The sequence below is a fragment of the Parasteatoda tepidariorum genome, chromosome 6, assembly GCF_982258835.1.
Source record: "Parasteatoda tepidariorum strain Cologne lab strain chromosome 6, Ptep-v5.0, whole genome shotgun sequence".
Lineage (NCBI taxonomy): Eukaryota > Metazoa > Arthropoda > Arachnida > Araneae > Theridiidae > Parasteatoda > Parasteatoda tepidariorum.
Genome location: NC_141760.1, coordinates 105,913,144 through 106,037,969, shown reverse-complemented (window position 1 = coordinate 106,037,969; position 124,826 = coordinate 105,913,144). Strand labels below are relative to the sequence as shown.

The 124,826-nt window shown below is 29.5% G+C and overlaps 2 protein-coding genes across 7 annotated transcripts; one reads left to right on the top strand and one right to left on the bottom strand.

The window, feature by feature from the left end:
* Window positions 1-5,615: 5,615 nt before the first annotated feature.
* LOC107449961 (apoptosis-stimulating of p53 protein 2) lies at window positions 5,616-35,698 on the bottom strand. Of its 5 annotated transcripts, none has more exons than XM_016065654.4 (12): window positions 35,465-35,679; window positions 32,235-32,520; window positions 29,908-30,089; window positions 26,567-27,184; window positions 25,069-25,367; window positions 23,164-23,205; window positions 19,518-20,074; window positions 15,734-15,930; window positions 11,824-11,957; window positions 10,670-10,836; window positions 8,826-9,025; window positions 5,616-6,073 (listed from the first exon to the last, which is right to left on the bottom strand). In XM_016065654.4, the coding sequence occupies exons 1-12, from the start codon at window positions 35,471-35,473 to the stop codon at window positions 6,017-6,019; spliced, it is 2,748 nt and encodes a 915-aa protein (XP_015921140.3). In that variant the 5' UTR covers window positions 35,474-35,679; the 3' UTR covers window positions 5,616-6,016. The 5 variants fall into 5 exon arrangements, with proteins under 5 accessions (XP_015921140.3, XP_042897910.2, XP_015921141.3 ...); XM_043041976.3 differs by having other exon boundaries at window positions 35,635-35,672; XM_016065655.4 differs by lacking the exon at window positions 23,164-23,205 and having other exon boundaries at window positions 35,465-35,698.
* Window positions 35,699-43,458: 7,760 nt separating this feature from the next.
* Window positions 43,459-100,209, top strand: LOC107449960 (neuroglian). 2 transcript variants are annotated; one of them, XM_016065653.4, is made up of 23 exons: window positions 43,459-43,618; window positions 49,335-49,528; window positions 51,843-52,030; window positions 53,597-53,750; window positions 57,102-57,259; window positions 59,928-60,027; window positions 61,333-61,520; window positions 62,139-62,270; window positions 64,441-64,590; window positions 65,540-65,691; window positions 66,636-66,756; window positions 67,721-68,002; window positions 68,476-68,663; window positions 69,092-69,271; window positions 76,500-76,737; window positions 78,827-78,945; window positions 81,670-81,856; window positions 83,318-83,440; window positions 85,092-85,280; window positions 86,124-86,255; window positions 86,346-86,504; window positions 94,437-94,656; window positions 98,248-100,209. In XM_016065653.4, the coding sequence occupies exons 2-23, from the start codon at window positions 49,344-49,346 to the stop codon at window positions 98,453-98,455; spliced, it is 3,753 nt and encodes a 1,250-aa protein (XP_015921139.1). In that variant the 5' UTR covers window positions 43,459-43,618; window positions 49,335-49,343; the 3' UTR covers window positions 98,456-100,209. The 2 variants fall into 2 exon arrangements, with proteins under 2 accessions (XP_015921139.1, XP_087022476.1); XM_087166350.1 differs by having other exon boundaries at window positions 43,482-43,521; window positions 98,248-99,474.
* The last annotated feature ends 24,617 nt before the right edge of the window (window positions 100,210-124,826 follow it).

The window sequence follows — 124,826 nt, the reverse complement described above, 5'->3', positions numbered from 1 at the left end:
CAAATCGCCGCTGGGTTTCGAGTCCAGGTTCTCCAGGGCTAACTTGTCCGCAGCACTCTACCAACCACGCCACGCTTCACACGAAGCTCTCGCGAATATTTAGCTTTAAGTACCCTTTTCCGGTAAGTACACAAAACGTACTTTGGTCCTTTGTTGGTCCCCTAATAAGCCTATAAAAAATTTCCTTTTTTACGATTCTTCGGAACAGATAACCTTAATTTATGTCGGAGTTTGAACATTATAGGTTAATATTAAAGGGAGTTAAGGGGGGTGATGTGTGCATGCCTCCAGAGACCATATTTGTCTGTTTTTCTGCCACTATTCGCGATTTAAGACAGAGATATACTTATTTTTATATTTTAAAAAAAATTTATTTTCGGTAAAATATAGAAAAGTGCTTATCATAACTCATTCAATATATTGCTATTGATAAAAAAACGAAATATTTTTCCAGAAACTTTACTTCTTTTTTAAGTGTCATTTTACATAAATAATTTCATATTAACTAACGTATTATAATTGAATATTAATATATTTATAAATGACACTAGGAACCCCTGCGATTCTTCCACGAACCCTAGTGTTCCGGGTATCACTTTTTGGGAACACTCTTGAGATTAGGAGCGTAGAAAACTCACGTTACACACATTGCAACATTAGCACTATTTTTTTTACGTTATTCAGTACATAAGGAACACTTTGTTTAGTGTAGGACTCAAATTAGCTCATTTACAAAACCTTTTTCAGCTTAATAACAAGCTTCTTTTTTTTAGCAATTAAACTTTTCTACTTTTTGGGGGAGGAATTTTGAATAAGCCCTTAATTTCCGAACTAATGAAGGTTCTATTATTCTTCATGATCTTTCTTTACTTTAAAAAAATAAAGTAACGCTAAAGGATAAGATGAAACTAGAATGAAATATTCCAAACAGCTGTGCATTATTATTATTATTATTTTTTATGTAACCAATCTTTCGCTTATGTTGATGTCACAGATTTATCGATCAAACATTTTTTTTTCTTATTTCTTCAGAACCAACAAAAAAAAATTTACCTATAAAAATGTTCTTAGAAATTAGTTATTTGATTAGATAGAATGTTTCCACAAAGCGTGGGAGCTAAGGCATTTGTTTGAGGGGAGAAATGAAAATTTTTGGCTGGGAGTAATTTGTTACGAAGTGGTGACCGGTGAATTGTATTATCATTAGGCGGGTGAAACAGGTAGAAGGGTCAAGTGGAACATGGGAGCAACCTTTAATCAGTAATTAGAATTGGGGTGAGGGGAGGGGGAGGGAGCACAGAAAATCTCATCATATAAAAAAGTGATCAATAAGGAAACCATGAGAACTCATTATTTGTCTGTAAAGTCTTGAATGTGCTAATTACTTTTGGCTAACACAGGGTTCTGTATTTGAAATATTTTCAAATCAAAATTTTGAAATATTAGTTTGATTATTTCACACCCATGTCTTCCGACTTGAAAGCATTTTGAGTACAATATTACTTAAACATTTACCGAGTGCGTAGCCAATTTTTTCAACAAAAAATAAACAGTTTTTAAGTACTTTTTAAGCACTAAAAAACATTTTCAAGCACTTTAAAAAAAATATCATAATTAGAATATGCGCACTAATTATTTTTCTCCCCTTCATATTGTTGAAATTTCTTCATAAACATGTCAACAAAATGCAAAATAATTTTCGAAGTTCATGGTAAAATAACTAGTTTCTGGCAAAGAATTCTTTTCTTGGTTATATTATCCGCCATAGAAACAATTTATGCCCAATTCTAAATATATTCAATATTGAGAAGAAAAAAGTTGGCAGTATTTAGTTGGTCCCCGTGATCAACAAAAGTTCGAGAGATGTTTAAGTTCAATTTCAGAGGGCGGAAAATGAAGTCTGAAATCTCCTGAAAATGCAGCAGGGTTTCTCATGAGAATGCAAGAATCCATCCCACCGAATTCAGCCAGTAGACGCACATGCCAATCCGTAAGTATAGTTTGTTCACCAGGAGTTGGCACTTGGCTCCGCTTGCAGCACGTGGTATTCGACGATATTATTTCACTATTTTTGAGAGAAGGATGTGACCAATCCTGATCAAGGTTGCTACTTTGCTATCGTATGACAAAAATATTTATTTCACAATCTTTATGTACATTTTTTAACATTAAATATTTCGTAAATTTGATATTTCACTCTTTTGAGTGAATAGTCTGTCTGTCCTTTTTGAGACATTTTGTTGGGAAAATAGCAGTTTTTAGGTTTAAGATATATTTAATTAGCCAGAGTAACGAAAAGTATAATAGCAGATGATAAAGTGCAATAAGTGACTGAAAAAGAAATCGCTGTTTGCGCTTGGCGTGCATTAAGGGTTGTCTCAATTTCAATCGCGGAGACGTTTTTCCTCTTACTCCCGCGCTGAAATGAACTCTTCGTCCGAGGAGGTGGAGCCACGTGCCAACTCCTGGTGAACGAACTATAATTTATCAAGCAAGTTAAATGATTGGCACTTTCATACACTACGGATTGATGGTACGCCGAAACAGATTGTGATTGAATACAGTGCGAAAAAGTTGAATAGAACAATGTGAAAACTACGCTTTTTGCATAATTCCTGGTGAAAATCGACATGGTAAAGAAAAAAACTCATTTTGAGAAAGGGATTATAAAGTACTTTTTAAAAACATCCAATGAAAAAAGCATCTTTAAGGCTTTTAAAAAATGAAAATAAGAAACTTTAAGCACTTTTTAAAAACGCTACGCAGTACGCATCCTGATTTAAATTAGTATTAAAATTTTTGCTCTCTCTCTTTTTTTTAACCTTAATTTAAAAGAATTTTAGCCACCACTACATATGAGAATGAATGCATAATTTTAGATAGGAGTGCATGATAATTATGCAATGTTATTTTTTAATAAAATAAAACAAATATTATATACTCTGTAATATACACTGAATATTATAAACTAATATATTGTATACTATGAATACTCTAGTTATTTTATTCTAGTTATAATTATATTTCAATAGTTATTTTACTACCCCTAAAATCTTTCTCAAAAATTTTAAAAGTTAGCATGCGACATTTCGGCCAGGCTTTTTCAACAGAAGGATGTTAGTGTGATTAAGTTCCGATAAAATATATTTGTTTATAAATAATTTTTCAATTCAAATATACTACGAATACAAAAAAATCCACTTTAAAAATTTCAGATGTTCTATAATGATCTCTATCTGATATGGAACTACCGAAGCCTCCTAGTATATATATAATATTGTGAAAAGTGATTGTTCAAATTCGAAATTCACGCATCGTAATATCGCATTAAAAATTGGGTTTTTTAAAATCATGCAGAATTTTGTAGCAATAACAGTTGAAAAGGCGATCGAGAAACAAAATAGACTTTCAATGGAATCTGCGCAAATTGAGCGCATTAAAAAAGTGACGACTCAAATTTAAATTTCAAAATTTTTTAAGAAAAAAAATTCATTGTGTTCAGAAGCTGCCGCGGGCCACAGGTTGTCAACCCAATTAATGCTAAAAAAAAAACATCGCTAAGAGTACAGAAGTCTCCCACTGGTTTCCCTTTCCTGAAAATATTTTCTGTTTTAGCCCTTTCAGACAAAAGAGTTGCCATAGTTGCCTCAGTAATATAACAGAAAATAGTTGCAAAAGTCGCCTGTGACAACCCTGTATCAATACAATTGTTTAGCAACAAGTTTTATTAGAATAGGTGAAATTTAAATACATTGAGTTCAAAACAGAAAGTAAAGTATTTTTTACATCGATTTAGAATGGAAAAAAAAAAATTTTTTTAGTTTCATGCACAAATTTTCTACTTTTTCCAATTTTCTTTAAACAGACATTATATAAGAGCCAGTTGGAGTATTCATACTTAAGTTTTTGATTATAAAAACTAATATGCTATTTGTAATCATGAATTCCATGTGTTTTTTATAGTATACATCTTTTATGTGATTTGTTAATTTAGTAGTATTGATAAAATTAAATTATATTTTAACAGCTCTTTATAAAATTATAAAATTTTGTTTTACTCAACTCATTTACATAAAACATAAATAAACTAGTTATTTAAATTAAGAAATTGATTAAATTTATTTTTTTCCAAGTGCTGTTTTGTAGTTTTCATTATTTTAATCAGGGTGTAAAAATCTTTAAACAAAAAATAAGCACCTTTTAAGCACTCTATACGTTAACAAAATGCAAAATAATTTTCAAAGACTTTACATGATCATGATAAAATAACTAGTTTCTGACAAGGAACTCTTTTCTTGATTATATTAGCCATTATAAAATGATCAAGAGATTTTTCAGTTCGATATCGGAAGGGGGAAAATGAAGTCTGAAACAGAGTATATTTTGCAAAATGGAGCAGAGTTACACATAGTATTTCATCAAACATGTAAAAAACGTTGAATAGAACAATGTGAAAAGCACGCTTTTGCATAATCAGGGTGCGTAGCCAGTTTTTCAATAAAAAAAAATAAGCACCTTTTAAGTACTTTTCAAGTACTCAAAAAATATTTTTAATCACCTTCCAAAAAAATCATAATTGGGATCTGTGCAGTAATAAAAAATAAAAAAATTTCTATCGTTTAAAGTTCTTAATTCATAAACATAAAATCAATAAAATTCAAAAACATTTTTAAAAACTTATCATGATCAAAAACGTAATTATGATGACATAATCACTCTCTGCGAAATATTGCAGAGAAAATTATGAAAATCATGCAGTTTTTGTAATTTTGAACGATAGTCGATAAGGCAAAGAAAAAATCTATGGTTGGTTGGTGTCGTATCCTCTATAGAATCATATTTCATGGTGTGCTTGAATAGTTTTTGTTATTTGTTTGAAAAAATCTATTTTTAAAGGATAGAAAATTAAGAACTTTTTACAAACACCGAATTAAAAAAAAGCACCTTTAAGGGCTTTTAAAAATTGTAAATCAAAAATAAGCACCTTTAAGCACTTTTTAAAAACGCTACGCACCCTGATAATGCAAAGCAAAAAATAGAAATAGTAAAGAGAAGAAAAAAAACGTTTTTGAAAAGGGAAAGTTAACACTTTTTAAAAACACCCAATAAAAAAAGCACCTTAATGGGCTTTTAAATTACAAAAATTGGAAATAAGGTCCTTTAAGCACACTTTAAAAATGCTACGCACCATGAAAACTTAAATAACTAAAACAGGTTAAAAATGCTCTGGAATATTATCTAAGACACACTAAATTAAAAAGAGAAGAAAACCCGAATTTCGAGCACTATGTTAACATATCAAACAGCTTAAAAATAATTTCATTATTTAAACTAGATTACAATTATAAATTGCTTAAAAAACTGAATTAATGCTTTTTTTTCGAAAAAGAGTTTTTTTTAAATTTCTTCCACTTGAGTTGGAAGAAAGCTATTTCTTTCAAAGCAGTTTTTCCACTCCGGAAGAAACTTGCCATTCCTGGTCATAGACAAAACATTATTTAAAACTAAAATAATTTTTCAAGATCAACAACACTTTTAGTAAAATAACTAGACTAAAAACTAAACTAGGAGCAAAGTGATTATTAAAATAAAAAATGATTCACATGAGTCAGAAAGACTTTTAATCTAAAATCTTTATTGACATTTCATGGCAAATAGGCACTTATAACAATGAAGGCAATTTATAAATTTCGATAAAAAATAATTTATTTTCATTCACAAATATAAATAGCCACTAGGTGAGAATATTTTAATATAAATATTGCAATTCTAAAAAAATCATGATTTATTATTCAATGAGTGCAAAAAGGGACGGAAGTAAAACAGCATCTCAAAAAATGGCGTGTAAAAAGCAGTTTTGGCACTTATGGCATGTAAACTTCCAATGACATAGAGGACAATGGGCATGGCACTTGAAAAAGGCACCACAATCTTGAGATTCATCAAAGTGTATCACATGTAGAAGATTCTGTGTATGAAATAAGGTCATCCTTCATAATTAGAAAAAAATATTTTGTTACTCAGCAGCCTTGGCAAGTTCTTGATCCTTCTTGCAAGTCACACGAGGATATAACTGCAAAATAATTTACAATAATTAACAACACAGGGTGTGTAGCCAAATCTTTGAACAAAAATAAATCCTTTTTAAGCACTCAAAAAATATTTCAAGAAATATATGCATTGACAAAATTCAAAATAATTTTCAAAGAATTTACATGATTATGACAAAATAATTAGTTCTTGACTAAGAGCTCTTTTATTGACTATATTAGCCATTATAAAATGATCAAGAGATTTTTCGATTCTATATCAGAGGGTGAAGAGAATAGTACATGAGAGTGCAAGAATCTCCTCAAACCCAGCTCAGTAGATGCACATGCGGCCTCGTAAGTACTACATCAAACATGTACAATTATTGGCACTTTCATATGCTATGGTATGCCGAAATAGATTGTCGAATGAATTGTGAAAACGCTCAATAGAATAATGTGAAAAGCACGTTTTTGCATAATAGGTGTCTAAAATTGGCATGGTAACGAAACAAATCTCATTTTCGAAAAGGGAAAATTAAGCACTTATTAAAAACATCCCATGAAAAAAACACTTTGAAAAGCTTTTAAAAAACGAAAATCGAAAATAAGCACCTTTAAGCACTTTTTAAAAACGCTATGCATCATGCAACATAATAATAAAAGGATTCATTTTTATTTTGTAAAAATAATCATAAGATTTAGTAATGAAATCATGGGATTTTACATTAAGCATTGCATTAGGCTACAATTATTAAGCATTATTACATACTTAAATTAAGATTTAAGCAACCAAATAAGTAAAAACTAATTTTTTTTCATTGACTTCCCGTAGTTAATTTAATTTTTCATAAAAAATTTGAGAATTTTTTAGTAAATTAGATGAAACATATAAGGAAACTAATTAGCAGTTAAGAACAAATAAATTGATTCACATGTGGAAACATTAAGGTAAGGTTTGTGCAGAAAGTGAAAAAAAATGCTCAATAGATAGATAATAAAAGGGCTGTTAAAAAAAATCTGATTTTATTAGCCATTTTAAAAAGATGTTTTCTAATTTTGAGACGAAAAAGGAAAAGTTACTAAGTTGGCACCCTTATTTTACAAAACCAAAACATATATTGCTTTATATATTTTTAGAGTAGAATTGCAAAAATATACTAACTCCAGCAGAGCTGCCACTAAAATTTGGAAGAAAAAAATTCCCTGTATATATTATACATAATATGTTAAAAGGAAACGCAACAATTACTGTGCTCTTGTGTGAGCTATATTGGGCTAACTAAATCTATTAGTTTTAATTCCTATAAAAACTTAAGAGAAAAAAAAGGAACATACTTAAATAATGCTATAGTAAATGAAATAGTTTAGTATAGCTGAAATATCATGCTTAAATATCCCAAAGATTACGCTTTCATTGATATTTTCAAAACATGAAATTCTAAATAAATTACATGCAGCATAATTTAAATAAATAATTATGCATAAGTTTACTTTTATCTCTAAACACATTTATTATTCTACTAGAAAAAATATTTACAAATGAAAGAGATGCCAAGCATAAATTTGAGTTCTAATATTTCTAAATAAAATATAAAAATCTTTTTATACAAGGATAAATGTAACCAATAATTTCTTGAAAATTTGGACACCTGATTTCTGGAAACTTTCAGATCGCGTTTACCGAAAACTCCGGAAGTCCGGATTTTTTTTCGGAGCACAATCATCTCTGTTCCCAGTTCGTATAGAAAAAATCAAATTTCCCTGCCTTTTCCATGTTATTTTAGGTGATTTTTAAATTCCCTGTATTTTTCAAGTTTTCCCTGTTCTCCCAAGGAAGTGACAACCCTGTCCAGTTATGTATCTATACATACCTGCCCACATTGGAGAAATAAAATAACGGAGATTTTACTACTGACATTTTTTAGGCCAACGCGTAAAGTTTTGATACATCATGCATAGTCATGCAAGCCAAAAAGAGAAATTCAAAATTGGAAATAATATAAGCACTTACATTTAGGGTAATTACATTTACAAGTAAAAAATATGAATATAAACCTTAAAAAAAAAATTATAACTATTATATATAATCACTTAAACAATTTTATTTTATAACCGCTGTTGAACAACCAACCAAATTTAAGGTTCACAACTACTTATGTTCAACTCTGTAGTCTTGTAATTTTGAACCCAATCCAGAAGACAAGGGAACTTCTGGATCAAGTATTGGGAAAAATTTGCCTTCGTGGAGGATTTTGATGGATTTACTCTGATTTGTGCTACATAGAGAGGAAATCTACTAAGACCTCCCACGGTTAGCCTGGTGGCAAGGGGACTCTAACCCATGATTCATCTACCACTGAGGATATTTTATGTCAGCACTATGGTCGGTGCATGCCCGGTGTAAAATTTGTATAGACTAGCCATTGCTGGGATTCGAACCCAGTTCACCACATTGGAAGACAAAATCTCTATCCTTTGAGCCACCACTCAACATACTGCAATACTGGCAATACCTGTTGAGGAATAAGATAAGTATTTTTGCCACTAGCGAATATTTTATCGCCAAATTTTATTTTTTTATAAATTCCAACAAATACGGAGAAATTCGAGAATGTACGGGTAATCAGGAGATAGTAGTAAATCATAGGAAACTTTGTTAAAAAACAGAAGGCTTTGCAGGTTATGTTAGGCTATACCTAATTATGTTAGGAGAATACAGATAATTTGGAAATATTTTTCTAAGATATATACTTAATTAAGATATGTAAATTATAAAGAATAGGGAATACTCACTCCTAAGAGATTACGAGGTACATAACCTTCTTCATCTAAGAAACGAGACCACCACCATTCACTCTCCTCGTCATCCCCCTTCCTCAAAACAGTAAGCATGTCTCCATCTCGAAAACTCAGTTCATCCGCATTTTGAACTTCATAATCATACACAGCGTACACAACACTGTTATTCATAACTCCAAGGTTTTCCTGTAAACCTAAAAGCAAAAAGGCAATATATTACAAACAGGAAAGTTTCTCTCCCAGTGGAAAAACAATCGCAGAATTGAAAATAATAATAATAATCTGCCCTGGTATAGTTGATATTAAAAATCTTCAAATATAATGGGAATATTTCAGTCTAACCTTTTAAAATACTGATTACAAACATATTTTATAACTAAAAATTTTTTTTCTGAATTCTTTGTCTGAAAACATCAGGAATCATATTCATTTTGAAATATTGACTATGCATAATTTATATATATCGCTTGTTGTATTTTAACAAAACCTGAAAGGTTTACAATCCAAATACATTCTACAATAAGTGTAATGTATATGTATATTACACGTAATTTGTTTTACAGATAATTTATTATAATTCAGCAATATATTTTTTAGGAATATTAACTTTATTGCTTGCTTTGTATTTAGTTCATGTATATTAAATTTTTGCTAGCAAAAATCAGATTACCGAAATATAAAATACTTCTTACAATTTTGTATAAAAAGTTACAAAGTTAAATTTATAAAATAATAAGGTGATGGTTTCAAAGAACAAAGAAAATTTAGTATGATTACTGATAAAAAGTAAAAAAAATCTTCTCAGATATAAAGATGGATTTTTTTTAAAGTGGTCGCATTCTGTAAGAAAACAATGCATTTTTCTGGACGGGGTCTACCTTGGCAAATTTTGAAACTTAAGGAAATTAAACTAATAAATAAACAAATTAACATATAGTTTGTGTTAAGTAAGAACTACCCTAGCCATTCATTTAGACTCTTCGTGGTGACTATGGAAATGAGGTATAACCATTTCAAGCAGAGGTGTGGGATTATTGTTTAGGACAGATTTCGACTCGGGTCAACGAAAGAAAGGCAATATTTTTCTTCTGTCTACTGTGTTAGCCCTAGAGTAAAGAGTGCTATTCTTGCTTCCATAGCAGCAGACGACCTCAGACTTTGTGGCGGGGGGAGTTCTTACTTTAGACAAACTATACAAAGTTACTTGTGTTAAATTTAAATAACAAGAAAATATTTTTTTATCAACATTAAGTTGATATGGCATAAGGAATTAACAATTATTTTAAAATAAACTGTATATTATAATTTTTTTAGCGATAAAATTTTTTGTATTAGAACAACAATTTTCCCAGGGCTGTCTGAACCTAGTTCACATCTTTTCTGGGAGAAAACAAGACACCAACCCAGTAACGGGTGCGCAGTCAGATTTTTCAACAAAAAATAAGCACCTTTTAAGTACGTTTTAAGCATTAAAAAAATATTTTTTATCACTTTCCAAAAGGAAATCAGATTAGGATGTGTGCAGGAATAAAAGTTATATTTTTCTATCGTTTAAAGTTCTTAATTTATAAATATAAAATCAGTAAAATTCAAAAACTTTACATAATCACAGTAAAGTAACTAGTTTCTGATAAATATTACAGAGAAAATTGTGAAAATCATGCATTTTGTGTAATTTAGAACGACAATCAACAAAGTAAAGAAAAAAAATCTCTTAAAAGATAGAAAATTAAGCACTTTTTACAAACCCTGAATAAAAAAGGCACCCTTAAGGGCCTTTAAAAACGTAGATCAAAAATAAGCACTTTTTAAAAATGCTATGATGCCGAAATACTTACTGTAGAGGTATTCAGAGCATCCATCGAACCCTTCCTCATCCTCTTCACATTTCTCAGCAGCTGTTTCATGATCACTCAAGGTAGTTGCAAAGATGCAAGCACCCCTTTCCACTAGAAATTTCACCATAGGTAAATTATTGCAAGAGGCGGCACAGTGAAGAGGAGTCCTGCAATATTACGTAACAATAAAGTAAAAGCACACTTCAGATGAAATTATCACCTTAATAAGTAAATATTCATTTTAAACGTTAGCAATATAAAGACTTAAAAAATGAAATAAACGTATTTACCTCTTATTCTTTTAGTTTGAACAACTATTTTGAATGAACATGCAAATCTAGGTTGCTTTGTTTACAGATTGGAGAGTGAATTAAGTTGCATTGCACTTTATGAAACGCAGATTGCGCATACGACAGAAATGATTGAACAAGTTTCTGAATCGTAACTTTACGCACACAAAAAAAATTTATGCAGTGAAATACCTTTTTAACACCATTGATAAGTCGAGAAGTTGCAAATAAAAGGGAGTATGATAAATAAATGGTAAACAAAAAGGACTTTTTTATTTATTCTTTTTTTCTTTAAAGAGCATAGCAAGATGTAAAAAAACAGCTAAAGAAATTCTCTTTTCTAGTGAAGAAAGACTGCGATTGCAACACATTGTTTTACAAAATAAAGAGGTTACAACAGTAAGAAGGGAAACAACATTCCTTTTCCATTTCCATATTACATCAGAAATAAATAAAAATGCCTTCAATTAAAACATTTATCATATCCATTACTCAATCAAAGAACAGAAAACATGTTTCTCTAAAATATATTTTCGAAAAGTGAAAGGACAAAATAACTCATTTTTTCATTAGCGATTTGATGGTTATTTGGAAATTAGTCATAAAATCAAAGTTCTTGAAATATGCAGTACATGTTATATTGAGCATTCACTGTATATTTAAATAAGTTTGGAAGTTACAAAGGAGCATTATCTTTTCAGTGTAAAATATGATTTCAAAGTTTCATCGTTATTTTAAATGCTTACAAAATTCAGGAAAACATTATTTATAGCAAAAATATTAAATAATGAAGATTCTTCAAAAGAAATTATTTTTAGTTCAACTCAGTACCTGCCTTAATGCGAAAAGTAAAGAATTGCTTACCATCCGTCACTATCTTGAGCATTTACATCGCATCCAAATTCGACAAGGAAAGTAACAACATCGATGTGACCAGCACAAATAGCATTATGAAGAGCTGTGATTCCTTCATCATTAGCAGCGCTTGGATTAGGGACCTGAAGGTCAACAAAACACCTCATTAATATTTACATAACATGAAAACATGTTTAACTTAAATACTGATATTATTCCTTATACAGTAAAACCTCACTACAACAATATTTTGGGGACCAAATAAATATACTGTTGCAGAGGGATATATTATTATATCAAGGGCCTACATACTTTGGGGACACAAAAAAAATTTTTAATTTTAATGTTTTATATGTATTAACTATATATCTTTTTATGTATTAACTATAAATATACTTATATATTATAAAAATTTAATTTGCAAAGTGGTAATTATGGTTAAATATGAAATCAGACAGGAATGTTACATCTGTGACTTCTTGAGAGATAAGGGAAGCAATTCTAAGAATAGAATGGAAGGTCTTGGGGTGGTCAATGTACATCAAGGATAGGATATTGAAATCTGAATACAAATCTTGAATCTTTCACTGCAGTGAAAAGAAATAAGATAAGTACATAATCAGCAGTGAGCTTACTCTTGTCAGAAAAGACAGAAAAAAAATGACTAAGTATGATAAAATAAGTTGCTTTTTTTACATTATTTAAAAACCAATAATAAATGGAGAAAATCAGGTTGAAATTTTTTTTAAAAAAATCGTTTTAGAGGGGTTTATTGCTTCAAAAAATATCACAATATTGAGAGGTAGATAACATTAATTCATATGCAAGTTTGTCTGAACCACGAAACATTATTGTAATAGAGGGAGTTGTTGTATCGAATATAGTTGTAGCAACAGTTCGCTGTATTTTAATTCATTTGTCTTTTGCATAAATGTTAATTCATAACTCCTAAAGTACTTACCTTATCTTTGGTAAATATTCTAAATATTATATATTAAGAGTTGTCACAACCACAACAGAGATTGATATTTCGCTCCCATTTTTTTCCCTTAACATTTTTCAACCATACCCATTTCAACCATTTATAATGCCTTTCTCTTCCCAAACATTCTCCCATGGGGACTAATAGTCATAACCCCCCACACAAAGTCATAAGGTTTGTTGAATCAAAAGTATGAAAGTAGAGATTTAGGTACTTCTACTATCTAAAAAACACCTGCTAAAAAATGTTATGTGATTGTGATACCCTTTAAGAATACGCCATACTGTGGAAGAGAATTTTCATCACAAACTATCTTTCTCCTTTATTACTAATTAAAAATTCAAAAGAAAGAAAAAGTGAGTTCAGGCAAGTCTAGAGTAAGTCACGAAGTTTCAATAGCTGGGGGAAAAATTCCTAACATCAAAATGCAAACAAATTATTCGAAGATAACTTAGAAATTCCAAAATTCTAAGTTATCTTCTAATAATTTATTCTTATTTTGATATTTTAAAATTTCTTCTCAGTATTTAAAACTTCATGGCTTTTTCTAAGTTTATCTGAGCTCACTTTTTCTGCACTTTAAGTTAGTTATGGAGGTGAAAAAAAATTAGAAACGAAAAGTTTCTCCCGTGGAATAGTATCCACTTAGGAGGGACATTTCCCAGAATCTTACAAACAAAAAATGAAAGGTGTCAGTCATGGCCATGTTAGTGTTACCCAAAACAAGGGACAAAAAAGCCATTCATACCTAAAAATTACCTATTTCAAGTGTTAAACTTTAATAATATATATTAATATTATTAATGTATCTCATTTATGATAGATAAAAGCTAATATGGTACTACAGAACAATCTGTATATGGTCTTAATGTATTTCACACTCAATCAACAAATTCTGAGATAAGTTCAAGAAATACTATCCAGAACAGGCTATCATTTTTTAAAGTAATAATAATAACTTTGTTTGCTAATTAAATTTATATACTTATAAGTTCAAGTATCGTATAGTGCTAAAAGATTTTTAAAAAAAATCAGATAAAAAAAGGGTTTAAACAGCAATTAATTAAAAATAAAACTAAAATAAAGCCAGAGTTTTAACTGTTAAAACACTATGTGAAATGAAGACAATATCAAATACAATAACTCTATATCAGCTTATATTACATTCATATAATAGAAGAACATTTAAAATTTTTAATAAAATTTGATAGAACAATATTAATGATGAAACTAACAACTTAAATATCTAAAAAAGGTTAAAAGTGTTCTAGAATATAACCTAAGACACACTAAATTAAAAAAGAAAAAAAGAAAAGCAGAATTTTTTGCAAATAAAAAGTTCTATATAATACTGAACAGAAAACAAAACCTTAATCTTTATTTATTATTAGTTTAACAGGCATCAAAAAGTTTTCATGATTGAAAATTAATACAACATTATTGTTCACATCTAGATTTTTTTTCCCACTCTAGATAAGTGGCTTTGAAGAGGCTTTTATTTTATTTATTTCAAATCCATATTAATAAATAAAATAAAAAATTCAGATAAATAGGTCACTAAACCAAAGAGAGCTAAAAAAAAATAAAGAGTTTCGTCTTTTCTCAAAATAATAATAGACTTCAATAAAGAAAGATTTGGAAGAGTTTAAAAAATAAATAAAAATTAAATTAAACTAAGAGGTTTCCAACAATCTTTAAATTTTTTTAGTAGTACTTGAATAATTTACATTGAACATTATTCATTTAATACATTAATTATTTATTCATTAAAATTTATATATTAATTTGTTTTGTGCTTAAAAAATTTAAATTTTAAATTTAAAGTTATCTTTAACACTTAAAAGGATTTTAAAAAATAGTAACGATACAAAATATTTCATCTAAAAAAGTGAGGTTTCAAGGAGAACTAAGTTCTTTTTGCTAGAACCATTTAATTCTCATTCATATAAAGAAACAATGCTCATGACAACAGGTCACTATATAAATCAAAAGAAACTAAAAAAGTTATACTCTTAAAGAAATTAAATATAAACTGAAATGAAAAAAAAATATTTCCTAGAGTAATACTGTTATTTATTTGGAAACGAGTCTAATGTGTAATTTTTTTAGAATAACGCAACAAGTATGAGCTATAAAATGACACAGATAAAATTTAACTGAAATAAACAAAACTGGTCCTTTTTGATACTGTAGGGAAAAAAAATACATTTTTCATAAATTGATAAAGAAATTAGGCTATTCAACATATGTATTTCGTTTAACCCTTTAACTGTCATGCCTGAAATAATCTATGTAGTTATCATTTATGCACAGAAATGGTGTTTTAAAATGTCACGCCCAAGTATTACTTGGGGTAATGTTTTTTGAGTTCATCGTTTCGTTACTTCCAAATATACATCGGGAGAAGTTTATTTCGGCTTCATCTCTTCGTCAAACCCGAATCTATCTTGGAAAAAGTTAATTTAGATGCAATTTCAAACAATAGATGGTAGCACTTTATTGAGGGTTTTAAGGGATAGAGGTTGATGTTCAACAAGCACAGCATTTTTTGATCAAAGTGGCATCCAGTTCTCTGAAACATTACATAGATGATTTATTTTTTTAGAAATATTTTTTTTTTAATTTTTAGAAAACAATGCTCCACTAGAAACAAACTTTACCACTACCACGCCGAGTGGCAACCACCTCAGCAAATATGCAGTGGCTACAAAGCCTTAAAATTTTATGCATGTAATTCAAAATATTAATTTTTAACCACTAAGCATATTTTATTTTGTAATTATTTTAATAATTTGATTTACAAATTTGTAAGTAAAAAAAAAAATTTAACACTTGATTTTTGAAAATAAAAAAAATTTACAATTTCTATACCCAAATCATCAAAATAACTTGAAAGTTGAAAGGTTAGAAAAATAATCAAAAATCAGTGATTATTACTTCAGCTGCAGTCTTCTTTACTAATTCTAATTCTCCTTCAAGAGCAGCATCTAGAAGCAATGCTAGTGGATCAAAGCTAACTCTTCGACAGTTGCGGACGGAATTTTCACCTTTTAGATTTCCTTTTCTTATTCTTCTCAATACTGCACTTTGATATACTTCTTCACCAACTTCAGAATCAGTCACCTCGGATAATTCTAAAGATAATAAAAAAAGGTAATTGATTAATAAAATAATGAAATGAATATGATATTAAAATAATTATATGCAAAAGAAACAATATATTTTCTTCCTAGCCTTAACTTGCTATGTTTTTATGGTGCCCAAGCCATTTTTTGTGACAAAAGAAATTTAGAGATAAAGATATTTAGAACTTGGATTTTCAAAGCATGTAATTAAAACATTTAAATATGAATATTTTGCCAAAGTAACAATTAAGTTTGTAACATTGAAACTAAATAGTACTCTGTTACATTTGATTAATGTTTTATGGACATTTTTTAACACATATTTTTTTTTTTTACTTACATGAGAAATAGTGGTTAGGTAAAAATTCCAACAAAGCATCTTTCCTTCCTCAAATTGGATTTAGTTTATTATGGTTGGCAAAACACAGAATACAAAACATCCAATCATAAGAAGAATTTACCTAATAACCATACAATTTAAAAAAGAGATATAATTGCATGGATCCTCACAGCGGTTTCAGGTTACAAAAAAAATTCACAAAAACAACTTTGTTTTTCAAAAAGTTAAAATGCAAGGAGAAAAATGCTCATCAGTTCCTAAAAATTAATTTATATCAAAATTAAAGCTTCCTGAATAATAACAACAAAAAAAAACAATGATTAATGCAAGGAGAAAAATGCTCATCAGTTCCCAAAAATTAATTTATATTAAAATTAAAGCTTCCTGAATAATAACAACAAAAAAAAAAACAATGATTAATGCAAGGAGAAAAATGCTCATCAGTTCCTAAAAATTAATTTATTTTAAAATTAAAGCTTCCTGAATAATAACAACAACAAAAAAAACAATGATTAATGCAAGGAGGAAAATGCTCATCAGTTCCTAAAAATTAATTTATATCAAAATTAAAGCTTCCTGAATAATAACAAAAAAAAAAAAACAATGATTAATGCAAGGAGAAAAATGCTCATCAGTTCCTAAAAATTAATTTATTTTAAAATTAAAGCTTCCTGAATAATAACAACAAAAAAAAAACAATGATTAATGCAAGGAGAAAAATGCTCATCAGTTCCTAAAAATTAATTTATTTTAAAATTAAAGCTTCCTGGATAATAACAACAACAAAAAAAACAATGATTAATGCAAGGAGAAAAATGCTCATCAGTTCCTAAAAATTAATTTATTTTAAAATTAAAGCTTCCTGGATAATAACAACAACAAAAAAAACAATGATTAATGCAAGGAGAAAAATGCTCATCAGTTCCTAAAAATTAATTTATATTAAAATTAAAGCTTCCTGAATAATAACAACAAAAAAAAAACAATGATTAATGCAAGGAGAAAAATGCTCATCAGTTCCTAAAAATTAATTTATTTTAAAATTAAAGCTTCCTGAATAATAACAACAAAAAAAAAACAATGATTAATGCAAGGAGAAAAATGCTCATCAGTTCCTAAAAATTAATTTATTTTAAAATTAAAGCTTCCTGAATAATAACAACAAAAAAAAACAATGATTAATGCAAGGAGAAAAATGCTCCTAAAAATTTATTTATTTCAAAATTAAAGCTTCCTGAATAATAACAAAAAAAAAAAAAAAAAAAAATGATTTTAAAAAAGTTAATGGCAAACCACGTAAAAATATTAATTAGCTCTACCTAAGTGTAACAAAAAACAAATTTAATAACAAGAGATTAATAAAATATACTATTTTTAATTTCAGAATTATTTTATTTAAAACAGAAATCTTTAACAGCTTCCAATATAATTTTATCAAAACTGAACAACTCATAATAGTTCCAAATCAAAAAAGTACTGCCTGCTGCATTAAAACAAAAACTATAACAATAGGGATGTAATGAATAGTGATTTGGCCAAGTCAAATACTGAATTTCTGGCCAAAAAAATTGGCTGAACACTGAATTTTTTGCGGCTGAATAGTAGTAACAAAATCAGCAATAGATATTTTTCTTCACATAAATAAGTTTAGACCTTATTAAAAAATAAAAATTTAGCTATATTATTGGTATAGAGAAATAAAACTATAATATTTATTCCTAATATTATAGAAATATTTAAGATTAATAAAAAACTGACTAACAGCCATATTACAAACAAGAAATAACTAAAGTTGTAAAGTTCAAAAAAAAAACTTCTGAAAAATTTTTGGAAAAATATTTTTTCTAGAAAAACATATAGTCTATCAAAAACGTTTATGAAAATGCTGCACTATCATAAAAATGCCCATAAAAACTAAATATTATATGCAAAATTATTCTTAAAATTATACAAAAATTAATCATAATTATTCAAAATTATACTTAATTCTCTAAAGAAAACTTTAAAGCTGAACGTCTCAGTTTACCAATGATTTCAAGAAAAAGTGAGGAAAAAGAATAAAGTCTAATAGAAATCCCCTTAATTGCCCATGTATTAGTAAAAACATTGATAAAAAGTGAAAGTTTTTTAAAAAAGAAGAAACTAGAAAGAAACCATAAAATATTATTCACAATACTTGAAAGTGAGTGAAGAAACTCATTTTTTAAGTTTCTTACTTTTTGTAGCTTAAAAAACTGTTAATAAATATTCATAAAATCTCTCATAATTTACTACATTTAAATGGCCTAAACTTAAAATTATGTTCCCATCTAAATGTTTAATCTTATTTTGAACTATAATGTGTTCGTTCTATTTTAAATCATTTTAGACAATCAAAGTTTTTTAATTAAAATATTTAATTTGCATTTACTGTGTAAAATATTTATTTTTTTATTTTACTTTTATTCCATGAAAATAACAGTTGATTTATTTTTATGTAAACCTTTGTATTATGTGATATAAAAAAAAATTTACCCTCATCTTTTTTTCAATAAATCTACTTTTTAATAAAGATTATTTTAATGCAAATATATAACTAAATTGACTGATAAAAAGAATTTTATACCTAAAACTACCCACTCAATTTCAGAAAAAAAAAGTTTCTGACTTTTCCAGTTATATTTCAAAGAAAATCCATACCATATTTACATTCATCAGAAAATTTTGCGAGCAAATACATAATAGAATGAAAACATGGAAAGTTTCACTAAAGAGTGAAATTTCATAAAATAATTGTAAAGGTGTTAGTATTATTTAACTCGAATATCAATAATTGATTACAGTTACTGGCATTTGACCGGTTATTTTCCAAGAATAATAAAGGAATTTTCCAAGTTTGTTGTAAAAAATTACAACTTTCCCTGACTATTCCCTGCTTTTTAGAATTAAAATAAAATTCCCTGACAATTAAAGGTTTTCCTTGACCCATGGGAGCTCTGTAAAACATTCGTCAACCTACTGTACAAGTAGCCCGTCACTCAAAAAAGCTGTGCACTCATAAAATAGAATAATAATGAATGTGAATATTAATAGATGAATAATGAAGTAAAGAATTCTTATTTTCAAATAGGGGGCAGCTTTTAGTAAAAAGGGACTTAGAAATATGGCTCCTAAGGATCTTAAGTAGTTTCTTAAGTCTAGTAGCATTGTTGAACTTCAAAATGGCAATACAATGATATAGAACAAAAAATACATTTAAAAATTAAGTGAAAATTACCGTCTTTTATAATAACAGTCTCTGGCTGAAGAAAATCAGTTTCATCTGTATCTGTTTTCTTAGATAAATCAGCAATACGGGATTCCTGCAGCAGCTTCACATCAGAGTTTTTATTAGATTCTTCAGATATTTTCTGCATAGGTGCAACTTCACCTATAGGAATGTTTTCCGCCGATGCTTTAGGCTCTGAACTAACGACTTCACTTTCGGATTTGGCTTCAGTAGAAGAGTGACTTGGGGGAATAGAACTTTGCAGCTGAGACACTAAGTGTTGAGAGTCTGTACCACTCTTGCGATAAGAGCTGGTACTAGTTACTGACTGAACTTTAAGTTTGGGAGGTTCCAGTCCAGGAGTTTTCCTGATTGTCAGCGGTTTCGGCTTAATCGGCAGCTGCCCGAAATTGGGTTTGCGTTTCGGAGGGTCATTTGAGTCTGCACTTTCGTTTCGATTTTCTGTTTGAGGACTTGCATCGGATTGTGCACTAGGTTTCGGAAAGTAAGTCGCTATTTTACTTTTAGGAGGAGGCTGTTCTAACTTATCTGTTGCACTAGAAAATCTGGAACAAGCAAAATATTATAGATTATGTACATTATAAATAACAGATAGGATAAATGCAAAACACTTGAATAATCAAAACATGCAAACAAACCATGCAAAAAGTATAAAAAATATTTAGTTTTAATAATGCAGATGTTTATTTAAAATCTAGAGTACAGGCAATGTTTTAACAAAGGAAATAATGTATGTAATCTTAAAAATGTAATGTAAAAATATTTTTTAATAAGTGTTCTTGTATTTTAAAGCAGAACTAAGTTACAGTTTTTAAGTAACATAATTCATGCAAATTGAATTCATTTTACAGCAAGACAGTAAATTACATCCAATTTTATAACATATTTTCTTAAACAAAAAAACTGTATTATATTTATAACTGTATATTTTTTTCCCTTTCCATCAATTTTTTATTTTTTTAAAATTTTTTTGTTTTAAAAAAAAAAGGCAGAAACTACGTTACATTAAGGCTTGAGTGAATGAATAACTTTTCTATACCTATGGCTTAAGGTAAAGAATGTATATACCTAAAGCTAAAGAACTATGTACCTGCAACTGTAGGCTACGGCTGTAGATAAAAAAATACAATATAAAATATCTATAGAATTATATACCTATAACTGTAACTAAAGTTGCAGAAAAAAAATTATTAAACATCATTAAAGAACTCAAAACTCTAAATAACATATTAATCTTCCACTAAGATCTTATTTTAAGTGTTCCTGAACAGGATTCCATCAAAAAGGAATTATCAAACAAAATTTTTAAAACGTTTAATAAACTAAAAATATAGTTAATATATCACAAAAGCAATAGTAAAACATATCCTTCAGAATTTTTAGATCTGATAAAATATTCTCAAAAGTTCTTCTAAATTTTTTTTTTAAACTGTATAATATTTGAACATGATCCATACTTTGAGAAATCTATAGCTAAAGTAGAAGTTTTGAATCTTCACAAATATATTAACAACGTTCAAAGCTGTATTGAATTATGGGAGAAGTTTATAAAAAAAAATTGATTCCATAGTTCGCCAACTCTGATTAGAACTGAACACAGTTCACAAGGTGCATTCAAAAAGTTCAATAAATTTTCTCATAAAATTAAGAATTGGCAATTCTATCGTTTACTAATGTTGTATTAGAAGAATTTAAAAAAATTATAACTCAGTTAAATAAAATTTGAGCAGTTCAAATAATTTTTGTGAAAATAAATCTTTGTGTCATTTACACTAACCTAAATTTTAGAAATTAAAATTTTTTTTTAAAAATTTAAAACTGTCTGTTATGGACCTAATGTTTGTAACACCCAGCTTTGAATTTTGAAATATTTTTTAAACATATAAAAGTAATTAAAAATTGGAGTAAGTGTACAAGATTCTTTTTATCAAAAACTATTATAACCACCTTAATTTTTTTTAACTGAGTTATAGGCCTTTAGAATCTTACTTTTTATAAAGGAATTAAAATCTTAAGAATAGTATAGAATCTTATTTTTTATAAATTGTATTAAAAAATTTATATATTTATTTTTTAAAATAAATATATTCTCATGTAAAAAGTGTGCATTTTTTTCCCTACAGATAGTAATTGATTATCATGCAAACACCAATGACTTGAATCAGGGCTCGAAAAAACTCAGAAATTTTACCCGTCCCCGAGGACGGCTCGCCCAACAATGTACCCGTCCTCCTTTGAAACTAACCCGTAGCTTCTAAATAAATAAATATATAATTTTCTTTTATTTATTACAAACATTTATTATAATTTTCTCTTATTTATTACAAACATTTATATAAATTGCACAATGAATTAGTAGTTACTTGGATTACATTATACAGTAATGAACGAAATACTAAGTTAATAATAATAACCTAGTATTTCTTTTATGAAATAATTTAAATGACAAAGGTCAAGTTATCTGGAATGTCAATTTATCCCAGGTAACTGCGTTTTTTAAATGAATCACATATGACGTTTGCCAGTTCTACAATCAAGCCAATGATTTACAGAGGTTTCAGCACAGAAATCTGAAAGGGGTTTTCCATTTAGGTAGATGTTCATAATCACGTTTAACGCTTCTTGTTTAAGACCAGTAAGTAATGTGTCTTTTTTTTTCTTTTTTGTAAGTTCATTGCTGAAAAGCCTCTTTCAACCACTGCAGTACTCCCAGACAGAGAAAACATCAATTCTAATAATAAGAATTGAAAATGTATCACGAAAATTAACGGGAAAATGGCCGTCCGAGTGGACGTCGGATTCGAGAAATTCGTTGTCCCCTGGGAATTTTTGACCGCCGAGGACGGGCGGTTTTTCGAGCCCTGACTTGAATAGTTTATCACCTGGAAAACTTAAAAAGTCAACCAAAATCTATTTTTCCACATTGAAATAAAGTTTTTAGGTACTCAACTCTCTAAGTCATAATGTCTCTAAACATGCTTGATCACCACCAACTCTGTTTAGTATTTGTAAATAGTTAAATTAAGTAATAACTGAAAGATTTTAGAATTACTCAGCAATATGGGACAGCAACTTCTAAACTGGTTATGTCTGATGTGCATTGAAATATGTTTTAATAACAGGCTTTTATAGTTTGAGGAAATAATTCATACCTTTTGAATTTTTTTGCTATATCCTTGTATTTTTTTATTTAATTATTTTAATTAGTTTCTTGGTTATGAAAATTATTTTATTATTTAGGATTGCAACTGGTTAGTATCTCAATTTTATTTTAATTTTATTAAAAATTATGCATTTTTTAAAAATGATCTATTTTATGTTCATTGAGTTTTGAGGGGGTAAAAAAAATGTGTTTATGTTACAGGGGCCCAAAACATTTCTGTGCCCAGGGACGCAGCTTGCTATTAAGATGACCCTGCTTACAATAGTTAGTCAAACTTCACACAAAATTCAAATCTAATCACTACTGCAGTTAAAGATTAAAACAATGGCATACACAATGAATAATGCATTAAACATTAAAGCTAAGGTAGTAAATGTTAATGTAAACACAGAATCGTTTATATTAAAAAGGACAATATAAAAGCTTCATGCTTCTCAAAGCCAATAATGGAAGTAAAATACAAGCTTTTACCTAGGGATGCACTGATAATACAGCAAACGTTCTCTGTAGTTGCTGAGAATGAAAAAGTTACATATGTAAACATTTTATCTTTCTAACAAAATCTAAACAGTATAATAACTGGATGAAACACAACGCCGTATTTTTTTCTCTCTTGTGATTAGATGACTCCATATTTTTAAATTCAAAATGGTGGTTATTCTGTGTAATCAGAGTATAAATTTGACTCTGAATTCGCACTTGTTAAAAACGAATTTTTATCCAAATATGAAATTCTTCTGTCCATAATATAAAATACAAAAAAAAAAATTTCATAAATGATTCAAAAAAAATTTTTTAGCTCAAACTTTTATCCCCAACCTTTTTCAGGGGCTAATTTCAGGCTCCCATTCAATTTTAGAAACATAATTTCCAACATTTTTTTTAATAGACAACAATAATTCATCAGAAATATATATATTTTTCTTTTATTTGATAAGCAATTAAATTTATTTTGTCAAATATTAAAATTTGTAAATAATAAAATTTCAATAGGTCATGTGGAATATAGAATACGCAAGTATATGATTTACTGATAAAATTGAAATTTTGCACAAACTTGATGTAACATAGTTTAATAGATTCACAAAGTAATCAGTCATCATAGATCTTACTTGCAGTTAAGAAATAATTTAAATAAAAAGATTAATTTTAACAAAAAATAATAAAAATAGTCAAATTTACATCTGTTATTTTATATAATAATATCAAAAATAATTTCATCTTAAAATAATGATATATTATTTACTTTGAACCTCACTGACTATTTGTTGCTATCGAGCATTTAAAAATTGGTTACTTTCAAGGTTTGTTTCAAGCTTTTCCCCTGCCAAAAAATTCCCTGACTATTTTCTCCCAAACAGTTCTAGGTCTTATAAAGAGTAAACTTACAGACCAAAAAATACAATATATCCCTAGTCCCAATTTTAAAATAGGTGAATGGTTGCTTAATAGCTCTAGACTTTAAATCTCAAAAATACATTAACAAAGAGGTATATATATCTCCTAATTTTGAAATAAAAATAATAAAAAAAATTATAAAATTTACTAGCACTAATGCACGTATAAAAGAATTGGCTTTCATTGTTATTAAACCTTAATGTGAGATTAATCACAATATACATCAGCAGAGTAATTTTATGACGTGTGATAAGATTGTTGACAATGTTCATAACTTCCTTGTAGCAGAGACAATTTCATGGCATTAATACATATCCAGATGTAGTAAAACAATTTAAGGGTTCAGGACAATGAGAATATAACAATATGTAAAAATATAGAAAACAAATACTATATCAGTGCCTTTTTTAAACAGAAGGGGGGCCAGAAAAACTCTTTAATTCTAGGTTCTGTGATAATGCATCATGACAAATTTGCTTCTGATATTAGATAATCACATGATGGTGGAAATAATTTATTTACTGTTTTTTTTACATTGTGAACCAATAATTAGGAGCCTAAAATAATTTTTGCATATAAATGAAAAATGAGACGAAATTGATTATAAAAATGAAAAGCGGAAATAATTCATTTTCAGACAAAACAAAAAACTGGGAAATCTTCCTGCAAATTAAGAAGAATGGGCAAGTATGTCTGCAATACTAATTTGTTATATATATATATATATATATATATATATATATATATATATATATATATATATATATATATATATATATATATATATATATATGTTTTAATTTAGTTATTTTATTACATAGCAAATTTCCTATTTAGTATTCTCTATGCTTTCTCTAGAGTTCTATATACAATGATAATCAATAATAATGTGAAACTAAAAAAAATAATCTGAAAGTAAACAATAAATTAGTTCAAATACAGAGAGCAAAAAAAATAAAATAATAATAAACAGATTACCTAATAGCAGTCTTGTCTTTGTCTGATGACTTATTTTGTAAAACAGATAAGGCTACATTTACATCTTTCTCACTAGAGCTTTTACTATTAAAGGCATTTATTTTTGGACGAATAGAGATCATTGGTTTCACAGGTAAAGCAGGCTTAGGGGGTACAACGGGTTTCACAGAACGGGAGTTAGTGGACTGGGATTTTTCTTTGATGGGTAGAGAAGACTGGCTACTGCACACATTATTATTTTTAGAGTCACTGTTTTCATTCAGCTCAGATTCTTTCACGGATTCAGTTTTCGGAATTTCCTAAAACATCAAAACGGAAAATTATTGAGCGCATATTCATATAAGGGGAAGAAAATATTTTTAATACTGTAACATAAAAACCAAAAGCATAGGAAGCAAAAATTTTTAATCTGCACTGCTTTTTTTTAAAAGAAAAAGAAAAACTGATTTTAATTAAACGTATAAATTTAATTAAACATATAAACATGTTTTAATTAAACATGATTTTAATTAAACATATAAACATGTAAATTTTTTCTATGAATTATTTTAAATTTCTTTTAAAAGATCCTGAAAAATTCTGGAAACTAAAAACATAAAAACCAAAAACATAAGAAGCAAAAATTTAAAAGGTAAATTTGTTAAATATTTAAAATAGGATCTCATTTTGGTAATGGAGAAAAATCAGACCTTTGTTCACTCTTTTAATCAACTCATGATTTTCAGAATGTTAAAACACCATAGAATCAAATTCTACATGCAAGGGTCACGTTTTGTATTTGTGGGAAAATAAGAGCCTGGTTTTGTGAAGAAAAAAACTTGTATTTAACACTTTCATTGCAGAAATGACGCGCCATTGTCCCACCCTCTTCGCTTAGAGTTCCCCAGCTGAACTAAAATTGTAATAAATGCAAATTCCTCTAAAAATGTGTTGATTTTACTCATTAAAATAATTACTTACTGAAATAATCAATTGTAATTAATAACCACATTCATTAATCCAACTATAGAGCACAGCAAGTATTCCTGAAAGATGAGTTATCTCATCTGTTGCGATGAAAGAGTAAAAGTATTGTTTTTTTTTAAATTCTGAATTTATATCATCAACTTTGTCATGTATGCAAAATATTATAAAGAGTTCCTTTTAACAAAAAAATATTTTTCGAAAAGTCATACGACGGGCAGACCTAAATTTCACCTAAAATGACCCTACACAGATATACATATCTAAAGACTAATGTTAAGTTTTGCTTCTTTTTAATATTATTCAAGAATTCTAAAGATTCTGAAACTGCGAATGAGGTAGAATTGATAAAATACTGCCATCACTTTGGTACAACGTGTCGATAGCCCCCCAATATTAGATATCAAATTTTTGCCACTATTAATTATGCCCTTTTATAAAAAACCGACCAAAACAGAAAAGGAATTTCACGAATTCGCTAAAGAGTGGCCCATCTGAAAACAAGTTAAATGCAACAAATAAAATATATACTTACCGACAAATTACTATTTTTGATGTTTCGATTGGAAACTTCATCAGAAGATGAGTAGGTATCAGGCGGCTTACAATTATTAATTTGGGGCATTGGATTGCATAAAGAGGATGGCTTTACCACAGACAGAGGTGGGGTCTTTTTAGAATTCGGGGAATAGTCCAAACTGTTAGGCGATGAGTCGTCTTCATTGGATGACTGAGATTCTTCACATTTGCCTTTTAGAGTAAACTTGGTATTGTAAGGAAGAGTCTGATATTTTGGGTCCTTTTTGGTCAAATAAAATCCTCCGAGGTCATTTTGATGTGTGCCACTCAATTTAGCAGACATGTCATCTCGAGTATGTTCTGGATCAGCGTCTCTGGGTATAGGTTCTACGGCTACAATGGTCGAGGCATGATAAAGGCCATTACTGACCGCAGATCCACTGAGGTTACGCGACAAGGAAGCACTGTGAATTTGGGAAGCAAGTTGCTCGTTTAGAAGGCGCTTTCGGTGTAAACGCTGGGTGAGTTCGTTGATTTTTTTATCGAGAAGAGAAATGTCTTGTTGGCGATTGGTGATGGTCTCCCGTTGTTGGCATATGTAGTTACTTTGCTGCTCAGATAATTTGGTCCGATACTGGAAAAATTAAATAACATATAATTAAAAAAATTCATGTAAATAACTTTTCAAATTTAATTAATAAAATTTTATCTTAAAACACACCCCAGCTATTCGATTTTCTATTCTGCTAATGGTCTCTATATTACCGGAATACCAGGTACCTATATAAGCAAAATATCATAACCAGAATATACCCAGCTATTCCGGTAACGGTCTCCCGTTGTTGGCATATGTAATTACTTTGTTGCTCAAATAATTTTGTACAATACTGTAAAAATTAAATTGCGCATTGAGAAAAAAAATTATGTTAATAATTTTTCAAATTTAATTTATAAAATTTAATCTTAAAAGACCTCAGCAGCTATCAGCTATCTGAAACTACAAATCCTTTTTACTACTATTGGCAAAGCTTTATGCACTGATATTGATGATTTTTTGTTTAAGATATAATAAATTTAAATTAAAAAATGTTGTAAAAACAATTCTTATGGTATTACCAAAGACTATGCAAAAACATTCTATTCAGTTATGCATCAACATTATATGCCGTTGTTGGCATATGTAATTACTTTGTTGCTCAGATAATTTGGTTCAATACTGTAAAAATTAAATTGCATATTATTGAGAAAAAAATTTATAAAAATAATTTTTCAAATTTAATTTATAAAATTTAATCTTAAAAAGCCTATCCTCCCCCAGCTATTCCATTTTCGTAAAATCTACTAATCATTCTTACTACTATTGACAAAGCTTTATACACTGATATTTTATTCATGTGTCAGTAAATTCTAATCAAAAGAATGTTGTACTAGCAATTTTACCACTGTTAACAAAGCTTTATGCATTAATACTTTATTTAGGGTTTAATACTCAGCCTTTCATTCCTTCAGTGGGTCGATAAATGAGTACCAAGCATGCTTGGGAACTAAACACTGGGGGTTCTGCGTTCGGCTGTCCACCTGACCGGAACATCTGCTTCTGCACCACAGAGCCCAAAGTCAAGAAAACTGAGATGGGCACAGTAGGCCTTGGCCCTCTAGGGCAGTTGCGCCGCTGAGTTTAGTTTTTAGGGTTTAATAAATTTGGTTTAAAAGAACGATGCAAAAAGATTTTTTAACGAAGTTAACAAATGAATATGCATTAATTCTTTGCTTAAGATATAATAAATTTAATTTAAGAGAATGTTGCGAAAACAATTTTTATGGTATTAACAAAGGTTATGCATTAACATTTTATTTCGAGTTAAATAAATTAGATTTAAAAGAATGCTGACCACTACTACAAGTGTAAAAGTATATAAAAACACACCAGATCAATTAAATGTAACATGACTTTTAGTTTCTGTTTTCTTTTAATATTTTCCTTTTTTCAATTTTAACATATATGTTGGAGAGGAAGCATTGACTTCTCTTTACGTGAAATACAGTAATAAACAATTAACACTTACGTAAAATTCACCTGAAATTCTGAAGAAAAAAAATTTCCTCATAACTATTATTACATAATAAGTAACTATTATAACATATAATGTTTATGCAATTAGTATATAACTATTAAAATATATAATGTTTTTAAAACCACATTAAGCAGACTCGAAAAGGTTAATTTTACTAAAAAAGATAACAGAGCAGCGATCGAAAAATAATCTAATCATTTTGATTGAAGTTTTTGCAATGTTAACAAAATTGGCTTACCTATGGCTTCTTAATTACTAAAAAAAAATAATAATAATATGTATTTAAAAGATTTACTCATTCTAAATACAAACATATGGTACTGTGATTTTAATAGATTTATTTCTGGAGGTACATTTTTCCTTCCTCTATTTAATTTCATGTTGATTTTTGATAACCAACAAATTCAAACTTTTTAAATGTTTATAGCATGAAAAGTTTTTCATAAGAAGCTTCACTAAAATGTTAGCTATTGCCGAAATACTTTATAAAATAAACAATCATCTGATAAATTCATTTATCTTAAAAAATTTTTTAGAAAAGTATTCTAATATCAACTCAGAAATGCATAAAATATATTTGATAGATAAAAACTAACATATGTAAAAATGACAAACAAATTAAAATGTCACAATGAAGATTATAAAATGCAAATAAACATATCTGCAAATCACATGTATCGTTTAATATCTAGTGTAAGAGTTATGCTGAAAATAAGTCTATTTGATCCTTACATAAAATAATTTTTGCTTTTTGAATAAGGCCCCAAAAAATATAGCTATCCCACAGAATGCATGAAAAATAATTTTGGAACAATGGTAGGGAAAGGTAAAATTTAAAAATAAACAATACCAACATGAGATAGCAAATACTAAAAAACATGAAGCCAAATTACAAACACAAAAAATCCAGGGCAGTTCTGCTAAAAATACATGTATTAAACCAGTTGGTTAAAAGTTTTTTTTGTAACAAATAAATAACTCAATGTGTTCAAAGAAACTGAATTTTATTTCACAAGAAACAATTCTATTTCATTATAATTGTGAATATTACATATTTTATGCATTAGGTATTTAAGTACAGTTTTTTTATAGAAAAAAAAAATCGAATATAGATATGCAAATAGATCATTGAATAAGCTTTCTATCCTTGATTAAAACAGATTACATTTTACAAATCAAACAATTTAAAGTTAAACTATTTAAATCACATTAGTAAATGAATTTATGCATTAGTAAATGAATTTATGCATCCAAAAACACTTCAAAAACTATTCACACTCACCATTAATTCTCTCCTTAAATTTTCTAATTCAGATACAGCAGAAGACATGACGCAATTTTTTCGATTATTGTTATTACGGATTTCATCCAACTGTCTCGAAAGTTCTTCTACTTTGTTGACAGCGAGATTTAATTCCTTCTCTTTTTCACTAAACAAAGCCCTGATAGAGTCAAGTTCAGCACCTACAAAATATTATTATGATGAACTCTTTTCATAAATTAATATCTAAAATAAAAGTAAGAAAAATTTATAATAAAATTATTATAAATAACTACATTCTAACAAAATTAACTTCTGGAGGTTAATGACAATTAAATTTCAAATAATGTTTGTTATTTTAAGTTTATCATACAACTATTGACTAAGTTATATAAGCAATGGTAAAATAAAGTAACAACGAAAATATTAAAATAGATTTTAAAATACTATATACTTCATTCACAATAACTCAACAGCTCAGGGGGGGGGGAGTTTGCCATCTTTAAAGTTTTTTCCAAGCTAATCTTCTACCAGTTAACATTCACCAGTTTTTGATCAAGAAGTCTCATTTTCGCAGTTGTTTTTAAAATATTATGTGAATTATAAGTTAAAAAGTTTTACTGAATCTCTATTCTCCATGGACTTTTTGCTACAGAACTTGACCAATTGTAAATGTTACTGAAAAATCAGGGCCAAACATTCTTTTAAATGAAAGGGAGTCTACTATAAGATACAGATCAAAAGGTCAGAAAAATTCAAGTTTATGATTCAAATACTTTAAATTATAAACATTTAAAAAAAATGTTAAAAAATATTTTTTATCTAGTGGTAAGCACTTTATTTACGTGGCACTAGAGCTGCAAAATGGACTATTGGCGACGGCCTAGGAAACATGCCCAAGGGTGATCCAGACATGCCATTGCAATTTTGATCCTGTGAGAAGAGGATATCTCCCCTGCCTTGGTACTCCGACGACATGCTCGAAGTCAAGCACTTTACGGTAGAACAGTTTAAGGAGAACTGATACCGTACACCCTCAGTCCTAAGCAGGCTGATCAAAGTGGTCACTCACTCGCTTACTGACCGCAGCCAATGATGCTTGACTTTAATGTTCTACTGGGTGTCTTTACGATCAGTCCACTGCAAGACTTAACATAATGGAGTACACTAGCACAAACAATTTTCTCCATTATTATGCTCCTTTTTTTTTTAAATATGCAGCAAAGGTAAGGCAAGATCAAATTAACAATACAGTGGTTAGCTTTGCTTGAACATCCTCTCATACTAAATGAGAGAGATAGGTTTAAGTTTCTTGTTCACAAGGGAAAGCAATTTTCTAATTAACTCTTTCATATCAGCTTATAACTTATGTTTTACAACACTTTGAACTAAATTCACAATCTTTAATTTTGACTTTGTACAGTTTCATATGAAATAAAAATCAGCATATAATTAGAAAATACAGTACATCAGCTTATAATTAGAAAATACTTCAAATCAGTCAGATAATAACAATAAGCAAATTAAAATTTCTAGACTTAATTCATTGATAAAATTTATTTTAACCGAAGTCAGCAAAACTTTCTGAGATTTATTAACTTCTGTTTAAAAATGGTTCCATGATTTTGTTTTCAGGTCAATAAAATTAAAAATATTTTTTTCTGTGAACAAATTATAGACCATTAACATTTTACATGTCAATGCTAGTTATTTATAAGTGTTTATTATGTATGTGTGTAGGAAAGGATTCCTTTTTTTTTTTTTTTTTTTTGCCTAAATTTGCTCCAACTCTGTGTGTAACTAAGAAATAACACCATCAGGACTCACAAAGAAAAAAATGAACAATATAGTTGCTTTTAGTAGCCTAAAGCATGAAAATAGTTGTCTAAATAAGAAAAAAATATGATTAAAATTTTATTAAATGATTTAATTACCATATATCACAATACATTTAGTCAAGTTCGTAGCAAATATGATAATTTTTATACAAACATTAGTGTTTCATATAAACATTAGCGTAGAAAAAAAACTCATTGTTTGATGTTCACTATATCAACCCAATTTATGCTAAAAAAAACATTGCTAGGAGCACAGAAAAGTCTCCCAATAGTCTCCTTTTCCTGAAAATAGTTGCTTTTTAACCTTTTCTGGCAAAAAAAATTGCCTTAGTCGCCTCAGGTCGTAAATAGTTTCAAATAGTCGCTTGTGGCAACCCTCCACCATATATATTTGCCATATGTTAATACATAACTTATGATTTATTAAGCAGTTAGAAATCAAATGGGAAATTAACTATAAAAAAAATATGAGTATTTTACAAAAATTTAAAAATTATGATTCTACCATACCTAAGTTACCATTATTAGTCTTTTGCTGCTCAACTTGACCACGCAATGCTCTCAGCTGCCTTAATTTCATTTCTTGAGATTCAACTTTATCACGTAAATTCTGCAAGCAAGAAGGATCGAGTTGATGCTGTTCAGCAAGATTGTGGTGCCGAGCTTCTTGTTGCTTAAGAAACTTAAGCCGTTGTTCCTTGGCAACTAAAAGCTGCTGCTGGGCTTCTATTTGATGCTGTTGCCTAGCGGCCATCTGCCTCAATTCGGCTAATGTCATAGCTGCTTCTTCAGGTAACTAAGGAAAACAAACATAAATGCAATTTTTATTTTTAGAAATGCAAACAAAATATACAGGAGAAACCAAGGTTCGCAATATTAGGTAAAGTACAAAAAATATCCTGCCGATTTTTTTAAATTGGGGCCACTTGAAAAAAGCCATTGACTGCATTTTTTCACATATTACCAGTTAATATTACATTTCCTAAAATTTACTTGGCAATTAACAAGCTAATTTGTTCTTAGAAATTATCAAATGATTATTTTAAAAATCTAATTTTGTAACTATAGATACAAGGTCAGAGGTAAAAGAAATTGCTATAGTTTGATTTTGCAGAAAAGAATGTTAAAATATCCTGCCCACAAATGAGCATTTCAAAGGATTCGACAAAAAAAGCCCATTTCATTTTAAAATTTCTATTATAGATAGGTATCTATTTTTTACAACTTTTACCTCTAATAAAATATATGTGTTTAAAGATAAGGTTAAGAATATTGAATCTATAATTTATGGCTATAGTATAGCAATATCAGATAAAAAACAAGGCATTCAATTATTCATTGCTTCTCTTATGTCAACTCTAATAGAAAGAATATTTTCTAGTTTTTGATACGTTCAAGTTGAATTATGTGATCGCTTAGAAACTTAGATGCAGTAAACCTTTGTTGTATTTAAATATTACAACAAAAAGAAATAAAGAAAAACCTTGATAATTTAGTTTTTCAGTTTAATAAATAACAGTAGAAAAATGACATATAAATTAATTTTCATTACCATTTGTTTTATAAACTCATAAGTAACTATCAAGCATTTTTCAATTAGGGTGACCCGGGGTAATTCACGATCACTCTGTTTCTGGGGTAAATAATGATCACCTAAGTTTTATTTTTTACAAAATTATTTTTTTTAAATTTGAGACATGGACAAGAAAGCTTGTACACTTTACTAAAGTACAACTACATTTACTTAATAATAGTGTTTTGTTTAATTTAACAAAATAAGTATCTTTTAAAATGCTTTCTGCATTTTCCATTTCAAAGATGGATTTCAAATTGTGCACATTTCTGCAAAGATCTTCTCTTAATAATAAATATTTTGAGTTACTTTCTTTTTCTTTGATATAAAAATAGTTTAAGCTTTTGTTTAAATTGTTTCCCATCTACTGTAAACATTATAATTGAATATAGGAAACTATATCAAATGTTGCCTCCTACAGATGGGGTAATTATTGATCACTAAGGTAATTCCTGATCATTTTCATTTCTTCTTATAGTATAAAAAATAGCCAATTGTCTTTTCTTATATAACAGTTCATATTTATTAAGTGGAACAACTATAAAATATATTTTAACTATAATCACAAAATTTGTTTTTAACTGTATACGAGACAAATGTGTTCTGATATGCACCATTTCTAGCCTGTCTTACCTTTCTTCTATCTCATTTTTATGTGTGTAGATTGTTAGAATAATTTTTAAGTTGATAAATTGACCTAATATAAATATGGTGAAAAATTATAAGCCTAAAAAGAATACTAAGCTTCTAGAAAGCAATAATAGCAAATTTTTTTTTAAAGATTGAAAATGAACATTTCAGTGTGAGAGCTGCTGCCAGAGCTGAAGTGTTAATCTTTATTCCGGCTTTTAAATAAAACGTTTTAATAGCTGCTTAAAAATATCTTTTTGGTTTATTTGTTTGATCTTAATGTCTTATTTGTTAATTACCATTGTATAATTATTTTTAAACAGCCCATTTACTATAAAAACTGGTGATCAGTAATTACCCCAGAAATGATCAGGAATTACCCCAGAAAAGATCAAGAGAAGGGGTAATTCCTGATCACTAAAAATTTAAAATCATTTAAATTCTAATTAGATTTTCAAACAAAAGAAGGTAGCATAGGACTCATCCTATATAGCCTCAAATTTCCAGTAAATATTAAAATTCTATCTTGAACAGTTTTTTCACAAAATAGATGTTTGCATTTTTCGATCAGGAACTACCCCAGGTCACCCTAGTTTATGTACAATCATATTCTACCAATTCCACATGCTATATGTTAAAAAAAATATATATATGTACTACATAATACATACTAATGCAACTTTAATGAAAGTTCTTTTAAGAAGTTAACATTTACATTTTTCAACTAAACTTTATACTGTCCAATTAAACATTTACATCCATTATAAAATCAATTAGATAACGAAAACACTAATTAGACTTAGATAATAAATACACAATGATATTTCAAATCTGAACTATTGCAATTTTAAATAACATTCTACAATTAAATATTGAAAACAAACTTTAACTAAAACTAAGATGATATTTCTTTTTCAGTTAATTTAAGATTCCCAATTTAAATTTAAGTAAATAAATCTAATTATTAATATGTTTACCGTTGCAACATATCAATAATAGCATCCTACATTAAGTTATTTATTAAATTTAATTTAAAAATACAGAAAATTATTTTACAACCATTAAATTTTGTAAAAATAGTAAACACATGCTAGCAAAAGTTCATAGAAATTTTCGTAAAACAGTTGAAGGTATTTGGAACACTGAAATACGCGATAAAATACCGTTATAATTTTTTAAATGCCGTTAACAATTATTTAAAATATATCAACTGTAACGCATAGAAAGTTACTTAAACTTTAGCTAAAAGGCCTTAGCAGTAATTTATAAGTAAATGAATTGTTCTCATGATATATTTGGAAAATAGTTGCGATAGGAAAAAGAGAACGGGAAAGATTTATTCCTTGAAAAATGACATATTAAAATTTAGCAACATTTTAAATTACATACATTTTTATCATAAAACTGTAAAAAGTATCATAAAAACAATTCATTCTTTCATTTATTTAAAACAATTAGGAATTATATAGAGTGACACGTAAAGGTCATGCATTCCTCAATTAATAACTGGAGACCTAGTATTTTTAGACATACTTACAAGGACCATTATTGTATTTGAATTTGTAAGCTAATTATACCATAAGAAACTATAGCGACTAAAGGGGAAGTTTACAGGGGATAAAGAATACATTAAAAGCAAAGATACACTACAAAAAAAATTAAAGGAGAAAAAAAATAATTCAAGTTTTTGCTCTCCCTCCAGTTTACATTTTTTGTTTTGTTTTTTCCAGCCGCTGCCACATTCTAATGCAGTGTTGCCAATCTTAGCTATTTAAAAAGTAGAATTCAAAACTACAAAGTAACATTCTGACTGCGGCAGTAATAAATTTGTGGTAGAGGAGCATTCACATTAGATGCAATATTTTCGCAAATTACAATCAAACGAGAACCTAATTGGTAGGACATATTTTTGCAAGCTTTATTTATGCTGTGGGACCGGAATAGCCAGCCTAGTAGGGAGCTTGTCAGACAGGTTGTTAGTTCGATATCCGCAGAAATGGTTGCTGGTGCATGCTAAATCTGTCTGGGTTACGAAGTCTTCCAAGTCCTCATAACAAATCATAGAGTTACTGGATCAAAGACTGATCGTGCTCTGGTTCAGGTCAAAAATTACGATCTTATGATGGATAAATGTTGTGTGAATGTGTCATCCTTGTAAAACGGATTGCGAAATTTGTATGTTGCCTCCGGATGATCGTCTGGGATGTTTCCCAGAGATTTGTAAAATATCAAAGATTTATAAAAAGTCTCTATAAATATTGTAAACAGATTTTGCTGAGTACACGTGCGCTAAAGGTCCAAGTTCTTGAAACCGAGTGCATGGAGGAATTTCTCTGTCCAAGAAATAGGAGGATTCGTTAACACTATCCAAGTTCTTAAATGCCACTGTTTGGTCGGATAAAAAAGCCTGCACATGCACTTTGCTCACGTTTCGTTTCTTTTTTTTTTTTTTTTTTTTTTTTTTTAAACAGATAATCACGAAAAGCTTTTGAAGCTATTGATATTATCTATCAAGGCTCAAAAAATCGACCGTCTGCCCGTCCTCGCCGATCAAAAATTCCCCGCGGACAATGAATTTCTTGAATCCGACGTCCGCGCGGACGACCATTTTCCCGTTAATGTTAGCGACATATTTTAAATTTTTGTTGGAATACATCTAAAATTTTAATGGGTGTCATTAAAATTTAGGATACATAACATCGTTAAACACCAGAAAACTTCAGCTCTCCGAGCCCAAGCTATTTATAAAGACCTCTAATGCAGCAAAATGACCCACAATACAGCAACATACTGCGCATGGTGGAATTGATGTTTTCTCTGTCTGGGAGTACTGCAGTGGTTGAAAGAGGCTTTTCAGCAATGAACTTACAAAAAAGCACATTACGTACGATCTTAAACAAGAAGCGTTAAAAGCAATTATGAACCTCCACCTAAATGTAAAACCCCTTTAAATTTCTGTGCAGAAACCTCTGTAAATCATTGTCTTGATTGTGGAACTGGCAGACGTCATATTTGATTCATTTAAGTAACGCAGTACCCTGGGATAAATTGACATTCCATATAACTTCACCTTTGTCACTTAAATTATTTCATTAAGAAAATAAATTATTTCATAAAAGAAATACTAGGTTACTATTAGTAACCTAATATTTCTTTTATTACTGCATAATGTAAACCTAGTAACTACTAATTCATTGTGCAATTTATATAAATGTTTGCAATAGATAAGAGAAAATTATATTTTTATTTATTTATTGTTGTTGTTGTTGTTAATTTACGTCGCACTAGAGCTGCACAATGGGCTATTGGCGACGGTCTGAGAAACATCCCGGAGGATGATCCGAAGACATGCCATCATAATTTTGATCCTCTGCGGAAGGGATGGCACCCCAGCTTCGGTAGCCCGACGACCTGCGCGCGAATTCGAGCACTTTACGGTAGCACAGTTTAACGAGGACCAATACCGCACACCCTCGGTCCCTACGCAGACTGATCCAAGTGGTCACCCACTCGCACACTGACCGCAGCCAGCGATGCTTGACTTCGGTGATCTGCTGGGAACCGTGTCTTAACGTTATTTATTTAGAAGCTACGGGTTGGTTTCAAAGGAGGACGGGTACATTGTTGGATAAGCCGTCCTAGGGGACGGGTAAAATTTTTAAGTTTTTTCGAGCCCTGTTATCTATATTGGTATTAATATTAACATATAGTGGTTATACAGTTCATTTATTGTCATTGGTTATACTGTTCATTAATATATATATTCTTGTAACTATCGATTAATTATAAAATAAGTGATGAAACAACAGCATTTGCCGTTACAATTCTGGCTGTTGTAACAGCTTCAGTTATGAAAAAAAGAAAGAAAAATATCAAATATGGATGTGGTTATGGACATGTCCATGACATCCAACTCGGATTTTCGGAAAAAATGTTTTCCACTCGATAACGGTTGAACATTTCAAAACTTTCAGATCACGTATATGCTGCGATTTGATAAAAATTAATAAACTTAATAGACAGTTCCAGCATGCGAATTATTGTGAAAGTGGCGCATAAAATTTTAAACTTTATCTACTCATTCGATATGGAAGAGTGGTTCTTCAAAAACACCAGTGTGTTGTCCCATTTTCTTTGTTCATTTGATATAGGAAATGTCTTTGAAAAAACTGTCAAAATATCTTTTACAAGAAATGAGATTCCCCCTTTTTTTTGGCCATTTTTTATTAACAAGCTGGACATCAACTTTGGAAAGTTAAATGCTTCGGACTCCTGATGTTAAGTTTTACTTCTTTTATGGAAACTAACGTGAAAAGTTGTTTAAATTGATAGATTTCACGGAGGTGGAATCCCTTAAGAAATTGCGCTTAATTTATCCTTAGGGATGTGAATTTTATGGCTTTTGTGACTTTTCATGACTTCATCAATTAAAGCGGTTTTTCATAATTTTTTTCGTATAAAGGAACGAAATCTACTGAATCTAATTAAATCTCAATAATCGACGAGGTAATCAAACATTCTCATTAAATAAAATATGATAATGCATTAAAAAAGCGATTTCCAAACGGATGCTTCTTCGAAGCGTGTCGAGGGAAAAAACATTTCCTCCAAGAAAAGTTTCATAAAAGAAAAGTTTTGAAAGTTTTCGAAAAGTAAAACTTTAAGTCAAGAATTAACACAGTTTAATATTTTAAAGTTGGTGTCCAACATGTCCCATCAAGGACCTGTCCCATTTTTTATTGCCATTTTGACAGTTTCGCCAAAGCCACTTTCGATATCAAATCAATAAGGCAAATGGCGAAAGACACGTGTTTTTTTTTTTTTAATAACTATTCCTATATATCAAGTGAGTAAATAAAAATTAAAATTTTATGTGTCACTTAAACGATCTGCCCTGAAGTTGCTTCGTACAGCAAATCCCAACATTAATAGACAATACCTTTCACCCATGATATCCTTAGCTCCTCCAGATTTTCTAGGTCCATGACTCGGGAATGTGCAGCAGAACTTTTTTTATTAAGTTTTTAATTTTATCGAATCGCAGCATGTAATGCACTTGCACGAGAGCGAGATCCGAAAATTTGCAGGATGCAGTACATGTCCACAACATACGGCTCGGTAAAGGAGTAGATTTCGGCTGGCAGTCGACGCCAGAACTCACTCAGGTTGATCACGGCAGTAATTTGGCAATTTAATTCGAAATGATTACGCTCTGTAACTTCTTTTTATACCCGTTGAGCAGGTCACAGTAGAGCTGCGAAACTATCGAGAAAACGAAAAATCATCAAACATAGCTTGCTGACTGGCTGTAGTCCTGAAATCTAAACTTGTGGCAATATGAGCTTAATTATTTTCTTGAGAAAGTTTTTTTCCTTTGACTGTCTGCTTTCCGACTAGCTAGGGTGCTTAAATCTGAACTAATGGATAATATGAGCTTTTATTCATCTTCCGATTACAGAGGTGCCATCTTTTCAAATTAGCTATAAGTAATCGCAGCTAGTCTAAAAAAAATTCAAATTGATCAATTTCAAAGTGTTGATACTTCTTTATTCTATAAACATATTGGGAGTACAAATTAGTTCGGTCCGTTTTCAAACGACGGCTCTGACTGTTATGAATGCTTCATAGTGACAGCTGGTTTCGGTGGTTTCAGAGAGGTTCGACATCTGTCAATAATATTCAGTTTATATCGCTTTGAGTTTCAGACAAGGACCCTGTTTTTTACTTTGTTGAATATGTCAAATTTTGTGGTAACTATGCAGCATTTGCGGGAAGTTTCATGTTTCTGCTTTAATTGGAAGAAAAGTGCAGCTGAAGAGCATCGAATGCTTGTAGAAGTTTATGGTGACAGTGCTCCAACTGATAAATCATGCAGGGAATGGTTTCGACGTTTCAAGGATAGTGAATGGTGAATGATGTTGTATACTATGAGCGGCTACAACCTGGCCATTCCATTACGGGAGATTAGTATAGGCTACTATTGATTCGTTTGAGCCGTGCATTGCGAGAAAAACGGCTGGAATAGGAGCAAAGACATGACAAAGTTATTCTTCTGCATGATAACGGTCGAACTCATGTCGCACAAGTCGTAAAAATTATTTGGAAACGCTCAAGTGGGATATTTTACCGCACCCGCCGTATTCGCAATATATTGCTCTTTCGGATTACTGGTTGTTCCGACAGATGCAGTACGATTTGGCAGGTCACCGGTTCACTTATTACGCAGAAATCGAAAATTGGCTCCTTACTTGGATCGCCTCAAAAGACGTGACATTTTCTCGAGATGGAATTCAAAAATTGCCTGAGAGGTGGGAAAAAGTAGTAGCCAGCGATGGACAATACTTTGATTAATCTGTTCATTAATTTTGTTCTGAAATAACTGCATTTTTGACCACAAGAGACTGGCCGAACTAATTTGTACTCCCAATATGTACATAATATTATTGATATTATGCATGGATTCATTATGATTTTTTTTTTTTAAAAGAAGTAACACTGATCGTTACATTTTTCTACGATATTGGTGGCAAACAACAAAATTTCATAACTATAGTTATGAAACTTTGTGTTCCTTAACAGTGACTACAGTCACAATTAAGGAAAATAAAAAACTTTTTTTAGCAGATTATTGCCAAAACTCTTAATAACCTAATTTTGACTTGGAAATCGTAATAATTATTGATAAATCAAAATAGTTTACCCTCTTCCGTCTTGCTAAGGTACTTAAATATTAACTAATAAGCTTTTAATTATTTCCTAACCATACAGAGCGATATAATTATAAACAAATTAGGAAGCTTACATACGAAATTGTACTTTTGTCTTATAAAATTTTGTAACTTACAGTTAATTCTATCGACTTCATTTTGGTTTCATTCAGTTAGTGCTGGAAAAAAAAACAAAGGAAGATACATCTCACTTGCGTAGACAACAATATCAGATTCATAAATAGGTATTAGAAAAAAAATTGAACTTTTTTTTAAAGGAAACAGTAATAAATTTTAAATTAGTAATTCTATCGCCGAGTTAGGAATGATTTTCATTTAATTCTGCATTTAAAAAGAAAAAAAACGTCATCGGAAATCATATCTAATTTGACTAGATAGTAATATTCAAGTCAATTCCTAATTTTACGACATACTTAGAAATGGAATATGAAATGCTTCATACGTAAAAAAAAATTTCATATCATGATGTTCTAAAGAAAAACTTATTGAACAGTATATTCGGTGCGAAAATATGTTGCATTTTATTTTGATAATTTTGTATAAATAAATAAATATTTAACCCTGCAAAATCAGTAATATGATTTTGATTAACATTTGTCACTTGTAATGAAATGTGCCGAAAATAATATTAAAATAAAATAAAAATCAAGGAAAATAATTATTAACAACTATAGCAACTCACGAAAGTTTAGCTGGATAAATTAATTACGATATTGATAAATTAACGTAACGACTGCTGTTGGATAAGCTTGGGCAGATATGAAAAGGTTTTGTTGTGAGAGAGCTAAGAATTTATGAAGATTCAAAAAGGTAGTGATCGTTTACTGATTTTCAAGTGAGAGAAAATATAAATACCTATCTCGAATCACTCAAATCACTCGTGGAAGGACAAGATAAAAATCATTAAAACCAGCTTGATTGCCTGACAGAGCTTAGATTTATTTCTAAATTCGTTTATCACCACTTGTCTACCACCTTATGCAATGAAACAGGTTTCAAAGTTTTTATTCAAGCCCTGGTCAGTAATATTTAGTTTAGAAATAACGGAAAACAATAAGCTGATAAGAATAAGCAATAAGCATACAAACAATGACAAAAAAATATATTCCTTAATAGATATGATTGAAATATTTCTAAAAATAAAGTATAAAACAAATATTTCAGTAAATTAAAATAAAAAACTGAGCAAAAGAACTATTGAAAATGCGAGAGTAAAAGCAACTAAACCTGTTTGATTACCTGTGGATATAGAAAAGAGAAGACGATTGTTAAATGCCAATTTTAACCAGGCAATTAAACTGATTTTTATGCTCTTCATTCCGTTTTCCTCACTAGTGATTTTGGGTTTGTAAAGATTTTGAAAATACTGGTATATTTCATTAGGTATATGAAACTAATCAGATCTGACAGTAACTATTAAGGCTATCCAGCCGACATTCTTTCGGTATCTCCTTTGCCTAGTATGCCAAGTAATCTATCAAGTCCTATCCTATCAAGTAATTTCCTATCAAGTCGAGTCAATTAGGTATATGGAAAAATATTTGCACACATACGTAAGTGGAATTAATAGGTAGCAATATTGTTTGATAAGTACATAACTATCAACATCCTTGGTTCTTTCCTCTAAACTCTTATAAATACATATAATGATTAAGAAGAAAAATATTGAAATAAAGCGAAATCAAAAAATTAAATTAACAATAGCAATGAATAGATTGGATTAATTTTTATAATAAATATATGAATAATATATAATAATAATAAAATAATTATAATAATAATATATAACAAATATAATAGTAAATAGATTAATTGTCAATAGCAGAATAAATTTTATTTTATAATTATTTCCTCCATAGGTGGTTATGCATTAAATATTATACATGCCGAATACACTTTCAGTATAAAACTCTCGCAGTAGCTTTGTTACTTAAAAAAAAAAAAAAGAAAAAAACTCTTGAATTCCAGTTAATTTTTAAAAATATGTGTTATATACTTTTGAATGAAGCTAATTATTGAATATATAGATAATATTTCAGTATATTATTGGAAAAGAAATGTAATTTATTGATTTCGTAGTATAATTAATAAAAGAAATATCTATTTCGTGTTCAGTGTTCTTATATGGTTATTTATACCATCCGAAATTGTGATGCCCACTTCCTGAATTTAGACATAGATCTGAAGGGGAAGGAAATTTTCCCCAGATCCCTGTACCCATAGTACTGCTCAGTGACCGACCACAAAATTTTTTATTCCGCAGATTTCACGAGCACGTAAATCGCTTGTACGCGGTGGGTCTCATCGGAGTTGAGGATCGAACCCCGGCTCTATCTCCATTTTGGTCCCGCAGTGGACTGATCGTTAATACACGGTTCCCAGCAGATCACCGAAGTCAAGCATCACTGGCTACGGTCAGTGTGCGGGTGGGTGACCACTTGGATCAGTCTGCGTAGGGACCGAGGGTGTGCGGTATTGGTCCTCGTTAAAATATTCTACCGTAAAATGCTCGAATTCACGTGCAGGTCGTATTGAGGAGCCATCCCCTCTGCAGAGGATCAAAATTGTGATGGCAATGTCTTCGGATCATCCTCAAGGTTGTTTCCCAGACCGTCGCCAATAGCCCATTGTGCAGCTCTAGTGCGACGTAAATTAACAACCAATCAACCAACCAACTATCTACATTTTGATTGCTTTGATCCAATCCAATTTGACTCTGGTAGCTAGATATGCGGGAATTAGAAAAAGCGGGAATAGTTACTTAAAATTCTTTGCGTAGGTTTTAAGATTCGTTAAAAATACTAGAATCAGTTATTAAATCGTTAGCGCTGTTGTGTGCGATCGCAAATGCTGCTTTGTTGTTTGGGTGTGTTTCTTTCATAAATGTGTAAACTTCACTTACAAAATTTCATATGTGTTAATTAGTAATTGTTTTTATTGTGTGTATCTGTGGGTGACATTTGGTATGTTTGTTTTTGTGATTTTTGATCACAGCTATTTTTTTTCCATTTTACTTTAGAATATTTAAAACATTTAGCGGCTTTTTCGATGTTTGAATTTTTAAATGGAATTTTGTCTGATTCTTAGAATTTTCTCTAGGTTAATTTTGATCATCTTTTACAATTATAAATAAATACGTTTTAATTTATATGAATAAAAATAGGATATATTAAAAGAAATTACACCTTAAATTTCTCCCGAAAGTTGTTGCTTGCGGTTTTAATTAACGTTACTATCAGTTTTTTAATGATTTGTTCTTTAGATATTTCTTGCGGAAGTCCGTAACTTCTACTAATTTTGTTAAGTAAAATTTTTGTTTATAAGGATCGTTTGAAGTTCCTATTTCTTTTAGTTGATGAGTCATTGAGATGTAGACAGTCTGTCTACTTATCGTCATCTAATTCACTCATCCTTTTATTAATTAAATTATTATCTATTAAACATCTATCTTCGTAAGTTATTATATTTTAAACCTTGATTAATTTATGTTTGGCTCTACTTTTCTAAATGCTTCTTTATTTATCGTATTTTTCAGTAGGTGTTCTTTTTTTGTTTTGTTTTTGCCTGAAGTGTTTCTTTATGAATCAGTTGCTTTCAAAACTTTATTGAAGGAAATTAAGTAAACTTTAATATCGGTTAAAGTATCGCTAATTATTGCAATTTATCCATTAATTTTTCGCTTATTTTATGTAGAATTTTGTAATTTTCGAAACACATTTTACTGTAAAAAATTTTAAGTTCACCATTGTGCCTTAGTTGATTTCTATAGTAAAAAATTAAATTATTTTATGTTATAAAAAGTTGGAAAATTTTTCGTAACTTCATAACCTGTCTGTCTTGTACATTGACAAAATTGTATCTAGGGCTTATAGACGAACTCAGTTATAGGGGCAAACTCAGTTTTTGCACCTCATCCAATTAAGGTGTGAGACTTATAGGAGCCTTTTCCGGACTACTTTGAAATGATTATGTAAAACCAGGGTTGGGTTTTTGACGTCAAAAAGTGGTTTTTGACATGACAAGGGTATAATACTGGTTTAAACCGTCAAAAACCCGTCAAAAATGTCAAAAACTGAAGTTTGCTAAGAAAATATATAAACTTCAAAACTACCAACAGTTGCCATGCATTATATTGAAATTTAATTTTTTCTTTTGGTAATCAGCAGGTTTTGAAATATTTTTTAATTAAAATTAAGGTAAAATAACAGGTTTAAAATCTCAGAAATTTATATTCAAGTGCATGTGCTGAAAAATTTTGCACAGAAATTGTTTAAATATTTATACTTAAAAAAATTTTTTTTTCTTTTTGATACTTAAGAAAATTAAAAGTTTATTACTATGCATTTTTGACATATAAGGAACATATAACTAATATTTATAAGGAACTTACATGTTATGTTGTATAAATACAAACTTGATACAAGTGTATAAAAAAAATTTTTTAATCTTATACCGAATATCTTTATTATCCAGTATGCTACTTTGAATTTAAAAGTAGTTATATTTATGAATAATGATAAATATAAATCATATTGTTTATTATATTTATTTATAATTATTACACTTATCATTTTAAAACAATTTTTATCTCAAAATTTTTTTTTCTCCACTTGTATTAAGAATACAAATAATGCATATCTTGAAAGCAAGAAGTAATTATTCAACAGTTGAATATTTAGATATTCAACAAAACTATATCGTATTCAGCAAAATGAAATTCACAAGTATTTGGATAAACTAAATTTTCAGCATAGTAAATGAATAGGCTGAATATACTGTAAATCGACACTAACTACTCTGTGTATTTAACAGAAAGCACTTAAATTTGTATTGTCTTATGTTAAAAAGATTATTAAGAAGATTTAAAAGAATATTAAAAAGATTTTTCTTTAAAAGAAGATGTCTAATGTACAAAACTGCTAATGTTTATCTTTAAAAATGTCTAATTTTTAGTATAATCTATACTATACACTAAATTTGGTTATAAATAAATTTCTTAATAATATCACTGCAGATTTTCAATAACACATGAAAATGAATACATAATATTACAAAAGATGTGAGTTTTCAAAAGTACAAGATTTTGGTTAATATTCAAATTTTAAATTTATTTTTTATAGAACATATTTAGAAACACTATCCTTTAAAAATATATAAATTTTATGTATTAATTAAATTTCACATATGAATATAGGTTTTTGACATTTTCGACATTTTTGACAGTGAGGTTTTTGACATGACGGTTTAAACCATGGTTTAAACTGTCAAAAACTGTCACATGTCAAAAACCTGCCAACCCTGTGTAAAACCCACCGCACTTAGCATTGGATTGTTTAATTTTACATAAATTAAGATAATTTAAGATCATTTCATTCATTTTAAAATTATGCAGTATATGTTACTAATGTAGTTAATTTCCTATTCCACTTGGATGTTCTTGTTTGTTATATTGAATAACAGGCATTTATTCTAAGGTTATTTTCATGCAATATATTCCAAATTTGTTATAAATGTTTTTTTTTTTTTTTTTAAATGGAATCAGATAAAGGAAACTAAATGAATTTAATACATCAATCCTGTTCAATTTATCGGTAAATCTGCTAAAATTTGAAAAAAATTATTTTGCCTTTAATTTACAAATGAAACTGTTAATATTTGAAGAAGAAAAGCAGTTTATTCACAATATTTAACAGTTTATTCAGAATACCCTCTGCTAACTACACAATTGTATGTTGACTGCAAAAATAATTCAAACTTGTCTAGGGATAATTATTAAATAGTATTCTATACCTTTTATAAGTTGACTGGTAAAAAGAATTTCCAGGAAAAATTCTTTACAATTACATTATTAAATTTAATTGAATTAGTCAAACACTGTATTATAAAGCTATCCTAAATCCAGGGTTGTTAAGGACCCTGGTTTTTTCAGAAAAAAACCCATTTCACTGTTTTTTTTCTTTTTTCAGGGTTTTATTGGGTTTTTTCATGATTTTATTGGGTTTTTTCAAACTTAATTGAATTTTTTTATCTTTTTTTTATACTTTACGGTCTTAGAGTAAATATTGCTGCATTAATAAATACCACTAATTATTAATGTATTTTATAGTTTAAGTCATTTACATTGATAAATTAGTAATAATATTTTGAATGATAGTAGGTGTGCAGTTACCTTTGTAGAATTTATCTAGTCTGTTTTAGAATAGATTTATAAAAAGAAAAAAAAAGGAATGTTTAAGTGAAGAAATTATTTATTTTAATTCAAGTAAAAGTCATGAATTTTCGAAGTAAATTTTTTACTTGAAAAATGTATTCATGCAATAGTGCATTGCATGACTTTTTCAACAGTGTTATTCAGGGTTGGCAAGATTTTGCCGCAGGTGGAAAAAACCATGGTAAATACCGGTAAAAACCGTCCTGGCAAAAACAGGTTTTTGCCAAGCAAATTGGCAAAAAGTGGCAAAAACCCTATATTCTCCAAGATGAGAGGACAAAAACACATTTTTTTTACAAAATTATTCCTAAAATTGAAATATATATTATGAATATAAATAATTACAGAAAAATTAACAAAATTATTATTAAATCATAATTAAATGATAATGTAATAATATATCATTTTAGTAGTTTAAAACATTATTGATTGGAAAATTTGTGATTATTCTCTTTTTTCCAGTGAAATGAACTTATTTTAAATTAATATAACTATAATTTAAAGCATAAAATATCTATCAACATGTGTAGTTAATTATTGTACAAATAATAATTTTTTATAATAAATAATAATATTATACAAATAATAATATTTATTTATTCGTAAAAAAACATTTATTTTAGGATTCTAAAATGAAAAGAGATCAAAAACTTTCAATCTTTTAAAAATTATTACCCTTATATTAATTATTAATATGTTAAAAATAATTTTTTCATTTAATGTATCAAAATTGTTATTCCTTATGATTGATTTAAATTTGTTTCAAGTATTTTGTAATAATATTTAATCAGAAATTTAGATAATTTGGTTTTTACCGGTTTTTACCAGTTTTTGCCGGTTTTTACCAGGTTTTTGCCACTGTCCTGGCAAAAACCCCTTTTTGCCCGCAAAAACTCCAACCCTGGTGTTATTGTGTCCTACTCTATGTATAATAAAAGAGAGCTTCTAGAACAGTGGTCCGCAATCTTTAGTGGTTCACCGACCCCCTTCTTGAAGTTGATCAACACCTAATGCCCCCTTTCTTTTTTTATTAAAAAAAAAACATACATTCTCTCTAATGAGTGTCAATAAAACTGAAAATAGACTAAATTATACCTGAATCAATTTAAAGTAAAATTTAAATAATGAAGCAATTTTGCCTAGTTAGTTTTAAAATTTAAAATAAAATAAAATGTACCTAAACTTTTTCAATTTTTTTTAAAATGGGTGATATTTGAAGCAAACTAATAAAAACAAGATAGATTTTTTTTAAATTTAATTTTTTAATATAGTTTGGAAGAATTGAAATTATTAACAACTAAAATGTTAAGAAAAAACTGAAAATTTGAACTCTCAGTTGTTCATTTTTACCTCTTCAACCTAACTTGAAGGATTTAGCACAGTCAGATTTAAGCATTTAGTTAGATTTAAGCACAGATCTCCTTTTAAACAAATGTCCAACCTATTTCTTTGTTTTGTGAGATGCTTGAGGACAGAACTAAATCTTCTTTCTACTAAATATATTGAAGGGAACAAGATGAGGAGCAATTCGCTGGATTCTATAATTATTATTTGCAATTTTCTTTTGTTTTGAAAACTCATCCTCCCACGGAAGAGCCATATTGTTCCTTTTGAGTGATCACCCCCAGGTTGAGAATCACTGTTCTAGAATAAGTTCTGGTATTTCAACAACAAGGAATGCATCAGAATAATGGATACAGAAACATTGATGTTAAAAATAATGTAAATAAGGGGCCTGAAAGATAAATTTGTAAGCCTTTACATTAAGTTTCTATATTCATTGCAGTCACCAAAAAAGTATATATTTTTTTAATGTGAACTATAGTTTTAGGAGTTTAAAGAGTGGATGATTGGAATAGAACCATTTCCTAAATGAATGTATGGCAATTCCATTGTAAAGTCATGCATGTAGCTTATCATAAAGTAATATTTAAGCAACAAAAAAAAAAAAAGAATAAATGATAACAAAATATTAAAGACGTATCTGTGTTTAAAATAAAATATCTCTTCTCAGGTCAAAAAGTAATTTTTTCAACAATTTTTGATTTTATTGCATAATTTATTAAACTGATAAATGTAAGTACAGTACAGAACCTCTTATCCGGAAATCAGAAAACCGGAGCGAAATTTGATAAATTTTCCCGCCATTTTTAAATTTTTTTTTTCTTCCCTCATTAGATTTTAGGATTTTTCTTTCTTTTTTAAAAGATGTTTACCTTACCTTCATTTTAGAAATAATCATTAGTGTATTACTTTATCGTTTTTTCTTCTTTTTAAGATTATTTCTAAATATTTATTTATTTTTTTTAGTTGGGTTTGATAATAAAAAAAACGTTTTTTTTTGTGACGATTCAGAAAACTTAGTTATCTGGAATAGCGATGGTCCCGATCGTTCGGGATAATCGGTTCCTTACTGTACTAAATTCCTTATTTGTAAGCTTATATCACAAGTCTCTCAAATTTTGTAGGTAATCGCCATGTATCGTGTGTTGTTCTCATTTGCTCTCATCTATTTGTGTTCGGCCATCACAACCATTCCTCATCCACCAACGATAACAAGACAACCCTCACATGAACAGTTATTTCAAGTATCTCTCACTCAGGATGAACAAGACAAGCCTTTCATATTAGAATGCGAAGCTGATGGGAACCCAGAAGTGGAGTAAGAATAATTTTATAAATTGAAGATTCTCTCCGTCCATCAATACTTCTTTATGATATTTTGTTACATAGTAGTATTGTGAACTCTAGCTACTACGATATCAGATACAGCAACAACTCCCTCTATTGCAATATTGTTTCGTGGTCCCGACGAACTAGCATATGAGTTAACGTTATCCACCTCGTAGATTGCGATATTCTCTGAAACAATAAACCCCTGTAAATGTGAACCACTAATTATTTCCTTCATCGCATTTTGCAAATCATCATCACATTAAAACAAAGAATTAACTATCATGAAATCTGTAGCAGTAATTACCGGAAACAGATCAACGACAAAATCATGCAAATCGGACTCTAATATTTATCCAGATCAGAGTTGTCAAGGGGTTTACGACAAAATGGATTAATCCACGGTTTAAACCGTCCTGTCCAAAACTGTCTTAAACTGCCCAAAACCTATTTACTCAAATTGTGTCACAATTTTAAAAAGAAAATATTGTGAAAAATAGAATGTAAATTTTTGAACAAGAAACAAAATAAAGACAAGTTTCAGTTTTTTATTAAAAAAGTTTATTATTCATTTTAATATTGCATTATTTATCCTTCTACAAAAGCATAATTTATCAGTATTAAAAGCATATTTATTCATATTTAAGGTTGTTCATTATTGTTGTTCAATGAATTGTGAGCTTCAAAAGTTATAAATCTTTTCTTACTACTTATTTATATTTTATATCTTTTCTACTTATATTATATTATTTTGCTTTAATAAGTTAAAGCAAATTGTATGAAAGGTATCAAATATTTATTAATATATGTAATTATTATGTGTACAATGGTTACACTAATAGAATTTTTATCTTTTACCAATGTTCAATGTTTTGGACACTTTAAAATAGTTTAGGACAGTTTTAGTCAGTTAAGAACAGTTTAAGACTGTAAAACCCAAGTGTCCTGTCCGAAACCAGTTTAAGACATCCAAAACCCCAACCTTGATCCAGATGTAACAAACCTTTTGAATAAAAAAATATTAAATTATTATTTTACTAGAACTGTGTCAATCTACATTTTCATCGATCCAAATTCTAAACAATTCGTAACTTTTTTTTGGATCTTTAGTTTTAAATAAATATTAAAAATTATTAAATTAAAAGCAACACAAATTTTATGAAATTTTTTTTTTTTTTTTAATCCCACCAATTTTTAAGAAACTATTTATAATTGATGTTATAATAAGCCTTGATATTAGTGTTTATTTGTTTTTTATTTAAAAATGATTTGTTAAATTGCATGAAATTTATGTTATTTAAACTAGATCACAGTTATAGATTTTTTTAATATTTAACTTTTTTTGAATATTTAAATCTTTTTTATCACTTTAGTTAACTAGAAACATGTATCTTTCAAAGCAGCTTTTTCCACTGTGAAAGAAACTTGTCATCTCTGTTTAACGGAGATAAATTACACAGCATAAAAATTATGTAATTTTTTACTGATTCAGAATTTACTTAAAATAAACATTGTGGGAATAAATAGTTAGTTAAGCAATAGCATAAAGCCATTTATGTATGAATAAGAAATATCCATACATAAATGGTTCCACATAAGAATGAACTCTCCAAAATTTTTCCAAGTTCAACAAATTAAATAATTTGAAGCATATGTTCCAAATAAAATAATTTGAAGTATATAAAAGCTTCACTTAAAATGTTTAATACAACATGTAACAATAAATTTTTTTTATGGCACAAAATTGCAATCTCACTGATAATTTAGATTTTTTTTTTTTTTTTTTTTTAAATTTCTGAATAAATTCAAAAACACATTGTCTTTTAGCAAAATAATTTTTCTTCTTCTTGCTATTAAGTTAATAAGAATGAGTAAGGGTGCACGATATTTTACTATTCTTTATTTACACTTAGTTTTTAAGAAAATTAAATAATGACAGATTTTTAGCATTATTATTTTTTAGAGAATAATTTATACTTGAATTTTTTAATCAAATTCTTAGACTACATATGTTTTGAGTGTAATTTATTATGTTTTTACAAAACAGAAATGTTGAAAAATTTTTAACTTTTGAGACTTTGATATGTGTCTTTAAATTTTGGAATTTTAGTGTTTTAATTTCAGTGTTTTTCAAAATTTATTGAAATTAATTTTCTTTTTTTAGTAACATAGTTTTTATAGTTAATTTTTGGTTAAGAGGCAAGGGGCCAGTCAAGTGCCACAAGTAGCTTCTAAATTGATGGTGGGAGGTGTTATTATTTGTTGTTGGTATTTTATTGTTATATCTATTTTATTTATTACAGATATTCTTGGACAAAAGATGGAAGAGAGTTTGATTGGACAGAAGAACCCAATAGAATCATTCAACAACATAAAAAGGGAACTCTAGAAGTCAATAAGCCTATTGATTCAGATGAAGGGATCTATCAGTGCTATGCTAAAAATGTACATGGCACTGCTGTTACTAATGCAGTTCATCTAAGGAAATCTGGTATATGTTTTACTTTTTAAAAAAAAATCTAGTTTTTTTGGTTTTCAGTAATATTTTTCTATTATTCTATCTTTTGTTTAAAAAATTTCGAAGTTAATTCATTAAACTATACTAAAATAAGTGTTTTCATGCAAAAATTGCTGCTTATACTTTCTGTAAGAAATGTGTTGAATGCTAAATGAGTTAATTGAATGTTATGATGTTAATTGAATGTTATATGAGTTGAATGTAAAAATTTGTAAAACTTTTTTTTAAATCTATTTTTAAATAAAATAAATGATTATTAAGAGTTATTTTTTTGCATAAAATTATCATTGGGTAAATTAATTTTATAATTTTGTCCAAAAATTTTTAAATTCACTTGAAAAGTGCTCAGGATAGCAGCAAAATATGCCAAAAATAAAATTAACATTAAGGGTCCAAACTTTGGACTGTTCTCCTAACCAAATCATTGGGGACCATATTTCCCAGATTGCAGTTACTCCTTACATTTTGAATGTAGGGAAACTAAATCCTTTGAAAAAAAGATATGTTTATTCAGAGAAAATATGTTTTTGTGTCTGATTTCATAACTGAAAATGATGTCTGCACAATCAATTTTATTTTATAATCGTCATTGAACAGACAACCCAATGTTCGGTTTATGACTAGTACTAATGTTCAACTCCATAGCCTTGTAATTTTGAACCAAATCCAGGAGATGAGTGAACTCCTGTATCAAGTATTGAGAGAAATTTGTCTCCATGAAGGACTTCTTGATAGAACTAAACCACATTTGGGTTATATGGAGAGGAAAACCATGAAAACCTCCGACGGTTAGTTTGGCGGCAAGGGAACTCTAACCCATGATCCCTCTACCACTGAGGATATTTTACATCAGCACTGTGGTTGGTGCGATCCGGGTGCAGGATTCGATTCGAATTGCTGGGATTCGAACCTGGTTCACCTCATTGGAAGACAAATGCTCTATCGCCTGAGCCACTGCGGTTAATGTATATATGTTTTATATTCGTTGTTGAACAGCCTACCCAATTTTGGGATTACCAATATTCAACTCCGTAGCCTTGTAATTTTGAACCCATTCTAGAAGACAAGAAAACTCCCGGATCAAGTATTCGGCGAAATTTTGCCTTCGTGGAGGACTTTTTGATGGAACTAACCCGCATTTGCTTTGTGTGGTGAGGAAAACCTCCCACGGTTAGCCTGATGACCAGGGGACTCTAACCCCTGATCCGTCTACCAGTGGTGAGGATATTTTGCATTAGCACTGTGGTTGAAGGGAGCCAGGTATCTACCAGCTATCGCTGGGATTCGAACACAGTTCATCTCATTGGAAGACGTACCCTCTATCCCCTGAGCGACCATATTTGAGGTCCCCAGTCAACCATTAAGTTTGAGTTCTAGTGCACAAAAATCCAATCATTAGATTTTTTTTTTTTTTTTTTTTTGCATACTGCACATCAAGAGAAATTTGAATATTTTTAAGTGTTGTGTCAAAAATTTATTATTTGTTTGTTTATGATATTTTGTTATTCGGCAAATATAATCTAAATCTATTTTTTATAGAACTAAATTCATTTGCTGATGAAGAAAGCAAAGAAGAATATGTTGTTGAAGGAGAACCTTTAACCATTAATTGTAAACCTCCACCCGGTTATCCTAAACCAACAATATTTTGGATCATCCAAGCTAATAGTGGTGCTTTGCACAGCATAAACGAGTAAGATGTTTGTTTTTATTACATAAATTTTTTTAGATAATTTTTCTTAGTGATGGATGCTAAAAGTTTTGTTTTTAATTTTGAAAGAAAGGAATTTTCATATTCTGTGTCTAACTGTGCCTTCTTAAGATTTATCGAAGAATTAATGCTCATGCATGTATTTTCAAAAATAAAGATACAAGTTTAGTTATTTTAGATAAATGAAATTAACTTGTAATTTATCATGCTTTAATTATGTTTCAAAATTTTTTATTACTTTTAAGAGCTGCATTAATAGTATGCTGCATTGAAACAAATTACTAATCTTGATGTATAAAATAGAGTTGAATTAATTATGGCAATCAAGGAGTTAATAGTGATAAAGTTTTAAAACGTAAGCTTTTGAAGTGAAATGGTTGATAGTATTACAGTCCTCCCCACTTAATTGCATATCATATAATGGTGTAACTTGCTTAAATTAATTCAATTTAATGTAATTTTGTTTGAAAACTGTGTCAAATTTCCTCATTTAAAGTCATCACTTATTGTATAAAAAAGATACTTAAAAAGAAAAAGAAATTTCGTTTTTCTGATAAAAACATGCAAATACAATACGTGGTCATTTCAATAGAAACTTCTTACGCATTTCCTGCTCCAAAAAGGTATCAAAGTATTATAAGAATTAATCAAACTTTGTTTGCTGTTATAAAATAAATTAGGGGGAGGTTTTACTTCTCCTAGTCATGCAAATTTTAGAATATAGGATGGTAAAAAGTGGAGAAATGTTTACTTAAATGTGTGTCAAAACAGATTTCAGCTAAATAGCACTCATATAAGCTCAATATTCCTTAATTGCACTCTTCGTTTTCCTTTTGAATTGTGATTTTAATGGTTTATAAAATTTAAGCTGCCAAATGTATTTTATGATACTAAAACTTACAATTCTAAATCTGATTGCTTATTCATCATTAAAATTAGTTTATTTATTCACAATCTTATATTAACTGTTACATTTCATTTCTAAGTAAATTTTATTGAAAACATACCCCATTTAAGATGGACTAATGCACTTCCCTTGTAATCAAATAATTTGCTTTTTTGAATACAAGTGATTGGAACCAATGGTATTCCTGTTTGCTGGGCTGTTATTATAGTACTTTATTGTATTGCAATGTATTTTTAATAAACAATGTTTTAAATGAACTTTGGATTATCTATATTTGCTATCTTATCCAATCAACAAAATTATGGGACATATTTTTAATTATTTAAATTTTGAGTCGAATTAAACTTTATTAATGACAGTAGCTAATAACCTTTTTTGCATTGTTGTTAAAAAATATGAAGTGCGTCTACTTTTTCAGCCTACCCTAATATACTCTAGGTTTTTTAGTCGATTATCAGAATTCTCTGATTTCTCTTGCTCTTAGTGTATTTCAAAAAGATTTCTTAAAATTGAGATAGTTCCTAAAAAAATCCATAATTATTATTTATTAATTTATGTTTAATTTGGAACTATCTAAAACAAATTATCCATTAATATTCATAATTATTAAATGAAATTTATAATAAACATAATGAAAGAAAATGACAAACAGAAAACATTGCAGTTAATTTAAATTTTTGGTTAATAGTTAAATTTAGTTTTTGTCTTTTATTTCTTTTTGCTGATCATAAAATCCGTAAAATTCTATTTATCGCAAATATTTTATCTATACGCTGTGCAATAGTTTTAAAGTTAATATTTTTTGAAATCTATTAGTGTGTCTACTTCTTTTGTACTGTATGCTATTTTTTTTTTTTTTTGTTTTTTTGTTATTGATGTCTGGACATTTCTTAACAATCAAAATATCTCTTTTCTATAAAAAAACAGATTTCATTTTTTAGGCCCTCATCTTTAGCAAAGTCTTTTGCACTAGAAAAAACTTTTTTTATTACTTTTATGTTTTTTAAAGATCACACTTAAAAGCAGGGTATCCACGTACCTGGTAAGTCATGAATTTTGGGATTGAACAAAATTTGTCATGAAATGTCATGATTTTAACTATTATTTTAAGAAAATCATGGAAAGTCATGGATTTAGGTTGCTGAAAAATTCAACTTTTAAAATGGAATTTAAAAACAACTGCCCCCCCCATTTCATGGTGTTCTGAATCTGTAATAAAATCCCCACTCACTGTCATATTTTATTAAAATATAAAATATTTTTATCATGCTCTTTGAAAGTTATGGTGTATGAAAGAAAAAACATTTTTAGAGCGAATTATCTTTTAAACTTCTGTAATTTCAGACTTTTTGTTAATATTTATTTTTTATTTTATCAATTTAAAATTCTATCTGAAGCAAGCCAGTCATTGGCGAAATTTTTATATTCCGAAATGAGAACAGAAAAATCAGGAGTATTTTTCTTTTCGTATGAACAAGAAAAGTATCTTTAGAATATAATTCTGCAGAAGAAAATTATTTGCTTTTGTATTTTTTCAGTTATTTTATTGCTTCAACTTTTTTTTTTTTACTCTGTTTTTTTTAACTTTAAAATCTTTAAATATGAAGATGCAGAGTATAACAGCTTTGGTTATACGTATCATTTCAATTTATGCTATTATAGTGCTTTTTTATATTTCTTGTTGTGTTTTTGACGGAGAAAATAGTAACTTCGCTAAGTCAGGAAAAATTCTAGGAATTAGTCATGGAAAGTCATGAATTTGAAAATCTAAAATGTAGCAGATACCCTGTAAAAGATAATTGAAAATATAAGATCTGTTAAGAAAACTTATTTTAACGAGCGGAATAAGTTGTGATTATTAATGAGACTAGATATTTGATAATGAGTGTTTAGTTTAAAATTAAAATGTTATTATTAAAAAATCTTTTTGATTCTGTTTCCTTTCAATTTTTTTTTAAGATTAGGATTTATTAATTTTTTAAATATGAAACTTGTTTTTTAATGTCAACAGTAAATTTGCAGTGCTGATGTTTCACATCAAGTAGAAAAAAAATGTATCTTAATTGATGAAAGGGAAAATAAAACTGATCTTCTTCTTATTTTCCTTTTTTGTTTTGTTTTAACTGTGACATTCTTTTTATGGTGATAAAATTTTTTTGATTAATTAAATGCTTTTCTAAAACCAATTAAAAAAACACATAAAAATTAATTTTAATAATTTTTTAGATCTTCATGTTTAGATCTTCATTTATCTTAAAGACCTCTTATCCCCCAAAAAATGTAATCTACTTTCTGGATTTTAGACAACTTTTGTTGATTTCAAATACTGGACTTTCCACTTTAGTCTATTATGTTTTTGTTCTACTTTAAAGGTTTAAATTACTTGCATATTGTTCTTTATTAATTTTATTTATTTTTTTGTTTAGTTCTCGAATTACTGTGGATCCAGATGGCAACCTGCACTTTTCTAATGTTACTTATGCAGATGCATTAGATGATGCTAGATACGCTTGCAGTGCTACATCACTCTTCCGTAATGAATATAAATTAGGGAATAAAATTCTGCTTCATGTAGAGCCAGCAGGTAACTAAGTTACTTCAAAATTTTCTGCATGAATTTATATTAAAAGGACGCCGTACTGCGGAAGAAAGTTTTTGTTGCAAAATTCTCTTTCTCCTTCATTACTAATTTAAAAGAAAGAAAAAGTAAGTTCAGGCAAATCTAGAGTAAGTCGTGAAGTTTCAATTGCTAAAAAAATGCATCAAAATATTAAAAAGCAAATAAAATATTAGAAGAGAAATTCCCTATTGTGTAATCGTAAGCTATCATCTCATAGTTTATTTTCATTTGTATATTTTAAAAATTTACATTAAAAGGACGCCATACTGCAGAAGAAAGTTTTTGTCGGAAAATTCTCTTTCTCCTTCATTACTAATTTAAAGGAAAGAAAAAGTAAGTTCAGGCAAATCTAGAGTAAGTCATGAAGTTTCAATTGCTTAAAAAATACATCAAAATATTAAAAAGCAAATAAATTATTAGAAGAGAAATTTCCTGTTGCGTAATCGTAAGCTATCATCTCATAGTTTATTTTCATTTGTATATTTTAAAAATTTACATTAAAAGGACGCCATACTGCAGAAGAAAGTTTTTGTCGGAAAATTCTCTTTCTCCTTCATTACTAATTTAAAGGAAAGAAAAAGTAAGTTCAGGCAAATCTAGAGTAAGTCATGAAGTTTCAATTGCTAAAAAAATTCATCAAAATATTAAAAAGCAAATAAATTATTAGAAGAGAAATTCCCTGTTGCGTAATCGTAAGCTATCATCTCATAGTTTATTTTCATTTGTATATTTTAAAAATTTACATTAAAAGGACGCCATACTGCAGAAGAAAGTTTTTGTCGGAAAATTCTCTTTCTCCTTCATTACTAATTTAAAGGAAAGAAAAAGTAAGTTCAGGCAAATCTAGAGTAAGTCATGAAGTTTCAATTGCTTAAAAAATACATCAAAATATTAAAAAGCAAATAAATTATTAGAAGAGAAATTCCCTGTTGCGTAATCGTAAGCTATCATCTCATAGTTTATTTTCATTTGTATATTTTAAAAATTTACATCAAAAGGACGCCATACTGCAGAAGAAAGTTTTTGTCGGAAAATTCTCTTTCTCCTTCATTACTAATTTAAAGGAAAGAAAAAGTAAGTTCAGGCAAATCTAGAGTAAGTCATGAAGTTTCAATTGCTTAAAAAATACATCAAAATATTAAAAAGCAAATAAATTATTAGAAGAGAAATTCCCTGTTGCGTAATCGTAAGCTATCATCTCATAGTTTATTTTCATTTGTATATTTTAAAAATTTACATTAAAAGGACGCCATACTGCAGAAGAAAGTTTTTGTTGGAAAATTCTCTTTCTCCTTCATTACTAATTTAAAGGAAAGAAAAAGTAAGTTCAGGCAAATCTAGAGTAAGTCATGAAGTTTCAATTGCTTAAAAAATACATCAAAATATTAAAAAGCAAATAAATTATTAGAAGAGAAATTCCCTGTTGCGTAATCGTAAGCTATCATCTCATAGTTTATTTTCATTTGTATATTTTAAAAATTTACATTAAAAGGACGCCATACTGCAGAAGAAAGTTTTTGTCGGAAAATTCTCTTTCTCCTTCATTACTAATTTAAAGGAAAGAAAAAGTAAGTTCAGGCAAATCTAGAGTAAGTCATGAAGTTTCAATTGCTTAAAAAATACATCAAAATATTAAAAAGCAAATAAATTATTAGAAGAGAAATTCCCTGTTGCGTAATCGTAAGCTATCATCTCATAGTTTATTTTCATTTGTATATTTTAAAAATTTACATTAAAAGGACGCCATACTGCAGAAGAAAGTTTTTGTCGGAAAATTCTCTTTCTCCTTCATTACTAATTTAAAGGAAAGAAAAAGTAAGTTCAGGCAAATCTAGAGTAAGTCATGAAGTTTCAATTGCTTAAAAAATACATCAAAATATTAAAAAGCAAATAAATTATTAGAAGAGAAATTCCCTGTTGCGTAATCGTAAGCTATCATCTCATAGTTTATTTTCATTTGTATATTTTAAAAATTTACATTAAAAGGACGCCATACTGCAGAAGAAAGTTTTTGTCGGAAAATTCTCTTTCTCCTTCATTACTAATTTAAAGGAAAGAAAAAGTAAGTTCAGGCAAATCTAGAGTAAGTCATGAAGTTTCAATTGCTTAAAAAATACATCAAAATATTAAAAAGCAAATAAATTATTAGAAGAGAAATTCCCTGTTGCGTAATCGTAAGCTATCATCTCATAGTTTATTTTCATTTGTATATTTTAAAAATTTACATTAAAAGGACGCCATACTGCAGAAGAAAGTTTTTGTCCGAAAATTCTCTTTCTCCTTCATTACTAATTTAAAGGAAAGAAAAAGTAAGTTCAGGCAAATCTAGAGTAAGTCATGAAGTTTCAATTGCTTAAAAAATACATCAAAATATTAAAAAGCAAATAAATTATTAGAAGAGAAATTCCCTGTTGCGTAATCGTAAGCTATCATCTCATAGTTTATTTTCATTTGTATATTTTAAAAATTTCTTTTCAGCATTTGAAACTTCATGGCTTACTCTAGGTTTGTCTGAACTCACTTTTTCTACACTTTAAATTTTAAATTATAAATGAAGGAAAAAGAGAATTTGCATCAAAAATTTTCTTCCGCTGTATGCTCTTAAGGATTGTTGCTGACTTTTTTCCTTCAGTTCCAGAAACCAGACCTCCCACTCAGATGTATGTTCCACCCCCAAATATCGTTGCATTGAGGGGCCAGACATTGGAACTTCGATGTATATTTGGAGGAACGTATGTATCTTTCGTTTACAACTTATTTGTGTAATAATTTTATTTATGCTAAAGAATTTTTTAAAATCTGTATCACTGTTTTCTTGTAATAAGTATAACAGTATTTTCCTATAAGTAGGTTGATTCGAAGTATAAATTGACTATTACTATTAAATTAAAGTTGGAGTTGAGAGGTTTTTAGATTTTTAAAATCAATAATACCAACTCTAAGCTTTTATGAGTTATTCTGAGAAGTTTTGTTTTTATTAAATAGAAGTTTTGATTGTGTAATAATTGCTATACTTTTCTTAATTTTTTTATCCATCTTACAAACTCAGTAATTTTTTTAAGCTATAAATCATTTAATATGCTCCAAGAAAAATTAAATATTTGAGTTCAAATATTTAACTGGTGAATATCATATAAAACCTTAAGAATGCAATTGTAACATATGGATTTGAAATCTGAGTTTTACCCAACAAAAATATGAAAAAATTTTAAACATAGAATAATTTATGGAGCCATTTAATGAAAATAACGGGTGTAAAAAAATTGACAAAATATAAGATTTATCAAAGCTAAAAGAATACAGTGGATGAAGAATGAACGGAAAAAAGGTAGGCCACAGCTAAGATGGCTAGATCAGGTTAAGGAAGAAAAAAAAAAAAAAAACACTGGAAATAGAATCTGGAGAGAGAGAGAGAGAGAGTGACATTTAAATTTATTGTAGAGAAATTCAAAGCCTACCAAGAGCAGTAAAGCTGGAAAAGAAAAGGAAGACAAGCTTACTTACATTTCAATTTGGATTTAAATTTGACTTATGCACCAAAAAATATATGTTTCGCTGGATTAATGTATTGAAAATTAAGAGTCTGGAGGCCTAATAATTGTTAAATTTCAAAATTAATTAGATATTTTAGTGACAAAGTTATTCTAAATAATTTTTAGATACTTACTAAGTAAGTTTTAAAAATTTCTGAATAACATTCTTTGTTAATTTGTTAAAGCATAAAAATTCCAAAAAAATTAAGGAAAATTTTGTCTTTATTTATTCTAATTTTTTATTTTTGAATTAGTTTGCTGAATATGCATTAAGTTTTATATGTTGAATTATTTTTTGCTATGAGGTATATCAATTCTTATTATTGAGTGAATATATCAAAACAAGTCACATTTTTAAATTTTTTTTTTGAGAGCCTTTATTATAAACAGTACATAATTGTAATTGCTTTTCTCACATTCAATCGATCATTTGAATATATAATATATTTGAATATTTTGGAATCGTATGCACATTGTGGTTTTAAATAAAATCTTCCTTTTTAGCCCTGTTCCAGAAATTGTTTGGACTAAAAAAGGACGTAGTCTTCCACGCGACCGTGTTGTTTATGATCACTTTGGGAAAACTCTAAAAATAAAAAAAACTGATTTTCAAGATGAAGGCACTTACGAGTGCACTGCAAGTAATGGAGTTGGCACTCCTCTTTCATCCTCAATGGCAGTTACTGTTCAATGTATGTTATAATGAGTATATTGTTATATGTTATTATGAGTATACACTATTTTTTATGTACAGTTTTAAATTTTCTAACACTAGTCATCATTTTCTTTGGCCTATTGGCAATTTTGTCAATTATCATTCTCTCCCATTTTTTTTCTATTTTATTTTTTGATTATTTTTTGATTTTCCAGCAATTAAAATCTGTATAGTTAGCCCAATATAGCTCGTACAAGAGCACTGTAATTATGTTTCCTTCTAATATCTTGTGTATTATATATACAGGGAACACACTGGGAATTTTTTTTCCAGATTCCAGTGGCAACCCTGTGTTTTTATCAATATCACTTTTATCACAACATATTGCTCTCATCATTTTATATATTTTCTAGTTTTAAATTTATTAAACATTTTCTGTGCCAAAGCAAAGAAAATTTGTTTTTTGATATTGTTGATGATACTTGTTCATAAGCATTTATTTGAATTATAGTGATAAGTTTAAAACATGAAGTTGTATTTTTGAATTGGTATAACATGATATGCATCTGTTACTACATAATTGCATTGGTCCATGCCCATTAAAACTAAAAAGTACTTTTCAACAGTATTAGTTGATATAATTTATTTATTTTAGCTGCCCCTTATTGGATTAATTCACCCAATAATACAAATGGTGCTGAAGGTGAAGATGTTACCTTTGAATGTGTGGCTGGTGGGGTACCAGCACCTGAGGTCAACTGGTTTATGAATGGCGTACCTCTAAAAGGTAATTTTTATAAACATTTTGCAATCAGGAAGATATTAGTCTACTATTTCTGATTAAAGACATGTGTATTGACCCTCTCTAAATACTTTTACCTGTAAAAAGTTTTATTTTTTGATTGTTGTTGTTTAAGAACTATTTTACTGACTTATTTCAAATTTTGTATTTTTGTTCTGTCAAAATACGTAGTTTTGATGTTTTCCAAAAATTTTTATGTTTATAATGACGGCCACTAAAAAATAAAAGAAAAAACACTGGATTAATTATAAAATCAGTCATTTTTTTTAAAATTAAATCTGTAAGAAGACTGGCAATTGTTACAATATTGAAAGAGGCTAAAAACCATCCTGTAATAAATCTTGACTGCTGTGTTGTAAAATCAAATGTTTGTAGATCATATATTTAAAAAATGAAACATTTTTTTCTCAATTTTCTTAGGAAATTGAAAGGTGAGAGATAATAAATATAAAACAGGGAAAGAAAACTGTTTATGAATTTTTTTTTAAAAAAAGTTATAGAATGCCTATCATCATTCAATGTCAAAGATCGTCACTCATTTGATAAAGTTAATCCATCTTCAACAGAAGTCAGAAAAGCACTTGATATTTTAAAATGTAATTTACTACAAAGAAAAGGAAATATTGGTAGTGTAAAAAACTTGGATAAACTTTTACAGCATGTTGAATCTTTAATTTTAAATTTTGCTAATGTAACAAATATGCTAATATTTTAAAACCGCTCTGTAAATTAAAAAAGCAATTCATGTTTAATTGAAATGTCAAATGTAAGATCCTTAAAGATTAAAAGAAAATCAATTTAACTTTTGGTGTATTTGTATAACTTGAAAGCATTTTTTCTAAAGACATTGAAATATTCCCCCCCCCCCCCCGCCCCTAAGTTTATATATTCCAGTTTGTAAAATCAGAATTTTTATAAAATTGAATGTTCTCAGAACTGGCATTAATAGGCATCAGCCACTTTATTCTTTACATGATTTACTAAAAAATAATAAATTATTATTCAAAATTATCTTTTCAATTGAGATTTTTACTTAAAAAAAAGCTTCTGCATTAAGACTGATAAGATATTACTTTTAAATTAGCACCTTGTTTTGTTATAAATTTTTACTAATAAAAATATAATGATTTGTTTTGTAAGCATATTAAGTATTTTCGATCATTCAATAATGTATGTATATTTTTTCTATTTTAACTTTTAAATTATTTCAGAGGTGATTGTATTCCGGGCGTATCCCTGAATTCTGGGTTTATTCATATTGTTCATCTGGCTTTAAAAACTAGAAGCCGGGCATGTGAGTTTTCTGCGAATATCAGACTTCCTCAAATCAAAACCTTATAATCCGTTGTAACGTTGAAACTTATATTAAATTCAGTTAACGTGACGTATAAACATGTGATTCTTCTTGCCAATTTGATTCTTTTGGTTTGTCGAATTTTTGCCATGATGAATGTTAGAAACTGCGCCTGTAACTGTTAATGTCGCGATTCTTATTCATGCAATTTGTATTTTCAAGATTGAAAATCGTGCATAGCCATTCCTTATTCACATGCTTTAAAAACCAAATGTTGTGATTTGTAATCATGAGTTTTTAAAATCCAATATCGCGATTTGTATTCATGCGTTTGTCCTCTCAATGATCGATTTTCGTATTTATAAGCGATTTAAAAACTACGCATGATGATTCGTATTAAAGCTATCTAAAAATTATGCATCTTGATTCATATTTACACATATTTAAAATTCAATATTGCAGTTTGTATTTATGCGTTTTTAAAATCCAATATCGTGATTCATATTCAGCTATTTTAAAATTCAATGACGCAATTCTTATTCACAAGATTTTTAAATGTCGCGACTCCTGTAAGAAGTAAGTTTTTTCTTGAACTAGTTACTATAGAGGTGAGATATTTTTCATTAGTATGTAATTTAATTATAAATGTTAGTTAAAAAAGATTATGTTAAATATGAAACATGAATAGTATATCAATTGATATCGATTTTTTGCGCGTAAAATTTTCAGGTTATTTCACGTTGTGTCACAATTGCCCCTGTAATTTTTTTCTTTAGTTCAATTCCAATAATTTTATCCTAATTCAGTCAGAGTTATTTGATGTTTGTCATTCAAAAAAAATTTTTTTTTTTTTTTCTGCAGAAGCCAAAAGCAATCCCAGGAGGCGACTAGATTCTAGTGCTAATGTTCTTACAATTGAAGGGCTTAGAAAAACTGACACAGCTGTATTTCAGTGCAATGCATCTAACAACCATGGCTATGCTTTTAGGGATTTTTACCTTAATGTTCTTGGTATGTTTTATATCTTACTCTACTTTTTAATTACATTAATTTGTATTTATATGCACCATAAAATACTGATTTTCTCTTTGTTGTAAAAGTTAATTCATAGCTGCTAACTTTTCTGGACTACTGGATTTTGCCAGTTTCTCCTGGTTTAATTAAGGTTCTCTTAGTTTTTGTACATTTTAGAAAATTCCCTAAAATTGAGTTAAGTTTCCTGAAAAAATTCCTATTGAAATAGAATTTTTGTACATATTATTACTTGCTTGAATATTTAAATAAGTATTACTAATGCATAATGAAGCGAATGTCATTTATAGAAATCAGTTGAAAACTTTTTTTGTTTTAAAATGTTCAGTTTGTTTTCATTCAGAACTCTCTTTTTTAAATTAATTTAAAAAATCTCTTAATTATCTTTGATGAATTAAGTGCTTATTAATATTTAAAATTATGAGTCAACAAGTATGTTTAATGTCAATCATATCTGCAAAACATTGCAGTTTTTCTATTTTGATGACTTTAAAAGTCCCTAAAATTCCCTATGTGTAAAATATCTAGTACATTATGCAACAATTATCATAAAATTTATGTTATTTCATAAAATCTACTGGAATTTTTCCTATCCATGTTGACAGCTATGTTAATTATATAAAATTATTTTAAAAAGGAAATGAATTTTAAAGCATTGAATATTCGTACATTATATTTTTAATTAAAAAAAATCAGTGTTGTTAAATTTTTATTTTAAAATTTATGATCCTGAGCTGAATATTTATGTTATAATATTTCAATTTTCGAAATAAATTTTAACAATTTTCATTATTTTTAAACCTACTTACTAAAACTAACTCGCTAGTATTATTTCTTATTTTACCTTTTATTTAATTTTTTTCAAAATGACTAAGTTTGAAAAATAAAGAAAATTTAGTGAAAACGATTAAAACCTTTATTTCCTTAGCTTTGCCTCCTACCATTACTGAGCGACCTGAACTCGTCACAAGTGCAGTTGTTTCCTCGATGGTGATTTTGCGATGCAGAGTTTTTGGCGCTCCAAATCCTGTGATTAAATGGCAGAAGGGCAAACAAGATTTAAAAGGAGATAGATTTCAAGTAAGCATTTTGTTATTTTTTATATAATTAGTGTATTAGGTTTAAAGATTTTTATAAGGTTAATCCTTGTTTAATCAGGCACGTGATTCTTCCTTTAATTCGCAGAATTCTGCGAATCTCAAGACCATTGATTTGCCGAAACCCGCGAATCAATAATTTATATTCCGATAAAATTTTCTCGGACTTCCGTTCATTTAAATTTCATTACTCAAGTGAAATTTTTTTACCAAAACATTTATACTGCCCTTATCAACCCCCTCTTTTCTTCTTCCTAAGCTCTTGTTCACATGCGATAACTATTTTTTTTAAACACAAATTTGTTAGTGAAAAATGCAACTTCAGATAGCCTTTGAGAAAACGAAAGAGAGAGGAAAAAAATTCCTTAATAACTTTGGCTAGAATTATTGAGCTACTGCAACACACAATTATTGAGCTACTGAGGCAATTAACAAGTTCTGAGATCAAACTTGTTAATTATTTCTAGTGTAAATAGGTAGAAATAGTGTCTAAAATAGTTTTACAATCATCCTAGATATTGGAAGTTCTAAAAAATTTTTTTTATGAACTTATGTATTTTTTTGATAATCTCTAATCATCCAGTTTCTTTTTGATAATTCGCTACAAGACTTTTTTTTCTCCCTTGTGGCATGTTTTGCTCTTTCAATAAAAAAATCTCAGATTAGCTCAGTAAACAGGAGTTGTTATGTTTTAGTATTAATAGTAGTTGTTAAGTTTGTTTATTTTGTTCAAATAAAATTTAAGAAAATATTAATATTTATCATCATTTTTGTAATGTTTTTTTAGACCTGAATTTTTTTTATTAAATGTGTATTTTAAATTTCTTTTCCTATATTCTTATTATTCAAGTATAACTTGAGTATTTAAATATTTTAGATTCCAAAAATAGATACCTTAATTTAACAGCTTTTTGTTTTGTTAAATAGGTTCAACAAAATGGGGATTTAGAAATAACTGATGTCCGACCTCAAGATGAAGGGGAATACAACTGTTTGGCTACCAATAAATTTGGTACCGATGCAGCTTCAGGACGTTTGGAAGTTAAAAGTAAATTTCTTATAACTCAAAACATAACTAATTGATCATTTGCAGCTCCTAGGGATGCAAACGGTATATTTATTTGCAGATCTGTGGAATTTAATATTTTAATGCCAGATTTCCATTTTAAGACTTAATTACAATTCTGAAGTTGGAAAAATTTTAGTATGTTAAAAACATGTTGGGGACCATCCACAAATTTTACAAAAGTCATTGAAGTATTTTATTATATATATTCTACCCAATTCAGAGTTTCAGTATTTTTTAATCTCTTAAATAAGGTTATGAGGAAGAAGAAACTAAATTTTTGTGTTAGGAAATTTATTAAGGGTGAATTGAGGGTCCTATACTTATTTACTAATTTTAGAAGAGGAAATCAAATCTAGTAAGTTGATGAAAGTAGTTTTTTCAAAAATTTTTAATTTATTTAGTTGTATATTCAATAATTACAGAATTTTCATACTAGTGAACTTAGGGTTCATCAACAAATTAGTTGTTTAGTTATAGTCAAACTTAATGAACATATAAATTAAAAATGTTATATTTTGGATAAAAAAAATATTAAAGTTTAAAATGAATATAAAGTTTAAAATGAATATAATGACGTTTTGAGGTAGCTAATAAAATGAGCTATGTGACTTAAAGTGAAATTTTAAGTTGGGAAATTTATTGTAAAAATATATCAGTATTAGCAACATATTAATAAAAACAGTTAGGGTCAATTATCAATCTCACTTTGTCATTTGTGTTTGAAAGAATGTTGATGTGTGAGACTTTATTATGCTCGGTTTTAAAGATTTTTATAAAGAGTTAATAAGTATTTATAGAAAAAGAATAATCAGTATTTATAGAAGAATAAAATCTTAAAGCAATCTCCCCTGAAAAACTGTTATTTCCATGCATATTTTGTATTATGGTAATGTTCAATATCTAATGCTAATATATTTTCTAAATATTATGAACTATTTTTTAGAAAAAACGAAAATAAACGTTCCACCAGAAAACTTTGAAGTTGCGGCAAGTAAATCTGCTACCTTCCGTTGCGATGCTGACGCAGATCCCAGCCTGCAGTTGAACATTGTGTGGCTTTTCAACGGACAGCCTATCAATTCTGATTTGGACACACGCATTGTTCAATCTGCTGACAATTCACTTACTATCACAAAAACTGTTGAGTCTGATTCTGGAGTTTATACTTGTGTTGCGAAATCAGAACTGGATCAAGATGAAGCTACAGCTACTTTGACTGTTCAAGGTATATTATTATCTTCTTTTGCCTTTGTTTTTTTGCGTTTTGAAAATCCAATATCGCAATTCATATTCATGTGATTTTAAAATCCAGTGTCGCAATTCTTGTAAGAACTAAGTTTTGTCTTAAATTAGTTTCTGCAATAGTGTTATTGGTAGGTTTATTAGTTCTACAATAGTTTTATTGGTAGGTAATTTAATTATAAATCTTCGAAAAATTATTTAAATATAAATAGTATATAAAATTGATGATAAAAAAACATGATATTAAATATGAATAGTATATAAATTTATATCTTGTTATCGAGTTTTTGCACATAGGGTTTTTCACTTTGTGTCCTATTTTCCCCTGATTGATAGATTTGTTCGTTCTGACATTTATCTCAATTTAGATTATTTTTTTCTAATTCATTCATAGTCTGATACTGCATTAATTTAGACGTACCTAATACAATGGGTTCTAATATTGCTTTATTTTAGACACACCTAATCCACCGAAGATAGTGCGTGTTCAATGTGAAGGTTTAACTGCCCTGGTGGAGTGGCAACCCAATGGTGATCGCAGAGCCCCCATCCAAAGTTACACTATCCAGTATAATACTAGCTTCACACCTGACACATGGGAAGATGCTTTTGTTAATATTCCTGCCCCAGATACTCGTTTTAAAGTAAGTATACTCACTAGATCTTTATGAATTATTTTTTTAGCAGGAGGAAAAAAAACTCTTGAAATGATTTTTCTCCTTTTTTTTTCTCCTTCTCAGCATTACAGCAAAACATTTTTAAGAGTGTGTGTGTTGTCTAATGTGTGTTTTTATGAGTGTGTGTGTTGTCTAATGTGTGTTTTTATGAGTGTGTGTGTTCTTATTACTAACTGTTAACAATTGGTGTTAACTTTTACCTTTTAAATCAAAGCAAGTAACAGTTATAATTGAAAATTCATTTTTCAATTGTTTATGCATCATTTATGTATTTAAAAATATTGATAAATCTCTTATTTCCCCCCAAAGAAACTATTTTTATATTGAAATGTCTTTATTTTTGTTCTAAAATATGGTAGTTGTGTATTTATATGAATATTATTTTGTTTCTTAAGGTTTCTATGACACCTTGGGCAAATTATACTTTTCGAGTCATTGCAAGAAACAAGATAGGGCCCAGTGAACCCAGTGGTCATTCCAGTGTTTGTGAAACACCAGAAGATGTTCCCTATAAGAATCCAGATAATGTTATTGGCAAAGGAACACAGAAAGATAATCTAGTCATCCAGTGGACAGTGAGTAAAAATCATTTTTTATCAAGCAATATGGCAATTAACAGCTTATTATTGGTACAATTCATATTCTGATATTGTCATATGACTTTATTAAACACTTAACTTAAGATCGCATTACGACGATCGTAAACTGGTACGAAATTGCTCGGTTAATTTTAAAGTTAGCGGCTTTTGTGTATTGTTACTCACAAAGGCTATAAGAAAGGAAATACAATAAAATTACTTTAAAATTTTTTTTAAGTTCTGTTATAAATAAAAAGTAAATATAAATTTATGATTTAACATGGAAATTTTAAGTTCAATCAACTTATTTTTTAAAGTGGTCTTTTTAAAGATTCAGGTAAAAAGCTGTGTTATTGCTGTCACATGAAACATTATATTGTTTCATTTTTTTTTAATATTATCATCTCTTTTTCTTCACATTGTATCTACTCAGATTTTATAAATATATTGTTTCTGAGTATGAATTTTTTAAAACTGCTTTTTCTTATTCTTCTATAGTTAATTTTCCCTTTTTTTTTAAAGGAAAAAATGTATTTTTTATTTTTTTTTATGCATGGACGATCTGGCAGTATTTCATTATTATTAGCCTTCCAAGCGGAAAGCTTTTGTGTAATGTTACTCACAAAGAATATAATAAGCGAAATACAATAAAATTATGTTAAAAATTATTTGTAGTTCGATTATGAATAAAAATAAATATAAATTTATGATAATAATATTGATATTTTAAGTTATCACTTAGTGCCTCATCATACATTCGTCTTATTTTTTAAAATGACCTTATTAAGCATTATGGTACAAGGCTGTGTTATTGCTGTCATATAAAACATTATATTATTATTATTATAATTTTTTTTGTACTACTATTGTCATTTCTTTTCTATCAGTATATCTATACAGATTTTTTAAATATGCTGTTTCTGGGTATGAATTTTTTCAAAATGATTTTTCTTATTCTTATAGTTAATTCTCCTCTTCTATTTTTTTTTTAAGAAAATGTTTTTTTTTTTTTTTTTTTTTTTTTTTTAAATGCTTGGACAATATGGCAGTATTTGAGTATTATTAATCCTCTAAGCGCTAAGTGAAAATAGCTAAAATTTCTTGCCATTTACTACTTTCCCATTAACCCTTTCCAGCGGACTGTCACATATATGTGCCAGCAAGAAACGCGCTCACTTCCCCGCCGACACACCCGCGTGTCAGAGAGTTTTCTCGTTCACCCCCGACCGTCACTTATTTGTGCCAGCGTTTCGGAACGTTTTAAAAAATGAAATTTCTTCCAAAAGATGGCATTGTAAGTCCATATGGTTTCAGATACATGTAGATTTGACCTTCTACTCAAGATGAAAGTACATTCACGTGGTTTTTAGGGGAAGGAGTGGGGGGGGAATGTTTTATGAGGGCTCTTTAAATTAGCACGTGGTATTTATTTACAGTAAGTAAGGGAGTTTTTTTTTTCTCTCGCTACTTTCGATTTTCGGATTAGTTTTTAGTGGATAATTAGATCTTGTAGGCTTGAATTTTTTTTCTTTTTACCGTTAGAATGTCGAAGCGTCGAAAATTTTTAACTGAGCTGGAAAAAAAGGAAATTATGCAAAATATTTAAACTTATTAATATTTATATTACATTTAAACAAGAAATAACTTAAGTAAATAAAGTATCCTTAGAAATATATATAAGGCATATGTCACTTAAATACTCTACAGAACAATATTAAGCAACGCGCTGATATTCCGGTAATTTCATGGAATTAGGCGTAACATCAAAAAACCCTCCAGCCCTGGGGAGACATACGCTAGAGAGACTGCTGGCCTCAGCGGTGTCAGACAATGAATTTCAATGAACAAGGTTCGAGTAAGAGTCAGAGATCACGAGTTCGAAAAACCTCTGAAGGAGGGAGTTCGAACATTTAAAAATAATTCGAAGACAGAATTTGCATAGTATTAATTTTGAATGTGTAAGTACCCTCATTATGCAAGTGTTATTTTGTATATATATAACAAATCAAGATTGGATTTGGAGTTTTTTGTTTCGTTTGATTTTCATGACTGTATGTTAATGAATTTGTTACCTCATGTTATGGAGAGGTTTGTTTTCCTTTATGATGTTTCAGTTAAGTTATGATTTTTCTTGCTTAATAAAATTTATGATTAGTTAAAAGATGACTTTTTCATTATGCTTGCTGGGCATTTTCCACAACGCACTAAACTCTGCCAGCAAGGTTATGGGCCATGCCTGCCCAGCTTAGTTAAGCTTTTGTCGTCTTTAGAAGCAAGTTTATTATAAAGCTACTGGGGCCGTGTAGACAGACTGAAGATGACCGAAAGTGACAGCAGTTCCATATTGGGATTTACAAAGCTAAACAGTTTCAATTACAGTAGTTGGAAAATAAATATGAAAGTATTACTCATCGATAAAGGCTCTTGGGAATTTGTTGGTGGTACAGAGAAGCCATTACCAACTGATGCAACAGACAGAGACTTACGCTCTTATGAAATGCGAAAAGCTAGAAGTTACTCTACTATATTCCAAGGAATTGATGAGCAGTTTCAACCGCTGATAGCAGACACAGAGGACGGAAAGACAGCGTGGACTATTTTGAAGGAAAACTTTGAACCTACCTCCCGAGCACGGTTAGCCGGACTTATTGATGAATTCTTTGAATTGAAGTTTGATCCAGAGAAGGAGACTAATGGCATTTTCTGCAAGTTAGTAAATGAAAAAAGGAAACAGATTCATGACGCAGGTTTTGAAATGCCAGAAAAGCTCACATGTTTCCAATTAATTAGAAGATTGCCAGCAGATTATGACAACTTAGTTCAAATGCTTTATCGACTAGAAGATAAAGATTTTTCGATTTCTAATGTTGAAAAGGAGCTCCTAATCGAATCTGGAAGGATACAACAAAAGCAGAAAGACAGAGGAGAGGACATAGTCGCCGATGCTTATACTACTTCATCTACTAGAAAGCAAGCCTATCGGAAGTTGAATGGAAATAAAAGCAGTGGTCGCGTCCTGGGCAATGATACAACAACAACAATTATGTGTTCCTACTGCAATAAGAAAGGACATAGTGCGGAAAGATGTTTCCTGAAGAAGAAAACCACGAAACGGAATTCTAAAACTCGAGATTCCAAGGAAACTTTTTACAGTGATTTGACTACGATAAGAGATGCTGAAATTCGCCAAAGGAAAGACAAGCAGTTTGTTGAATTCCTGATCGACACTGCCAGCACAGCTCACTTCTGTACACAAAGAGACTACTTTAGTAACTTCAAGACTTTGAATCCTAGTCAAGTACTTGTTGGAGATAAAAATAGTAAGTCTGACATTTTTGGTATTGGTGATATACATTTTAATGTTAAAGATAGAGATAAATTTGTTCCCATAAAATTAGAAAATGTATATTTTGCACCCAATATGCGTAGAAATTTAATAAGCGGTTCGAATATGGATTTAGCAGGGATTACTGTAAAATGGGGCAACAACAAAATGACTGTACTTGGTAAAAACCATAATTATTTATTTACTGTACCTAGAATTGATAAGTTGTATATACTTAAAGGCTATGTTGAAAAAGTGGTAGTAACTAAAGAATTAGCATTAAGTACAGGTCTAGGTAGGGAATTGGTTCATAGACGATTTTGCCACTTAAATATTGGAATGTTAAATCATATGAGTCAAAACAATTTTGTGAATGGTTTAGATAATTTGTGTGGTAAATTTGATTCTTGTAATACTTGTAAAATAACTAAATCAACTAGAACTAGTTTTAAAGTAAATCACGGTATAATGACTAAAAGTGTATTAGAGAAAGTACATATGGATGTTTGGGGTAAAAGTCCTGTAAATTCAGTTGGCGGAGCTGAATATTTCGTATCTGTAATAGATAATTTTTCTCGTTATGTTGAAATTTTTACTATAAAACATAAACATGAAGTTTTTAATTGCTTTAAACTGTATTTAGCAAAATATGAAAGGCAGTTAAATGTTAAACTTAAATCCGTAAGATGTGATAACGGCATGGAATTTTGTAATGTAAAATTTCAAGATTTTCTTAATGAATTAGGTATACGTATGGAGAGAACTTCAGTATACACTCCAGAACAAAATGGGGTAGCCGAATCTTATAACAGAGTAGCTGGAGAGGGAATACGCTAAATGTTAGCCGATATTGGTTTAAAAGGTAGATTTTGGGCAGAAGCACTGCATTGTTTTGTTCACGTAAAGAATCGTAGTGAACACAAACTACTGGAAGGTAAAACACCGTTTGAAATTTTCTATGGTTATAAACCGTCAGTTAAACATTTCAAAGTATTTGGATCTTTAGCGTATGCTCATATCCCTAAAGTTCAGAGAAACAAACTACAACCAAATGCAAAAGTAGGAATTGTAACTGGATATGCAGTCAATACTAAAGGTTATAGAATTTACTTGCCTAAAGAGAGGAAAACTATAGAAACTATACACGTAAAAATTGATGAAAGTAAAAACGGAGTTAAAACACTATTTGGTAAACCTAGTAATGAAAACTTTTTATTTATAAATCTGAATTCAGGCATAAATTTTGATGATAACAATGAAAATGAAATAGATAAGGTTCATGCTAAATCTCAAGATTTAAAATTAAAACCTTTAAAAATAACAGAATGGACTAGAGTTGAGAGACCGCGTAATAAAAGTAGCAGAATAGATGTTTACTATTACCCTCTAGGCGATAAAACTAGATTGAGATCAAACAACCAAGCTAAAGAATATTGCGATAAAAACCAAATTGAGTATGATCATTCTAAATTTAATTTTAAAGCTTTAAGTAAAACTCAAAATTTAACTTCTTCTCATAGTGACACTGATAGCGAAAGTGAATATTCGCCATCTAATTCTTTTGTAGATAATCAAATAAGTGATATATTTGAAGGTGAGGTATATAATGCAGAAATACCGAAAAACTTTTCTGATGCACAAAAACTACCAGAAAGAAATCAGTGGAATAAGGCAATGGAAAAAGAGTTAAATATTATGAACGAAAGAAAGGTATGGGAAATAGTTGATAAACCTCCCAATGCTAAAGTAATAGGAAATAGGTGGGTTTATGCAGTAAAAAGAGATGAAAACAATAATGTTAAACAATACAAAGCTAGACTTGTAGCACAAGGTTTTAGACAACAGTATGGTGTTGACTTTCTTGATGTATTTTCACCAGTTGTGAATTTTTCTGTTATTAGATTACTATTTATTATTCTTGTGTCTATGTTATGTTGGAAATATGCACAGCTAGATGTGAAAGCTGCATATTTGTATGGAAATCTTAGTGAGGTAATTTATATGAAGCAACCTCCAGGTTTTGAAATTGAAGGTGAAATGAATAAAGTATATTTACTTAAAAAGTCGATATATGGACTTAAACAATCAGGTAGAGAATGGAATGCTGAGTTAGATGCTATATTAAAATCGATTGGTTTCGAAAAATTCAAATGTTGTAATTGTGTATATAAAATGAATAATATTATTTTATTAGTATACGTTGATGACATGGTGTTATTTTGTAAGACTAAAACTATTTTAGATGAAACTATTGAATTGATTAAGAGTAAACTTGATATTCAAAATTTAGGAAAAGTCAAATATTTGTTAGGTGTTAACTTTGAGAACAAAAACGGTAATTTGTATTTACATAAAAAAACTTATATTGAAAAATTATGTAAACGATTTAATGAATTACCTAAAACTCATGTTACGTTACCAATTAAAGTAGGTTTTAAATTGCCAAATAAAGTAAATGAAATTGTTGAAAATAAAATAATGAAGAAATTTCCTTATCGTACATTGATAGGGTGCTTATCTTTTATAGCAAATCGTAGCAGACCAGATATTTCATATGCTGTGAATGTTATGTCACAATTCTCGAATTGCTATAATTACCAACATTGGACTGTAGTTGTAGATTTAATGAATTATGTAATAAATACTAAAGAACATAAACTTTGTTTATCAAATCTTAATAATTCTTCTTTGATAGCTTATTCAGATGCAAATTGGGGTTGTCATTTAACAAACAGATTTTCTACATCAGGTTATTTGATATGCTTAGCAGGTATTCCTTTTAGTTGGAAATGTAGCAAACAAAAATGTATTGCATTAAGTAGCATGGAATCAGAATTTATAGCATTAACCGACACGGTTAAAGAACTTTTATGGTTTACAAACATATGTAATGAGTTAAACATAATATCAAAAATTGAAAAACCTGTTTTGTATTGTGACAATCAATCTGCAATTTATTATTGTAAAAATAATGTTGAAAATTTAAAGGCGAAGCATATTGATATAAGATTTCATTTTGTGAGAAATTTGCTTAATGAGGGAAAATTCGAAATTAAGTATATTAAAAGTAAAAGTAATTTGGCTGATTTTTTGACTAAGGCTTTAACTAAGACTGAATTAAATAAAATTAAAGGAATTTATTTTGAAATGTTCGATGGGGCCGCATGTCAGACAATGAATTTCAATGAACAAGGTTCGAGTAAGAGTCAGAGATCACGAGTTCGAAAAACCTCTGAAGGAGGGAGTTCGAACATTTAAAAATAATTCGAAGACAGAATTTGCATAGTATTAATTTTGAATGTGTAAGTACCCTCATTATGCAAGTGTTATTTTGTATATATATAACAAATCAAGATTGGATTTGGAGTTTTTTGTTTCGTTTGATTTTCATGACTGTATGCTAATGAATTTGTTACCTCATGTTATGGAGAGGTTTGTTTTCCTTTATGATGTTTCAGTTAAGTTATGATTTTTCTTGCTTAATAAAATTTATGATTAGTTAAAAGATGACTTTTTCATTATGCTTGCTGGGCATTTTCCACAACGCACTAAACTCTGCCAGCAAGCGGTAAGCGCGCTTTGCGTCGCGAAAGGGTTAAACATAACAAAAACCAGATTTTTGATGCAGGAAAACTTGCAACTGAAAGTTTCGAAAAAGTCACAACTTGTGCTCCAAGGGTTAAAATGCCAGATTTAATTTCAAGTTTTAAAAAGGATAGATGTTAATTTATTGCATTTTTATATAATTTATTTAAGTACTATTTTTTTAAAAAAATATTTCATTTAAGGTTAGGGCTATTATCCCTGAAAATAGCAGGCATGACTTTTGTATGTTGATTGATTTACTATGCATTACATTATAATTAAACAAACTAATTCTGGTGTTTTTGCCCAATCTAGAAAATGCCAATGATTGAGCAGAATGCCCCAGGCTTCTTCTATAAAGTATTTTGGAAACGTGAAGACATACCCAACGCCCAGTGGCAATCTGTAGAGATCCCAGATTGGGAACAGAATAGCTACATCATCCCCACGCAGCCAACGTTCAAGCCCTATCGCATCAAAGTAGAAGCTCACAATAGCAAAGGGCAAGCGCACACGGCTGCAACGGAAGTTATTGGTTATTCTGGAGAAGATGGTAACTCCCTTTCATAGTACTAGTGAAAAGCTTGTTTTCAAAACAATAACAAGGTACGAGAAAAAGTCAAGCTACGTCAGAAATTCTGAAAAGCTGGAAAAACAGGACACAAATCAGGGGTGTAGTTTGAAAAAATTTGGGTCCATTGGCCGATACTTCGCAAATCATTTTAAAGTAAAAATGAACCTTCAAAAATTATTTTACTATAAAAACTTGTAAGCTTTTATCGTAAAATGTAACGTTCTCAATATTTTTCGAGTTCAAAATTGACCTTTCATAGAATTCTTCCTTTGAAAAGTGTAGTCTGAGACCTCTTTAATTCAAAATTTTAAAGATTATAACTCCATTAAAAATAGAGTTTTATGTTTTTTGCACTAAGATAAATCCTTATTTTACAAAAAATCTCTTAATTATGATTAAATTTTTCACAATTTCCCGAAATAGGTTCATTAACAGAAAGTCTACATTAACCACTGCATTCTTGTAGTGTTAAAATAGTTATATAATAATAGAAATTTATGCATAAAAAAAATTAAATTTATTGAGGATAAACAGCTTTTTCTCTTTTAAGTTACAAATGCTTATTTCATTATTGTCATTATATTTCATTATTGTTGTGCTATAGATTTACAAATTGAAAGACTAATTTCTGACCTCATGGTTTCAAAAATCTTCAAATCATATTTATGGAATGAAGTTTTTTTTTTTACTTCGAAAAATTTATTTAATGATCACAATGTACATTGTGCAAAAAAAGGGGGGACCACCCTGAGTAACTTTTGATTTAATGATCGGATCTTCTCTTTCTAGGACTCTTTTTTAATGGTTCAAGGGTGGTGACCTCAAATATGCTAAAAAATAAGTACAGACGATATTTAAAGTTATGAAATCAGACTTGAAAATATACTTCCTCTGAATAAACATGCCAATATTTCAACGGATTCAGATTTCTAACCCCCAAAATATAGGGGGTGGTTGCAATCTGGGTACTAATGTCCCAATAGTTTGGTCAGGAGAGCTGTCTAAAGTTTAAACCCCTTGATGTTAATTTTACTTTTTGTGTACATCTCGAGAACTTTTAACCTAACTGAAAAAGTTTTGCACCTAATTATAAAATTCAATTTTCCGAAGAAAATTCCATGCAAAAAAAAACTTTTAGTAAGTATTTTTAAGAATGGTCGGAAAAAAATTGAATTGTAAGGTATGCTATTTTTTTGCATCATTTTAAAGACTGTATTTTTATATAGCAAAATATAAAGTTAGAGCAAAATTGGTTGGAAAGTTCCGGAGAAATCAAATTTTAAGTATCTGACTTTTTTGAAATTCGATTTCTCATGAACTATTCAACGAATTTTGTATTTTGCTAAATAAAATTACATTCCTTAAAATGATGGAAAAATTATACACCTTACAATACAACATTTTTGCGATAATTCTTAAATGAAATAATAAATATTTACTTAAACTTATTTTTTTCAGAAACTATCTTTGGAAAAAATTTTTTTACACTTGTGTAGAAATTTTTTCGATTCGCTTATAAAGTTCTGGAGATATAGTGAAATACACAAAAAGCAAAATTAACATTCAAAGGTCAAAACTTTGGAGCGCTCTCCTGACCAAACTATTGGGACTATATTTTTCAGATTGCGGCTACCAAAAATCCAAATCAAGTCTTAAAAAAAGAGATATTTTTATTCAGAGAAAGTATGTCTTTGTGTCTGATTTCGTAACTTAAAATATCGTTTGCACTTATTAATTAGCATATTTGAGGCAACCCCCTCGAGCGATTAAGATTAAATCCTGAAACGCGAAAATCTGATCACCAGATAAAAAATTATTAAGGTGGTCCATATATGTATATATATATATATATATATATATATTTAGCGCATTGCACATAATGTTAGTAACAAATAATGAACCTAACAAATTCTTAAGTGAAGCCAGTTTGTAACCTTTACCCACTTCATACAGTTGAGACAAATTTGAATGGATTATCATATTTGTTTTAAATACCAATATAAAATTTTATAATTTTTTTTCAATGATAGATATATGTTGAATATTTAAGTAAAAACAATTCTTTCAGTTCCCCTGGAAGCACCGAAGAATTTCAATCGTATGTATGTAAAAGATGCCAGATCAGCCATGTTCTCCTGGGACCCTGTCTCACCAGAATCAGTCAGAGGACATTTCAGAGGCTACAAGGTAACTATTTCTATTTCCCCCCTAAAATTAAGTTAATTTTGAGTTAACCCCATTCTAAATCAGTTATAATGATTTCTTCTTCTAACCTACTCTACTTGCACCAACATAGGTACTCTTGTACCACTTGCAGCTTATTTCTGTTTATCTTAATTCTGGCCCCTGTGGCAGAATTTTTTCAGGCTTTCTGCGACAAGCTTCCCAAGCACTAATATTTTGCTTTAAGATACTTTCAATTATTATAATTACTAATTTAAATTAACAGAAACGTTGTGTTTACAGAAGAAAGTATAGAACAATAATATATCGAATTATAGTATCGAAAAATAATTAATTGTAAAAGTGTTATTTTTTTAATTCTGATATTATAGGCGTTATTCTCACATTTTGTAGGTGGGGTGGGAAAATGAACTACTTATTTCCTCTTCCGAATTTTGTAAATCATTGCAAATTAAAATTCTTAAATAAATTAAATGAAAATAATATCATATACATACATTAAAAATCGTAAACTCCGTGCAGTAACTCCCAAGTTATCGTCGACGACGAAATCACGCGTATAGGACTCTTTAAAAAGGAGATACACAAATAAGTGTTTGTAAAACATTGTGTTATTTAACGAAGACAAAAAAGAACATATCTGGAGCAAACTATTTTTTAAACTTCCACGATTTCTGTTTTTTTTAAAAATTTTATATTATTAATTTGGAATTCTAGCTGAAGCCAGTTATTACCGATTTTTTTTTATTTCAAATGATATTAGAAAAATCACAATTACTTCTTTCCTCTGTGATGTGCAAGAAAAACATCTTTGAAAAAAAAATTCTACAGATTTTTTTTTTTCGAAAACCAAAATTTTCCCCTTCCTAAATGAAAAATCTTTCTGCAAATAATCTGTAACATTCTGCGACAATGTCGCCGTGTCGCTGCAATTCTGCCACGGGGATTCTGGCTTTGCTTCAAGTTATACCAAAATAAAGAGTTCTAAAATTTTCCTAAATCTGTTTCATCTTGCTTCTGTTCTAAAATGAACATGTTTTATAAAATAGGCAACACTCAGATGACGATGTCTTCTTAAGAAGACGCCATACCATGAAGAAAATTTTAGTGACAAATTCTTTCTCCTTCATTGCTAATTTAAAGTGTTGAAAGAGTGAGTTCAGATAAACCTAGAGTAAGCCATAAAATTTCTAATATGAAAAGAAAATTTTTAAAATATACAAATGAAAATAAATGATGAGATGATAACTGAGAATTATGCAACGAAGAAGGTCTCTTCTAATAATTTGTTTGCATTTTGATCTTTTGAAGTATTTTTTTCAGCAGTTGAAACTTCATTTTCAACTCTAGGTTGCCTGAACTTACTTTTTCTTTCTTTTAAATTTTAAATGAGTAATAAAGATAATTTGCAACGAGAATTTTCTTCCAAGGTATGGCGTCCTCTTAACTGCGATGGAACATCTTTATTGCTTTTGAACTGATAATCAAATTTTTATGTACTAAGACATCATTTTAGATCATTTTTGCAAGAAATATCCAATCAAAATAAAATTTCTTCTTTAGAATATGGCTAGTTACAAAAGCATTTGAATAATGGCCCTAGTGATATCCTAGTACATAGGTGCTTACAAGTCTTTGTTAGCCACTCTGCATTGAACAAGATTGTTGGATGTGCACAGTCTTTATGTTACTCATTTTGTTGCTACAAAAGAAAGTATCTTTCAAGAAGTGGAAATAGAATGCCTTTTGTTTGTCCTCGTATGTTTTCCACAATTTATGACCACTTCTAAGGGCCAATGCTCTAGTGTGATTTTTTGTTTTTTTGTGCTAATCATTCATTGTGAACACCATGCTTCCAAGTCTACTGAAAGAATCCTGAATTTGGGAGGAATTGACTCCCAAAAAATATTCAAATCTTTAAAATTTTTAAAGTATAATAAAAAAAAACATTTCTTTTTTGCAATTTCAATTTTTTTATTAACATAACTACAAATACTATATTACATTTTCTTTCTGTTCAAACTTTGAAATATTTTCACTTTAGCATCAATTGTAATTATTTTTCATTCAGTTAAATATTTGCACATATTTTCAGGAAGTAAACTGAGCAGTAGTCTTAGTCTTTTGGGTACATTTCTGAAGTAATTGATTTAAAATGCTTTATTAGGACGAGTAAAATGTTGTTACTTCTGGCTTGAAAAACGAATTGCTTGTGTACATACAATAAAAACATATGTGTAAAATTTCAGTGCATTTTAGAATTTGATATTATCAGAATTTTAAATTCAGTGTGCTATAATTTGCTATTTTTCTAAGACTTTTCTATGTTGCATTATTTTGAGTCAACTTGTATTTTCTGCTGTTTTTAGACATGAGATTTTTTTTTTTGGCGAAATTTTCAATTTCATGAACTTGTAAACTTAATGAATTTCTAAACTTTATTACTATATTATTGATTTATGTGTTAAGTTGGACTGTCAATGTATGCGTATAGTAAAAAGGAGAAAAAAATATGTTTGCAAATAAGGTTTCCTTTTTTCGAAATAGTTTCACGCCCCTTTTATTTATTTATTTTTTTGATGATTTGAGTTGTTAGGTATTTCAAACTTTTTATTCTTTTCACACTGGATCAAATATAACGATGAAAATATTTTGAAATATTTTTTTCACCTGATAAATACAATAGATTACATTTATTTTAGATTTAAGTTGTTGTTGTTTTTGTAGATCCAAACATGGACTATTGATGAAGGAGAAGAACGACTTCGTGAACAGGTTGTTAAAGCTAATGTCACACAATCATTAGTGACCATATTTCGTCCCTTCTCACGTAATTTAGTGAGAGTGTTAGCATTCAATGACATGTATAATGGACCACCTTCTGATGTCATTGATTTTATAACTCCAGAAGGAAGTAAGTTTGTCTTCATTTTTACAATATCTACTTTATAGTCATTTTGGGTTTGATTTTCTAATTTGAAAATACATTTAGTGTAATAAATTTTTATGATATAAAGCTTACATAAGACTGTGTTTTGTATTTTTAACTTAGGCAGCTGTCATAAAGACTATTAATTTTCATTAAAAACTATAATTAAAAAATAAGCAGCAAAAATAAACAAATATTTTAAGCAGATAGTTAGGCTGAAATAAGGCAAACTCATTAAACATTTGACATTTATTGGCTTCTTAACATTACAGAGCCCAAAAACTTGGTGTAAAGCATAAACGAATGCTGGTATAGTCTTTTAAAATTATTTTTCAAAATTCTTGAAATGAAAAGCACAACATATGTACCTCCAAAAATGCTTAACCATTTCAGCAACCAGACCCTTTCCATTTCACAAGACCCAAGCTTAGTTTGGTTAAACCGGAATGCCAGTATTCTTGGTTGACGGCTACCATTCTTATGGCATTTAACCAGGCCTTCACCCTGGATGCCTAAAGGAAACCTTAAAAGAGAAAAAAAAGTACACTGCAGGACAGGAGGCTTGACTAAATAGTCAGCAAAACCTCCGAATGAGCATTAGAAACCTGACAGTCATAGATAGAAGATTGGTGAAAGCATTCAGTAAATGCATTCAAAAGTAGACTTCTCACAAACTAGTAATCTCTTTATTGGTACTTTAATATTACACACACAAAAACATTATGGTGTCATTATTTTTTTTAATGAATTTCTCTCCATTTTTTCTTGTCAGCTTTAATTTAACATGACGCCCGGTGGCTGAGCGGTAGCGCTTCGCGCTGTCGTGCCACGGGTCCTTGGTTCGATCCTTGGGCCTGGCAAGGCCGACTCAGCCTTTCATCCCTTCAGTGGGTCGATAAAATGAGTACCAAGCATGCTTGGGAACTAACACTGGGGGTTCCGCATTCGGCTGACCAGCCGGAACATATGCTCCTGCACCCCAGAGCCCAAGGTCAAGAAAACTGAGATGGGCACAGTCGGCCTTGGCCCTCTTAATGGGATGTCGCGCCACTGAGATAGTTTTAGTTTAATTTAACATAGTGCTTAGTAGTGCTCATTTATGCTTAATAAAAATAAGGATGCAAATGGCATATAATTTGCTGGAGTATTGTTCAATTAGTTTTTCTCGATAAATCAACTATTAAAAAATAATTTAATATCTTAATACTCCAATATTTAATCAACTTAAAATTGAAGAGTATTGAATATTATTTTTTTAACTTAATATTACATCTATCAAATACAATTACAGTCTAAAACAAAATAATTTTATTAATACTAAACTAAAATTTCTTGTACATGTATTTTTAAAAATTATATCTTATCTGGTGTATTGTATTGAGCTTGAAAACAATTCAGATTTAGCATAAGCTTTGTTATTAATATCCTGCATTAATTCTTTCACAGCACCTGGACCTGTTGCTTATTTTGATGCATTTCCTTTGGGAGCCAATGCATTATATCTGATCTGGAAGAGGCCTGCAGAACCAAACGGCATTCTCACTGGTTACAATATATATTATCGTGAAGGTTTGTTTCTATATATTGAAGGTTTTATTTCCGTTACTTTTATTGAAATAAATTTATTTAAAATTTTCAAGATTTTTTATGCACATGCACTTAACTGTTTATAGTTTATCAGAATTTAAAAATGTCGGAGTGTTAGAAAAAATATAAATTACCTTTGAATTTTCTGTTAAAATTGATTGTTAATTCAAATATTTTGAATTTACAATATTTTTAACATAGCTGCTAACTTTACTGGATTTTCCAGTAGACTACTAGATTTTGCCAGTTTCTCCTAGTCTACTGTTAAAAATTCTGGTTTTTGTGCATTTTAGGAATTACCCTAAAAATGAGTAAGTTTCCTAAAAAAATTCCCTGTTAAAATTGAAATTTTTATATAAATATTATTAATGTATAATGGTTAAGTTAATTATTAATAAATATTATTAATATATACTACTATATATAAAGCCTCAATTATAGAAATCAGTTTATAAATATTTTTGCTCTAAAATGTTCAGTTTATTTTTTTCGGAACTCCATTTTTTACTTGATTAAAAAAATATTTTAACTAATGATGAATTAAATATCTATTAATTACTATAAAAAATATGAGTTTTTCTATTTTGATGACTATAAAAATCCAGAAAATTTCCTAGGTGTAAAATATTTAGTACATTTTGTAATAATTATCATGAAATTTATGTTTCATAGAATCTACTGAACTTTTCCCTATCTATGTTGGCAGCTATGCTTTTAACAATTGTTTTTAGCAATTCAAAGTCTGAGATGGAAAATAAAAAAAATTTCCAATTTTAAAAAGTAGATTTTTTCTTTAAAATAGCAATACTAAGTAAACTAGATTTACAAAATGCGAGGATAATAAAGCTTAGTTGCCAATTTTTGCTTAATGTGTTTGTTCTTGTTGTAAGTGGGGTTATTATCACCGTAACGGTTAATGACCTGCTTATTAAATAATAAAGCTGTGAAGTAGTAAAGTTGTAATTGTTGACAGAATCGGAAACAATTCTTGAACTGACTGGTATTTTCTCAGCCTTACTAATCAACCTGGTTGCAGAAATCTTCTAGCACGGCAGCAAGCTCTGCAGATTTATTAGAGCATCTTCAGATTGTTTTTAAGGAGAAACAATATTACTGTAAAGAGAAACAGAAAATCATTTTTTTTAAAACTTTTACACTAATGTTTGCTTAAAGTTCTTTAACTTTGTTTGGCAATATGCAGATATATGAGGGGAAAAAAAGTTCTGGTTTTCAAAAATTCTAAATTATGTTCTACAATTATTATATAATGTTCTTCAATTATTCCACTATTAAAAGTTTAGAAATTTTTTTTCTAATAAAAATGAGAAATTAACAACCTTTACTAATGTTTAGTTTTTGTCTACGTTAAAAACAGATATCTCAAGCAACCAAAGCTTTTCTTAACAATGTTGCACTTCTTTTCAATTTATTTTTATTTATTTATTTAGTTGTGTCCTTTAGTATTTCCTTTTTTTCTCTATATTTCTAGCATTTTCTTGCTCAATTTTTGCTTTTTAATCTTATGTCCATTTTGAATTTTTTAAAATAAAAAAATTGTATTCAATATGGATTTCAAAATTGCGTACATTTATAAATGCATTAATTTTTTATTTATTTATTTTTTCAATTTCAGTTAGTGGAACTGAATTGGGCGAGATAAAAGAAAGAAAACCTCAAATAACAGATCCAAGCGAGACTAGAGAAAAGCTTGCTAACTTAAAGCCAAAGACGAAGTATCGAATTGATATCTATGCTACAACTAAAGTTGGAGAGGGTGAAAAAATGTATATTGAAGTAGAGACTAAGGACAATGTAGCTCGCCGTAAGTATTATATAAATCAATATTATACTTTTATTTTGTAAAGATATTTTAAAAATTTATTCTTAATTTTTAAAATTATCAGTCAACTCAGTTTTAATAATATTTCTCATTCCTCTAACAAGGTCCTGTTGCAGAATTTTTTGGAGCTATCTGCGACAAAACTCTCTGGGACTAATATCTTTCTACAAGATACTTTTAATAATAACAAAAATGCTGTGTTGACAAAGCAAAAAAAACTCTTTGAAATTTTTTTAATTAAACATGTAATAATTTTTTATTCTAAATATTATAAGTGATTTTGTTGGGGGAAAAAACAAGCTAATTATTTCCTTCTTTGCATCTTGTATGTAATCATCACAGTAAAAAAATAATTAAAAAATCATTAAACGTTTCTTCCTTCTCGCTCTCGTGAAAATGACGGGGTGAAGTTTTGCCCTCTATTTGTCGCTCCCGTGGTATTCCTGGGTTGTAGTGTTCAGTAGTAATGTGCAATGGGAATAAAATTAATTCATTTCTTTTGCACGGAAAATATTTAATTTCTCATTTTACACACCAGATGGCAGTACCAGGATATTTTTAAGGTAATTGTAGATAGTTGGTTTATTTTAAACTAGATGTCAGTACTAATCAAATGTGGATAAAAAAAAATAGGCACTTTTATGACCGTTTTCTTGAAAATTAACTGAATGTTAATGCTTTAAAAATATGTTATAAAAACTGACAGACATAATGACTGCCTGAGTATCATTCTAGACTTTTTTTAATAGTTTAAACCAGTTTTTGGTATCATAAACCCAACTCCAGAATAGATTTATGGAGTGCTCCTTACATTTTTTTTTTCAGATCCTGATGAACCTCACTTTGTGTGGAGTCATTTACCTGATGTTGATGGCAAAGCTGGCGTGCGAGTCATATGGGTGCCGGCTGTCGAAGGACACCCTGGAAGTTTTTTCTTTGTTCGATACAAAAAGAAAGGTAGGGATCGTTGTTTTTTTTTAAATGAAATTTTTACTTACTCCTTCCCTTCAAATTTACTGATATTCTTTTTCATTTTAATTCTATCAGATGACACTGCATGGGAAAGCACACTGCCTGAGAAGAACCAAGATTCCATCCTAGTCACTGGTTTAGAGTTAGGCTCCCTTTACGAAATGCAAGTGGTTGCTGTTGATGGGGAATATCAAACACCCAGCAAAATAGAAGAGTTTGAAACAGGAGGAATGGGTACTTGATTTTTATTCTTTTGGGCATGCTGTTTTGTTTTCCGAAAGATTTTTTATTTAATAAAAATAGCAAGAGGGATTTTTTGTGTTAAAGTTGAAATTTATGAAACATCTTTAACACTTTTATAAGGCTGTGGGAAGTATACTTTCTACAAACTTCTTTAATTTTTAAACGTTGATGGGAAGCAATTTTCCCACTTATGGTTTGCATACTGTAATGTTTGGCAACTGTTTGGCGATCGTTTAGGCGCACTTGGCGCATTGTGTCACCCCTTCGGGGGCATGCTAGGAATCGAGGTAGATGTATGTTTATCTTGGTCGGGAGAGGTTCTCTCTTGGTTGTTTAAGAGCTGGATGCTCGAATATAAAAATAATGACTAGTTTCTTTTAATTTTTAATAAAGTTAAGTTTATTATTATGAAAATCTGGTGTGATTATTTATATGGAATATAGTCATTACAACACGCTCTCGTTTCGAGAACCAGAGATTTGCACCGATAGAAAAGCAATTTCGGAAGTAGAATAAGAAGTTAGTTGGAGAATTCTGATCTGAGAGAAAAATGTTCAAAAACGTACGAAAAGAAGATTTGGTGACAGTTTTGTCAGAGATCGGTGAAGAAGCCAGTTTGGAACTGAAATTAACGGAGCTGAAACATATGTTGCAAAATAGCAAGGAATACTTAGACGATCCGGACTTTGTTAAAGAAATACTAAATACTACAGTAGAAAACAGGAAGAGAGCTGAAGAGACAGAAAAAGCGAAATTAGAAGAAGAAAAAATTCGATTAGAACGAGAACACGAAATTGAGCTGGCGAAGATCCGAACGACACGAAGTATCGAAAGCAGAAGTCCAACCCCAGACGCTCAACACAGCCGTGGAGAAAGCGAAATTTCCCTGGATAAACTGATAAAAGGAGTAGAAACCTTGACGATTCCAGTACCGAAGAAAGCGGAAGCATGGAATATATTTTTCGACTCCATCGAAAGAGCATTTAAACATAAGAATGTTCCGGACGAATTCAAAGCAGAGATATTGTTGAAATTAATTGGGGATAAAGCTGCCAATGTTCTTGTTTATATCAAGGGAGAAGATTTAAAGGACTATCAAAAAGTAAAAACACTGATTCTGAAGGAATATGAACCGACCCCCCAAACCTGTTTGGAAAATTTCCGAAGAGCAAAACGATATTCAGGAGAGACACACATCCAGTTCGCTTCACGAATGACCGCAACATGGGATTATTACTGTAAATTAAGAAATGCAGAAGATATTGATACACTTAAAGAACTAATTATATCCGACAAGATATTCCAAACTTTAGACGGAGAAACAGCGTCCCATATCACAATACGACAAGGAAATACATGGTTGAAGCCTCAGGAATTAGCTAGAGAGTGTGATATTTACTTTTCAGCGCGAAGAAAATCTTTTGATGAATACCGAAGTGAAGGAAAACGTCCGAGATTTGGAGACGCAACATATTCACCCGAAAAGTATGTTCCCCCTCAACTGAGAAAATAATATCCGAGACAAGAAAACAATTTCGTCAGGCAAAGAGAATGCTACATTTGTGGAAGCTATCGACACATTGCGAGAGACTGTTCCGATAGAAAGAAAAAGAATGAAATGACGGGAAAGCGAAATGAAAGGGATCACACAAAAATTTCAAGAAATTGGAATAAAGTATCAAGCCGAGAAGAAGCGGTGGTAGCGAAAGTAGATTCATCTCATCTACGGAGTGACGTCAGAGAAACCATTATTAAACCCCTGCAGAAAGTTAATATTTTTATCAACTCGGAAGAAATCGAAGCAATCATCGATTCTGGAACTCAGATTTCAATTCTACATTCGTCATTCATTCCGGATGTAAAGGAGAGAGATGGAGGGAAAATTTTGTTAACTTCTGCATTCGGACAACAGATTGAAGCAAAAGTTTGCCGTACGCCGATTTATCTAAGAAATGATGGAACTAACTTATTTAATTCAGTGGATACCTTTATTGCTGTGACGGATGAATTAAATGTGCCTTGTTTATTAACTCCCGAAATACATGAACTGTTGATCAACCCCCCAGAAAAGAATATGGATTCCGACATCGCAGAAGAAAGGCGTCAGAACGAAGAAGAAAAAATGTTCGTTTTGTTTACTGAAACAGAAAAAGAGAAACAAAATACGACAGAAGAGAGAAATGAAGAGGTGGAGGAGAGGGAGAAGGGCATTGCATCAGTTGCCCCTGGCAACCAGTCAAGCTTTGGGGAGTGGCTAGAGGATAATGCAACAGCCAATCCCATCGAGTCTACTGTATCGACAGCCAAACAGCTGTTACTAGAACAACAAACATGCCCGACTCTACACGAGCCTTGGAAGTTGTCGAAGGAAAAGAAGGGAAACTATTTTATTATGGACGGACTCTTGCATCATGAAGAAAAATTGTTTGGAGAAAAAATACGCCAATTAGTTCTCCCATTAAGTAGAAGACAGAAGGTACTTGATCTAGCTCACAACTCGGTATTTGGATGCCATATGGGCATGCGGAAGACAAAAGATAGAATAAGGTACTCCTTCTACTGGCCAGGAGTTTCTCAAGATGTGGAACACTTTTGCAAAACATGCAGCGAATGTCAATTAAGAAGCCCTGAGAAAAGGTCGGATAAAATTCCAATAACCCCAGTAGCAAGACCTGGACTGCCATTCGAAATAGTAAACATCGATATTATTGGGCCCATTGATCCACCCTCTGCTAGGAAGCACAAATATATTTTATGTCTTATAGATCAACACTCAAGATGGCCGGAGGCCATTCCTCTGAAAAGCTTAAGTGCAAAAGCTACTTGCACAGCTCTCCTCGAAATATTCATGCGAACAGGAATCCCGCATATTATTGCAAGTGATAATGGTACAAATTTCGTGTCAAGACTGACTAAAGAATTTCAAGAAAGATTGGGTGCTCATCCTAGATTTTCAACCCCTGGATACAGTGCTTCCAATGGACTAGTTGAACGATGGAATAGGAGTTTACAGCAGATGCTACATCATGTGATAAGGAGTGACCCATCTAACTGGGATAAACATATCCCATTCCTGTTATTTGTTTATCGGGAAATCCCCAACTGCACCACTGGAATATCACCTTTTCAATTGATGTATGGAAGACAGCCAAGAGGACCTTTGGTAGTGCTTAAATCATCATGGTCTGGTGAAATACCCATTCCTCCAAATTTGAGTGAATCAGCTGTCGAATACTTACAACAGTTGAAAATAAGAATGGAGCAAGCTGCAGAACAAGCTGAATTGATCGCAAGTGGAAAACAACAAAAATACACTGAATATTTCAATCGAAGATCTGTGCCAAAAAGTTTCAAGAATGGTGACCTAGTTTATTTACTTATACCGGACTCTAACAACAAGCTTTATGCTAGATGGAATGGTCCTGGAGAAATAGTAAGTCTTATTCCTCCTCACTCGTACAAAGTAAGACTACCAGATGGAAAAATAAAACATGTTCATTCCAACAAAATAAGAAAATTTCAAGCTCGTGTCAACGCCGTTGGAGTGATATTCGAAAATGAAGAAGATTTTGGAGAAGTCATAACTCTACCAAGAAAAGACTTATCTACCCCTTTGGAGTATTTAAAAATTGAAGGAAATTTAGATCTAGAAAATTTGGATAAAACTCAGAAGAATAGTTTAATGACCCTCATCAACCAGCATCAAGCATTATTTACAGGAAAAGTAAAAATGGCTAAAGTGGAATCCCACAAGATCAGATTGATTCCAAATGTAGAAAGAAAGAAACCACATGTATATAGGATCCCAGAAGCGTTGAAAACAAGAGTTGATGCAGAAATAGAAGATTTGTTAAGTTCAGGACTAATAGAGGAGAGTGAAGCTGAGATAGCTCACCCAGTAGTTTGTGTAAACAAGAAAGATGGAAGCATCAGACTTTGTGTTGATTATAGAGCTCTGAATGCGGTTACCAAAGCAGACGATTTTCCGATGGAAGATGCAGTGGATCTAATGTACAATATAGGAAGAGCCAATGTAATAAGCACGCTTGATCTTCTCAAAGGTTATTACGCCGTTCCTATGGAGGAAGAAAGCAAAGAATTTACATCTTTCAAAACTCACCGTGGGCAGTATCAATTTAAAGTTCTCCCATTTGGATTGAAAAATGCCGCTGCCACTTTTCAGCGAGTTATGAACAAGTCACTAAAAGAGTTCAAGGAATTTTCAAGATCATATATTGACGATATTGCTATTTTCTCAAAAGACTTCGAAACCCATCTTCAAGATTTAGAAAAAGTCTTTACAAAATTAGAATTATTAGGATTTACCATCAACGTGAAGAAATGTTCCTTTGCGAAACCTCAAATAAAGTATTTAGGACACGTAATTGGATCAGGAAAACATCAACCTGACCCGGAGAAAATAATAGCCATTCAAAAATTGGAATCGCCAAAGACGAAAACTCATTTGAAAAGCCTTCTAGGACTGACGAATTACTACAGGGAATACATCCCAAACTATGCAGACGTCGCATACCCCCTCACCGAACTCACGAGAAAAAAACAACCGGAGATGCTTGAATGGAGAGAAACACATGAGTCTGCTTTCCAACGGCTCAAGGAGAAATTGGCGAAAACAACGGAATTGATTACCCCTACCCCCAACGAGCATTTCATCATCCACTCTGATGCTTCACAGGTGGGAGTAGGTGCCTGCTTGTCTCAACGGAAAGGCGACTCAGAAGTACCAGTGTGTTATGCCAGCCAAAAGCTTTCTAAATCTCAACAGAATTGGCCCACTATTGAGCGAGAGGCCTATGGAATAGTATGGGCATTGAAGAAATTCGAGCCTTGTATATTTGGCTCCCCAATCAAAATTGTGACCGACCACAACCCACTGGCATTCATCGTTAAAAATGCTCCCCAATCGTCTAAGCTCCAAAGGTGGGCGCTTGCCCTACAAAAATATAATTTAAGTATCGAGCACTGTCCGGGAAGAAATCTTAAAAACGCAGATGCCCTTTCCAGACTCTCAATCTCAGGTGATTAAAAATAAATAAACTGTCGAGGTCAATGCAGACTTGGTCAGTTAGTGTTAAAAGTTATTTCATGACTCTTATATTTTTTTTATTAGAGACTCTAAGTGTTTATATGCTTATATTGATATTTACTTGTGGATAAAATTAAAATAACAGATATTTTAGGTAAGTGCTTAATTAATTTGAAAACATATTTTAAAGTAAGATCTTTATAATTCAAAAAAAAAAAATGAATGATTTAGTGTTTGAAAAATAGTAAATTTCATTGTTTATATGCATAATTTTAAGATATGATTAAAATCCATGGAAATATAATTATTGAATTGTAATGTTTATACATGATCTTTAAGGTGTTATGGTTTAAAAATATTTTTTTTATTTTGGTTTGTAGTAATAATTGTTTAATTAATAATGTGTGTATTAAATATTATTAGTATTACTGTGTGTCAGTAGATTATAGTTAAAGTGGATAATTATTCTTGTATTAGATATTATTTTATAACTATTTTTGCTATAGAAAAAAAAGGTTATATAGGATTGAATTGTAGATACTAACGTTACAGTGTATAATTAATGATAACTGAGTTTATATATGAGTAGTTATAATATCTCATCTGTATTAGTGTTTATTATTCCTATTATGTTTTCATTGAAAATATTGCATAATCATGTTTTTCGTATGTATCATTCTGTATTATAATTTTTTTTTGATCGCAAACAGTTGTTTTTTAATTTTCAGATTAACGATTAATTATTTGTAATATAATCATTATCTTAGGGGGGAAGGTGTAATGTTTGGCAACTGTTTGGCGATCGTTTAGGCGCACTTGGCGCATTGTGTCACCCCTTTGGGGGCATGCTAGGAATCGAGGTAGATGTATGTTTATCTTGGTCGGGAGAGGTTCTCCCTTGGTTGTTTAAGAGCTGGATGCTCGAATATAAAAATAATGACTAGTTTCTTTTAATTTTTAATGAAGTTAAGTTTATTATTATGAAAATCTGGTGTGATTATTTATATGGAATATAGTCATTACACATACATTCCAAATCTCCTGTATTTTACTACTATCTCCTGTTTACCTGTATATTCTCAAATTTTTCCTTATTTGTTGAAGAACTTTAAAAAAAGGTAATAAAATATTCATTGATAACAAAAATACTTCTCTTATTCCTCAACAGATGGTGCTATTGCCATTACTGCAGCATGTTGAGTATTAATAGTTTAAATCAAGCTGTGATGGCTCAGGCAATCGAGCGTTCGCCTTCCAATGAGGTGAACCCAGGTTCAAATCCCAGCAATGACTGGTCGATACGAATTCCGCATTCAGCTTGCACTGACCACAGTGCTGACGTGAAATATCTCCAGTGGTAGATGGATCGCGGGTTAGAGTCCCCTTATCGCCAGGCTATCCATGGGAAAGTTTCGTGGTTTTCCTCTCCACGCAACTCAAATGTGGGTTAGTTCAATAAAAAAGTCCTCCACGAAGCGAATTCCTCCCAAGACTTGATCCAGGTATTCCCTTGTCTTCTGTATTGGGTTCAAAATTACCAGACTACGGAGTTGAACATCCGTAGTCGTAAACCCAAAATTGGGGCGGTTAGTAAAATCTCTGTTATTTTATTTCTTCAATGTTGGCAGGTATGGGTTTGTGTGGCCATTTGCTGATAACATCTCAAAAAAAAAAGGAAAAGAAATTGGAAAGGCTTTGTTTACATAAATGTAGGTAACGGTAAAGGTTAATTGGGGTAAAAAATAGAGGGGAGTTATTTTCACTTGTGTGTTAAACTTTTATTCAGTTTATTATTAGTTACAAATATAAAATTTATAAATTCAGTAATTTGCAAGCACAGAAGTTACAGTTCCTTACTGAAGGTAAAAATTTTAAAAACCTTATCCACTTTCCCTTAAAGAAAATGGTTATAAAAAGTACTTTAAGGTTATAATCTATAAGAATTTCTTTCTATAAATTAACCACAATCCCAGTAGTATTTTATTAAACATTACATATCTAGAGGAAATTGCCCTATAAATTGTTAAAAAAGTAACAATATTTAGATGACATTAAAAATTAATAAATTATTGAGTTACAATTATTTAAAAGTGTGATGTTGCTGTATAATCATTCAGGGTGCGTAGTGTTTTTAGAAAGGGTTTAAAAATATGCTTATTTTTCATTTATGTTTTTTAAAAGCCCTTAAAGGTGTTTTTTTTTATTCGGGGTTAATTTTGTATGTTTTAAAAAGAGTTTTCTTTTCTCTTTTTTTTTTTCTCTGTGTCGATTGTCGTTCTAAATTACAAAAAAATAAATCATTTTCACCATTTTCTCTGCAATATTTATCAGAAATTAGTAATTTTATCATCATTATGTAAAGTTTTTGAAGATGTTTTTAAATTTTAATGATTTTATGTTTATAAATTGAGAACTTTAAACGGTAGGAATTTTTTTTTATTAATGCACTGATCCTAATTGTGATTTTTTTTTTGTTTTTGGAAAATCATTAAAAATATTTTTTGAGTGCTTAAAAAGTACTTTAAAGGTGCTTATTTTTTGTTGAAAAATCTGGCTACGCACTAATGAAACTCTCCCAGAAATCAGGTCACTTAAAGTGAGATTATTTAACAAAATTAAAGATTAAGTTGAGAGATAAATGCTGACTTTGGAATTTTTGGCATTATGAATTTTAAACACTTGTTTCTACGAAATGACTGAACATAAGATCAACTGATATACCAGAAAGAATATTAATTTTTTTTAACAAATTAACTGAACTTTAGACAAAGTTATGTTTTGTTATGTTTTGTTTTGTTAATTATTTATGTTTGTCTGCTTTTTAGACAAGTATAATGAATTTTTGTGGTATTGATAGCCTTGTTTATTCATTGCAGCTGCTGTTCAGGCACCTGAAACAGCTGAAAGTTTTGCCACCGCCGCATGGTTCATAGGGATGATGTGTGCTATTGCCTTACTGCTGCTACTGCTAATCATTATTTGTTTGATCAAGAGAAACCGTGGTGGAAAATATTCTGTCCATGAAAAAGAAGCTGCACAAGGACGTGACTTGGAGTATGCTGATGATGGTGGATTTAATGAATACACTAAAGCAGCGTGAGTTTTCCATTTTTCTTCTGCAGTTACACTTTATGTCTGGGAAAATTCTCTTATTTAAGCGATCTAATTCTTTATTTATCAACTGGGTGGTAGTGGCTGAGGGGACAGAGTGTTCGACTTCCAATGAGGTGAACCGGGTTCGAATCCCAGCAATTGTTGGTCGATACGAATTCCGCAACTGGCTTGCACCGACCACAGTAATAAAAGTCTACATGTTTCAAGCACTCAAAAATAATCACTCTCAAGACTTGCCAGAGGTGAAACAAAAGTGAAAGAATGGAATAATTGAATAAATTTTGTTCTGAAGAAACAAAAGCGATTTGAAGTAGAAAATGTAATGTTGCTATCGAAAAATGGAATGTCAGTGTAAGAAACAAAACTTGAAAAATCTCGGTAGTCAAGGGTGAAGCAAAAAATCAAGAGAACAAAGCAGCAAAGGCGGTGAGGAACTAATGTGGGTAACTAGGAAATCAGCATTCATATGAATGAAACGAGATTCCAGGTCATCAAGATGAACGGAAGTTACTGGGGTGTTAATAACTTGGCATTTTGAATTTGAATTTATACTCAATGTTTCAACAATTGATTGTTTATGATATTGATAACAGACATATCTATCATGTTTTTAAGTCTATATTTTAAAGTGCTTCTGATTAGTTGGATGTAACTAGGATCAGACTGGCAAGAAATGTGGTAAATACTCCAGTGATTTTCAAGACCTATAGGATCTTTAAGAAACTTAAATTTAACTTTCTTAATTGACTCAAAAAATTACTTTAAAACCAAAATTGGAAAGAAGATTGGAAGAAGAAAAACAGTAAAATAACAAGTTCAATGTAAGGATTCGAAGAATAGAGGAGTTGAGGTGTAAGGAATTTATAAAGAGGACACCATACCACGGAAGAAAATTTTCGTCGCAAATTATCTTTCTCCTTCATTACTAATTAAAAATTTAAAAGAAAGAAAAAGCAAGTTCAGGCAAACCTAGAGTATGTCATGAAGTTTCAATAGCTGAAAAAATACTTCAAAATACAGTAGAGCGCCGATTATCCGAACCCTTATTATTGGAGCGTCCAATTATCCGAACTGTGTCTGAATTAGTTTTTTTTTTTTAAGTTTAGAATACCTATCGACAATTTTTCTAAATTGAGAAGAATAAATAATACCCCCTACATCTGAAGACCATATTTAATTTACAACCTTTTTAGCAGTTTTCTTATAGTTGTCATAGATGCATGTATTGTGATACAGTTAAACCTACATAGCCCTTTACAACAGAAAATTATCTTCCAAGAATGCAATCTTCATTTTGATAGTCTACAATGGTTGGAATGCAGAAGGAGTTTATGAATAGATAAGTGCTGAAGTTTTATAATTGGAGAATGGGTAGTTGTAACTTATGGTTAATAATTAATGATTACAGTGCTTGGAATCTTAAATCTTGGAATAAAATTCTTAACAGAAAAACAAACGAAACTGAAGTTTCTGAACCAGTAGATCTTTCGGATGAAAATGATGAAATTGTTGCTGAAATTTTGAATGAAAATCGGAACTCTACAGATGAAGTGAAAAAAGTAGGTGATCAAGTTCAAGATAGTGGACCTTCTCATATAGAAGCATGCAATCCATTAGATTTTGCAATGAATTGTCTAGAACGTCAAAATGATGTTGATCCAGTTCAGTTGATTTATTTAAAAAGAATAAGTGATAAATGGCTGCTAAAAAAACGATATGGGATAAATGGCTGCTAAAAAAAAACAAGTCTTCTTTGAAACGAGATCTTTGCTGGATTTCTTTTGCAATGGAAAATAATGAAAAATGTTTTAAAATCAGTAATTGACAAAAAAATTATAAAAAACTGAAATTTGATAAAAATAATTCAAAATTTAAAAAAATTTTTTTTATTAAGAATATTTAAAAATAGAAAAAGGAAAAAAATTTTAAACGCACAGAGCTATTTCAGATAGTAGTACTGCCAGTCCTAAGCCTACAAAAGGTGCAAAGGGAAGTTAATGCATAAATAATAAGCATTTACACTAGATTTTAAACAACTTTCCAATTATCCGAACCATGTTCGATCCCGAGCAGTTCGGATAATCGGCGCTCTACTGTATTAAAATGCAAACAAATTATTAGAATTTCCATTGTGTAATCCTAAGTTATCATCTCATAATTTATTTTCATTTGTATATTTTGAAATTTTCTTTTCAGTATTTGAAACTTTATGGGCTTAACCTAGACTCACTTTTTTTAGACTTCAAATTTTAAATAAGTTATGAAGGAGAAATAGTTTTCTTCCCCCGGTATGGCGTTTTCTTAAGAATTGAATCTACTATGATTTAGCCCTTCTATTGTTGATTCAGGTCTTATAGTTTTCTTCTCCTATTTGTTATGAATCCTCTCCTATTTTGACTTGAAGGCCTGTTAACAAAATTAAATTCAAGTCTGTTAAAGATCCTATTAGATTAGTTTTGAAAACCGTTGGAGAATTTACCCAACACCTTACCAGTGAAATACCTTGGATTCATTGAACAAATCAGACACACTTTGAAAGTTACTTATGGAAGGTGATAGGTCAATCAAGATTACGATAAATCATCAATTGCTGCACATTGTTGGAATCTTGGGCATAAATTCGATTTCAACAATGCCAAAATTGTTTCTACCCCAGTCACATAATCTTATATTGATGTTTTGGAATCTTGTTTCAGTCATACGAATCCTGATTCCCTGGTTAACGGCATTAGTTCTTCACACCTCTTCATAGTACGTGGAAATGCATTTTACCCTGATTAGCTCCTCGCAGTAGATTTTCTTGATGTTTTTTTTCTCTCGTTATTTTCTATGTTTTGTTTTATTTCCTTCTACATATTTTTGAAACCAATGAAGTTTTTCAATCTAGCAATGTAAAATGCTTAAGTGCATTTACTATACATTATTAGGGTATAGTTAAATGTTGATTTGCCACTATATTTGATTAATTTACATTTTCACCGTAGCAAATGTGTTTCATTACATTTTAAGCTTAATTGTTACATTTTGTGTTAACATTTTTATTAAAATAATGCATATCTGTAAAATTCATGCCAAAAGTTACAAAAATCTGAGAATTTTTTGGCTACCATGATTTTGTTTCACTCCTTATGTTCTCCGATTATGTTTATAATGTTACGCTATATTGAATCATAAGTATTGAAAAGTGCCAATTTATCCAATATTATCAGGGAAGGTTGGGATAGCTGCTGGGGTAGGGCACTGGGACCATGTCGAAGAGATCGTGGGTTCGATTGCCGCCTGCTAAAGACTTCCAGTGTAGTAAATGGTGACTGATGCGCATTAAATCTGTCAGGTCACAAAGTCCTCCATGTTTCCATAACAAATTAATACCTCTGGTGGTACTGATCCAGGAGCTCCCTTGTTTTCTGGATTGGAATCAAAATTACAAAATCACAAGGACCAAAATTACGGAGTTGAACATTAGTAGTCATGAACCCAGAATCGGATCGGCTGTTCAACAACGGTTATAAAATAAAATAAAAACATCATCAGGAATAATTTTGTTGAAATTTTTTTTCTTTCTGTTTGTAGGACTGATGTCCCAGACCGAACCAGTGGGAGTCGAACATCCCTCAATAGCAGCGTCAAAGGACCCGAGAGTGAGACAGACAGTATGGTGGAATACGGAGAAGGAGAAGCCAGTAAGTTCAATGAGGACGGTTCCTTCATTGGTCAGTACGGATCAAAGAAGAAAACGGAGGACTCTGCTTCTCCATCCGCCCTTGCCACATTTGTTTAGCCCTTTTATTTAATTAAGTACGAAGCAGACGATGGACTCAGAAAATCTGCTAATCAATCTTTTTTTTATTTTTTTATTTTAAAATGCTCTATTTATTTGCCTAATATATGCCTATATTAGTTTAGTTACTTGCAACAAAAAAAAAAGCCGAAATTAAGGGTGTTCTTGTCTGAGAAGTGGAAAATATTTTCACTTGGTTTTCTAAATTTTCCTGTTATATAAAAGTGATAGACATGGTGTCGGATAGGAATGTGACTTTTTTTCAAATGAAGATATATAGCTTTTTCTTTTTTTTCTCTTCTTTTTGCATTTAGCAACTTCATTCATATTCCGTAAGAGGACAACTCTTGTGGGAGAAGCCCTTCATAACCAATTCTCTTTTACCTACATAGGTAATTTAAAATTAGATGTATAAAAAAAATGAATTAAGGTCAGGGTTGCCACTCCACATTGAGAATAGGGAAAACCTGGAAAATGCAGGGAATTTTAAAATCATCTAAAATAACAGGGAATTTTGATTTTTTCCTTGCAAACTGAAAAAAAACAAAGAGGTAGTTTTTGTCTTTTAAAAAAATGCAGACTTCTCAAAGGCAATCTATATAAAGATGATAGTTCAGCTATATTAAATTATTTAATTTATTATAGCACTATTTCTTTTATGTTGAGGTGTTCCTTATTTCTCCAAGTTTTTCTAGCAACTGAAACTAGCATGGTTATCCTAGTATAACACGCAAGTGAATGTGTGTTTCCTCATAATATATTGTGTATAATATGTGCAGGGAAAACACAGGGAATTTTTTTTGAGAGATGGGTGTTTCAACCCTGTAATAATATTCTTAATATAATGGTATGTGATATCGTTATTTTACTGTAAATTGTCATTTTCTTTTTTCAAGGTGAGTGAAAAATAATTGATAATTATGTTTTTAGAAATGTTAATATTCCTATCTGACACCTAGTAGTTATATATATACATATACTTAAGTAAACCACTTTTTACACATTTAAGCAAAATAATTTTTATTTTTTAAAGGAGATGCATATAGTTATTTGAAGCATTGTGGTGGGAGCTCTTTTAGTGGTGAAATGGGATGAAAGCAGTACCTTTAAATCTTTTTTACAATAAATATTTCAGCTAATCTCAGATTATGTTGGCGTTAAGTTTTAATTTTATTTGCCAAAAAAAAATTTATTTTTTTTTACTTGTTTGACAAAAAAATATTTTGCCATGTAAGCCTTTTATGAAAGTTCCATTTATAATTCATATTGTTAATGTATGTTATTTTAGCCTCTTAAATTTTCGTTTTCATTGAGTTAATGTAGTAACAACATTATTATTATCAAGGGATATGCTTGAATGAGAATGAATTTTTTTTTGTGTTCTTAATTAATAAATCGTTAATTATTGTTTATCGATTTAAATAATAACTAATAATTCTAAGACCAAGGGATATGCGTGCTTTTCATCATCTTCCTGAAAAATATTTTTTAACTAAGACTTTATATGACTTGGGCAACTTGAATTTTTTGAAGTCGAAAATAAACATTTTTAAACATAAAATTTTGCACTTTCAGATGGTGCTTGCCTTGAAATTTCACATTGTAAAAAAAAAAAAAAAAAAAGTTTTTAGTCACTTGTTTACAGTTAGGAATATGAATGACTTTTATCTCTGTCAAAATGTTTTAAATGTACTGCCTTTCCTTAATAATTAGCGCTTGTATGCAAACTTCAAATCATGTGATAATGCTGCTTTTATTCTATGTACAGGCTGATAACTTTTAGCTTTTCACTTAAGCTGCAAATCAAAAATCCACTTTATATCGTAGAATTGTCTGTGGCTTTGTGGGGTGAATGACTAATTTATGTAATTATATTCTGTAGAATAGAGTGAATTTTTTTATATATATATATCATTACCTGTGAGCAGATTCACTGTGCATCCTATATAATGACTCGAAGAAAGTTTGTTTTATATCTGCATTCTACTCAGATGTGATTTAATGTTTACCCTCATTAATGTTAGTAGAAATGGGGGTGCCAACAGAAGTGCCAGGGTAGATTTTCCGGGGTGCCTCAGGATTTTATACCCAAACTGTGAAAAATCTTCCAGATTTTCTTCTTTTACTGTTTGATTGGTGAACAATATGTTTTCTGTCAATTCTCTTTCTTTTTTTTGTTTCCTTCTTGAAAAATTTTCTGAGCCAGTTAGTTATATTGAAAATTTCTCTCACCTATTAATGTAATTAATTATTAACAAATTTGCCTCATACAGAGAAGTGTGAAGTAGACTTATATGGCCATAAAATATTGCAAAACCTATTAATTAAAATAAAAATCGGTTTAATTGAAAGTTAATGTGAAATTCATAATAATTATTAGCAAATTTGCCTCATAAGAGAAGTTGGAAGTAGACTTTTATCGTCAAGATATATTTTTATTCTCAGAAATTAAAATATTTTGGAACCTATTCATTAAAATAAAAATTGATTTAATAAGTTAATGTTTAAATTTGTAATGAAATTATTTTTAAATCCAAGCACATAGCTTAATTAGTTCAAGAAAGAACTTATTGACATTGATAACAATTTTGCTATAATGCTAAGAAATGTAAAACAATTAAGGGAAACAGAATATTTCTGCTCATTTAACCAATGATGCAACTTGGTTTAACTATCATCGAATAATCCCAAATTTCATTTTATTCAATTTTACTACGTTGAAAACAGATCGTTTTGCAGGATTTGTATTAGAGAATAATAATTATACTAACTCTCTGAAATCTGTGTTAAAGTTTATGTTTTTGTCAGAAATGACAATTTAGGTCTAATCTCATTCAAATTTTTTAACAGTAAATTTGTATAAAAATAATGTTATAAGTTTTTTTTTTTTTTTTAATTTTTTTGTTGCTTAATTGAGCCTGAGTTGTTCAATTATTTTAGAGAAATAAAAAGTTTAATTCCATTTAACATCTGTCATGTTTTAATGATTTAAGAATATAGTTTCTACTTTTGGTAAGTGAGCATAGATCTTGTTAATAGTTTAAACTAGTTGGGGACTGTTTGTGTATGTTGGCATCCCTTGTAGTAAAATGGAAAAAATTTAAAAAACTGGCAATTATAAATTTCTCTTGTATAGGAGTAGTTAAAAATACATAATTTTTTTTTTTTTTATCTCATATACATTGTTTCATTAGTTATTTAATGTTCATTAAAATGATTTTTATTTGAAGTCAACACCCTTTAACTATTACATGCACATGTATTACAACAAAAATGAAAATTAAATAAATTAGAAGATCTGCTCCATTATATGTGCCTGCCAAATACATTTTGGAAAGCAATTTTCATAGATTGCATTTGTTTGTGCTTTGTAATTGCTATAGATAATTAAAGTATTTTACTTCAATGAAAAAAAAAAGTATTTATTGAATAATATTCCCCTTAACTGGGTTGCTTAAATTTATTTATTGATTTGCTAGTTATGTGATCGATTCATTTTTTTTTTCCATTTATTTTTATTATTATTTTTCAAAATATATAATATTCATTTATATTTTTCATCCTATGTAAATTTTTTATGATTTATATTATTAGAAAAGCTAGTTTCATCTAAATTTATTTGTATTTTTAATTTTTATACCTAATTTTTATTCTGGTTGTGATATGAGTAAATTAGTGATTTTTTTAAAGGAAAAAAAGTTTGGTGCTTTACTTAGTTAAAAATAGCTTTTCAAATTGCTTCAACATACTATAATATGCACAAAATATTCTTTTGGTAAGTATAATTTGTTACTTTCAAGTGAAATAGGAAAATTCTTATAATTTTTTTATATTTAAAAGTTCAATATGCTCTAGTAAAAATATAACGAGAATATTTTATCCTATGTAGATTAAACTTTTTTTTTTTAAAAAAAGAAATAAATTACATCCAACATAAATTGTAATGTCTGATATAATTGAGAAAAATAATTTAATTGTATTATTTGAATACAGACTGATATGAAAGCTACAAATTTACTCTAATTTGTTTATAGGCACCTTTACAGTGCAATCATTCTCATGAAAATATGCTTTTCCATCTTTTTCATGATCACATTTATTATGTTTAAAAACCGAGATTATGTTTGTGATTTATGCACTCATTTGTATATACTTTGCATTGTTGCATCATTTTATATCTACTATTCCATAATTTATTTTTGTAGTAAATTATATGTAGCTAGCTTTACACGTTATTTTGAATGCAGAGCATTCATTTTGCTACATATACCTTTAGTAGCCATAGTTATTGTATATAGATATGTGCCTGGTGCAGTTTTTTTTTTTTAATTTATTTTTTTATGTGAAATTTATAATTTTGTGCACAGAGATTCTCTTTAGGCTGATTATGTTCTCATAATTATTTTGTTTTATTGAAATTGTCATTTTCTTTCTTTTGTTTTGGATTAAAATTCAAAAAACTGTGCATATTTTCTGATTAACTTAACTTATAATGAACAATTAGAGTGGACTGACGAATGTGCGTGGATATTTAAAAATTTTATGCAAACAGTAAATATTTCATAATAGTTTATTCCGTATTTATATTGGTTAACTTTAGTTTTTCAAGATTGTCTAGCAGACACTGTCCACTTTATTTTATTAACATCAGGATGTTATTGTTGCATTATTTAATCTTTGTATTTAAAAAGCCTATATATTTTTACTGTTGTTAAAAACTTATAGCTTAATAAAATATAGTAATAGTAAACCATTAGTTCTAGCTCAGGGGTGGCGAACCTTCATGCACCAGCGTGCCATTTTTTCTAAAATGTATTTTAATGAGGTCATAGACGTGCAGACAAATAGTTTTGACTTCGCGATTATTGGGTAAATAATAATACTAAATACTATCAACTCAAAACTCTTTATTTACTGCAAAAAAATTTTTTTTGCAATGTCTCAGTTATATGCGTAATTCAACTTAAAGTAACATAAGTAGGACTTCTGTTGTTGCAGATTTGATGACAAATAACATATATTAGGGTTATAAAATGTTAGTTTAAGCAGAACTGTTAATTTTTTGTGCTAGTTATTTATTGTTCGCTTGTAATTTATGGTTATTAATTGCTTTTTTGGCATTAATTGAATTGTCAACATGCTTCATAGTAAACTTCGTGATAATATATTGATCCGTTGTATATCTACGTGATCCCAAAATATTGTGTCGCGTGCCATTGGTTCGCCATCCCTGTTCTAGCTATATTATTGTAATATGTAATAATACAGATTTCTGTTCAGTGAATATTTTTCCGTTGCATTACTTTACATTTGCTTAAAAGAAATTATTAAAAAGTATACATATTTTAGTAAATATTTTTATAATTAATTTTCATTCAAGAAATAAAATAAAATTCAAATTTTTGAAGAACTTTGTTTTTTTTTTTATTTATTTATTATTTTTTTTTTATGAAGGCGATAAAAATTATTAAACAGTAGCCATTAAAGAGGTTTTGGATCCATTAAAGTTAAAAGTGGCCTAGCAGGTTAAAGATAAAGAGTTAATTGTAGAGTTAAATGAAGAATTAATTGTCATGTCTTTTGACAAGAGACTATTGGACCTTTTAAGAGATATCTTAAAAGGTCATCATCTTAAAGGTCAACCATTAAAGAGATATCTTAAAGTAGCCCAATATGCAATTGTCGTATTTAAACAATAATATGAAGCTTACTGGTGTGTGATATTTTGAATGCTTATTCAATTTATTATAGATTGTCTGTTGGTAAATGTTTGATAAATTAAATAAAAATTAAATTGCTTGTAAAAGAATTGCGTACATTCTATCATTGCATAGTTATAATTTATTCTCCAAATTTAAGAAAATTTATTTATAGTTTCTGAAAAAGGTTGTGCAAATATTAATTGTATAAATTGTTTTATCAATAATCAGCCTAATTGTTCTTGTTTTGTTTATTTTATGTTCTTTTTTGAATCTCAGCACCATTTGATGGTTTTTGTTAGTTAAAAATAAACTGTGTTTTATTCTGTGTTATGTTATAATTTTCATGTGTTTAACTGCCATATGTAGATCTGATTTTGAAACTTAATTTCAAATTTTTCTTAAAGCATTCACAGCTACTTTTTTTTTTTTTTTTTTTAAATTAGAAAAAGCGAATCTCAGTTTTCGTATTTCATACAGTTTTTTTATCTGCTGTAAATGAAGTAGTTTTTTTTAATATCATTTTAAAAGAAAAAGTTTTAAATGAACCAAAAGCATTAAGGTAAATTAAATAATTATTCAAATTTTGCACATTTTTTTATTTTATTATTATTGTATCATCATGTAAGTATGAAAGCTCCAAATTAGCCGAAGTATAGCATTTAATATGCAGAATTATATTGCATTAAGTTCAACTTTCATTTTACAATTTTAGTTTATTTTTCTCGACTGTGTTTTACGAGTTTTATATTTTATAAAAACGAAATTATTGACTTTCATGTATATTAGTCACTGTAAATTATTGTAATTCAATACAATAAGTTCCTATTACCCAATTAACTAAAAGTATTTTGAACAAAATTTAAATTATATAAGGAATGATAGGTGATATGTAAATTTATCTACTTTGTTTAGTGACTTAGGCAGCTGTGAGAAGGTTTAACAAACTCAGATATATTTTGAGATTAAGAAAAACTTAGTCACAATTTTTATTTTATTGTTGATTTTTTTCTAATTGTTATTTGTTAAAATTGAAATGACTATGTATGGGTTATTATTTTTTCAAACTGTTTAGTAATAAAACAGGAAATAAAAGAGGAAGAGGGGGGTGTGCATTTGTAAGAATGTACTAAATTGCATTACGTTTGGTTAATGTAAGTATCTGTGCAGCTTCTTAGTGTATTTATCATACCTGTTTTTAATGCTGTGAATTGATCTGATTTCATATTTGTTTTATTCATTGTGCACTCTTAATGAAAATAAAATATATAAAAATTTACAGAAACCAATTGTTTGTGAATAATTTTTTTATTACAAAGATGAGTTCTTTCAGTTTTTTTGGCAAAATTCTGCTTTTTTTTTTTAAATTTAATTTTTAGAAAAAATTCCGCTTCTCTAAGAAAATTTTGCTTTTTTTCCGCATTGAAATATAATTCGTTTTTTACGCATTTTCGTTCCTATGTAAACGCGATTCAAAATTGCATTTACTGGATTTAAAAATCATATCGCAATTGAATATTCACGAAATTTAAAATTACATATCTCTATTCGTATTCACGCGATTTAAAATTAAATATCTCGATTCGTATCCACACGATTTAAAGTAACACATCTCGATTTATATTCAAGCGATTGAAAAAATCTCCCATTGGAATTCGTATTCACGCGATTTAAAAATCTCACATCAAGATCACACACTCAAAATAATAATAAAAAACATTTAATTTTTATTTAGCATTGATTCGGTATTTTTATTTAAATATAGATAATGCTCTACGGATATGTGCTTCTTGCATACACTTGTTAAAATTTCTGGAATTTTTTCTATTTAAAATTTATTTTGCACACAACATTTCTGTTTTTCTATTTTCAGCTTTTTCTTCTTTTTACCTAACTCATCCCTGTTATTAAATATAGTCTATTAATATGTTTCATTTCATATCGATCTAAGAAGTTCACTGCAGAAATAATTAGAAGGAAGCTAGAAATGTTTTTTTTTTTTTTTTTTTTAAATTGTTTACATAATTTTCTAAGGAGTTCGCTAAATGTTTTTTTTATCACAAAACTTGGCGACTTTTTGTTTAGTTTGTTCTATCTATATCTCCATTTCAACCATTTTAATTAAAAGCATTAACTATTTTATTTACAATATTGTTTTTAGATATTATTAAGTATTATTAATCCTTTTTTATCAGATCTATAATTGGAAAATGTAAAGAATAGAAAAATCTAATTTTAATGAGACAAAAATCAAATTTTTTTTTAAAAAAAAATTTCACAATTTTCGCCAACCCTGATTCGAATCTGAGAAATATATAAGAAACCTAACAATAACCTGATATTATTTTTCCACTCCGGGTCTGTCAAAGAGCTATAAATTGTACACTGTTTAATACTTTGAAGTGTGTTTTTTAGCATTATGATTCGCAAATATTCGCAATTATTGCGAATATTTGCGCAATTATTGCTATCGCAATTATTGGCATTCACAGATCATCATTAATTATAATCATAAATTATTGTTTGTCATCATGAATTGTGACAGCCTGCAATTACGATTCCAAGTAATTAAAACTTTATAAGGCAGCGGGAAGTATATTTACCAGCGACTTCATTAATTTTCAACTGGCGATGGGAAGCTATATTTTCATTTTGAATCCGCTGATAACTCAAAAAACAATAAAGGGTTTCATTCGCATAAATTTAAGTTACATTAAAGGTTAGCGTGCGGTCAAGAAGAGAAGTCAACACATGGGATCAATTTTCTCTTGTGCTTTATTGCGTTTGTTCACTTGCCTTTTTCTCATCAAGTTTATTGGTAGTTATTAACACAAAATATTTAAAAACCGGTTATTTATAAGTACAGAGGTTCACGTGTTTGGGTATTTTTTTTTGGATTTGGAAACATTTTATAAATACCTCCCACGAAAAAAGTGTCTTAACCATCAAATTAATTTTAAGTAGTAAGCCTAAAAAGAGTTTCTTTTTATAAATCATTCTTAATCTCAAAAATGTTTTGACAACATTACGTTACTCGAAAAAAATAATCCTATAAAAGCAGGGGTAGAAGTCCTCCTATATTTCCTATTTTTCCTATATTTTTACAAAAAGCTTAGAAAGCCTCCTATTTTTCCTTTATTTCCTATATTTTTCAAAATTGGCCTATATTTTTTCCCTCTAATATTTTTTTTTTACTATAGAAGACAATTTTCTAGATTTTTCTTTCCTCAAATAGTCATGATCATTTTGAAATTCACTTGTCCTCTATACTGCTTAATGACAATGGGTAAGTGAACACATAGTGTTCTCCCCCCTTCCCTATCTCTTGTTTTAGTGCTTTCTAAGCATATACTACTTTCTATGACTTTTTTTTCTGAGTAGATGGCAAACTAAATTATGTTAATATTTTGCTTCAAAATGTTAACTTTCAATTAGATTATTTAAGTTTTTATTTTATTATGTTTGATTAATTTGTTTTTATATTTATTGTGTTTAATCTGTTTAATTTATAAGTACAAGTAGAAGATGCCAAATCATTTGACACGATTTCGTGATGATTGGCTTGATTTAGAGGATAGAAACAATGGTCAAAAAGTTTAGGACTGGTACCAAAAAAGGTAAAGATGATTATAATGCCTACTGTACTGTTTGTCTGGCTACTGTAAACATCAGTAATAGTGGAAAAATTCAGCTTTTGCAGCATTCAAGCTCTAGAAAACGTAAAAAGACTTTTAATGAGAAAAAGGATACTTCTCAAAAGCGTCTCGTAATTGCTGCTGGCAATAGTGTTTGTTTGGAGCCAGGAGCCAGCTCTACTGAATCAAAAAAAGTATGGACTCTTACTTCTGAAGACAAAATATTGCAATCTGAAATTATATGGACAATCCATGTTGCCCTGAACAATTATTCCTTTTTTGTCGCAGGATGCTATAAAAGAAGTATTTTCATCTGTCTTCCCAGACTCAAATTTGTGCACTGGGATGACCTTATGTTCCACGAAAGTGTCTTATTCTATATCACATGGACTTGGTCCTTACTTTTTGAAGCAAATCACCAACGAATTCAAGAGAGAAAAACCTTATTACTCATTAATGTTTGACGAGACCCTTAATGAGCAAAACTTGAAACAACTTGATGTGCACATTCGATATTGGTGCTCTTGTGATGGTGGTATATCCGAGAGATACTTGGGTTCAGAATTGTTGGGGCATGCAACTGCTCTCAACATTTTTAATGCAATATAATCAATTCTAAATTCTTGTGAAATAGATTTAAAGCATATAGTGATGCTTGGGTCTGATGGGCCGAATGTTAATAAATGTGTTTTTCAACTATTCGACAAAGAAGTTACAGAGATTGGGAAGTATGGATTAATAAATGTGGGCACATGTAATTTACATGTTATTCATAATGCCCTTGGAAATGGTTTAGCTATTGAAGAATTTGGGAATATTATTGACTTTTTGGAAAACATTTATTCATGGTTTTCCTAATTTCCTTCCAGGCAAGAGGATTTCAAAAAGGAAATTGATAATTTTGGTTGTGAATATTCTAAAGTGTTGCGATACGTGAGCAACAGATGGCTTTCTGTTGTTACTGTCTGCGAAAGAATCTTGCATCTTTTGCCTTTTTTAGAGGAGTGTTTTATAGAAGATCTACCTAAACAGAAAAGTAGTTTGGTAAAGCTTTATAGATTTCCAAGCATTAAAAAAATCTTAGAAGATCCTTTATTATCAGCTTATTTACATTTATTTACATTTCCTTATCAGTGTTGGATCAATTTTTGATAATATTTTAAAGCTATTACATAAAAAAAAAACTCATTGATTCACACTTTATACAATGAGTTAAGTGATTTGATAATAAAAATCATGCGACGCCAATCACCATTCAACTGCGGAAAATTGTTTATATAATTTTTTTTATCAAATTTTTTATAGTGTTTTATAATTAAGTTTTAAAGTTATTCATATATGATCCGTGCTTTTCAATTTAATTTAGATCTTTTTTGCCCTATTTTTTATTCCAGAAAATCCTATATTTTTTCCTAGAAAATCCTATATTTTTTTCAAAACAATCCTATTTTTTTCTCATTGGTCACTTCTACCCCTGTAAAAGGTTAATTGCTATAAATTAACTACATTTTAATATTCACACAAATTTATTGTGAAATAATTCCCCAGTTTTCACAAAAGAAAAAAAATTAAAATAACGTTTTAAATACCACCACGTTAAAAGCGATGCAACACTCATATTATTCATAAACAAAAGATATAAATATGAAATTAGAATGAATGATTATTGTTTGTTGTTTACGTTTTGAGAAAAATGAATGCGTAAAAATGTCTAATCATATTCATCCGACTGTTACGTGTTGTGAGGGTTACGACCCCAATTGTGCCCAGAAGGTGATGGTTTACTGGGTGAGGGTCATCGCTTCCTCGCCTTGACCGCACATCACTTTAGAATCTTCGTTGCACGCAGTTTCGTTCTAGCAACCGTTAATCAGCATTAACGAATTTTTCCTACCATTAAAGTTAAAAAGAAGAGTTTTCTTTTCATGCAATTTATTTTATTGCGCAAAAGTTATAGATTTAGAAATTCGGAATTTCATTTTTTAAGTAAAATTTAATTTTGAATTTTTTTATGATTTTTTTTAAGATTTACCTAATATAATAATTTTAAGGTACATAGTATAGGTTTTTTCTTTTCTTTTTTTTTAAAACGGTTTTTTGGAGTTGAGTGCGAAATTAAGATGATCTCATCCTGATTATTAATTTCTTTGACTATATTTTATTTTCTAAAAAATGTACCGTGCGATACTTAATTTTGTTGATGTGGCCCTTTAAAAGCACCTTCAAAATGTTAAGCAAGATAGCCACGACCCAGGCCCGTGGAGCCCGTACTCCAAAAATCTGAAGACACAATCGTAAAACCACTGCAGCACGAAAGGTTCGAATCCTGGTCACGGTTCATCGAATGAGCCGTGGTGGCTCAGGGGATGGAGCGTTCGCACTCCAATGAGGAGTACCGGGTTCGAATCTTTGCGAAGGCTGGTCGATACGAATTCCGCAGCCGGCTTGCATCGATCACAGTGCTGACGTAAAATATCCTCAGTGGTAGGCGGATTATGGGTTAGAGTCCCCTTGCCGTCAGACTAACCGTGGGAGGTTCCTCTCTCCATGTAACGCAAATGCGGGTTAGTTCCATTAAAAAATCCTCCACGAAGGTAAATTTCTCCCAATAGTTGATCCAAGAGCAAAGGAGGACAGCAGCACTCAAGCACCAAACCAAAGGCCCACATTGCGTTACATGAGGAGGAAGACCACGAGAGTCTCCCACGGTTTTCCTGACGGCAAGGGGACTAAGCCATGAACCGTTTACCACTGAAGATATTTCACGTTGCAAACCAGAAGTAGAATTCCTTTCGACCAGCCATTGCTGTGATTCGAACCCGGTTCACCTCATTGGAAGGCGAACGCTCTATACCCTGAGCCATCCCGGCTCTACTCGTTTCGTTTGGGGTTTCAACATTTTTTCTTATTTGAACCGTTTCAAAATGAAATAAACTTTGTTTTTTTCTGCTCTTTATTACTTCATTAAGGACATTATCAGCTTCATGTTACAGTTCCTTGGTTACGAGAGGACTTCATTTTGGTCTTTAATTATGACAGAAAATTCAAACGAGATGTTCATACCACCTTAGGGTTTAAAATTGTTGATCCAGGAGCAAACCAAAGGCCCACATTGCTTTACACGAGGAGGAAGACCACGAGAGTCTCCCATGGTTTCTTTACTCTGTTAAGTTTTCTCTTAAGAGGGCACCATACCACGGAGGAGAATTTTTATCGCAAATTCTCTATTTTCTCCTTCATTACAAATGCGATTAAAAAAAAAAAAAGAGAAAAAGCAGACAAACCTATAGTAAGTCATGAAGTTTTAATTCTTGAAAAAGAATTTAAAAATATTAAAATGCAAACAAATCATTGGAAGAGAACTTCTCCATTGAGTTATCATCTCATAATTTAATTTAATTTTGAAATTTCTTTTCAGTATTTTAATACTTCAGGGCTCATTCCAGGTTTGTCTGAACTCACTTTTTCTATACTTTAAATTTCAATTTGGTTATGGAGGGGAAAGAGAATTCGCGAGGAAAAGTTTTTCCCGCGGTATAGCGTCCTCTAAAAAAAGATCTCGCCCACCCCCTCTTTGAATCGGTGACGGAATCGTCCTCTGGAATTCCATCTGAAAATTCCTCTTCGCTAATCGACATGATGAAATAAATAAAACTTAGATAATGAAATCCTCTTAATTTTTTTTTTTAAAATCAGAATTTTATTTTGTAGCAAATGATACTACTTTATAACAGGACAGCAAGAACAAAATGAAATTCGTGGAAAACCCCTGATCATTTTGAGCTTCATTTTAAAAAGTACAAAAACTACATAGAAAATTGCTCGAAACTTTTTACGTTAAGATATTCAAAGAAGAGTTTTTTTTATTAGTTGCCTGATACGATTCACTAAAAAATTATGGGAAAAAATTTTTCGCGCATGTGCAGTACAAAAGAAGTACTTTTAAATACTCATATCTTGTGTAGTTTAAACTTTTTTCAAATTTTGAAACTAAATTTCTGTATTTAATTTTAAATTGTTCCAAAAATTCTTTATAATTTTACTGAATATTTTTAAAATTATAGCAAAAAAAAAGGACAAAAGAATTAGTTTTTTTTAAATATAAAAATGTGCATATTTTCATAAAAAATTAAGGTAGAATTACACAATTTTATGCAGTCGTTGCAAATAACATTTAAAGTAATCGATACAAGTTGCAAGTAAACTGGATCGATAACAAGTTTAAATTATTCGAATCAAAATATAAATGTACGTTCAGGTACATAATAATGAAATTACTCAATAGATTGATATAGTAATCAACTTATTCGAATCTCAAAATAATTGGACGTTCATGTACACAGTAATGAAATTACTCAATATATGGATATCGTAGATTAATCAAATTATTCGAATCATAAAATAAATGAATGTTCATGTGCATAATAATGAAATTACTCAATATTAAGATTGTAGATTAATCAAATTATTGGAATCGAATTAAATAGACGTTCACGTACATAATAATATATTACTTATTAGATAGATATCAACATATAGTTATAAAATTATTCGGATCAAAATAAATGTACGTTCATGCACACAATAATGAAATTACTTAATAGATGGATATCGCAGATTAATCAAATTATTCAAATCATAAAATAAATGAATGTTCATGTACACAATAATGAAATTACTCAATATTAATATTGTAGATTAATCAAATTATTGGAATCGAAATAAATGGACGTTATGTACATAATAATGAAATTACTCATTAGATAGATGATAGATATCAACGTATAATAATTAAGTTATTCGGATCAAAATAAATGGCCGTTCATGTACATAATGAAATTTCTCAATATTAATATTGTGTATTAATCAAATTATTGAAATCGAATTAAATAGACGTTCATGTACATAATAATGAAATTACTCATTAGATCAACGTATCAACGTATAATAATCAAGTTATTCGTATCAAAATAAATAGACGTTCATGTACATAATAATGAAATTACACAATAGATGTATATCAAAGCGTAATTTAAATTATTCGAATCAAAACAAATAGTAGTTAACGTATTCTAGATTCACTAGACAGAATACAAGTTAAGATTGATTCAGATTACAGACTCAAACGATGAATATTCGATTTCAGTGATTCAAATCATTGAGAAGAATCCACGTCAAAATAATGACTCAACTTTTGCGATTCAAATAATTGATTCGAAAAGTATATTGAGAATCCAACTATTATAAAACACAATGTGTCTGTTTAGTAAGCACTACATAACAACTTTCAAGGTGAAGGCGATTTTATTTTCTCCTATTCACTTTCAAATGAAAACAAATGTTGTAAAAAAAAGTGGCAACAATAATAGCAGTGTGGACGCAAGACCATCATCAAGATGAACTGACGTGAAGGTCAAGCAGAAATCAGTGGGTCACTATGCCAAACACACGAGTATAGTACGGGCTGAAGATGACCCACAGGATGATGGAGAGAAAGAGGAGTCCAAGGCCGAGTATGTCCAGTTCCTGCCCTCGGAGGTCAAAAGTTTAAATCGAAAAATAGAAGGCGGGTCCGTATTCATTTTATTTCCAATAACTTGTGTACATCGAGGATGCGTGAGAATTTTCAGGGAGAAATAATTTATTCGAAAATTAATTTGAATGCAAATCTGAAATTTTTTCGACGATGTTCCATTATGAATAGTGTTATGAAATCAAGAAAAAGTTCTGGTGTTTATTTCCACTATTTCTTCTAGTTCTGGTTTTACTGGAATTCAAGAACATTAAAGATAAGTTGTTTTTTGAAATGTAAGGCCAATTTTTGTACATTCATTTTCGATAACAAAAAGAGTAGTAAAGTAGAGTAAAATTAATCTGTTTAAAAGAAGTTAATTAAAAGCATGAAAACGCTTAAAAAACTGCTAGATAAAAAAAAAATTATTAAAAAAAAGGTGGGAGGAAGATTCACACTTAAAATAAGAAAAAATTATTGATTGGCTCTCCCTATTAAGTAACATTGATTAAAGTCGTGATTTTTTCTCTGCACACTAAAACATATAGCTCATCAGAGAATAGGTAGCTGTTTTACAACAGATGGAGTCCACTTTTTATTTGAAATGTCTAACACATAACTGTTCTTTTTTGATATTTCAACATAACCTTACTATCTAATAAGTTAATTAATTTCAATTATTCAAACTGAGACGCTCCATCACTTACTTTCTCTGCTCACCAATCCCATCATTACTTCTCCCTCATCAATATTTTCATTCTTTTTTTTTTTTTTTTTTGGAGTCGATATTTCCCACGAAAATAAAGAATATTTAGTTTGTAAAATATAAAACTATTATACATTTTGAGTAAAAATAATCTGTTAAGATGTGTAAATCGTAACGAAATGCTCGATTGCCTGGATTTGGAAGATACTTGAATATACACGAATTTAGGACTACAGAATGCGTGAATCAATAAGGAAAAAAACATAATTTTAAAGTATTTTAGAAAATCGAGAGTAATTTTAGTTTGGACAAAAACTTAAATCATTATAATAGTTCTAATAGGGAACACATTTTACCTCTCCTGTAATAAATTTTTATATTAAAAAAGTCAGTATAACTGATAAGATTTACATTTTGTAACATCTAATCTCTCTCACACTCACTTATTTTTTAGTTACTTTTGACAATGAACTTTAGCACGATCTTATAAAATAAAGATCTTGAGGGAGGCGAAAGTTTTCTTACAACAATAGATAAACGGTCAATATTTGAATTTAAAAAAAAGGGGGGGGATTCGCAAAAAAGCGTTTACAATTGCAATACCTTTCAAAAAAATGGCAGATGTGTACATAGGTATAGGCTTAATTTTGTAACTGCTAAATTATTATATTTCTTGTAACTTCAGAATTATTCTATCGACTTGAATTTGGTGTCGTTCGTTTCAGCATAAAGAAAAAATACACATGAAATGTACATCACTTGTCTACATAGTAAAATGTAACCCATCTTTTGTTTACATCTCCCCTGTCAATAAATTTGACCTTCATGGAGGGGGGGGGAGGGCAAATTCAGGAGCCCATGTTTTGCCCAAACCATAACTTTTAAAATAATTTTCAGGCTTCCTGTCATTATTTCTTTATTATCAGGTACGTTTATTACAACTAAAAAAATCTCTTATTTTTTTTAAACTTTTGAATTTGTGCATTACATTTCATAATATTGGTATTTTTTATACGATCCCGAAATGTTAAAGTAATATACATAATAACATAAATTAGTTGGCAAACGTATTTAATCCATTTTTGTTGAGCAGAACCAACGCCAATTATTCTACTTTCAGTTTAAAAAAAAAATTAAAAAAAAAATTTTTTTTTTTTCAAGACAATTCCTACTTTGGTCAAAAAGAAAAAAAATTTTTTTTAGTTACTTTTTATTTAATAATTAATTTTTTTTCCTCCCGTATGAAACTATAATTAATTGATGATTAAATTTAATTAATGAATTGATATTTGAGCCCCTCAGAAGCCAGTGCGGTTAAGTCCATTTTTTGATATTTTCTGATTTTTGGAAATTTTGATGAAATAAATAATAATCTTCTTAGTTATCAAAGAATTTACTCGTTGGTTACTTTTTTCTAGGTAAGACAGCCCTTTTTTTAATAGCTTCTGAATATATTGTACAATAATTTCAGAAGCCATTGTGAATAAGTCCACCTTTTATCAATATTTTTTTACATAAATTTCTTATCTTTTTCAGCTGCCAAAAGGTATAAGTCCTAAAATTTTTAAGATGCTGTCATTATTTCAATAAATACTTACGTTTTTATTTACACATCCTGTACATATCTTGTTTTTTTTTTTTGCAGAGTTTACACCTCGAAAAAAGACTTTATACACTTTTCTAATTAAATTAATAAACCAAGAATTTCAAAAACTAATGTATCAAAAAACATTAATTTTCTCAATTTTTGTGTTTTGGACTTAACCGCATTGGCTTTTGAACGACTCATTTTAAAAAACTGTATAACATCAAGCGTCATACACTAAAAGTTTAAAAAAATGTATAAAAAGCATTTTATTATGGATTGGAAATTTGAACAAGATATAGGGAAAGTGTGAACTAATAGTACGAATTGGAAGAAAAAAAAGAATGCGTGGTATCAGACAAAAGTATAAATTTGGGTGACGTGTGGACTACACTAGCTGCCACGTAATGTTCTTCATTGAATTTATCTGACACAACGAATATAAAATTATTAAATATTTAAATGTGCGCAATAAACTACTTTTTTGCGTCAAATAGAGCTATAAGTTTGAAATTATCACTGATGTTATTTTTAAAATATGTGAAAAACTGAATGGCTTATAGTAAAATTTCAAACAATGCCGTGTCGTGTAATGAATGCTTAACCCATGAGAAAATTTCAGTTCATTTTTCGTTCAACCCCATTTAATTAAGACTAGGTTTACGAGACATGTCATTTTGACGGATTTCGACTTTTGTAAGGAAAATTACAAAACCCGTTTGAATTTTTATTTTATCTCTTGTAATGACTTTTAACCATTGATCGAAGTAAATATATATTAAATGCTATTTACCTCAAAAGCGTTGAAATATTGAAATTCTCTATGTGGTATACCTATTTCTACGGATATGTGTCAATTTGACGCGATCATAATTTAGACAAAAGTTTGAGTAAACAAGCAATTATCAATAATAAATAGGAATGTACCGACAGTACTTCGATTAGTTATCTCAAATAAAACAAGTGATAAACAACTGATGCCGATAAGCAATAATAGAAAGAACAAACGCAGAATATCAATTGATGTCAGAGTGTCAGATTTTGAAGGTTTCAGTTGCTTAGTTCGAGTATTGAAACATTAAATACTACAATATTTCATAAATATATATCTCATATCTTCATTAGTATACATATACATTGGTTTCTAAGTGCAGAGATGCCAACTGCTCCGGACACGCCAAAATAATTAAAAAAATGGTAAATAACAACAAAGTAAATTTTGAAATAAGAAGTGGTGAATTATATAGGAATTATTTAGAAATAGTGGTGGTTAAAAATCTACTAAATTAAATGTATTAAATTAAGAATCACAATTCTTTCATACGTCAAATTGACGTGTGTCCGTAGAGATAGGTATATAACAGGGGTGGCGAACCTTTATACACCAACGTGCCATTTTTTCTAAAAAATTGTTTAATTTGGTCATAGACGTGCCGTCAAACAATTTTGACTTTGTGATTATTGGGAAAATAATAACACTAAACACTATCAACTCTAAACTCTTCATTTACTATGAAAAAGAATACATTTAGCAATGTCTCAGTTATACGCGTAATTCAACTTAAAGTAACATCAGTGTGACCTCTGTTGTTGCAGATTAGATGACAAATAACTTATATTAGTTTGTAAGATGTTATTTTAAGCAGGTCTGTTGATTTTTTGTTTTGCTAGTTATTTATTGTTAGCTTGTTTTTTATGTTAATTAATTGTTTTTTGGCATTAATTCGTAATTTTTTGTTAATAATTGTTTATTTTTTTATGTTTGTTTTTGTGAATTTTAATTTAATTGGTAAATTGCTTCACAGTGAACTTCGTGATCGGTGGCGTATAATTTATATAAATTATAATATTTCGAGAGTGCTGCGATTAATCTGCGATTAATCTTTCCTTTCCCTTCCTCACCTAGATGTGACGTCATTTCCTTCTCTTTTTTTTTTTCATGGTTTGCAAAGAATTATTTTTCAATTTGAATTTAGAAATTACTTTTCCAAGTATTACCATATTTATGTAATTTAAAATTTTCCTTCACCTGTATTTTCTTCCGGATATAAATTAAAAATGCAAATTACAATTTTTCAATTCAATAAAAAAAACTCAACTAAGTTAATTTCATTTTTTTAAAAAATTCATTAAAATTTGAAGAAAAAAAAATTAAAACACCGAAAAAGATTTCTATGCGATTTCGAAAGTTTAAATTAAAGAATGATTATCTTGAATTTCGTTGCATAAGTCAAGCTAGAAACGCATTTTACAAATTCAAATTAAACTATTTTAGAAGAGTAATGTTACATCAGTGCATTACATAAGAAAAGTAATATTTTCAAAGTCCGTGAACTTTAGTGAGGAGATGACCCCGTAACCCTGCACAAGGTCTTCGTGATTTATCCATTTCTAGCGTTTTTGAAAAAGGGTGGCCGATTATGTCAGAGGGAACATTTTAACGGTTCTTCATCGTCCCAAGGGGGTCATGGGCATTTGTTCGATGGAGATGGGTCACAGATTAAAATTAGCCATTCGTTTTCCATCACTTACATAACGGGTTACACATTTTAATGTAAGTGAATGTAAACAAAAACACATTCACATTATGTAAATATTATGCATCACAACTAAAGTAATGAATGGCGTTTTCTGGTTAACCCTTATGAGGTTATTTTTTTTTCTAATATTGCTATCTTAAAATATTTTTGAGATTAAGATTCATTTATAAAAATAAATTCGTTTGGCTTATTATATCCAAAATGAATAATAAATTTTTTTTTTGATGATTTTCATTGTGATTTTAAAACTTTTATCTAATGTCAAAAATTTGCCATAAGCTTGATCTTTTTTGCTCATAAATAAACAGATTTGCATATTCTGCATTTATAACTACAAATAAACTCGATAAGTAGTGATCAAATGAACGAACATATAAAAGAAAATAGCTTCCAAGTGTGTTGGTCTGTCTTCTTGACCCCACACGGACCTTTACTGTAAACAAAGCCCTTCATGGATATTTTTTTGTATTTTCTGAAGTTAATAGCATATGGTCTCACTGGAAAAATGGCTTTCTATCGACATTTAAGAATTAATGAGCTTGGCGAGAGGTGTGCTTCCCACAGTCTTATAAAGAGTTAATGTATTTGATATAGTTTTGAGTAAATTTGAAAATTTGCTTTGCAAAGTTGGGTAATTTTTGATTTGTTCATTTACGTCGCACTAGAGCTGCACAATGGGCTATTGACGACGGTCTGGGAAACATCTCGGAGGATGATCCGAAGACATGCCATCACAATTTTGATCCTCTGCGGAGGGATGGCACCCCCGCTTCGGTAGCCCGACGACCTGCGCGAAGTCGAGCACTTTATGATAGCACAGTTTAACGAGGACCAATACCGCACACCCTCGGTCCCTACGCAGACTGATCCAAGTGGTCAACCACCCGCACACTGACCGTAGCCAGTGATGCTTGACTTCGGTGATCTGCTGGGAACCGTGTCTTAACGATCAGTCCACTGCCGGACGAGATTAAGATTCATTTATAAAAATAAATTCGTTTGGCTTATTATACCCAAAATGAATAATAAAATTTTTTTCTGAGGATTTTCGTTGTGATTTTAAAACTTTTACCTAATGTCAAAAATTTGCCAGAAGCTTGATCTTTTTTGCTCATAAATTAACAGATTTGCATATTCTGTACTTATAACTACAAATAAACTCGATAAGTAGTGATCAAATGAACGAACATATAGAAGAAAATAGCTTCCAAGTGTTGGTCTGTATTCTTGACCCCACACGGACCTTTACTGTAAACAAAGCCCTTCATGGATATTTTTTTGTATTTTCTGAAGTTAATAGCATATGGTCTCACTGGGAAAATGGCTTTCTATCGACATTTAAGAATTAATGAGCCTGGTGCGAAGTATATGCTTCCCACAGCCTTAGAAAGAGTCAATGTATCTGATATAGTTTTGAGTAAATTTGCTTTGCAAAGTTGGGTAAAGTATTAAAAACAATCTTGCGAGGTTGCTTTATTACAACCTCTTATAAGTGGGATATAAAACACCTTTGGTTGTAAAATATCAACCTACGGTGTAAAATGAAACAAATGAGGTTGTCTAATTTCAACCTCTTGTAAGTATGAAATAACATACATTTGGTTGTAAAATATCAACCTATGGTGTAAAATAAAACAAATGAGGTTGTCTAATTTCAACCTCTTGTTAGTGTGAAATAACATGCATTTGGTTGTAAAATATCAACCTACGGTGTAAAATAAAACAAATGAGGTTTTTTAATTTCAACCTCTTTTAAATGTAAAATAAAACACCTTTGGTTAGGAAATAATAATTTCAGGTGTGAAATAAAACACGAGAGCTTGATATTTATAAACGCCGAACATGCGTAGAAAAATGTACCTCTGGTTGAAATATTATGTTTTGTTTTGAACTCAACTCAACCTCGCCAAATGCACCTAATTTCAACCTCATTTACGTTTCTTGAAAACAACCTCAAAAACACCTTAATTTTTTTTTGAAAGGATAGATTTTTAAAAAGAAATACTTATTAAAAAGTATATTTTAAACTTGAAATAAATTAATTTGGATTACTAATTTGCATGAGTATCTCTATCTGTACTATAATTGGAATATTTTTCTAATCTAATATGCAGATTTCTTTAAGAATCTCAGGACACAACTTCATGCAATTTTTTTCTATTGAATCTACAGATATAAATGTCATGTTTCAATCAAAATGTTTACTGTTTTATCTTCAGTAGCATTTACCAACACGGTAGTTTTACTATTTGAATTAGTTTTCATTATTAAATATTTTAAATTATAAGAACGATAAGACCGAGAAAATTTTTATCAAAATTAAAATATTCGCTTAATTACCGTTTTAACTTTATAATCAGTTTAAACTTGATATAATTGGAAAATCAAGACGCATCAAAAGGTGTTCCGTGGAGCCCTTTCTCCAAAGAAATGTTTACAAGGTTCCGGGAGTTCGACAATTTTTAATGAGTAATGGTTTTCGAAACCGAAAATTATATTTATATCCAATAAATAATCACTTATTGATTTAATATTTTAGATATTTTTTATGAAACTATTTAAGTAAAAAGTCAGTAATAAAGAAATTTAATTTTTTTTCTTCAAAAATACAGATATTTTCTAATAAAAATATTTTGAATAAATTATACATATATTCAAAAGTTGCATTAGAATTTCCCCCCTAACTTTCCAATTCAAAATAAATTATCAAGCTCAGCAATGTAAAAATATGCTCCCCTAATAACCAATTTCCACGTTTATAATTGTTCTTTTTCGAAAACTGTAACTTAGCTTGTTTCATTCATTTTCAGCTTTTGCACACACCAAAATTAAAATCAGAATTAGACAAGGTCCCTACAAATTCAACTGTTTGACACAAAACTTAATTTTAAGACTATTATTGATAAAAAAAAAGCATGAAAATGTTTCATCCTTCAAATTCTATAACAGTCGTTAAACAGCAGACCCAATTTTTGAGTTTGCGACTACTAATGTTCAATTCCGTAGCCTTGTCATTTTTAACCCTATCCAGAAAACAAGGGAACTCCTGGATCAAGTAATGTCTGAAATTTGCTTTCGTGGAAGACTTTTTGATGGAACTAACCCGCATTTGCATTACATGGAAAACCAAGAAAGGAGAGGAAAACCACGAAAACTTTCCATTGTTAGCCTGACTGCAAGGGGACTCTAACCCAGGATCCGTCTATCACTGAGGATATTTTACGTCAGCACTGTGGTCGGTGCAAGCCGGATGCGGAATTCGTATCGATCAATCATCGCTGGGATTCGAACTCGGTTCACCTCATTGGAAAGCAAACGCACTATCCCCTGGCCCATCACGGCTCTCAGTCATCACATTTTATTTATTTTATAACCGTCGTTGAACAGCCGACCGAATTTTCAGTTTACGTCTACCAATATTCAACTCCGTATCCTTGTAATTTTGGACCCAGTCTAAAAGACAAGGGAACTCATGGATCAAATATTGGGAGAAATTTGCCTTCGTGGAGAACTTTTTGATATAACTAACCCGCATTCGCTTTACATGGAGAGGAAAATCTTGAAAACCCCATACGGTTAGCCTGACGGCTACGGGACTCTAACACATGATCCTTCTGCCACTGAGGTATCATCATTGTGGTCGATGCGAGCCGGCTGCGGAATTGGAATCAACCAGCTATTACCGGGATTCAAACCCGGTTCACCTCATTCGGAGGCGAGCTTGAGCTACTGAACTTTATTTATGAAGTCGTCGTTCCGCCAAACGAAATTTTGGAACCGATGTATTAGAATACAGTATTTTGAATCTGAAGTAGCAGTTGTAACGAATAAAAATAATTTTAAAAACTTTCAAAAAAATATTTCTGTTTTTATCACTATCTTTTATTTCCTTGTAAGAAGTGACAACGACTAATAATTTAAATACTTCACTTAAAGTATTATTGCAGAGACAAATATTTAGAAATAAATCTCTATAGTGTTTCACAGAATGATGAATGAACTATTCGTAATTAAGTTGATTACTCGATATCTAAAATAAGTTTAAATAATAATAATAAATAATAATAATGAATAAATAATAATATAAACTGTGGTGTTACAAAAATAAGCTATTAGTTTCATTGTACAATATACATACAACCGAAAGAAACTGAATTGTCAAATTGTATTGTGATTAATCAAACTCGAACCATTTCTATTTATAGTTTTCAATAAAATGATACCTTAGTTTAAGGTTGTAGGATTAGACAGTAAATAAATTTCATGGAACTTTAAGATTATATTGGCATTTGTCTTATCACATATTATACTTAATAATATCTCTATCTTATTATACTAAAGTTAATGCCTTATGCTAAAAAACAACGATACTATTCTAATTGTAATATTTTTAAGTAGTAGTAGCAATTTAATTTACTTAGCATTAAACGTTTCATGACTTAACTTGATGCTGCATTTCAAAATATGTACACGACAGAAGCTGCTTTAAATTTATGAAATATATTATTAAAGAGAAACAACTATAAAATCTGTTGAACTTACCTCCTTCACGATATCAGATTTGGACGCAATCTCTCTCACGATACTACACTTGGATGCAAGCGCAACCAAAATGTAAAATTTGATTTAGGACAACAAATGGTAAACAAATCACGATATTAGGTGCTTTAAGCATTGTAGTGTGAAAACAGATTCTCTTCACTATTTAGTTTAATCCCATACATTTCTCTTTTTTAAATATTCAAATAGTTAAGTTTTTACGAACGGTAGAGGTTTAAAACCCGGTAGAGGATTCGAACCCGGTTTGCCTCATTGGAAAGCGAACGCTTTATCCTCTGAGCCATTGCGGCTCAAAACCTGTCTTCTATCTGTAAAATATAGATCCAATAGTTTAGCCAGGAGAGTGATTGAGAATTTAGGTCCCTTAATGTTAACTTTTTGCGTAGTTGTATAATATTTTAATATAATAATATTATTAATATACTAATATTATACAATGTTATAAAATTCATTCATTCACAGTTAATTCCATTCAAAAATAATTTTTAATAATTATTCATTATATTTTTCAAAAGATTCGACAGTTTCTTGAATTGTAAGGTATAGAAGTTTTTGCGTCGCATAAATTGGGTAAAATATACAAGATTTGAACGAAATCCGTTGAATAGCTCTAGAAAAATGAAAAGTTTAACTTGCATTTCTTTTGGAGATGTTATAACACAGAATCATTCGACCGATTTCGTCCAATTTTTTGTATTTTGCCATTTAAAAATCATACAGTTTAGAGTGAAGTAAAAATTTGCATACTTCTACAATTAAAAATGTTTTCTATCCTTATTTAAAATAATTGTAAATAACTAGTCAAAATAATTTTCAGCAGAAAATCAGTTTAGGACAAAAAAATTTTATAATCGTGAGCGAAAAATTTCGATACGATTAAAAAAATTCCCATATGATACGGCTATATACGCAAACATTCACATTTAGAGGGTACAAGATTCGACCTTACGAATGATTAGATTGTTTACTTATATATTTATTCAAAGTCAATATTCAGGACCGTGGTAGCCCAGTGGTTAAAGAATCTGACTTTGGTACGGAGAAGCAGAGATTCGATCCTCGATTCCACTAAGATCCTCTAAGTAAATGGATATACGCTCTCGTATAATCTGTGGAACCGAAAGTTCTATGGTCGATCGCTGAGTAGTACCATGGGTACAGGGATCTGGAGAAAATTACCTTCCCCATCAGATCCAAGTCTAAATTGAGGAAGTGGCTTAACGAATGAGTGGTACTGCCATCTACCCGTGAGGTTCTGAGCTAAGACATACTTTCACCCTTACGGTGCTCTCTTCTCAAACGAGAACGGCGCACCTTCCAGATTTATTTCTCAAAAGGCCAATAGCTGGCGAGTTTGGCTTGTCTGAATATCATTGGAAACAACAAGACGATAATTTTTTGTGTAACTTCAAATACTGCCCACACAATCTTTTGTAACTGTAAGGCTATATTCCTTAGTACGGAAAAATCCGATCATTAGATCAAAAATTATTTAGGTGTTTCGTTTTATTTCAATTTTTATTTTACGCACAGTAAATTATTAATATGTTGTTAATATTAATATGTTAAACATTTATTAAATACAATGCAGTCTAACCCCGCTATAATGAATGAAATACAGGTTATAGCGAACGTTTTTAGTGGCCCATTCAAACTACTGTATAGTGATCTAACTTAAGTATAATGAACAATTGAGAAATTGGTAGTGCGTTTATAGCGGATTCTAATTTATTTTTTACGGGTATTTAAATAAATGATTAAAAATCTTTTTAGTCAGCGTGATAATATCAAAAGTATGACTTTTAATTAAAATGAAGTAAAGCACATTATAAAAAGGGTTTTAAATGAGAAATAATGATTCCAAAGACAGGCACATGAAAGATCTAATCGGTTGCCTAGAAATTTCAACTTTTAATTACAAATTTCCTCACTAAGGACGGAAATTAAAGATCTAAAAAATTCCAAATGTAACGAAAATTGAAAAAATAAACGAATAAAAAACTGACTATAGGAAGACAACCACTTCGTTATATGAAGTTAACAATTTATAAAGCAAAGTATGTGCTATTACAAGTACTATTTTCAACAATACAACTACAATAGGTTAATAGTATTTTTCCAAAGATTTTGGGTA

Excerpts from the sequence above, each read along its gene's own strand:
- LOC107449961 (XM_016065654.4), bottom strand. Across the intron at positions 11,958-15,733 it reads TAAAGAAGACTGCAGCTGAA|GTCCCTAATCCAAGCGCTGC; the intron begins GTAATAATCACT and ends GTTGACCTTCAG. Across the intron at positions 6,074-8,825 it reads TACCTCGTAATCTCTTAGGA|TTATATCCTCGTGTGACTTG; the intron begins GTGAGTATTCCC and ends ATTATTTTGCAG.
- LOC107449960 (XM_016065653.4), top strand. The coding sequence starts at position 49,344 with ATGTATCGTGTGTTGTTCTCATTTGCTCTCATCTATTTGTGTTCGGCC. Across the intron at positions 68,664-69,091 it reads CCCCAGATACTCGTTTTAAA|GTTTCTATGACACCTTGGGC; the intron begins GTAAGTATACTC and ends TTGTTTCTTAAG. Across the intron at positions 81,857-83,317 it reads TTTTATAACTCCAGAAGGAA|CACCTGGACCTGTTGCTTAT; the intron begins GTAAGTTTGTCT and ends ATTCTTTCACAG.